Source organism: Electrophorus electricus, chromosome 9 (assembly GCF_041902795.1).
Source record: "Electrophorus electricus isolate QZ-2024a chromosome 9, ASM4190279v1, whole genome shotgun sequence".
Taxonomy (NCBI): Eukaryota; Metazoa; Chordata; class Actinopteri; order Gymnotiformes; family Gymnotidae; genus Electrophorus; species Electrophorus electricus.
Genome location: NC_137505.1, coordinates 21,316,186 through 21,460,364, shown reverse-complemented (window position 1 = coordinate 21,460,364; position 144,179 = coordinate 21,316,186). Strand labels below are relative to the sequence as shown.

General features: G+C 41.3%; 3 protein-coding genes and 1 long non-coding RNA gene across 8 annotated transcripts; 2 read left to right on the top strand and 2 right to left on the bottom strand.

Annotated features, from left to right (window-relative positions):
- The first annotated feature begins 35,266 nt into the window (after window positions 1-35,266).
- LOC145659317 (uncharacterized) lies at window positions 35,267-36,241 on the top strand. Its single transcript, XR_014125419.1, has 2 exons — window positions 35,267-35,794; window positions 36,050-36,241. It is a non-coding gene; the product is annotated as an uncharacterized LOC145659317 (long non-coding RNA).
- Window positions 36,242-53,557: 17,316 nt separating this feature from the next.
- Window positions 53,558-96,388, bottom strand: anos1 (anosmin 1). Of its 3 annotated transcripts, XM_081720906.1 has the most exons (15): window positions 95,599-96,384; window positions 89,092-89,139; window positions 74,879-74,918; window positions 73,374-73,436; window positions 72,767-72,989; window positions 68,463-68,647; window positions 67,992-68,121; window positions 65,261-65,466; window positions 63,105-63,252; window positions 62,411-62,554; window positions 60,017-60,105; window positions 57,914-58,085; window positions 57,496-57,707; window positions 55,661-55,802; window positions 53,558-54,556 (listed from the first exon to the last, which is right to left on the bottom strand). In XM_081720906.1, the coding sequence occupies exons 1-15, from the start codon at window positions 95,709-95,711 to the stop codon at window positions 54,501-54,503; spliced, it is 1,971 nt and encodes a 656-aa protein (XP_081577032.1). In that variant the 5' UTR covers window positions 95,712-96,384; the 3' UTR covers window positions 53,558-54,500. The 3 variants fall into 3 exon arrangements, with proteins under 3 accessions (XP_081577032.1, XP_026888631.2, XP_081577033.1); XM_027032830.3 differs by lacking the exon at window positions 74,879-74,918 and having other exon boundaries at window positions 95,535-96,381; XM_081720907.1 differs by lacking the exons at window positions 53,558-54,556; window positions 74,879-74,918 and having other exon boundaries at window positions 55,750-56,290; window positions 95,535-96,388.
- Window positions 96,389-106,189: 9,801 nt separating this feature from the next.
- On the top strand, window positions 106,190-134,163 carry tbl1x (transducin beta like 1 X-linked). Of its 3 annotated transcripts, none has more exons than XM_027032811.3 (15): window positions 106,190-107,279; window positions 126,099-126,204; window positions 127,050-127,195; window positions 127,907-128,141; window positions 128,569-128,701; window positions 128,829-128,970; window positions 129,195-129,258; window positions 129,510-129,607; window positions 129,709-129,769; window positions 130,002-130,123; window positions 130,238-130,312; window positions 130,672-130,799; window positions 131,951-132,116; window positions 132,219-132,320; window positions 132,416-134,163. In XM_027032811.3, exons 2-15 carry the CDS (start codon window positions 126,147-126,149, stop codon window positions 132,440-132,442), a joined length of 1,557 nt encoding a protein of 518 aa, XP_026888612.2. In that variant the 5' UTR covers window positions 106,190-107,279; window positions 126,099-126,146; the 3' UTR covers window positions 132,443-134,163. The 3 variants fall into 3 exon arrangements, with proteins under 3 accessions (XP_026888612.2, XP_026888604.2, XP_081577034.1); XM_027032803.3 differs by lacking the exon at window positions 106,190-107,279 and adding an exon at window positions 107,335-107,558; XM_081720908.1 differs by lacking the exon at window positions 106,190-107,279 and adding an exon at window positions 110,579-110,631.
- Window positions 134,164-139,695: 5,532 nt separating this feature from the next.
- On the bottom strand, window positions 139,696-142,786 carry LOC113567770 (uncharacterized). The gene is made up of 2 exons (XM_035522699.2): window positions 142,473-142,786; window positions 139,696-142,233 (listed from the first exon to the last, which is right to left on the bottom strand). The coding sequence occupies exons 1-2, from the start codon at window positions 142,755-142,757 to the stop codon at window positions 140,731-140,733; spliced, it is 1,788 nt and encodes a 595-aa protein (XP_035378592.2). The 5' UTR covers window positions 142,758-142,786; the 3' UTR covers window positions 139,696-140,730.
- Window positions 142,787-144,179: the final 1,393 nt, after the last annotated feature.

Genomic DNA, 144,179 nt, shown 5'->3' with positions numbered 1-144,179 from the left:
AGGAAACTGTGTCATTCATCTTAGTAATCTATAATGCAGTCATCAGTGCTTAGTGATTCATTTGGAGAACTAGCTAGTTTTTCCAAATGTCTCCTAAACTTGCTCAACTAGATTAAATAAAGGAATGAAGGAAAACAAATGTTCTAAGATATTTGAATATTTTATGTAAATTGAAAAGACTGGCCTTTGAATTCCTTTATTGTATGCTTTAGGAGTTATTTTTTGCATGTGCTCTGTTAAATCTCTGAGGTATTCCCATGTATCTGAGAGAAGATGGTCTAGTCTTCCTTTTAGCAGCCCGAGGGAACAGTGGCTGACATTCATAAAGCGTCCTCCATGACATGAATCATTCATGGTCACCTCTGTGTCACCTCCAAGGCACAAACCCCATCTGAAAACAGCAACATTAGGAAATCAGACCAGTATCACAGCGAATCCAGAACATTTCTCCACAAAGCCACTCACGATCTCCGGGTGTGCCAGAAGTCCCTAATTACCTGCGTTTCTTCTCTCTAATCCTTCTAACAGGTGTTAGCCATTTCACATTGGGAGTGTCTGAGTTTTGCTGCTGTCTGTGCCTTTATTAAGATTAACGTCTCAGGTCTCATTGAAGATGCATTACGGCAGCTCATGCTGATGTCAAAGCAGGGTGTGCGCCGTGTGAATGGCAATGGCACGGCTTTCCACAGACTGCTGCCGCGGACGCTTGGGCACTCACCTCACGTCACGGGTGCTACTGCGGAGCAGCACGGACGCTTGTTATTCCAGCCCACGTATCACTGTGTTTTTTCAGCAGATGGCTCCTTGAAAAAAGGGAGACGCCAGTCAAAAGGACAGAGCACATGCAACCTAAGCCCGAACGCACACTACTGTAAATCTGGTTTTGTAGCATATGTTTGGTTCACTACAGGTATTTTTTCTATTAAAACGCTGACCAAAATATCTTAGTATTAACTGGTCAGAACTATAATTTTAAATGTTAAAATGTCCTAAAAGTATTCTGAATGGTAGTGCACTCTGATTGTTAATGCTGTCTGACTGGATGAAATTGGGGGAGCTGAAAACACCTGGGAAAATCATCATTTTAGTATTTCAATATCACTCACTTATTCTTATTCTCAACATGTTCTCTGTAGTTATCTACCATCTCTACTTGTCAATACTGTGACACCTTCAGATATGTGCCACCAGGAGGCGTTCTAGTGTTTGCAGTCATGACCTTCATTCCAAAGTAGCTGACCAATCTAGAATTACAATACAGACATTCAAATAAGGGACATGAACTCTCTAAAGGCAGTGATGAGAGTCATATAAACTTATTCTCCAGCCATTTTACAGGGCTAAAATGGGTTAGACAAGTTAGAATTAACAATTTCAAAATTAACAAAAAACTTTATTAAGAATGTAAACACGTTCAAGGTGTTTTGTACAACTCTATTCACTGAATACAAAAACAATGCTTTGATCACTTTTCCCAATTTCTTCAACTTATTTGAGCCATTGTCAAATCCAGCAGTGAATGTTTATTAAATTTTAGCCCTATAATTCGGGAAATACTACATCACATGATAGCATTATAGACCGTGGAGTTAAACCAGCTTCTTCAGGGATGTGAGTCTTTTTTTCTACCAAACAGCAGACATATAAGACATGATCAAAAAATGATGTATAGGATTTAAACTGGAACTCATGTGAGTTTGCTAATTGGATGCTCAGGTGGTCATAAGATGACTCAGCTTGATCAAGCTTTTACCATAAACGATTAATAAAACTAATGTGGTTCCTGTGTAGAAATCAGCAGTTTTAGAGAAATAGTTAAATTAATTTTATTTTGAACAAATGAATGAAAACAACATCTCAGGATAAATTCAAAACCAGACTCTTCATTTAGTATCTTTAATATCCATGACACCTTTTTAAGAATTGAAATGGATTTTTATTTTTATTCTGACTGCTATCACGCTTTGTTATAGATGGACAGAATAGGAGGTCTTAAAGGTCAAGACATTTCTTTCTGCTTATGAACAAGTGACAAAAACCATACAATCAACCAGATAACATTATGTTCAATTCCACATTTCATTTTTTTCTGATAACCAGACATCCAAAGGGAACTCATTGTGTCAGGTCTCCAGGCTAATGAACTTTAAACATGGTCTCTGTGATCTCACTCTTAAAATTTAGATATGGAAATTTCACATTGGTACTTGGATTGAGTTATCATTTACACACTGCATATGTACATGCTCCACTAAATGTGTGCTCAACACTGTACTGTATAGGATTCTCTTTTTATTATGCTGGAGTTCGAAATATCATGTCAACCCAAACATTTCATAGCACACTGTGTCTAAAAAGTCATTTTGACCAATCCGTGCCATTGTTATTTTCATAATGATTGATTCGTATTATATATAGTTGGAAATAGACCTCTGGTTACCTTTGCAATGAAAGGCCTCATCAAAATGTTCTTCAGGGTGTTCGGATGATTGTACACAGTAAAACTACGGCACACAATGTGAATATGTTCTAGTACAAAGAATTTATTGGGAAACAAACTAACTGCTAATTACACGGTAGGATCTCACGATCCAAAAAAAAAAAAAGTCTTAGTTCTAAATAAAAAGCAACTCAACTCTTTCTAACCCTTTCTAATTTTTTAGAACAAAGAATGGAAGAGAATTTTTTTTACTTAATTTTGATTTAATTATTTTATTTATTCCTTAATTAGCTTAATGTTTAAGGATTAAGGATATTGAACTCACTTGAATAAGGAGCAAGGAGCCACAAGCCCACCTAGACAGTAGTTTAATAGAGCACTAGACAGTAGTTTAATAGAGCACTAAATGGTAGTTTAATAGAGCACTAGACAGTAGTTTAATAGAGCGCTAAACAGTAGTTTAATAGAGCACTAGACAGTAGTTTAATAGAGCGCTAAACAGTAGTTTAACAGAGCGCTAAACAGTAGTTTAACAGAGCACTACACAGTAGTTTAATAAAGCACTACAGAGCGCTAAACAGTAGTTTAATAGAGCACTAGACAGTAGTTTAATAGAGCGCTAAACAGTAGTTTAATAGAGCACTAGACAGTAGTTTAATAGAGCGCTAAACAGTAGTTTAACAGAGCGCTAAACAGTAGTTTAACAGAGCACTACACAGTAGTTTAATAAAGCACTACAGAGCGCTAAACAGTAGTTTAATAGAGCACTAGACAGTAGTTTAATAGAGTGCTAAACAGTAGTTTAACAGAGCACTACAAAGTAGTTTAATAGAGCACTACAGAGCGCTAAACAGTAGTTTAATAGAGCACTAGACAGTAGTTTAATAGAGTGCTAAACAGTAGTTTAACAGAGCACTACACAGTAGTTTAATAGAGCACTAGACAGTAGTTTAATAGAGTGCTAAACAGTAGTTTAACAGAGCACTACACAGTAGTTTAATAGAGCACTACAGAGCGCTAAACAGTAGTTTAATAGAGCACTAGACAGTAGTTTAATAGAGTGCTAAACAGTAGTTTAATAGAGCGCTAAACAGTAGTTTAATAGAGTACTAAACAGTAGTTTAATAGAGTGCCCCCCTCCCCCCTTTTTTTGCGAAAACAAAAACACAAAACACAAAAAGCGGAAATGCTTGAAAGACTTTGTATTAATGTTTAAATGATCAGATCCATCTTCTTTACTTCCTATAAAGAGCATTTTAAAGCATGATCAGCTGGTCAAGAATGTTGTCACACTGCTAGATGTATTTCAAGACATATTCTTTACATCAAATATACTAATCAAATGCCCTTAAGGGGTGTCATAAAAGACCTGCTGCTTTGACCTTTATGAACACATAAATGTTAGTTTAACATCTTATGGTACATACACTAATATAAATGTACAAGGGCTTAATTAATTAATTTGAAGGGAAACTGGCTATTTATGGTTTAAAGTATGAAGTTTGAAAGGAAGATGGACTCCAACACAATTTATTGGTTGATGTGGAGGTGGCTGGCTGGTACTGGAGAACTAAGGTTCCATTTCCTCTCCCGGCAGGTACAACGCAAGGACATATCTTGCAGGCTCAAATTTATAGTCTGCCAGTACCTAGGGTTTTCTAGCCAGCTAAAGTCTGGAATTGAAGCAACTTCGATCTGGATATTTAAGTGGATTTGAATAATAATGGTGACACAACTAATTGCCAAAAGTACAGAAAGGAGTGTTGCAGGTAGCAGGTCAGAGATGAGAGCTGTTCCTATTTATTTTTATTTTATTTTATTTTATTTTATTTTTTATTTTTTGAGAAAACCAAAAATCTTAATTTCTTAAATCAGGCACCAGTGATGTTTAAAGTAAAAATTTTATAATAAAATTTGTAATCAACAATGATATCCTACAAGAAAGGCTGATTAAGCCACATATACTGAAAATGTTTCATAACCACCACAAGGCCATTTGATGTGAGGAAAAGATGAAGTTTGTGAAACAACTGGTGAATACTGCAAGTATGTCCCAGTATGCATTCAGACTAAAGGACTGCCTTTTCATTCTGCTTTCTTTCTGAGTTAGTAGAAAATGAAAATGACAGAGTAAAATATGACCCTAGAAATGTTCCTGGAAAGTGTAATTGCAAATAGTCATATATAATATAATGTACACCCCACTATTCTAGACCACTGAGGTCTCTGTTTCAGTATTCAGCCTACCCTGAGCTGTTCATTTCCTTATATGAATATATCAGTGAAATATCCTGTTTGACAGATGCTGGACAGGTTTGGCGGAGACGATCCTTCACCTCCAGCATTCAACTCTGTGCAAGAACCAGGAACTAAAGTTGAAAGATGGAAGACACTTGAACTTACACACACACACACACACACACACACACACACACACACACACACACACACGCACACATATAAAAAAACAAACAAACAAACGAAAAAACTTTCTACCAAAGATGTCAGAATGAAGGACCTTTTTTCCTACGAGGGTTATTACAATGGTACACCCTGTCATGTGTGCAGAGCTATGCAAAATGATACATTTTAGTAAACTTGAATCAATACATTGTTCAGGTGAAAAATGAATTACAGCAGAGTGAAGATGAAAACATCATATAACTCTAAAAGTGGCACAAACAACTGTTGGCTAGTCATGTGAGTTCAGCAGATATCTGTCCTCCATCGTGCCTGCTCACGTTCTCCACAGTGCAGAGTAAATTTTGTTGTCATAGGCTTATAAACTCACCTCAAAGGAGCAGTACGTGACCCAAGCCAAGTCAGACTGATGGCTCTCCAGTGGCTCTCTGCTCATGATATCGGTTTGTGGACAGTTATAATCATAATCTGCAAACAAGCAACGTGATCACAACAATTGGCAATCCTGTGGCAAACAGCAGGGTGAAGTGTCAGGTAGAAACGCGCAGCTTGTTAGATACGAAGACGCTAGTGGAGGAAAGCAGTGACAGCTACCAATGACATCTGGAAAAACAATGTCAGGTTGCAATGTCAACAGCAAGATGAGTTACAGAAAACAAGGCCTTTACTTCTGTGTTATAGCAACACAACGTCCCGGTTTACGAATGTCATGACATTTACGAACGTGAGGCTTCTTTTGTGCATGACTTAAAGCGCTGTGTTGAATCCTCCCTAAAAACAACTTCTGTAGCTCCTCTGACCTTGACCGCCGGCAGATGCATGGGGCTCCCTGGTGTTATCTCTGTTAGTCTCCCTAAACCACAGTCTTCATCTGAACACTCCAGCTGGGCTTCTCTACAAAGTAGCTAAGCCCACTGAGCAAGTCCTCCCTTTCTGAATGAAACACTGTGTCCGTAGCACGCAGCCAACATGTTCAGTGAGTACTCGTGCCAAGCCAAGGACAGGCACTGCCATCTTGGAAGACAAAACTGCAGGAAAATATTTTAATCTCCCGTATCATTTATATCTGTCATTCATTAATGTATCTACCCATACCAACTACAATTTTTTGATAGTTATGTGTAGATTAGCAAATTAATAAGAAGAAAGAATGGTAGATTAGCAACATTTCTAGGTAAAAAACAACTTCAGCAGCATTTTCAAAAGCACTATGCTGATTATCTATAACCATATATTTACCTCATATAACTCCTTTATGCTTCATTTGTTGGCCAAGAGAAACACATATTTTTTCACAATAGCACATCAATAGCAGAAGTGTCTGATACCAGTAATCTTAGTTTATTCTGGATATAACTGACCAGTAGATGTCAGTATTGTGCTGCTTCAAAATAATTCTAGAAAATGTTAATTCTGAAGTGTCTTTAGTCTTTTCCAAGAGAATGAAAAATGTTTAAACTGAAAAAGACACACACTTGTATTTATACTGCCAAATGCAAAGATATTTTTATTGTATATTATGGTTGTTAACTATGTACAAAAGTAAATAGGATGTTTAATTCTAGCAAGAATCAATTGCACACAGGAGAGTAAATCACAACAGGAAAACACCTTTTCAGTCTGCTGATAATGTTCACAGTGCCAGCAAGTAAGCAAACTGGCTTCATCACTGTAGTAGTTTAAACTCACAGAGAATCATGTTTCCCTCCACCACAGCAGGCATCTCACCGCATGCAGAATATGCAGCCATAAGCTAGTCAAGTCTCACATCAACCGTTATCAAAGATTCTGACAAATATTATGAAATGTTCAAGTAGCTATTTGACATGTGACTGTAACAGTAACATTTTACACGGTTTGTATACAAGACTTTACATAGTCTTACACTATGTATACACTGTATGTATACACTGTATGTATACAAGATTTACATAGACTTGCACTCAGGTGAAGTTATAAATAATGAGATCCATCAGTGGATGTTGGGATTCTTACTCTATATTTATCAACGCATTTGTTTCAGAAGGGATCAGTATATGTTCAGTTGTCCCAGTAATTCTCGCCATACCCACAATGTGAGCTGAACCCCCATCAGACACGATGTCCTTGGGAAGCCCAAACTGTCTGAAGGCATGACAAAAGGGCAGATCAGCTCTATCCAGAGTGATGGGTAGTGCTTTAAGGGGAATGAACCAGGCCATTTTCAAGAATCGATCCACGGCAGCAAGGATGACAGTGTTTCCCTTGGAGACAGCAAGGTCAGTTAAAGAGTCGACGGCAGGGACGAGGGACGCTGAGGAGTGGGTGAGCAGAGCAGCTTACCTGCAGGTGCACTGTGTGGCGTTTTTGCTGCATGCATAGTCTGCACAGGAGGCCACGTATTTGTATTTGACTGCGTCCTTATGTGTCGCCGGCCACCAGTAGCGTGCGCTCAATAATTGAGCTGCGCATGGGGACCCGGTATGTCCTGTGCCCATGTGATGAGAGCTCTGCGGTGTGTGGATGGAGCTCCCGATCCGACTCCGTAATTCCGCAATTCCGCTCAGAAAGTCTCAGTTTACAGGAGAAGTAGGCTACCGTACTTAGCTTGCCCTCTTTCCTCGTCTGTTGGGACGGCATTGCACCGACTCCCACATCCAAAGTGTCTACCTCAACGACGAAGGGCTTAGTGGGTTCGGGTTGGTGCAGTACCAGAGCATTAGAAAAAGCGTTTTTGAGGTCCTCAAATACCTTTTCTGCCTCAGAGTTCCACTTTAGCTGTTTCGCTTGTCCCTGAAGCAGGTCCGTGAGAGGTCTGGCCAGGGTGCCAAAGGACCTGATGAAGCAAAAGTTGACATCCCCAGGAACCGTTGTAGCTCCCGGCACATCTAGGGTCTCGGCCATCCTGGTCACCGCCTCCACCTGACATGGTTGCATGCGCATGGGGCCCTCCAAAACGATGCATCCCAGGAAACTCACCTCTCTGTGGTGGAATTCACACTTATCCAACTTGCAGTAGAGCTGGTTATGCAGGAGGGTGTGGAGGACTGCGCGTATGTCATGCACATGTTGGTCAAAGAAGGATGAGTAAATCAGGATGCTTTGGATGTAATGACGACGGATCTACCCAGAAACTAACTTAAGACCTCAATAATGTATGCCTGGAATACGGAGGGGGCTGTGGCTAGACCATAAGGCAGACGCAAGTACTCAATGTCCAGAGGATGTACTGAAGGCCATTCCATTTGTACTGAAGGCCGTTCCATTTGTACTGAAGGCCGTTCCATTTGTCATCCTCATTTATCCGTATAAGATAATGTGGAGGTCTAGCTCCCTGAAGTACCAAGCTCCCTTCAGCTGCTCAAGAGTGGTTTGGACCAAAGGGACTGGATAAGGGTATTTAACCCACAGCTCGTTTAGACCTCTATAATCCACACATGGTCTCAGCCTGCTGTCTTTCTTCTTTACGGAGAAGATGCTAGCTGAAGGTGAGGTGAACTGGAGGGGTGAATGGAACCCTGGGCCAAAGCCTCCCTGATGCACAGCTCCTCCTCCTGGGAGAATGGGTAGATTCTGCACTGTGGTGCAACCCTCTCTCAGAGTTTTGGAACAATCCCATTCACAATGAGGAGGGAGCTGCGTGGCCTTCATGGGACTGAACGCCTCTGCCAGATCTTGGTACTCCACAGGGATGGAGTAGTCTTTGTTGGCTTCTGGGGAGGCACAGCCCGGTCAGGGAAGCAATGCTTTTCACTGGAGGGCGACCACTCTAGAATGTGGTTTTTCCTCCATGAAATGTGAGGGTTGTGCGACTGTAGCCAGGGGAAACCGAATGTGATGGGCTGACAGAGAGGGGGAAATAAATAAAAGGATATGTGCTCAACATGTGCTCCATCTATTTCAAGGAGGACATGAGGAGTGACATGAGTAAGGATACCTAAGCCCACAGGTCCTCCATCAAGAGCATGCACACATAAGGGAGAGTGTAAAGGGATCGTCTTTATCCCCAGTTTCTTGGCGAAACATCGATCCATGAGGTTTCCTGCTGAGCCAGAGTCCACTGGAGCAACGATGAGAGAAGCACAACCTTTGCGCGAGACGTAGTCTGCTGCCTGAGATGTAGCAGGGCCTGGCTGCAGATCCTACCCTGGCGTGGATGGTGGAAAACCGCCTTGCATTCCTTAATGAACTTGGGGTAGTTGCTCAGCAGTGGAGATCAGTTGGTTACCAAGGCAGCTCCCCAAGCCTGAGCGATCACTGTGAGTTGAGAGATTACGAAGGCCGTCTTAGCTTTGTAGGGCAGATGGGCCTGGTAGCTGAAATACAGTCCACACTGGACCACGAACCCCTCACAGCTTGCAGGTTCTCTTCCGTACACCTCCAGAGTGGCAATTAGACACCGCACCCCTTCTGCAGCAGGACGGATCGTTGGTGCAGCTATTCTGCTCTCAGGATTCACAGAGAGGTTTTGCACAGACCGTCCAAGTCCTCGCACCATGGAACGGAGCTCGGCAAGTTCCTGCTTTCGCTATTCCAGCACGCCACCATCAAAACAACGCGCAGGACCCGCCCAATCAGGGCTGCTCGCTTCACTCCCTGCAGGCTGCACGTTCCATGACGGCGGCGGTGCAGAAGGAGTGAGAGGCGAGGGTGATGCAAAGGAGTCTTTATTCCCCATCATTTATTCAGGTTAGAAAGCTGCAGTGCAGCGATAACGAATACAAAAGCATCGAATGTGTAGACTGAACAAGGTGCTGATGAGCAGCACGTCGCTCTAAAGTTCGCTATCGTACAGCACCAACTTCAGGAGCCTGTGGGTTTAAATGAGACAGGGGACACAAGGAACAGGTGAGTATGATCCGTAAACAGGTGATGGGAACCGGGCCAGGTTCTCTGTATGGTTCTGTGCAGCAGTGGGTGTGTCTCTCCTGCTGGAAGGCCAGCCTACCGTGCCACCTTCCTGGAATGCAGACGTTATTTTACGTCAGTTCAAAGACTGGATCAAATCCAGTATGAAAGAGATTTATGGCTGAATTAAATTGATTAATGGGTAATGACTAATATTTTCTGATTGAACAAGATTGGTTTATATGTTTTTATCCATAATCAAATAACTTAATAATGAATAAAATAAATAAAAAAAGAGGTTAATGAGTCTGGATTGTGGAATGAAATTCAAAGCCAAAGCAAAATTCAAGCCAAAAATTCAAAGACCTTCTAGAGGAAATATTGTACTTGTGTTTAAAGATGTTTCTATTGATTATCTCAAACATGATATATTCAAGACCTATAATGAAGTCAGGTCAGATGATACACGATACATCATACAAATTTGTTTCTGATTAAACATAAACTAAACTCAGCCAAAAAGCAAATTAGATATGTGGGTCAGTAGTGTTTTGTTTTGATAATTATGATTTCTAATGAAACTGAATGTCTGGAAACTTTAGAAAGAAAGTGAAGGCAGTCAAATGAGATTTTAATCAGTGTGTTTACCGTTTCTGAAAGCCTGTTTCAGCACTGAAGTAATTATGTCTGTTTTAAATGGGTTTCAAGCATTGGATAACCTCACTGCAGACTGTGTTCTTTGTATATTTGCATATCTTGCATGCTGAGCTTCAATTAACATGACCCAGTACTTTCTGAAACGTGCAACAAAGCTGTATTAACCTGTAGTAACTCACATAAAAATGAATGTGCAGCTATTATTTTCCACATTAAATGTATCAGATAAAATGATCTAGAACATAAACAAAAACTCTCCTTTAAGATGGGGCATGTGTATTTTTATGACTCTTTATTGCAGTTATGCTATAAAAATAACTGGTAAAAATATTCACTGCAGTATGACAATGATATCAAAATAAAAAAAGAAATGAGACAAAAAGTGGGGTTATAGTTTCCACTCAATTATTCCAAAAAAGTGTTTTACCTTTAGCTGTTTAATGCATAATCTATGTCATAAGATATTTTATAGTCCATGACAGAAGGCATATTTTCACCATTGGAAGGTGAACCTGGTGGCATTTCCACAACCTAAACATGAACCAAGTCAGCAAATGAAGTGGAGCTGTAAGTTAGGGCAATTTCAAGTAGATAACCCGAAGCCAAAAAATGTTTGGACTGGACCAAAAGATTGTCATCATCTTTTTAATGACAAACAGATATAATCTATAAGGTGTCTGGTAGAGTGGATGCAGGATATTTAAATATAAAAAAAATCTACTTTTAAGATCCTTACACATTCTTTCAATGTTTTGGAAAATTACCTCTGCATTTAGTGATTTAGGTTCAAATCCTTTTCCAGATTGCCAAACTTCAGTAGACTTGTTAGTAGACTAACTGAAATACAGACAATAACAAACCCAATTCATTAACAGGTCAGTCAAATGTTTGCATTTCATCCTGATTGTACATGTATTCCGATCAATGTGTTCCAAATTCAAATCATATTTCCTACTGCCCAGTTATGGATTTATCCATAGGCTACAGGACCGGTTCCAGTTAGGATTAAAATGAAATATGTGATTAGTCTGTTTCCACTCCTGCTGACCTGCATCCTTACGTTCTGCAGATTTGAAGCTGTAGGGATTGTACGGAGACGCTGGATTCAGAAGATAAACAGTGAGGTAGTAGTAGGAGCAGAGCTGATAAAAATGCGCAAGGCTGTGAGATTTGGAGGCCTCGTACCTGACTCGCCAACATTAAACCTCCACTTTACACAGAATATTGTAGCTTTCCCAGCTGCACCATAATCCAATCATCATTATACTGGGGAACTGGTTTAATAATAATAATAATAATAATAATAATAATAAAGTATGTATATAAACTATAAAAGCTTGCTTAATTTCCACAGCATTTCTGCAGACAGACAGCACTCTTGAGCAGGGCCCCGGAGAAGGTTCGCAATCTCAAGTTAATCCTTTTTTTCTCTCTAAAGAAATTTTAGAATGACTTGTGAATTTCTTTGCATATGCAACATACAACACCATCCATGTAATTCCACAGCTAACATGCACCAAATCCTAATTTCACTGAGGAGTGCTTGAGGGTCACTATTGGCACGTTGTCGAAGGAGTGGGTGGCTTAATGATCGCCTTTCATAATGCTCCAGGAAACAAATTAAGAGATGACATCAATCCGATATCACGTATCACAAAAAAACCAAACAAAAAAAACTGCTGGATCTGATATCGGTGAAGAAATATTTAAGGAAACCCATCTGATGAAATCACAAATTCAGCCTGAAAGTAGCACAGCATACACCAGCACAGTGCATGTGATAACAGCCAGGTTAGTTATAGCAAGTTACATGATAACAGCCGGTTTAGTCTGAGCACAGTTCATAAACTGCTGTCGAGTTTAACTGTAGTGTTTTCTTTCCCATTAATGATTAAAAACAGTTATGTTCAAATGTATAACCGTTATGTTTAAATGAAGCAAAATATTGTTTTAACACTGTTCACTGCTTATTAATTCGTTCTTCAAAAACGATTACATTTGACCGTGAAGTAAAGGAGATAGAGGAACCGGACAGACACAGGAGAAATAACCAAACTAAGAGCTCGCCTACTCTAGATCCCCGAAGCTAATTTTCTTGATTTTTTTTACATTACAATGTTATAAACCAATACATACATATGTTGAAAAACACAGGTTACCTATAAGACAGGTAACAATGAAATGTTAACAATTTTGACTTTAATATTGTCGTTGCATTAGTATTCATTTGAAGATTGAATTGTTAAATGCATTTCATGTTATAAAAACACTGATGTGTAAATCAAGCATAAATGACCTACATTCTCCGGTACCACGCATAGGAAGTGATGCTCTTACACACCTGCTAAAGTAATTGTTACTACAGTATTTGGCTACGCCACTATAAAGCTATGAACTAACTGATGTGTCCCCTTTTCCTCCTTCCAGTCAAACCTCATTCACTTATGATTAAGTACAAAGACAAATTAATTGCCAACAGTTATTAACCTGTAAAGTGTGACGTAAAATTGTAAGCCTAAATGTGTTGACTGTGAAAATGAATGTGGCCCAAAATGGCCAAACTGTGATGGATATTGATTACTGAATTAAAATAAATAACACTAGGTGCTGTTAGTTTAGCATATGCACTCTAAACTGCTGTTCTGTACACAACCCAAGTAGCAATAACCTATTGCTCTTCTTCAGCACATGAAATACTGTAACAGCTGTGTCAATTTCTGAAATCATGTCACAGATGATCAGAGATACGAGCGGAGGGGGATCATCAGAGACTCGATGTGAAGCTACTGTAACAATGCTTGTGCAACTAACAGCGCATTCTTGTAGCACAGTGACATCATCTGCACCATGTTTATTAGAAAAGTGTTTTTAGAAATTTAGCAGTGGGCTAAAACCACTTGAGTGATTGTCTTACAGGATACCAAACCATATTAAGTTCCACCATCTCTGGAAAAAAAATGTTATATAACTAGCATTTTGCTCTAGGCCTCATCACACTAGGGATTAAAAAAACATACAATTTAGCCTATAAGCAACTCTTCCACTGATCTGCTTTCTGAACAGGACTGATAAAAGGAATGCTAGCAAACATAACAGCCAGCCTGTCCAGATTATCAAAGCCTTGTCAGAAGTTAGTGCTACCTCTATGCTGAGTTGGTATTAGCATTGCAATTAAAGTGAAGCAGCTGTACTAACAAGCAACCAAACATTATCCTTTTAGACATCAGATTTTATTCAACTCTTTAAATGTTTAAATAATAGACTTCAACCAAATGCCTGTTGACAAAGCTAGCAAGTGTAGTGAAAGACCTTTACAATCAAAGCAAATTATCTTAAGTATCAGTTGTGATGTCGCACATAACTAGATGGTTACAGCAATCTAGAGTGATATGCATGACAGGTAGTTCATTATATTCATTTATTAATCCACATGCTATGGTTGCAAATGCAAAATGGACTAAACATTATTTTCCAGTCTGAGTAATGATTCTTTGTCTGTTAATCTTTGAATATTAATTGAACTTCAGCACAGCAAGATATGCAAATATACAAAGAACACAGTCTGCAGTGAGGTTATCCAATGCTCGAAACTCATTTTAAAACAGACAATCACTTCAGTGCTGAAACGGGCTTACAGGAATGGTAAACACACTGATTAAAACCTCATTTGACTGCCTTCACTTTCTTTCTATAGTTTCCAGATGTTCAGTTTCATTAGAAATCTTAATTACCAAAAACAAAAACACTACTGGCCCACATATCTAGTTGGCTTCTTAAGCCTGAGTTTAGTTTATGCTTAAATCAGAAACATATTTGTATGATGTATTGACTATTAGCTAAAAGTTATCATTCTGACCTGACTTCATTACAGGTCATTCAAGACCCGCCATAAAACAGTCGTTGTCATTTCTGCCCCTAAGTGCTAGTGTTTGAAAGATACTGTAACGAGCGGCGGCCCGAGGGGCAAGACGCACAGACTGCACTGACTGGGACGAACATTTATTAACATAGAACACTAACGGCACTCACAAGATTCACACACGAGGAACATGAAATGGTTAACGTTACACAGAGACAAGAAACACGAGCCATCCACACATTACGCCTACAATAATCAACACCCTGCCCACTTTGACACGGGTTTATATACATTTAGACAAACAAGGTGCAGGTGTGCGCAGGTGTGGTTACAAACAAAACCGCCCTCCCACTGCACGTGGCGGTCCAAACCACGTGGCTCGGGGGGGCGAGCGTTCCGTGACAGATACTACTATTTACTATTGATTATCTGAAACATGATATATTCAAATATCATGTTTGAGTTGTGCCTAAACGTAATTATTACATGATACAGACAAAAACTCATGAATGTTGAGCATGGTACAAGAGTCTGAAATCAGGGTTTAAAAATCTGAGGTCTGTGATAGGTCAACAACTCCGTAATTTTTGAATAAATGCTCACTAGTTTTGGAATAAATAGAGAATTATTACTGTCTTTTAAACTACTGTTGGATTATTATTGTAAATACATTGACGCAAAGATACCGCTGGGTTACTGCCTTTGTATAATTGCTGTCTAGGAGCTGTTGTTGGGTTACTGTCATTTGAAAACTTTGGGATTCCTATTAATAAAGAAACCTTGAGCTATTTTGGATTACTATCCATTACCTGCTAATGCTCCTTGTGCAACTAGAGTAATTTCTATGTAAAAACAAAAATGTAGAAATATTCTTGGAATACTATAAATTATTATTACTATTGGATTACACGCAGTGTGCACTTTTTACCTAACCTCATTGGTGCCAGGTATCCATCCCTGCTCATCCAGTCAGTCTGTTTGATGCACTGTACACACGTTATAGAGATTGGAAACATATGGTTACCCTGGAAGCTCTGATCTGCAAATGTTTGCAAAGATGAAAACCACATCCAACCATAAATCAGGCATTATTTAATTTTTAAGTTTGGACTAACACTCGAGTATGATATTTGTCCTTCTTTTATTTCTTCCTTTTTATTTGATTTCTTCTGCGTTGAGTCATGGAGGAAATACACAGTGATCTTGCTGGCTGCATTGGCTCCGCGCTGCCAAACTCAAGTACGAATGAGCTGGTATTAGAGGCTCTCCAGACATTGGGTGTGGAAACCCTGTAGGTCCTGAATTCCATCCAGGAGGCAGATCTTGTCAATGTCCTCAGGCCAATCTAAGAGAGACAACTGATTGCACGTGTTAAAGCTTTATGTAAGTACAATTTTTGTGAGTTGTAAAATCTGCCTTGAATGTGGAAAATATAAACACTATATCCTCAGTACATGTGAGGTAACATTAAATGTAATTTTTTTTTTTTTAAATGAGAGATTGAAAAAGCATAATTCCTATTATTTGTCTTGTATCCAACCAAAAAGGATGCCAGTGAGATTCTTGATGCACTTTCCAGAGATGAGTCAGGAGGCCCTATAGCCACACCCAGAAGAATGCTGAGCCCTATAGCTACATTTTCTAATTATTACTTCTTTTTCCCCAAAAAAACCCTTGTAGATTATTGGTGTTGCATATACGATAACAATAAATGTTTTGCTGTTTTTGTTATACCGTTAATTCACTCATTCAAACTTATTTTCAGTTTTAAATGTATGTTCTAACAGTTTTTGAAAGAAATATTAAGAAGTGGGACCCCACAGTAATTCTAGTTCAACTTGGGACGCCATCTGAAAAATATCAGCTGTGGGGTGCCAGTTAAGAATTAATGTCATATCAAGTGGTCAGTGGTCAGATTCCTGTTTGTGTACTATTAACTTTTTTCAGTGAAAAAATCAGTGAAAACCATTTAAAATTCAAAGTGTTATCCTTTTATGTTACTTTCATACATAGTAATGTTCTGAGCACATGCAGAGACAGAGTTGCTTGCAATAAGGTGAAGGCAGCTTTATTAGAGAACATGGGAATTCCACAGTCATAATCTGAAGTACAAGACAGGGTTGAAATCCAGAACAGCAATCAACAAATGTAAACAAAGCAGATGGGGAACAGGCAAAGAGTGATATCCAAAAAAAAAAAAACTAATAGGTTAATAAAACTAACTAGGGGCAGAACCAAAAGAAACCAAAACAAGGAAACATGAGGAAACAAAATCAGGAAGTAAATAAACAGAGGTGTTGCCTTGGGAACTGCAACACCTGGGAGGGGCAAACATGACATATATAGTGGTTATTTCCATAAAAACAAACAATTTAAACAACTAAGAAATAAATGATTGTATTTAGATTTAAATATCTGCCTTGACTGAAAAAAAATCTTGGAATTAGTAGTTTTAATTATGTATTATAAGCTTCTTACAGCTAGTGTTAGGAAGTTGAACAGATCACAATTCCCTCTTTAATATCTATTTTATATTGCTGTGAAAACCAACAAATGTCTGCTTTGAACAGTTTTTCACCCCTAAAGAATCAGATATTTCTAGAAAGCCCAAAAACAATGAATGACCAACAGGACATGACAGATGTGAACTTCACCTGATAGTGGAGAAGATCCTACCCATCTGCCCTGCACGAGGGAAGAAACATCTTAGTGAAATTGCTAGGAAGAGTGTTTCAACTTATCCTCTGTCATCCAGAGATGTTATTGAAGATCAAGTTGTAGGTACCGGTTATGTCTCTCTTACCAAGCAGGTGCAGAGCGGAGTTGACAACCTAAAGAGGGGGAAAAGCCTAAGAAGACAGGTATCTAGCCCGAGTGAGGAAGGAGAAGAGCTACCTTCCAAGACATTTAGAGTGGAGACATATGGCTGTATAAATTAGCAACCAAAGCACCTGCCACTGGCTGAAACTTTGGAGACTCAGAAATGTACACAAGAATGAACATCCACAAAAATAGAAGCATTCATTGAAAATGAAATGGTGGGAACTTCCTACATTAAAAAAAATAAAATAAAATAAGAGGAATGGAAACCTCTATTCTGGTAACAGAGTGGCCATATCTGTTTCAGATGTGTGGCACAATGGCTCACTTCAAAGAGCTAAGGGGTATGGATGCTGACAGACAAGCCATATCAAGTAAATGTGGAAGAGCAATTTTCTCTCATGTTCTGTGAGAAGAAGAGCAAAATAGAGGGTATTCTAGCAGGCATGGAAATTCCCAAAGCTTCTTGGATGTCTGATACCAGGGGAAGATGTTCCTGATGGTTGATGACATGTGTCTGCTACCTGAACTTGGTCAACTTCTAAGCACACCATGCATTCGTTTGTGTGGTATGATTCCCCCTTAAGAACATAGCTTGTTTTCTACTGTGAACAGATTGATACTGGCATATTAGATAAGGGGCTAAGTGGGCATCCTATTAAATGCTGAAGTATAAACTCTCAAAGGGACAGGATCACATCAAGTGTTTGAGGAAACTAGGCCTTCATCAGGGTGGTACTTGCAAGTGTTTCACCATTCCATAAATACAGTTGACTGCATAGTTTGACAGTCATGATGATAAAGCTTATGCTTTGTACTATAGGGAGTCCTGCTGTGATAGCTGGACACTTCATGAATACAGTGGACCAGACCATTGTGAATGGCAGTGTTCCAAGTTTGGTGAAGTTTTGTACTGATGTTTGCAACATGCCACTGCATTAACTTTAGTGATCCAGCAGAACTAGCAGCAACTTTGGAATTCTTGCAAAGGTAAAATTTTGTGTAATTATGGTGCTTGCAAAGCAAAGCATGTATTAGTATTACTAGGCTTCTTGCTATTCTTCTTCTTCTTCTTCTTCTTCTTCTTCTTCTTCTTCTTCTTCTTCTTCTTTCAGTATCAATAACTGAAGAATTGGTTAACATAGAAACTTTGCTCAAACTTTGTTGTGGAGGTCTTGTAAAGACACTGAAAAAGTTGCCCAGTAAGCACCACTCAGCTTGAGAATGTAAAAGAGGTGAGGGAAGCTGATTAGATTTAAAGACTTTTACCATTTAAGACTTGTGTGTTAAAACTGAAAGAAGTCGGATTTTCAAGAGGAGAAATGTCTGCTAAGATGTACCGTCTTTCTCGTGAAAGTTAAACAGGAAACATGAAGTTTTTCGGACTAATTCAGCCATTTTTACATATTGAGGTCACACTCAGAGGCTCAAAAAGGTATGTCTTGGAGGATTGTTTACCTGAGTAATGTTTGTGAGGGTATAGCTAACGGTATGGACCTTTACAGCGTTGAAGGTTAGCTAGTGCAACGGGAAGACATCACTTAATAAGGAGACACTGGAAACCCAATCATCCGCAGCTTCATGTGTGGCTAAAATAAAGGAACATAGAATTGCAGAGAACCAGCAAGCTAAACAGCAAAGTGTCAGAGTTCAGGTTAAGCCCAGAATAAACATACTAGCTACTTGCTTTCGATCTCGACAACTCTGCAAAGTAAAATTAACTTGTTAGCATACTATAAAACTTTCCATGTAAGATGATCTAAATATTAATTAGTCAAGTCTGTTGCATAACAGTCTAAGGTTTTGAATTCTTTCATTTGTGACTATTTTTTTTTATGCTGGATTCACATTGAAGGGAGGTGACAACAGACTTCATTGTATGCCAGTTCCATGTAGAGAACTCTCCATATTCACCTCTGCTATGGTAAGTGCAGTTTCCGTTCAGTGGCACCTTTAAATAGCTGATCTGACATGCAGGTAACAAGAGCTAGGTGTTCGTACTGAAGTGGAGCATTAAGTTTGCGCTGCCGAGGGTATGGGGCTGGTAGAGAGGGACCGATCGGCTGGCCGACTGACAACCATTACATTAAACTGATGTTTCTTAGGGTCATGTTGATTTACTGGCTCATGCATTACCTAACTGTTGACAGAAGTGCAGATAACTAATAGCAGACAATGACAAAGCTATTGATGTTCAGCCAAAAAGGCTAGTTTTAAAGCACAGCACATACATATTATTTGTAGCTTTCTCTACCAGCCAGTTTTATAAAGTTTGACATAGTACTTTTTCTTCTCATTTGTATCTGCATTTGAAAGCTCTAAAATGCAAATCCAACTTTATAGTGATATATATGATTACAGCAGTTGATATTTCATAATATGTCCTCAGAGGTCACTTCCATCACTGAGTTCTAATCAAGTTCTTTTTGGATACTCCGTCAATGTGAAAATACTTGCAATCACCAGCTATTCACTTGGGCAAAGGGAACACAGGTCAACCCATGTTATGAAATGTTATTCCACCTGTTTCATGTAATTAAATATTTCTATCAGAGAGGTTGCCAATTCCCCACCCTAACCTAGTGCTGATTTAAATCTGATTAGATTTTAATAAGATACATTACACACCACTAACAGCAGGTTGTAACTTAGGCTCAAACTGTCAGTGATACATTAAACCTTTTGATTGACAGATCACTGTGGAACCTTTATATCAAATATAAGTGATATGACACTGCTACTTTCTAAGACGACAAAGTTCTTTTTCCTCATCCCCCGAACTGGCCTCCCTCCTTAGTCCTGCCTGAGGCTGTGCAGCTACTGCGATCATCCAGTCTGCTCCTTCATAAGTCTTTGTTATTTTCTCAGCAAGTTGTTTAAATTGCCTCCTAGAGGGCCAAGGCTCCAAACGGAACAATATCCTCCGGCTTAGCTCTACTAGCCTTACTGCTGCAGCCCCATTGCTTCTCATTAAGTTCATGCCAGGCTTGCAGAGCAAAGATTTGGCATGTTTCCATGGTGAAGGTAGGAGCCTGCTCCTGGCAACATACAAAGAATCAGCTAATTCCATTTCAGTAAAAGTGTACATTTGCCTTATTTGGTTTGACTTGGCTACGTTAGTCACAGACATGTGAAATAAAACAAAGCCTCATTACAATGCAAGTGAATCATCTAGTCTTCATTCCAACCATTGTGCAAATGTTTTATTATCACAGAGGTATGCCTCCACATCCATTTTTATGAGATGTACCAATGAGGGAAGTGTTTTGGCTTCATATTTATTGAGTAAACCTCCCAAGGCACTGAACAAACAGTGGAATGAAAGAGATGTTTGGCTGCCTACTGGTGGAAGGCCAACATGTACTGTTCTTAATGGACTCTGATAGAGTAAGGTGGAAATCCAGCAAGAAAGAATACAGTGTGAGTCTGAGGCTCTGTTCTTCTGTTTGGCTTTGGATCTGTGATAGGCTAGTTATAAATAAGGTTGCACTAAATATCATCTAGTTATAGACCTGCTGGGTAGATTTGAAACTAAGGGAGTGGGTACAAAATGCAGTTGCTAAGGCATTCAGCAGGTATCCGCCCATTAACAAGCTCTGACAAGCCAGATATCACTAACCACAACAACTCAACAGAAATTACTAAAACTACACATACACCTCAACAATTACGCATGACATTTGTAATTTATGCCTTTTATTAACTGGAACCATAATTATGGGTCTCAGTGAGTAAATGCACATTTGTTATAATTTGGTATAACACCGTGTCGCTCAAACACAGACGTCGCCCTCCCAAAAAGTCCCACAACAGAGGCTATTGACATGAGATATCCAGGTGGAACAAAGTTACAACAGCCAGTCTAGACTAGTTCTATGGTAATCTGCATACCAGTCTCTCCCTGGATGGTCTAAGCTCCGCTGTACCATATCAAAACTTTTTTGTTTTTTCTTTGCTTTCTTTGTTTTTGCTTTTATGTACTAAGGATTTCTCTCTTTCTTCTGTTAACCAGCCCCTGGGAATGCCAGGGAATGATTACAGTAAATTAACTTTTTTTTAAAATAAGCAATATAATGTTTATCAGAAAACCAATGAAGTTGTCTCCAAATCGTTTTATGTCTGTTTGCATATAGCATATACTGTATCAGCTTTCAAAATATGATTAAAAATAAATAGATAAATTTAACTTTAATCTTATTAAATCTTCATCTATTTAATATAATTAATTTCAAAGGAAGGATATATATAAAAACAAACGACTTGTCCCAAACAAAATGAAATACAATATCAGTCACCTCTTGATACCTCTTCTTGTATCAAAGATTTGTAAGATCTTGAAAGATCTAAATTAAAAAAAAGGTGTTCCTTAAAATCAAAACACAAATTCTAGAATCCCACTGCTGGGATTCAGAATGGAAAATAAATGTCTGAGTGATCATACAGGTAACTTTGCTGTTTATTTTGATTCAGGTATTCTGTGTTCTGTGCTCAACTTCTGTACTTATTAAAGAAGTTGAACATTTACACTTATGGCTGGCTTGGAAGAGTATACTGGAAACCATATGCAGTACAAGCTGCACACACACACATACACATGCACATACCCCACCCCCAACCAATCACCTATCTTTCTGTAGATGAGTTGGCACCCTAATAGCAACAAAGTGCTTTCTGCTCCAGTCACCTTTGCTCAAACCCCAAACAGGTGTTCTCTCTTCCCAAACACAAACAATGGGTCTCTTTGTCCAAGCCTGTGAGAACACATCAGATCACCCATAGCTGACTTTAAGAACTTAACAGAAACTCTGTGGATAATGACTGGAAAAAAAATGCATTGGCAAAGTTTCTGTTAATAATTGACCCAAATGCAGCATGTTTACAGTCGCTGCTGCTATCGCCCCTACAGTACTGGTAAAACGATGCAGGACACACCTCACACACCAGAGATTTATGGATTTTTTTAATTAACCCATGGCCTCAAAGGCATTGTGTATGGAACAGAGAGCACTTACTCTCCCTGCATACAGTCTTCTTGAGCTGATGGCATTATGGTCATCACTGGCTGCCTCGGCTCCATAAATGTAGCTTTTATCTAATTCCCAAAATTGCTGGCATGATCAATTAACAAGAGACAAATTCCTTTTTCCGATCCCATGATAACTGATTACATGTGCCTGTGCCTTGTTGGTTTTTCTGCCTTATTTAAGCCCACAAGAACAGACATCCAGTGCTGTACATTGTTTTCCTTGATGCTGTTACTAGACAGCCCAAATGTGTACTTCTGCTTCATCTCAGTGCCTCAAGAGTTACCACAGCGCTTTGAGTTTTAGCCAGCATACTGCTGTGCTTCTTTGTTTTCATATTATTGAGAATAAAGACACTCCAAACTTATACCCGAGTCTCACTCCCTCAGGAGTGCAGCTGTCACAATATACTATTAATCATTTGGTGGTGGTAGTTTTCTAGTAGCAAGAGTCCTAAGTGAAGCCAACCCCTACATTAGTTAGAGATTCTCGTTTGTTTGTTTTTAGGCCATCATTATAATGTGAACAGAAATTAAAATGTCCCTCAGATGTCCTTCAGCAGGAGTGTATTGGAGTTTAGCAGTATACTCATATATCCTTGGGTGATTCTCACAAATGACCATGCATGAAAGATGCTAAGATTTCAAGTTTTCTCTTTCATGTAAAAAAACTGAGCAGTACAGCCATACAATAATTTGAATAAGTTACAATTGTATGTTCTGAGACTATCGGGGCTTGTATACTGTATAAATCAAAGGGGATAAGGAGACAGACAAAGAGTTTATGGACACACAAAAGCAATGTGAACTGTTATTTTTGTTATTTTTAATAAGGATTTTTAACACACTGTAAATTCTTTAGTCAGCAAACTTTATTTGTTCTTTAAGTCATGAAAGATTCTTAATTTGAATTATTCTGAGATAAATTGTAACGTTGCCACTGGCCTGAGTGCGGATGGCCGTGGAGCATGTGCACAGACTCCCTCGACAGTGACGTACATTTATTAATAAAGAACACATACTATACCAATGGCACTCACACACAACATTAACGACAGACATACAATACATACTATACATTTAACTAGACACAGACTACAGTAACATTTAACAGTAGCTACACAAATGTTTCACATACATCAGCAAACAGTGACCAACAGATGCACACACTAGCAGAGGTTTAAATAGACAGACAAAACACGACAGTAACCCCATGCAGGCGAGTGCAATCACGGAGGGCGTGGCTACAAATGATGGTGAACCCCCCTGCACGCGGCAGGCCGTACCATGTGACTCGTGGGGGGGGGGCTGTCCCATGACATAAATCAGGAGTCCTGGAAAACATTTAGTCCAAGTCCAATCTGATGACTGAGCAGGACTTGCAATGCCGAGATGAAAACATTGTGTATATTTTCCATGGCATGAGGCGACAATATAATAATGTTAACATTCACCGGAGTAAATCGAAACAGAATTGGCTGAATTCCCAACATCAGTTTTGGATGGAGCGAGAGGCAGAACGTGAGGCATCAGTTGTGTCCAAATTAAAGCCCTAAGCTGCTCAGTCGAGCTACTGCAGCGTGTTAGAGAGCCATAACCTTCTTATTCATAAATGTAAGCCCACTAATAGTTCCATGAAGCTCTGATTATTACACCTCATTTGCTTGCCTTGAATAATACTGCTCGGGCCAAAGGGTAGTCCTACTGGTATTCAGGTCTGCAGGTGAAGAATGCTCCCAGCAAGCAGAGTTACATGACCAGCCAGCCTCTGTTCAGAGAAATGACTCCCGATTATCAGGAGATCTGCCATCTCATCCAGCCCACCTCCTTGCTCCATTTGGAGGTCACCCAAATTCCTCTTTCTATTTCTTCGTGCCCTGAACTAATTGGGCTCCAGATATTTTTTCTAATAATTAGCTGACTGAATCTCCACCGACCAATCCAATTTGACCATGAAAGCGATTTGGAGTTTAATTTGGACTATAATTTTCATTATTCATTAGAAGGGCAATGATTACAACCATTCTGAGACTGCTAGTACAATTGTTCAGAGATCCTGGGCCTGATTCAGTAAGTTTTAGGGTTTTTTCATGATTTTAGTAGGTGAGAACATCTGAGTGGCGGTTACAAAAGAAAGAATTAAAAAAACCTCTCAGTAGGCTTCCTGGCCTGAAATGGTGGGCCATCTTGGAGAAATTTCCACTTTAAATATTCTTTGAGTGTTCTGACAAAACATTGGGGTGAAAGGTCAAAATATGGACTCTTTTAACATGGTTTTCTTCTATATGCTACAGCATACATTATGTAGGTGTATCATGTTGGCATATGCGTTGTTGCATGCTGTGATGCATATTCTGATTTGCTTGCTTTCACATAAATGATCAGCAAATCACCTACAACTTATGTTAAGTGTAAAAGCAGCCCTGCACTGCTCATGTTTTTATTTATGCATGCTACCCAGTGAAGACAATGCTAGGGTCCTTTTCTGAAACTTTGCCATTGATTTAGTAAATAATGGAAAAAAGCATGCAAACTTGATAAAACCCCACATAAATTGTTCCAGCTGATCTACTAACAGACTAAGTGGACATACTGAGACCATGCCTTTAAAACAGATAAAATAGCACATTTTGTCTGTTTTCTGGATTTGCCTTAATGAATATGGACTCCTGGGCGTTTCTACTTAAGGGTGCAAAATACAGCGCAATGTCAGTGCAAATAGGATGGTTTAGCAACTGTGAGCCAATTTATCAATTAAAAGTATTTGAGAATGGACATGACATGTGTTAACTAATATGATTGAAGGGCAGTTTTATGTGATCTGTGACTGCTGCTGCTGTTGGTTTGAGAAGGAGTGAATATATAAGAGAATATATATACAGCCAGAGTGGATTATTTGTGCAAAGAGACCAGAATAATGAAGATGGTACATATGGTTTATGTAGCAGTGGTATTTTAATTTTATTGTATATTAAAGTTTTTGTTGTTCTTAGCTTTATCCACTGCATTGAACTTATAGTTTTTTAAAACTATGTAGCTATGAATATTTTTATTTTTCTGTTTAAAATTTCAAATGCTGTAATCAGATTGATTTCAATTTACATTCTCTTTAACATCCAAACTCAACATGACTTTCAAAAATGTTAGCACATGCAAAAGCATCTTAAAATTATTTTGTGTGTTGTAATACAAACACAAATTTTCTTTGTAAAAATGCCCACTGACTACATGTGCAATTTATTTGACTGCCCACACAAATTAGAAGTCTTTTCTTGGGCTCTTAATAAATGAGGGCCTCTGAGTAAGTGGGAATAATGGAATAACAGGGCTAAAACTACACACTTAAAAAACACATACATGCACACAGCTTTGTCATGTTCATGTCATTTTCAATTTCCACATCATTCACCAAATGTAAGGCTCCTCTGTTAGTCTTGTCTGAACTGTCAAGCAGGCAGGAATTGCTCGCTCTCTCTCTCTCTCTCTCTCTCTCTCTCTCTCTCTCTCTCTCTCTCTCTCTGTGTGTGTGTGTGTGTGTGTATATAAAACAAAAGAGTCTTGTTAGGTATGGTTAAGATCACATAGTTATAGACTGCCAATGACTACCAGACAGTTTCCAGATGATGTCATTTACCTGTGTATAATGGAGGGGTGCATCTGTGGTGGGTTGATGCGCCCAACCATGACAGTTTTAGACCCAGTGGGATTTCTAGTTGTTTTGATAATACATCACCAAGCAAAACACAATCAAATGAAACTAAGCCGCTCAACTGAGCATCAAAGTTGGCGCTCCAGGAGGTGGGTTGAAGCAGACCACAGCTGATCTCACTCTGTGACTCCCCAAGCTAATTTGCATACACACACACACACACACACACACACACACACACACACACACACACACACAGAAATACACACACACATATAGCCAAGACTTTAATTCTACTTGCATCACATAGGGACAGTTTCAAGTTACAGGCAGGAGGCCACAGCTGTCTGGCTAAGTTTTAGTCCTAGACATGAGACTGATAAGTACTGTTGCCTTCAGCCCGTAACAGACTCCCACTACCAGATGGTACAGTTTTCTTTGAGACCCCCAGTGTCATCTGCTTTGTTGTTATCTGTCTGTGGGACTGTTAAAACTAACTTGGATTTACCATGCGCAACGTACTATGGCAAATTCAAAGTTTCAGCGTTGAAATCACTGGGAGGAGGAACTTGGAGTCTAAGAGAACCTTTTATTAATGGCCAATCTGAGATTCATAAGCCCAGTAATGAAGTCATCTGTCTTGTCGTCTCAACCTTATAATACGTATTTACGGCAAACTGCTAAACACAGTGTACTCTTATGTACAGTTGGACACAAGCAAATATTAAAATAATAACTTTGTGTAAAGTTTTTTTTTTCCTGAGAATATGCACTAGAAGCAACCTGGAGCATACTTAATGAAAGTCCTTTAAACGGGTCCAGCAGGTGTACCCTTGGAGAAAGAATACCTGTGGGACTGCTGAGAGTAAAACTGACTCAGTTTCCATTTTAAGTCTTGGCTCCTCTCAGGGTTTATTTCTCATGCCATATTGGTTTTTCCTTAGCACCACCACTGGATTCAGATTTTTGTAAAGCTATTTGAGATAAGGTACTACATTTAAAAAAATTGAATTAACTTTATAATGCAGTAAGATTTTTTGATACGGTTAGCTTCGCTATACATCTTCGCACAGTGTAGGAGAACAGAAATACTACCGAAACCATTATGTTTATGGTATTCGGCAGTCTCTCCTATTCAGGGCAACTTAAATATTTCAGTACGACAGAATGGGAATTGAAGCCATGACCTCGACATTACCAGCAACCTTCTCTACCCACAGAGCTACAAGCATCTTCCAAAAGCTTAACATAACAAAAGCAATTCATCACAAAAGTAAGGTGAACAGTCCTAACATTATGCTCTTTCAACTTAGGTTAAATGTTAAAGGTTAACCTCTGCTCCTGGAGAACTGGATTCCTGCAGAGCTTATCTGCAAACCCGCTCCTCAAGAGCTTCTGCCCTAAGAGTTGGGTTAGGTCTCTGGTCCAGCCTGGTCTAGAACAACTGCAGGTGCTTTTTGATGTCTGCCTGTTGATTTTCCTCTTCTATTTTAAAACCGATGATAATTTTTTGCTCAATACACCTGTCAGCCTGATAAACTGAATTAGTGCTTTTTGTGACCTTCGATGTACATAATGCAATGAATGTATTTGTTTGCTAACTTTTGGTGCATTATTTTTGTTGTTAGCCCAGGAGTTATTTTATGTTCTTGTGTGTGGGCGAATTCAATCACTCAGACCTTTGTTTTCTGTCTTGTGACCTACTCCCCCCTCCAAGACTGAATAGTGGGCAGTATGATTGTGTGTGTGTGTGTGTGTGTGTGTGTGTGTGTGTGTGTGTGTGTGTGTGTGTGTGTGTGTGTGTGTGTGTGTGTGTGTGTGTGTGTGTGTGTGTGTGTGCGCGTGAGACCTTGAAGTAGCCAAGATTCTGCTGCATGAGTCATCACTAGAGAGCAGTGGAATGCACCAGTAATATTGACAGCATGTCGACCAGACGCTGCGTTAATGAGAGAGCACTGCAGGACTGGCTAGAACACACACACACACACACAGACCTACTAGAGATGGCTGTCTCTCATCTGCACAGGGCTGATCTGCTAAATGAAAAGCAGACCTCATAACAGAACTCCCGAGGAGAGCTTATCGAGTTGCATCATGTTTTGGCTCCGTGTGTTCCTCATAGATTCCTTTATGATATGGACTGGATGAGTTCTCTCATAACGACACTACTTCTGTTTCCCCACTTGGAAGATGTTACTCCATTCATTCCACAATGGTCGAACATATTTGTTTTGTATTTAAAAGAGTAAATAGAATGGACTCCTCCCATTTTACTGTGGCAGATTGAACTGGTATTCCCAAAAAGAATATTCCATACCTGGCATCTATTAAACCATAAACTGTACATGCAATCTGTTTATATAAACATGTCTATTTCAATGTCCTTTCACAAATTACTGCTTTCCCTTAAAAACGGACTGCTTGAATCCAACTGTAAGTGAATCTAACTATATGCACATTATAATAGATATCTGATAGCTAGCCACTTCAGTTATGAAACATTAAACTTCCAAGTCTTGTTAATCTTTTTAATTAGCCCTGCTTGCTAATTTACCCTTTCCAGATGGCTGCAGATGATACATTTGATCAATGTCTCTTTTTGTTAGTCTATTTATTCATTTAGCTATCTATCAAAATTAAGGAAGCTGAATAACATTTTTTGAACTTTTGCAAAAGAAAAACAAACAAAAGAGGACGCCATCATGTCCCTGGTTGTGCCTTGCGAGTCTTTGTCCACGACATCAGTCTCAGACTTCCTCAGTGCTGAAAGCCTCTCCCAGTGGCCATTCCAGATGTCTCCTCTGGTGTTCTGTATAGCCCAACACCTCTGCATACAATGCTGTCTTCAACCTTTTCTTTATTCTTCAGCTTGACACTGAACAACAATTAGCTCACAGTATTGGCGCTCACACGGCCCACTGACCTAAAGTAGGGGAGGGGCTCCCTTTACTGCAGTTATGGCTTTTTAAAGGTGCACAGGGTAGGGTTGAGTTTTACACAGTGTTTTTGGGCCGAGCCAGTGTGAGAAAGCAGTAAAGAGGTGAACCTCTGGGTGGGTTCAGCTTCACTGTGATTTAGCAAAGGAAGATTCGAAACAGCCTCTCATACACAGAAACTGCACTGAGTGAAAAATCTAGCATAGTTTTGAACAGAATACAGCTGCATGTGCACATTAATAATACTATGACAAACATGGTTCACACTAAACAGTGAGCTCTAACTTCTGTATTCAAGTTGTTTTAGATCAGAATTAAATTATTAAGCATTCAGAGTAGTGACATTCCTAAATTCCTCTATATGCTGGTATAATAAATTTCTATTTTATTCCATATTAAAAATGTAGACTTGAGAATTAATAGAAGAGGCATCCTCCAGAAAATGTGTGACAATCACACACAGAACCCAAGTTTTTATATAGTTTTCAGGAGTGATTATGTAACCACATCACCTTCTTTTATATACTAGTATTTGAAATCCAAATCCATTATATACAAACCATACATTATTCAATATATGCAAATTAATATTCAATACCTATACCAGCTGGAGCGTGGTACTCTTGCAGTCCAAGTGAAGACTTTTTTTTTTAATTACTTCATCTTACATAAAGTAGTTTTTCTGTACCATCCTGTACCTGGTGGAGAGATGATGTGCTTTACACAGAGGTCAGCAGCGGTTTACCCATAATCCTTTGCAGAAGCCAACATAGGCCTCTAACAGAGGCCCCTGATCTCTACAAAGACCATTTTATAAGGACACAGAATCTCTATGATACTCTAGGTTTCATGTTATTCATATTTATAATTCAATGTTTAAACCTCTTTTTCCTGTAAATTCTTTTTATTACCTCAGTAAACAGGTGGAAAGCATCGCCCTGGGGTGTCGCTAGGCAAACTGGAGAGTTCCTATACAGAACGAAGATGGTGAATACATACAGAAGATGAATGTCCAGAAATTTGGTATGAAGAGGTTTGAACTGAATGAGTTAGTAGGCTTCTGCGCTGTGCATTATCTAACAAGATAGAAGCACGTATTTCCTCTACTGGAACTTAGAAATATTTTAAAACAAACTTTATTGAATATCACAGATTAATGTTATGATTATGATTTTAACTTGCAGGGCCAAATTTTAGTTCATGTTTTTGGAAATGCAAATGTAATATAACACAATAAAGTAATATTAAAGCACAATTAGTTAAATTAGTTAAAGTAGTGAATAATAGTTAAAGTAGTGAATAATAGTTAAAGTAGTGAATAATAGTTAATAATGTGAAGAAAAGCTCCATCCCATCCACCCTTGCCAATATCTCTCCCTCACACACACACACACACACACACACACACACACACACACACACACACACACACACACACACACACACACACACACACACCAACCATATGGGGAATGACACATTGCACATCAGCCTGCAGTTTATCTCCATATGAAGCTTTTTATTAGTCTTGGATATCTCACTGGAATGGAAGAAATTTCATTTTAAGGGGCTGGAAAAACCAAACGTCACAATGAAGCCATTTTATTCTTACAAATGCCTTATTTTCCTCGGGAGAGAGAAACGGCCTCCAGGATGTAAACCTCTACAGGCTCTTTTTATTTTCAAGGACAATTACTTTTAAATTACTGTTGCAAACTTCATATCCGTTCTTGGGTTGGAGAGGTTTGAAGTTAGTAAGTCGTTTCTTGGAAATGCCGCCCTTCACCATACATTTTTCTGCAACAAAAATTCAGTGGTTTTTTTAACAATGTTTGTGCTTAGTTCACACTGTGGAGTTTAGATAGATGATAAATCTAATGATCAACCTTTAATTTGAATTGATAACATTAAGAAGACTTGTACCACTTTGTTGTTAGATAATGCAAACTATTCAACAAATCCAAAACAAGCAGTAAGTCGCAAATATTCCCTTAAAGGGAATAATAATTTTGAGTTTAGGGGATGTATTTTCAAGCTCACAAATAAAAAAAATTGTGCAGTAATCCAGTGATTAGGGTTCTCCTTCACAAATATAGATGCACTTGACTATGGTGTGCCAATAGTTCAAAGTTAGAGTAGAGTGTGCTAACTAATGGAACTGTTGTGTGAAACGGGAGAAATCTACTGCACTGAGATCCGTAGTTATCTGCATAAGCAGAAAGGCAGTGAACTAAGCCCTCTACCAGGGCTGCTCATTTAGCCCTTTTGTAGTAAAGAACTCATTAGGTAAATAAGAAGAGTACTTATTTAAAATCTATAATTTCGTTCCTGGAACTGCAGAAATGTTCCAGGCAGAAACCCATAACAGAGCATTATATGGCAGTGATTATCCTGATGGCATGCTTCTGTTGCCGGATAGCATAACACACTTGAACATTTGGCTCATTAGAAAGGTTTGCTAATTAGTATGCCTAATATCCAACTTCCCAACAATGGTAAACAATAAAAGGTATATGCCAGTCTCCAGGCTTCCCATCTTGCTCTGCTGTCGCAGGGGACAAAAACAGTGTGCGTTCATATTGAGCCAGACACTTTTTATTGGCCTTTCTTCCAATTAAAATATATTAACCCAAAAGAAATTACAAAACTAAAGTGTCTCATCTTGTCAATCCGATAACAAAGATCCCCTCTGCTGTTCGCGCAGACAGCTGTGAACCCTGTCAACTGCATGATTTTATTTCATTTATTCTAAACAAATTGCTAGCATGTGCTCGTATTGCCTTTGGAGTAAAGGCTTTCCCAGCCTCCTTCATGTGTGAACGGGTGAGAGGGACAGTTGTCGGTCTGACACATTATCGTGCCGTTGTGGTGACAACACAGTTGGGTTTTATAGCACAGCCTCACCTCATGACAGAGGGTCATAGACTGCAGATGGGTTCCAGACATTTTCACAAATGCCGCACCAATGACCTTAAATGGAAAATTGAAATCCAGTCAGTAGTAACATGATGGATCACTTACTTGGAATCCACAATTATCATCAAAGTCATCAGTAAGAGGTGAGTGAGAAAGGAAAGTCTTCATTATGGGGTTAAATACGTAGTCCTGCAAATGTAACATTTTAAGAGTGCCCTAATTAAACAGTCCTGATTTAACCCCACTTTGGCTTACAGGGCTAAAATGAGAAGCTCACAAGCTGTGTGACTCAAGCATTGTGAATAACATATATTTCAATCACACTGCACTGCAAAGGACAGAATGGCAGTTTAATTAGCTAGCTTAGCTATCTAATTAGCCTGAAGAATTTAAGTGTTTTGAAGTTTTACCACAGCCTGCACTCTGGCAGCTGTGAACACTAGCGGCAACGGTATGGAATAAGACATTTCTGAGAAAGTCTCACTGAAATATTGCAAACAAGAAAGGTGATTTTGCATTTAGGAGAAAGGTGTTACTACAGCCAGAAAAGGCTTGTTTTTCCAGTGCTAACACTTTGGTTTAGAAACTTCAGCATTGTGCTGAATCTAAGTGTTAAAGGTTACGACAACGTTTGCTTGTCTTACGAGTACTTTCAGGGTAGACTGCATTCAATTAATTATATGCACCTAAATAATTCACGTAAATGTGGATTGTAAATGCATTTATTGCTTTATCAAGTGGATGTTGTGATGCTGTGTGTTGTGTGTGGGCACCAAAAAGAGGCAGGATGCAGGTGTTTTAATGAAACCAAAAAACAGATTAAACACAATCAATTTTAAGAAGACGTCCATAGAACAGCAAACACATAGTAAGCAAAGCATGAAACAATATGGCAACGGGCACCACTCGGATGGGAACATAGAAGAGAGGGCAGTTATATCTTCTTAGATATTTTTTTAACACGCTCTCTCTTCAAATGTGTCCATGGGACCTGTTGTCTGAGGTGCTTTCACAGACAAAGGATGAGAGAACATTAAGAATTTATGCCACCCTTGTGTGATGAAGTCTGCAATAACCATTGCTGTTTCCAGAGGAATTGTAAATGTCTGTGTAAGATGCACTGGGAAACAACTGTTTCTGATTATTACTGTGTTAAAGGTAAAGTGTGAGTCGGAGTCACATGTCTGATTAAATCACATGCTTGAAAAATGCTGTGAAGCACCTGCTATATACTTATTTAATGCTTATTTTATATTATTTAGGATATATTCCCATAGAAGTACTCAGAGAAGGTTTCCAGTCAGTTTGTCATTATATCATGTTTAACAGACGTTTGCATTCAGACTGTGAATACCTTCATCAGTGCTGATGGAATATAACATTTGACACAAATCTACACCGATTGTAACGGCCCGAGTGCCGCAGGGTGAGGAGCAGGATGCACAGACTCCCTTGACATACACAGATGTTTATTAACAAACCCAAGACAACGGCACTCCCGTGTAACGTAAACAGCGAAAGGTAGCCACGAATACGGTTAACACCAACAAGGTGACCATCAACATGAACAAAGGCAAGGACTAACAAAGATGCACCCCCTACAGTGTTTTAAATACACAAAGACATTACACGATAAAGCAGGTGCAGGTGTGTGCAAACATGGGTGTGCTTACACCATTTCACTGCGAGTTATCTACCATTTCACTGCGAGTTATACTGTGTATGACTATGTATGTGACGAATAAACCAAACTTGAAATGAGACAACAAATTCCCACAGCACACGGCGGGCCGCACCACATGATTAGTTAGCAGGGGAGCATACCGTGACACCCATACATTACTAAGCACGTAACAACACATCAATAAATCAATCACACATCGGCCAACGGCATCCGCTGTCTAATATCACTGAAACACCATGACCTGCCATACTGCTTTGACAGTGAATCATACTGTTTTTTCTATAAAAGGCATACGTTTTCTCCACAAAGCTTGTTAACGGGTATTGTTAAAAGCATAGCGCATGTTCACAAGGAATTTCTGCCCACCTTTGATGTTATCTCAGGTGCCAAGTATCACTCAAGAAGACTGAGTTCAGTTACCGTCAGTCCAGAAGTACCATGCGTTTCTTTAGATCTGAATTCATTCAGGCCTTCAGTCCACATGCCCAAAGGAGGCTGCAGTAGAAGTGAATTTTAGATTAAATGAAACCATATACTCTCATCTACTTTGCCTTAGTTATGTTTGTAGATTTTTGTCATGGAAATCAAAATGACTTGTTAATAGCCAAAGCTCTAAACATTACTTCCAAGTCACCTTCCAAGACAGCTATTTATTTTTAAAAAATTCAATGATTGAGTCTTTCACAAAACTCTTTTCATATTTCATAAAATGTGTTAATATGAACAGTGTCTCTTGCTGGCATGCTTTGGATTGGTGCTGTGAAACTGAGGTTTGTATATATACAGATATACATGGCCTATGGGCTAATAATTGCATAGTTCACAGGTATGAAAAAGGGTGAGTCATAGTGGCCTAAGAGATTATTTAAAGCTTAACACATTAGTATAATTGGTATCAGTACACCATATTGGTCTGGCATAATGCAATTTTAGATATTGCAGGAGCAATTGTTTAGTGTGTAGTTCACACAGGAGATCTGTGTTTATGGGTAAACTTCATACTCCTCGATCCTGGCCTAATATTAGTTTCCTTATCATTTTTTTCAGCCAATGACCCTCTCTAGTTTTAATGAGGTTTCCAAAGACAGCACAAGGAATCTGAAACAAAACTATGTAAATGGGGCAAATTTCAGTATATCGTTATATATTGTTTGCAGTTCATTATGATTAATGGTTATTGGAAATATTGTGCTCTACTTTGTATTTCAAATTTTCAAACTGCTCATCATCTAAATATGAGTTCTAACGTATTCAGGCGAAACTTCACTACATGTTGAATGCTTGTTTTATACATACACAGCTATTCAACTCTGTTCAACCACTGTCACTGTGTTAAAAGCATCTGCAGCAGATTCAGCAAAGCACACACTATTTTCATATTTACAGGCATAAGAAAACATTGGCGATTAGTGGGCAAAGATTTGTGTTAACGCATGGCTTGGCTTAAAGAGACGGTCACACCCTCTATACAGCAGCAGAGCCCGAAGCTCCATTTATGTTCAAGTGCTTTCCTGCCAATATCCAAGATGCTAAAATAGGTGCTGGAGTTAATGCTTTCATTGTGACAAAGCAGTCTTACCTTGCCCAGGGAAAATACTTTCTTGTTTTACTGCACACTTATAAGAGTTCATATGGGCAAGAGTAAATTATTTAATACATATCTGCTCTGATATGATACTTTGGTTTTATATAAAGCCCGTTTTTGTGAAGCAAAACATGAAATCTTATCTTTTCCTGCCATTATGAAACAGTCATCTGGGATACAATTAATTTGTTGGAAGGTCGCATTTCCTTCCTCCTGTCCGTTCTCAAAAATAAAAGCATTTAAAAGCAGCCATGCATGGGATCTCAGAACAATGTGTGTGAATTGTAGTAGCCTACACAAACGATAAAAAAAAATCACAAATAAAATCCATCATCCGAACAGTTGATGTCCTTGGAGGTCCCATATATTTCTAGTTTAACTACATAATGTGAAGCAGGCCAACATTTCTACAAGTCCCGTGTCACGTAGAAGCCTGCTTAGCCTCGCGCTCTGTGTTTCTTTGGCCCCTTTTCCGCCGCATGTGGTTGGAGAGTCGGAACAGAGGCCACGCGGTCCTTATAAACGCAAGCAGGAGGGAGTGATTATTTTCCAAGCTGCTGGAGAGCAGGACCTTGCCAGTTCCGTGCTTTTACTCTCGATACTACGGTCTCGGGTCATTCCATGCGCTACGGTTTCGTGCGACGCTACGAAAGCCCTCGCCGAATCCGCTCACCGTGGCACAGTATGTTTCTGTCGCTGCAGACCAGAGCCAGTCGCGTCCGAGCGTCAGTGCAGTTTACTCGGCGCGGCGTGTTCTGCGCTCCGCTGAGCTCAGGCTGCAGCAGTGAGTCAGAGCTTCCCGCACGTATGATTGATGCGTGCTTAATGCAGCGACCGGCCTCATCAGTCAGCGAGGTCGCTCCTGCCAGATTTGTCACGCAGTTTTCACATATGCGTTCAATCAATCTACAGCAAGAAGGGAGTGCAGAAGGAAGGGAACATTATAAACCCGTGATCCGAACAACGGCACACAGTAGGCAAGTATAAGCCCACGTCAGCTAAAAACAACGTAAAATGCATTTTGCGTCTATTTGTATGTGACAGATATTGCTAGATTTTAATGGACTTCATCTCATTTAAACAGGTTTCCTGTAGAATGATATAAATACAATTCCCTCAGCATTTGGTATTCTTAGGTTTATGTCAGATGATGATATTGTCAGCTTTCTTGGCCTCAGTTTAATGGTGTCATAAGGCTATATTTATTTCTTTCCAAACTTTTTATTTCACAGGGATAAACTGACATCTGTGTAGGCAGTGTTGTGCTGACTTTCCCTTCTCCCCACTGGAGGACATAATTCAATCGTTCATTCATTTAACCAGAAAGTATAAAAAGCTTTGTTTTGTTTAGTTTGTTTTTGTTTTATTGTAACCACATTCAACAAGAGCAAAATATCTGCATTAAAATATATTGAAAGACTCTATGTGGATCTAATAGAACTCTATCTTGATCAAGCAATTCCATCAGTGAGTCAGGTATATCACTTACAGGTAATGCTGCTACAGATCTGAATTATTATAATGGAGATACAATTAATCAACTCTGAGTTCTCATTATGCGTTCATTTATTTTCCTGGGAAACTCATTGGTCTCCATGCAGCCCTGCCATGTATTACTGAATCCTCTGAATATATCTCCCCATACCATGCATGTAACGCCACTCTAGAAATACTGTTGGCTGCTTTCCCAGAGAATGCAGCGGTATGTAAGCGAGCAGGCTTGTTTATTTTCACCTCTTGAGTAGCTAAACAAGACCCCCTTGGGTCCCTCCATCCTGGACTTCAAAGGTGACATGCCAAGACTTATTCAGATGCCATTCGCGTCTCCTGACTGAGGATGCAGTGGCACAGCGGGCCTGGTTTGTCACCCCACCATGACCCGCCTGCTGTGATCATCACATATGGAAAGCTCATATCATTTTTCAAGCTCATATCATTTTTCAGCTCATATCATTTTTCACTTGACTCATAAGCTTAAGCCAAACGCCAGACAATGAAGATGTGATGAATCGAGTGTTGCATCATGATGGGCTGAGCTCTTCAGGTAGGTAAGAAATCTAGCACCCCACTCACAGTTCAGATAAAAATCTTTCAAAACAGTCACAGTGAATCATGTTGTTTTTTGTTTGTTTGTTTGTTTTTTTCAATTCCACATTATGGTCACAACCACCAAGATCCATAATTTATATCCTTCATCACAGCAATGCAATACACAAAGCTAGATTTGCAATCAGATTGATAATGATACAGTATGAGTTTGACTGGCATAGTACTGTCTTTTAAGTTGGTACTTCATACATGAGCGACTACATGAATTCTTCCTGATTTTGATCCAATTTTGTCATACCTGACAAATTTCCAGCATCAGGCTTACATATGAGTGCTGAGAGGAACAGGCCATATAGAGTGACATAATCAAAGAACAGCAAGAATAGAACAGAAACACCCCAACACAAAGCCTTGCATCACTTTTTTGTTGTTTTTTGGCATTTTCCTGTCTACAATGTGTTCCTTGTTAGCTATGACTGACAATCTCCAACAATGAAACACTGACTGGTTGGTGTCGAACATGTAGTGTTTCCAGTCTCCCAGCCAACTAAGACATGGCAAGATTTGGTCTGAACATGGCATGACAATTGTACTTGAAGTCTTCATCTATAATAACGTTCTTATGCATGATGTCCAGACCCTGTGTTAACAAGGCCTCTGCTCATTACTGATCTTGCTGGTCTAACTGCAACTTATGCCAGTTTAATCTATACTACCACATCCCTGAAATCTAAAATATTAAACTCAGATTTTATCAAGTTGAAGAGGACATTCTGTAGCTGAGAAATGTTAGAAAGAGTGTTCTGTATTGCAAACACAAACCAACACAGTTTGTCTTCAGACATTTGTATGCAAGCATGTTAAGCTTTGCTAAGCTTTTTTCCTGTTGCTGCATGCTAAAGCTATTAAAAGGTGACATATAAAAGGCATTTTCAATTTTATTGGCAACAATGTTGACAGTCTTGAATTATACAATGCAGATTCTGCCTACAGTGTGTCGAATTCCTGTCAAAGTTACGGATTTAGAGCAGAGCAACTGAACATCTGCATGGTTTCAGTGTGCAGGTGTACGTCAGCCCACTGTGTAATTGTATTTGTCAGGGATAAGCTATCTGAAACAGAGGAACATTCCAAAGTTCAAATATAATAAAGCTTTCTTTTCAACACAACGCTATATGTCAGATAAGAGAGGGGGATGAAGAGAGAGAGTGAGATACATGAATTAAAGAGAGGGAGGGGTTCATAGATACTCTACACACAAGCAGCTGAGCTGAGCTTGGCAACACTGCCAAGGCTAATCTTTAGCCTATGGAGGATAAAATGGTATTATGAATGGATTTTGTAGTGTAAAACAATAAATTGCTACTCAGTTTCATCTTCCCACTTGCACTAGGCCACTGTACTCTCAGGTGGAGGGAAAAACAGAAACAGTCCCTCTGGTCTGCATTGCTTGCCAAGTGTCTGAGTTCTTACAGGAGGGCCTCTTTCACTCGCTAAGTGCCACTAGCAATAAAGAAAAAGTCCCATGGTGTTCTTCTATGGACACACTCTCAGACGCAGGACATGCAGGCCATCCAGCTGTGCATGTTCTACTGGAACCTTAAATAGACCACGATCCACATAAAAACGTTTAAAACGTGAACATGAAAAGGCATTATTTGTTTGAGACAGGGTATAAGAAAATGTAAAAGAGCCAGAAAAATAGATGGATGAATAAATAAATGAAAGGTTAAAGACATTGAACAAATATAACAAAAAACAAACAGACAGAGATATAAACCTCTAATTTGACCTCCTGTGGCCTCCTTGCAAGCTGCATGAATATTTAAAATGGAGAACCTCTCCGTCTATCCAGTTAATGCACTGGGATCTAAAGATCCCTGTCAGGTTGAGTCTACCGACATGTGGCAATGTTGCCTGGGGTGATGGTCTCACTATAAGCATGACAGGAAATGGGCTGGCCTTTAGGGGAGGCCAATAACAATGCAGGAATGGTCATATAAAACTCAAAATGACACGCCCTAAAACTGACTGCAGAAGTGCATCTGCTTTTTATATTGACAGCACATAAAACGTTTCAGTTCTGCTGAACTTTTCATTCAATAATGCATGGAGATACAGTGGAGACAATTCAGACTCTCCTTAAGGTGGAGACTGGTGACTAGTTAAATGTACACCAAGCAACAAAGCCAGTTCCTGGTTTCTCTAACCATGGTGAAATGTGTTGGCTTGTTGTCTGCATGATCCAAATATAACATTTCTTTTCATAAAATACATTTCCAGTAGCTTCTATAGTTCTCATATTCTGATTACTGTTTGAAGGGATATATACATTTCTGTATAATGCGATGTCTAAGTTGCTTTCATAAAAAAACAACATAAATAAAGCTCTTTACATAGGTCCTGTTCCAGTTCGCGCTTTGCTTCAGTTTGGCAACAGAATTTTTAATTTAGTATTTTATTTTGGAATTGGCCCAAGGAAACAGCTAAGGGACTTTGACGAGGTGAAGCAATTTTTTTGCCAAGCATGAAAAGTCTTTTTCCAGAGCTCACATGACAGGAGGGCACAGTGAACATATCATGCAGAACAATGTTCAGTGCAGCCAAATCCAATCATCCTAAAAGATTCCATTCCAACATTCCAATGTTCATCCAGCTGAAGGAACCAGGAGGATTTTTAGGAGAGGAATTAGTCTAGTAGAGATTTTTAATTCATATACTACATATTTCAGAGTATCAAAATGATTTTGTTACAAATGGCACTTTGGAAATCATGCAGAAAAGAGTAAATTCATGGTGTCTGAAGAATTCCACACTTTGTACTCAACATGAATCACCACATAGGCCTTTATCATGGCTGAAGAGAATAATGATAGGAAATTGTGATCTTTAAGTACACAAAGTGCAATTTAAAAACAAGCAGTGAACTGGCTGCTACACCATGTCTTTATATTATCCTCCAGTCCAAACAATGATGTGGAAATCGTGCTCGTATTTCAAATAGTACTGTTTCAAAACAGAAATAGTTGTCCTGCTATTTGTTTTTGCAACAGATGATAATCATGCAAAAAACAATGCTTGAGTATTTGTTATGAAAGCAATCCAGATTGGACCAGTATTTTGTTAGACTGAATCCTTGAACATTTATTACATCCAAGCATCATCTGTAATAAGTTCAGGATGGCTGGCCATGCTCAAATAAAGTGATGTTTCAAATATGCTGACTTACTTTAAATTACATTTATGGCATTCAGCAGACACTGCTATCCAGCGTGACTTAAAAAATGTTGTCTACTTAAAGTATCCTTAGCTAACACAAAGCTAGATTCCTAAAACACCTTTAGGACTGCCATAACCAAATGTCAGGTCTGAAACCTTGAATGAGCGGTACCATACAGTCCTACAAAATACAACACTATTCAAGAGTAATTACTAAATGAGACAAATATAAGCGCAAATATTAAATCTTCTTCACAAGTGCCTTATTAAGTTAAATTAAGGAGCTTTTGAAAGTGATGAGTTTTCAGGTGGTGTTTGAAGACAGCTAGGGACTCTGCTGTGTGGCCAGCTGGTGGGAGCTCATTCCACTGCTAGAACAGAAATGTCTTGATGCTTGTCTTCCATGAATCTTGAAAGAAGAGGTGTCGAGTCAGGCCATACTTGAAGCTCGAGGGTCTCAAAGTGCAGATCAGGTTTTGAATATTACATTCAAGTAGGGGGAAGCAGGTCCTTCATTAGCCTTGTTGGCAAGTATCAGAGTTTTAACCAGAAATGAGCAGCTAGAGGAAACCAGTGAAGTGGACAGAGTGGTGGCGTGACGTGGGAAAATTTAGAAGTGGTGAAGATCAGGCATGAAATAGCATTATGTTACTTACTTTAACTTACTGTAATGTAATTAGTTAATTAAAATAACTGCAAAAAAGTTCATACAATGAATAAACAAAACTCAAGGATTCTACAATTAGTTCCCGTTTGCTATAGCAAACTAAGAACCACATATGGTGCATGATACAGAGAATACAGTATGAACAGGTGAGCAGTTAACAGCAGGTCTGCATATTTAGACAGTGGTGCTGCTCATTTGTTTCCGAGTGCAACCCCCTTAGTGTCCCTCACACAGGTCACCATGAACGACAGGGAAGGAACCTGAAGTGCGTCATATATATGAGAGATCCCACACAACACAGGGATGTTCTGCTGCCGTACTGCAGCAATATTAGAGTGAAAAACAGAAGGTAACCCTTTAGACAGAGAAAGAGAGAGATGGGGAGAGAGAGAGAAACCTATCTGGATAATAATGAGAGCCAGACACCACTGTGAAATAGAGGGAGTGCTATTCTTGGCAGTTGAAGCTTGGCCCTTTGGAAAAAGATTGATCACAAATCAGCAGATATCCTCTACTGGGACTTTGCACAGTCCACTTGAGTGGTTTGTTAATAAAACGTTTGGGTTTTGTATTATCTTTTTTGTGTGTTATTACTTCCTGGCGCTGATTTGCAGCAGGTTAATTATGCTAACCATTAGCATTTGGATTATGCACAAATACAATCCTGTGGAATTCGGTTTCTCATGCAGGGTTTAGGAGTTCAGTTAACCAAATGGAATCCAGTGGAGTTCAGTTAACCAGGGGAGTTTCATTAGCCCAAGGGAGCTCCATTACTGCAGTGGAAATCAGTTTGCACAGATGAGTTCAGTTAGTTCATTGGAGTCCAGTCAGTATCGTGGTGACATGGAGTAAAAGGGTCATTAGTTTGAGTGGAACAGCCCTATTAGCTACGCCTGATAGTACAGAGAATGATGTCAGTAATGTCTCCATTACTATCCCTTGATTACAGAGCTTTTAATTCAGTCGACTTGCTCCCAACCACAGTTTCATGTGCCCTTAGGTTAATTTGGGAAATTTTATAGTACAGTCTAAATGTATGCGTTCTTGACATCAGACCGTGCATGCTATTATAGTGCGAGTTCAACTGCTAGAAAAACAGCATGTACAAATGTTCTGCTGATCAGTTTTCCTGGAATTTTCTGGCCCTTACCTCAACATTCTTTTAATTAAAATTATGAAACGGGACTACATGCCAGATTCAGTGTAAATGTAATCCACAATAACACTATATAGAGAAAGTTAGAATATAGCCACTATATATAGAGAGTAAGATAAAAAGATTAAGGCCTAGTCATCTCATATTTGCCGACACTGTATGCTCGGGACTCATTGCTCACATTGCGGGATTGGTTCACTAGTAAACTTGATTTTGTGGCCTGCTTCTTCTTCTCCATAGCTTTACTTGCATTGTGTTCAGTCCAGCTGCACTAGCATTGAGCTTCCTGTGAGGTGATGACATAATGAGGCCATTCTTAAGCATCTGTGATGTGTTAGGCCTTGGTAATTGTGAATGGTACTCAATGACATTATTATCCCGTTAAACTGCAATTCTCAATCTCAAGATGTACTCATACTTTGCAGGGCAGAGCATTCCTTCAGGATCTGCCAATCAAGTATTCCAGAAGTGTCTGCCAAGCAAATATTTCTAAGGCCATATATTTGAAATATAATATTCCAGATTTTAGCGAGACTTCATATGGTTTTGATCATGTGCCTCTAACCAAGCAATATCGTGCTTGTCTTCAGAGCATGGTCTCCTACCCTGTGACCCTACTATGGATGAGCTACAGCAGAAATTGGGTTATGGCAAAACGCAACATCATAACAAAGAACATAATATTCTAACCAAATCAAATGGCGCATAGGGAAAGTCAACATCTTTGAAATTTGTTGAATGCCCTATAAAGATTTGGGGAGCTCAAGAGCTGGATTTCCTTGATAGAGCTTTTAGGGATCCAGTTCTTCCTCCCAGTGTTGGTGATCCATGACTTTTGCCCTAGAGGCCTAGATTGTGTTGAGTTATTGTGGTAAACCTCATCGGTGTAGGCCGACTGAGTTTCACGGGGCATGAGTTAGCCCAGGACTGCCTCCCGCTTATTGCTGTAACCACAGGAGATCCCCTGACCTTTCAACTCTTTCACATACTGGATAAATTCTGGCCTTTTTATTGTTTTCTTCTCCATACAAGGATGCAAAAGTCTAGTCCTAGAGGGCTTGTACAATTCAATGTTTTCCATGCATCAAAACTTGATTCAGCGCATGAAGTGCTTGACAACTGTTAATATGAATCAGGTGTTCAAGACTGGGGAAAACTGTAAACCTTGTAAGAATTCTGGGCTTGCTGGACTTAACTATTCTCTACTGAACAGTGTTCATGCTCACGATGACGATCACAAACTCCACATGAGTCTGTTGGGAGCACTCAGTGTTTATTTAAGAAATCATAGTCAGAACATAGTCATCATTAGCACAATAATTTGTGTGCTTCAAAAGTTTTGGGGTTTTTTTTCAGTGCAAATAACTACAATAATAGGGGGCAAAATGCTAGTCTGTCTTTTATTTACCCTCCAAGGTACATGGTGAACCATTTCAACTGGCATTATTAGAGTGCTCCATAAATCATAATATTTGTCACTTTGGGAGCGGGAGAGAGAATATGATAGCTTTATACAAACTGAGTTTTATTCTTTTCCTCCTAAATTTATTTTGGATAGTAAATTTTGATTTATTTATTTTTTCTTTTTGGAATATTGTATTTGGCCATATATCTGATATCTGTGTCTGATATGGTAATAATTAATAATTCTTACTAATTACTAGTTAATAATTCTATTGACAGACTCTAGTAAAACTCTAGTAAGCCTGAGTCTAGCAAGTCCGAGACTTTCACTTCACATAGACGTGATAGGAGGTGTTAAGCAAATGGCCCAAATGCATTATCACTGTAATTAGTTATTGTGTAATGTTCCTGAACTCTTTAAGTATGGTAGATGCACCTGTTTCAGGATGACGAGTTTTGCAGTCGTGGTTTGCTGTCAGTGATTAAAAGCTGTGGCAGAGCTGTTTATTCATGGAAAGCAAAGCAGGTTGGTGGCATGTTATTGTCCTTACTGTATCAGCCATGTACCAACTTCATCTCTGCTAAATTGTCATTGTCATGATGGTCCTTATATTCGTTTATGAGCTTTGAAGTGCGCTGTTACTGCATATCAGCCTTCTGATTAAATTGTTACAGAATGGGACAAGTTTTCTTCCTAGTCAAGTGCGGATGAGTTCCTTAATTAAGGGATAATGAGAGTCCAGAGAATTGACTTGGTGATACTGGAAATTCGAACATGTTAAAAAATGAGGAAGGAGGCACTCTTTGTCCCAATAAACAAAGATCTTAAACGAAAATGAGATTTTAGGAAGAAATGACAAAGTTAGTAATTGTAACACTGGGAGGCTTAGTAGGATGCAAAGGCGAGCTGTGTAGAACACAACAAGGTTTATTGACAGACACAACGAAGACAAGGTAGCACATATGCTCACGTAAGATTAAACACCGACAACCAACAACGACTACACAAGACTTTATATACATAAACCATAATAACATGAAATGAGGAACAGGTGATACATGGGGAGGGCGTGGCCATGCAGACGAGCACATATGCGGGATGAGGGGGCCGTACCGTGACAGTAATTAATGTGACAAGTCAATGTACAATTTAGTTTCATTTTTTTCAATGTCTGTTTTATCCATGTACAATATGCAAATAATTTGACATAAATCAATCTCCTTATGCTCACACCACACCACCTACAATCAGATTAAATTACTTTTTAGGCTTGTAAGTATAATAAAAGAAAAATTAAAAGTAAATCTGACAGAATTGTAGATGTGAAGTGTCAGAGGTTGTGTGGAAATCTGTAAAAAAAAAAAAAAGTGAAATGTTAAAACTGCATTTTTGTATCTACAGATTAATCTTCAGGAAAGTATGCCTGGCAACCTCAGAGCTAGTGGAAGCATCTAGTGAAGTAGTAGAGGTTTATGAAAACTGATTTTCATTTATTCTATGACCATAAAAATGTTTTGTTTTTTTTTAAAGTAGCAGCTGAATATAGACAAATAAGTTTATCTGACCACACAGGCTCTAAAGGCAATTCTTACTGGTCTCGTAAGTCTAATAAATAAATGTGTCAGAAGCGTTATGTATAATGCACCCCTCCTCCTTCTTTCAAGCCAAAATAAGATTGAATGAGAGGAGCAAACCTGCTAACTTTAAATGTATCTCAACTTCAGGCAGGGCCACGACGCACATTATTCTATAGGGAGCCGTGACACTCAGTATGGCCTAATCATGTCCAGCATTTGGCTAAAACCCTTGTCCATAACGACTTGCAGAAATGCTTTGTGATCCCTATCAAATCTATATCCTTATGTGAGTCAGCGTTAAGTGATCAGGCGGCGTTCACTCTCCAGTACCACTACACTACCCTCTACGGCCTTGACCACGCAAGTGTTTCAGTGATTTTGTGTTCAAAGTACAAAACTGATATAGGTTACTTTTTTTAAAGAATGCTCTGTGTAAACTTTTTTTATGTACTGATAGCTGTATAACTATATAACTCTCTTAGACTCTGCAATCAGCAACTAAAAATGTCAGAAGGTGAGTCTGTGCATGCAGTTACAGGAACTAGGTGGACTCCTTCCGCGCCTCAGTCTGCTAACCACTTCCGGAAGTGTTAAACATTATTAGTAACAATAAAACAATCTTTAAAATCTAGTCCCTTTTCCAGTAAGGTATTTAAACAACAGCACGGAAGCAGGATATGTATTTTACAGGGCTTGAAAAACTAGAATCCCAAAAAGCCACCAACAAATCTCAGTGAATCCTCAGTACAGAGAAGCCATATTAACTATAAAACAAGTCTTTTGGCAAAGAGCCAGTAGCTCTGCTGTGCAAGCAGTCAGTGAAGCGAGCAGCAAGCTTTAAACAGAAGGATGTCGGTCAAGGAGTTGAATGAAGACCCTGCTGTACATACTGGTGTCAACACTGCCCATGGACCCATGGACCGCACTGTAGAGGACAGCCAGATCTGAGCTGGCCATTTGGAGTAATATTAATAAACCCCAGGTGCATTTAACATCAGGCATTTTAGTCCATATAAACCTTGGAGAACATTAAAGGTTATGCTCTAAACACGTCCAGATCTCGCTGGCTGGCTGCAGGCAATGGGAGGCCTGTTCATAGTGATTACAATCAATGATGCTGATATGGGTGGAAATGGGCTCAAGGCCCCCTATACACACACACACACACGCGCGCACGCGCGCGTGCGCGCATATAGACAAATCAGAAAAATACACAGACACACACACACGTATAGACAAATCAGAAAAATAAAGACACATAAATATAAACATGCACACACAGACACATACAGATCAATCAGACAAATACACACACACACACACACGCGCGTATAGACAAATCAGAAAAATGCACACACACAAATATACACATGCACACACAGACACATACAGACCAATCAGACACACACACAAAGATAAACATATACAAATAAATGCAGGTTGATTTTTCGTTTTGTATTTAATACATTTCTATTAGTTGTACTCACTGTTGCAAGCTTGCTGCCCTGTGCCACTCCAGTAGAGTGGTAGAGTACCATGGCTCTTCCTCACCCTGCATGGGTCTGAGAAAGCAGCAATCCCTATTGCTTGCCATCAAAAAGGAAACGTGGTAGAGCTTTTTTTTGTTTTTTTGTTTTGGCCCTAAAGAATGAGGCATTTCTGCGGTTGCTGTTGTTTGTGCAAGTGCACAGACCTGTGAGGGGGTGTGGTGTGCGGGGAGCTTGGCTGGCTGATGAACCGCACCTCTTCAGAGTCATCGGCCCGAGGAGCAGAAGTAATGCTCACTCAGGTCATTTGCATAACAACAGTGCTGTAGCCACATGTTTTCGTCATGTGATGTTGTGCATAATTTGATTCTTTGGTTCTTATTCATCCGCTCAGGTCCCATTTGAGAGGTTACCACTGGACTTTAAAAAATGCACCTCCTTCATTGTATCCACATGTTGAAGATGGGAACTTAAAGAAAAACTAAAGGTGCATCGTCTGTGCCATCTGTCAGTCATTAAAGTTTGAGTGGTGAATTTATTTTAAAGAGCTTATTTATTTATTAATTAATTTATTTGTGGTGATTAAAAAAGAGACACACTGGATCCCTTGTGAGACCTGTTAGCCTTGCTGTTGGTCTTGACCGGGAAATGTCGACCAGCCTGTGTGAGCATTATCAGAGGATTGAGGCTCCTTGAATGTTCTGGATTGATTTTCTTCTGGTTACTTTTGTTCCCACTCGCTTTTTCTCTCTCCCTCCGACCATTGAGAAGATAGATGTCATCTTGTAAATGTGCTCTGCGGTGTGGGTCACTCCAACAAGATCTCTCCAGAACCCTGCACCTAGAGCTCCTGAAAGAAGAGAGTACAATGTCCCGTAGCGTGGGTCGCGTGATTCTCAGATAAGCCCGTTAATCAGGCCAGTGTCTTTTAATAAGCGTCTTCTTCTTAATTACGGACATTGTTAAGGAAAATATTGGCAAAGGGCCACTGGGGGGGGTGTTGCTTATGCTTGTGTGGGAGGTGTGTGTGGGTATGAGTGAGAGAGTTTGTGTCTGTGTGCCTACGAGAAGGAAAACGTGTGTGTGTGTGTGTGTGTGTGCTAGTGAATATGGCTGCAGTGAACGTATGTAGGTGCATGTGTCAATCTCATCCCCATGACGGCGTCCCTTAGCAGAGGTCGAGGGGGTGTCTGACCTTTGATGCTGAGACACTGTGACCTCTAACGTGCCTGCAGGCAATGCTACCGTCAAGCGCTGGGGCTTCAGAGAGAGAGAGCGAGAGCAACTCAATACCTTCTTTTTTTCTCCTGGCTTTCTGCAAGGCTGCATGTTTCTCTAGATACTGAGTAGCTGCTTGGAGATGTAAAAGAGGACTGTGTGTAGGAAGAACCACCAGGAAGAAGACAACAGTTCATGAATTGTAATGTTCAATATTGCATAACTCATATGAGTCATTATTTGAAAGAGAATTTGGGTACTATATCAATGTGCCTATATGTGATTTTTGAGTCATTAACTCATGTTAAGAAGGATTTAATTAAAGACATATGTCATTAATTTAATAATTGCCTGTAACTTTGCTTGGACCAAGAAGTCTGTCACAGGAGGGCAGTAGGTTGGTAGAGTTTAGCAGACACTGTGGAGCCCTGCTGATTCAATTACCAATGAAAGAGGTCAACTCTGGCAATAAAGTCTAAGTTTGCAAGAGAAGAAAAAAACAAGATAATGTGGGAAATGGAGAGTAATTAGCGTAAAGAGTTTAAATCAGTTCTACGCAAACTCTTTAGTATTTCCCCAAACAAGAGGAAGTTTTTGCCTGGTGAAAGAGATTTGGATAATTCTGTCTCTTGAGACACTTCACAAACACGGGTTACCAAATGTGGTTTCAGGTGGGCCCTTATTTACCTTTGACCTCTGGCCCTGGAGCACTAGAAAGCTTCAAACAGAGGGCATCTGACCACACGGTGAGGAAAAGAATGGGGCCGTCTGGAAAAGCCTGAATCTGCCATCCACGCCGCTTCAGGCCGGGAGGAGCGTTTCAGTTCAGTTTCATGGGGGAAACATCCCTTCACACACTGACGTCTTCCTAACCCCCCCAACAACGCTGAGTGTTATTTGTTTTGCAAACATCTTCACGGCTAGCTGTAACCGGCAGCAGCTCGGCGGCTACCATGCTGAGTTGGGTGTCTGAACTCCTCGTTCACTGTGTAAATGGGCCAGGTCGGCATTTTCTTTGAAGAAATAATTACTGCACACTCCTTTCGACTTTATTACTTATTAAGTTCGCATGACTGAAAACAGCAGAAACAGAAACTCTTTTACTGCTATGTAATTCTTTTTTCATTCAGCTGCATCAATACCCTGCTGACAGCATGAGTGACACTGTTAAAGACATTAGGAATATTTCAGCATTGACTCAGCATGCTTTGTTGAGCTTAAATAGCATTCATAGCCCTCAAGTTACACTTGGGAGAATACAGCCTGTATGCTTAGCCGTGTGAAGACCTAGGAACATCTGTTTAAGAGGGATCCAGGCTACATTTCATGTGTCTCTGCTGGAAATGCGTTCCCTCAAACAGCAAAGACAGAGACAAATGTGTTCAGTGAGTGCATTGCTTCTCCTGCCAAGTAAACAAGCTGTCTTGCTTTAAAAAGACTTGTTGCTAGGCATTCATCAGACTGTGGACAGATCTGTCTATCTATGCCAGACATCGAAGGAGATTTAAAGATCATAATCTAGTTCATCAATAATGGCAGGATTTGGGATGAAACTGTAATTTGAATAGATTTAGTTCAACAGCTGGAGCTCTTATCATTCTGATAACGGTGATTTACACGTCTTAATAAATAGACAGCAAGGCACTCTTTGGGATGGAGGTCAACGATGTAGAAGATACGACCGTGAACAGAACTGGAGCTGTGGACCAGTGTTTCTCTGGCTATGTTATGCAGGTTCATCCTGTTCCTGATTAAAAGGAGACAGAGCAGCCCAGCAGAAGCGGCCTTTCATGTGTGTATTGTCCAGTCCCCAAAGCCTAACCAGAAACACACTGGGGCCCTGGGCAAGGTCACAGGTTTCCCCCACCCTTGCACATCTAATCAACCACAGGGAGAAAGAAAGAGACTTGGATTTCATCAGTAGCTGAAGCAATAAATTGTGCCTATTTTTCCTGAAGCATAGTTAAAAAATAACTTGTGTAGGGACACCATAGTGGAGGAAAAATGGAGTAAGGTTTGATACTTGTCATTTAGGCCCATGTTCAAAAATGTATCAATTTACTGACAGCAGCCTAAGAAAATATTGTAAGATATAAGATATTGTAGCATCGATGTCAGAAAGAACCAAGACATAACATTTCTTATTGAGGAAAACGGTTTTTATTGCGATGGTGTATTCTTTACAAAGACACGCTTACTATGAATAAGCGGAAAGGGGAGCTAACTAATGGGGGAAGAGTAAGTAAAGGACATACCTGGTAGACACATAAAACACTAATAAACTAAAAAGAGACGTGACTAAACTAACCCAAGCACAACATATTAATCAACCAAGTGCAGCATTGAACTTAAACTAATTAGTCCGTGGAGAGGCCTGCGGTATTCCGGGAGTCCTCACCATGTCCCTCCACACTCTCAAATCTGGAAAGATGTAAAGATGAAAGGAATTCAGAGAAATTTCACTACACATAAAGGGAAAACAGAAGGCTGGGACCATGTAGATGGCGCACACCTGAAAGTAAATGACATCTTTAGCACATAGCTAGCTCCCTGTCAATGGCTGCCAATGTAGCAGGAGAACATTGATGGAAGGTGGCTAAGTGTTAAAGAGCTTACTTTGAGGTCAGATAAATCCTGTGGGACAGTGAGGCCTGCTAATGAAACGGACTAGTGTTCCAGTCCTTGACACTAACGACAAAAAAGACAAATGCTGACCAGACAAAGAGCAAAGAGTGCAACAATAATAGTTACTTATGTGTTTACTCAAGCATACTTGGGCGCGAATTCCTCAAAAACTAACACGGCCCGACTCTCATTGTTGGAGAAATCCTTCTCTTTCGTTCTTTCCTTTTACACTGATTAAAATTAGGATTCACCGTGAGCCCATTGTGGCTTTAAGTAGGTCTGAAGCTTTTGTCCATAGGCCTTTCCACACGAGGACCGTGCTATTTGTGTTTGGATGGTGGCGAGGGTGGGGGTGGGGGGCAGCTTAAGGGAGGAGCACTTCTGGCGGTGAGAGAGAACTGCCGCAGATCAGGCCAGACCCTGGTGCCGCCGCGCACAAGAGAGGATTAGTGTGCAAGGACAGCCAGGAACTAATCTATTGTGACATAATAGAACTGTACATACGCACGCTGAAAAGAGAGAGAGAGAGAGAGAGCCCAAGGGCAGCGGCGGCAGCAGCAAAAGTGTGAAAACAAGTTCTTAGAGACAGAGACAGGAGAGCGCCTGTGGAAGAGAGGACTGAGGCTGCTTGGAAAATGCGGGAATCTCATAGACGTCGGAGAAACTGCATGATGGACGACACAGTTGATGGACATAAAAACAGTGGGCATACGATTCATAACCTGGGGAGATACACTGGGTGTGTCGGAACTACTGGGGAAATATTTTGGGATCTCTGATAAACATTCTGGAAACCTAGACAGTTTTCCTTTAAAAATAACTGCTCGGGAAGTCTTTCATATTAGTTAGCTGTTACCACAAGGTAACGGGTTCTGAAAGCATACTTGCAAGATACTTGCAAGGTGGCATTTTGGATGAATGTCAGTCATGTTGTTGAATTGCAACAGAAAAATCCATCAACTGTCTAAAATGTCTTGATGAAATCCAATTTTGAAGGCAGTGAAGAAAAAGACAGGCTGACCAGTTTTTATTCAACAGGGAAGATGTTCACTGAGACAGTTCTCAGACAGTTGGAACGCATTAATAAAAGTCACATGACATCAGCCTTCCACTTTATCATTGTATGCATGGACTGAGCTACACGCATCCCACGGCTATTGGTGGTTTATGTCGGTTAGTGCATGGTGAATGTTGCACTGATATATAAGAATTCAGTGGATTACGTAAAGATCTATTAAAAAAAAAAAAAAAAGTATTTAGACTTCTTGCACACTTTGTTTTGGATTTGATTTTCAATGGACATTATTGCCAATTGTATCCATACTTTCTCACTCATACCGCCAAAATGAAAAGAGAGAAATGGCTTATTTACAAAAGTATTCAGACCCTTTATTTAATAGAAGTCCCAAGTGTTCATGGATGCGTATGTACAAGTTTTGCACAACTGTATTTGAACAGTTCATCACATTCTTCATGACAGATTCGCTCATGCTCTGTCAGATTGGGTGCCAAACGTCTGCTACCTTCAACTACCATCTTCAGGTCTCTCCACAGATGTTCGATGAGGTTTAAGTCCGGGTTTTGAATGTGCTACTCAAGGACGTTCAGAGACTTACTCCAAAGCAATTACAGTGTTGTTATGGCTGCTTCGAGTCATTTTCATCTTGAAAGGTGACCTCTTGCCCCAGTTTGAGTTTGCATGCAGATCTCTGGATAAGGTTTTCTTCGAGGATGCTCCTTTATTTGGCTGCTTCCATCAATTGATACAGGCCTCTGTGTAACCATTCTAACAGGAACAGGCAAGAGGCAGAATGCATATGCAGGAGTCGGTTTATTAAGCGAGGGAAACACAAACATGAAGAGCAAAATAAACACAGGCAAAGGGGCAAAACTGAGGGTAAAAGAATACAGGACCGGAGTAAACGGAAAAGCAATGGCGACGACAGTACTAGGAGCATAATATAAACATGACTGAAGGAACATGACTTACCAAAATAACCAACAAACTGGAAGACAAAATCCAGGGCTAAAATAACCAGAACAATCAAGGATTAATCAGACGCAGGTGAACCTAAGAGAGACAACCAAAACATGGACTGGAACTGAGGGACAGACGAGGGGCAAAGAAAATGAAACCAAAGAACAGAATAACCAGGAACCAAAGGAAAACATACAAGGAAACACGGAAATGGACATCAGGAGGGTGGCCATTTGTGACACTCTGGCACTAAGAGGCATCTCCATTTCATGATTCTGCCATCATCATGTTTCACCGTGGGGATGGTGACCCTGCCAGGTTAGGATTGCCTGTTTTTCTCCAGAGATAGTGCTAGCTGTTCTGCCTAAAGAGTTACATTTTCATCTTGTCGGACCAGAGAATCTTTTCCAACATGGTTCCAGAGTTCTTTACATGCCTTTTATAAAACTACAAGCAGGCTGCCATATGTCTTCTGGTCTACAGTGGCTTCTATTTTGACACACCACCATAAAGACATGATTTACGGAATGTTGCAGAGATGGTTAGAAAGGGTCCAATAGGTTATGCCTTCTCTCCACATGACTTCTGGAGCTCCTTCTTTACCTCCATGACCAAGGTCCTTTTTACCTCAATGCTCAATTTGGCTGGATGGCCAACTCTAGCAAGGTTCAAGGTTATTTGAGCTTTTGCCATTTCAAAATGATTGAGGCCACTATAGTCCTGGGAGCACTCAAGGCCTTAGATAGTTTTATATCCTTCCCTGGTCTATGCCTTGCAGCAGTTTGATTGTAAAGATCAACTGACAGTTACTTGAACTTCATGCCATGAATTTTGTCCTGACAATGCAGTGTGCCTTTCAAAAACATCTCCAAACAGGATGTACCTGACCACAATTTGGAGTGCTACATAAAAGAGTTGGAATACTTTTGTTAATAACAGATTTCAGTTTTTGATTGATTGGTTTTAATTAATTTTTTTAACATTTTACAACATCATTATTGGTGTAGCTGGATGGGTAAAATGTGCAATTATATTCATTTAAAATCAAATCCCAACTCATTAAAGTGTGCAACAAGTAAAGTAGTCTGAATACATTGTGAACCTACTCCTAGCCTGCAGTAACATGTATGTTTTACTGTCAGGTGTACTGCCCTGTGCATTTCCCTAGCATGTGTGCTGGGGGCACTGCCTCCTCTCTAAATGAGCTTATTATCCAAATAGCTTGAGAGAACATTTCAATCTTCATAAAATGGATGGAAATGAATAAATGTGCTGTGCTGCAGTTTAGTGCTGCCAAAATAAAGACGTACCCTGTGGTGGCACACGGTACAGATCAAAACAGGAAAGTGCAGAAATAGGTTGAAGGATTTGGGGGATTATTTTATTACTGAACAGTATATACAGGGTCTAACCATTGAAAAATAACATAACATAGGACTATATTTACAATTTGACTTTTTACAAAACGTCTTTACAAGTAGATGTCAGTTCAAAAATGGCTATGCTACAATACACACAAAAAACCCAAACGCACACACTCAAATACACATAAAAATTAAATTCTGAAATACACACATAAATAAATATTGGCATTCACTGACTGTTTCATAACAAATATCTCTACAGCCAAGAACATGTACAATTTCATCAGTTCATCCAAAAGGTTCACACAAAAAGCTATAGGGTCATTAATAAACAATATGTAATATTACTCCTCATATAGGTCTCTGTTAATCTGTTATTGGAATATTGCTAATGTATTCACAAAGAGGTAACACAGATTATTTCATGCCTACTGAACAATAAAATTTTGACATGCAATTTAATGCTAGTTTAACTCATTTACAGTTTAAATGCAAATGCAGTCTTTTCCTACACGTTGTCCTCCATTTCATATTCTCCTTGAAGCTAAGATGTTATTTTCCTTGGGGCTTAGTACTGTCTGCCTGAGCAACAATTCATTCTGGGATGAGAAAAATACAAAGCTGAATCCTAAATATGCTTTTCAGAAAGCTACTAGAATCCCCAGCTCTGAAGGTACATTCATCTGCTCAAAGTGAACATGAACATGGGCCCGTAACCTTATCCTCAAAGTGGCTCAAGAGTGAAGTAATCTTTTCAAAGAGAGTGATTTTGTATGAATAGTCCACAGTAAGTATGTTCAAACATGTACAACCAGCTCCGCTAGAGCAAGCTTTCAGAGGGCTGTCAGTGTGATGATGGAGCTGGCCTCAGCTCAGGCTGAAGAGGACCGGTCTTTAAGAGATGAAGACTGTAGGGTGGGTTAAGTTGGGCTGGTCTCCTAATGTTTTTCTGGGAAGGGTTTTTGGTGCTGTGGGTGATGACGAAGTTTGGGTCCTGGAAAAAGAATGAAACTATGAAAGGCAATTACAGTATCCGATTTCCCTACATTCTACTCGAATGTGCAACGGATCACATCAATTTTCTGATTTAAAAATATGACAAAATTATGGGAATTCTAAAATTATGACAACATTCACAAAGAGTGATCAATTTACCAAGCAATACTTTCTGGAAAAGACAAGACAGATTCATTGCGGCTGATCCATGAAGACTAGGTCACTGACACAGTGTTAGATCGTATGAGGTATTTTTTGTTTACTTGTTGTTGGTTTTTTTGCGTTAAAAAAAACTTTTTTGTTGTTGCTGCATTTTTGAGAACCTTCAAATATGGATTAAAACTTCTAATTTCCAAAAGTGGTGTAATGGTGAGCGGTGAGGAGATGGACGCATGTGCGGAGAAGAGCGAGATTTATTAGGGGCAAATTCAGAGTCATAGTCGTTGGAGTAGTCCAGGGTCACAGAGCCAATACGGAGATTACGGGGAAACATTACAAACAGACACGAAGGCAAACAGGGCTATAATATAGGCTAGGCTAACGGAAACGAAGGCTTTGAAACACACACAGGCTTTCATACATCCACCAAACACAATCAAAAGCAAAAACACAGGGCTTCAGACAGGGTTTAAATACATGAACTTAACAAGGTAGAAACGAGCGACAGGTGTGAGCAATCAAACGAGGGGCGGAGAAAACTAAACTACGGCATGGAACTCAAATACACCAGACAGGGAAAACATGGAGCGGGGAAGCTGGGAGGGACTGATCGTGACAAGTGGAAATATATTTTCTGATTTCTGTCTGTAATTTTGATATAGAGAGACATTTTCTCCAAGGTATAGGCTAATGTGGGTATCAGAGATTTCTGTACTCATGTAAAGGCTAATGCATATAGGTTAGTTTTAACTAACTGAGTTACTGTAAAGAATAATGTGTATAAGAGAGCTAACTATAGGCACGTATGTGTGTGTGTGTGTGTGTGTGTGTGTGTGTGTGTGTGTGTGTGTGTGTGTGTGTGAGAGAGAGAGAGAGAGAGAGAGAGAGAGAGAGAGAGAGCTAGCTAGTGCTGCTGTACAGGTTAATGTGTATGAGAACTTACTGTGCTGCAGGGATTGGGACATGGCAGGTGTGTGGAAGGTCTTCATGGTAGAAGGTCCCTCCCCCACTGTGGTGAGGACTTGCACCTCCAGCCGATAGGACGCCGCCGGTCTGAGATTGGACACCACCAGGAAGTTATGAGCCTGAAAAAGATAGGATCAGGCAGTTTGGTCCTGAAAAAAACAGTTCTTAAGAGGCCCCCAAGCAACGCCAAATACAACAGAGACACAGTCAATATTTCACAACTCATATGATCTTTAAATCCAAAGTTTGACAAACCAGATGCACTGCCTATTATAGCCCAGGAGCCAGGGGAACATTTTTGCCCAATTCTTTACTTGAGCAACTAATGAGTTATGTCAAAGATATCCAATAACTCTTGTAAAGCCATATTACGATTAATTTTTAAGACTAAGGAGTCTGGAAACGTTTTGGTTTGCTTTATCCAATCTGATGCTTTATGCTTCAATCTGGTGCTTCTTGAGTGAAGAAATAAATAAGTTTCAAATTAAATAACTTTAAAACAGCAGTAAATAAGGCATAATCAGATTCTTATCTGCACTGGGCTCTTGCTGGCTGAAGAGAAGGCAATCGGTTTAGTCTCAGACTAACGTTCTCAGGGAAGGAATGGCTGCCAGCCAGTGCAGGAGCAAAGGATAAAAGAGAAAGTATGAAGTCATGGGAGGAGCAATTTGAAATCAAAGCACACACAGCCACTTTTCTGATTTTTTCCAGAAAGACTTTGTTACTACTTGGAACATCTCTGCACAAGTAGAACATAGACAGATATGTCTAAAGTAGGCCTCCTCTGCATGGGTAGAAAGTAGTTTGGCTGTAATCATTTAATTTAGGTATTATGGTATTTTGCATTGCTTGTGTATAAAGGGATGTAAAAAATTGAGCATGGAAATATCAATTTGAGCAAACAAAATATCATTATGTATTGTGTATATAGACTAGACCTCTCCATACAGCCATCCTAGCAACAATAACAAAGAACTCCTGTTATAATTCTGTGTTCAGTAATAATTTGAAAAACAGTCCGTTGTGTGGTTACAGAAAGCAACAGCAGTAAGTTTACATAATTATTCAACTGTTTGTTATCATTTCTAATTGTTTCCCATTTGTGTCATATTTAAAGGAGATTATACCATAAGAGATGTTATAAGAGATACTGCACTGCCAGGTGTTGCAAAGAAGGATGTGCAGTATCAATATCAGCTTCACAAATGGCACCCCGAGTGAAGGTTAAACTGTCACTGAATCTACCAAACCAGCAGGGTAGCCATGCACCTTCACTAGAAGGCTCGTTGGAATACACCAGACACAGATGAATGTCTGTTGTCGTAATTTGTATTGCCATGCTGTGGTCCTGGAAATCTGCAATTTGTTATACTGTAATTTCAATAGTACAGTTGTAATGGTGCCATCCTAGATCATACGGATGGTTATGGTTATAGAGTGAAATGGAAGTTAAAAGGAAACATTCAACACAATTATATGTCAGCTTTATGTATTCAAACCTAAAATGCCTACAAACTAACAACACAGATAGTGTGCATTAGTTTTTCTTTTGGGAGCAGTTTTACCTTAGTCATAAAACAGGTCTGGACCACTTTTGTTAAAGAGCAAATTAAAGAACATTGGAAATACAAGAAATTTGGTAAAAGTTACTATTTGAATTGTTTGTAGAGAGTACAATTGGTTATTTCACCAGGTTTGTTGTGTCCTAAGGTCTATGGATTGCAACAATATGATCTTGATTAGTGCACCACTGCCTGTTGGGACACTGTGATGAAGTCCCTACAATAGAGCCATTTTTCCCCACCAACTTACTGGAGGCAGGATCTGGGACTGGGAGATGATGCTGTTTGGAAGGCTGTTCTGTCGGCTGGCCATGGACACCTCTGCCCACGTGACTTGGAAACCTGTGATTGGTTGCTGTGGCTGAGGGCGGGACACTCTCCAGTTGAAGTTTCCAGTGACGTTACCATCATGAGTTATGAAGGACGCTGTCAGATTCTCAGGCTTGTCCAAAACCTTTGAGGCTACAGAATTAATCAACAAAACAGAAGCATATTTAACCCATCACATAGAGACAAAAGCTCTCAGAAACAAAATAAGCAATGCGTATTTTGACACCACTGTGAAAAAGAAAAGCACAGAAAATAGCTACAAGAGGAAAGATCTGATAGAGAACACATTCATTTCCTTTATTTGAATCACAGCACAGTTAGTTTGACTGATCGCTCACCGCCCTCCCCGGCACATGTGATGGGCTTGCGGCTCTTGCTCTGCAGCATAGCACAGGATGGCGTGATGAAGGTGGCACTCTCCTCTTCGGTGCGTCTCTTGGCCTTCAGGGTGTACACACTCACTCTGTACTTGCAGGAGAAGAGCAAGCCTGGCAGGTTGATAAAATTCTCCTGAGGAAAGGACGTGTGCTTATTAAACACGATGGATCAAAGGAGTAACACCAATGGGCCAGACGCCACACTGCCACATCAGCAAAGCACTAGTGTTTCCTGGATGAGGTGCCCAAGTCTCTCTTCATTATTTTTTATCAATAAAAATCAATCATAATCGAGACAACCTGTACGAGCAGCAACCTGTTAACTAAGTACATGAAGTTCATGCACACAGCTGTTTATCATACATGCATACAGGTGTTTATCATACATGCACACAGCTGTTTATCATACATGCATACAGCTGTTTATCACACATACACATGCACACAGCTGTTTATCATACATACATACAACTGTTTATCATACATAAACATGCACACAGCTGTTTATCATACATACATACAGCTGTTTATCATACATACACATGCACACAGCTGTGTATCACACATACACATGCATACAGCTGTTTATACATACACATGCACACAGCTGTTTATTACACATACACATGCATACAGCTGTTTATCATACATACACATGCACACAGCTGTTTATTACACATACACATGCATACAGGTGTTTATCATACATGCACACAGCTGTTTATCATACATGCATACAGCTGTTTATCATACATACACATGCACACAGCTGTTTATCATATATACATACAGCTGTTTATCATACATACACATGCATACAGCTGTTTATCACATACACATGCACACAGCTGTTTATCATACATACATACAGCTGTTTATCATACATAAACATGCACACAGCTGTTTATCATACATACATACAGCTGTTTATCATTCATACACATGCACACGGCTGTTTATCACACATACACATGCATACAGCTGTTTATACATACACATGCACACAGCTGTTTATCACACATACACATGCATACAGCTGTTTATCATACATACACATGCACACAGCTGTTTATCAAACACAATTTCTGGATGAACTACCACTGAATTACAGGAAGCTGTATGTACCGTGGGTGATACATAATTACAAATATCTTGTAATGTTCTGTTACATGCAAGATTATTTTTTGCTTATTTCACTTCTTTGACTAAAAATATGCATATTATACAAAAATGTATTTGAAGTCAGACCACACCTCACATCAAACCTCTGTATTTGGTAAAGCCTTTGCTTGGAGGGATTATAATTCGCTGTTATTGTAATTATTATGAGACAATAAACAGTGTATGTAATGTTGACTTTGACTTTCAGGCTCTGGTGGATCACAGCAGGTTTCTCTTTCGAACTCTAGACTTGCTGTGGTGCTAAGCCTGCCCTCGCTGGCCCCTGTGGGAGTGGAGGGCACCTATAGTTCTCTGCTAGAGAGCTGGCTGTCTGAAGGCACAGAGACACTGGCATTCATGCAATACACACATGCCTCCCTCTTCCCGGCCCTCTATTGAAAATGGTAGAAAATGGATGCGTATTCCCTAGCAACCAGAGTTGCACACCCTGAAGAATGCGTTGATCTTTAGGACCACTGCCATCCGCCGTCATGCTCAGACCAAGGACAGCTAATGCTCCCTCTCCCTCCACACACAGACACACACACACACACACACACACACACACACACAAAAATACACAGACATCCCAAAGTTCTGACCTAGAGGCTAATTTCAGTAGGGGCAGAGTTAAGAATTTATCAGATTCTGCAGGAGATACTCATATAGTGTAACACACGTGCTTTACATCCTACACATTGCTTGTTCGACTGCACCAGCTGAGTTACTGAAGAAACAGTATTCCCTGGTTTGTAATAATAAAGACTGTGAGCATGTGGCAGCTTTCATTAGGGGCCAAAAAGTTCACTAGAGCAACTCACAGTCTTGGTGGCATGAGCTACAGCTATTAGCTGCAATCATAGTAGCTTTGGTGCTTTGGAAATGAAAAGCTTCTGGACCAACCTGGGTGACAGATTTCTCTGGCAGCTTTGTTCCATTGTGGCTGCAGTTGTCAGGCGTCCACTGGACATGGTAGCGGCTCTCTGCAGGGTCTGGGAACACGGCACACGCATGAGAGAGACGCGTGCTCAAACCACTTAGTGGATTCATTCAGGAGCGCACAAGACCTGCTTCATTTTTTACATCCAAACCAGAAACCAGAAAGAACAACCAGGAGCATTACACACAACACAAAACACCAATCAATGTGAGACACTGCAAAAAATGTTACCCGAATATTCTGACACCCTAACGATGATCTGAAATCTCTGGGAGATTTTAAAAAGCAACTAAATACAAAAATCAATGCATCCCTAAAGCAACAAAACTACTCAAACTTTAGAATCAATTTTGAATCATTCTGAAGGAGAAGCTATTTCTGTGAGAAAACTAGTTTCCTAACAAGCTATTGGGTGCTTGAATTCTATAGTATAGGCATTATAGTATGCACAATTGGTTACTCGAGCTTGAAGCTTTCACAGCTTTGCTATATTTGCTCCTTTAATCACAAATCTCTAACACATCCAACTGTATCGTCTTCTCAATTTGCACATGATGAAGTTCAAACTCTTACCGAATCTAAAATGAATGAGGTGGTGAATGAACTCCCCTGACCCTTTGAGACGCATGTAATAATTATATGAGGCCAAAACCTACGTCTGAGACACCGTTCAGGTAAAACAAGACTACCTGCATACGATTCCCAAAATATGCCATTAGCTTTGTCAGTGAACCAACTCTGTGCTGCCTCCTGTACTGCCTATGACTAGCGCAGCAGTTTTGGAGCCCTAATCAGCCCTGTTTACGCTTGCAGCGCCCCGTGTTATTGGAGTTTATTATTCATCCAGGCGTGCAGTTTGGATGGGAAATGATACTCCTCAAATTAATAATTGAGTTACGCTGCTGCAGCCCCCTTGACGGGGGCCCTGCTCTGCGGTCGTGGAGATGAAAGGAGCTCTTTGAAGCCCGAGACATGAATGTGAAGCTCGCGGGGCTCGCGGCGCTTTTGGAAGCAGAAAAGAGGGATAGCAGCTGAGGGAGGATGGAAACATAAACATGATATGTAAAGCTGATTTGACAGAGAAAGGAAGCAGCATGTAAAACTCGGGGAAGAACACTGGACTGAGAGGGCAGTAAAGGCGTGGTGAGCACTCGCTCTCTCAGCGGTGGGTAGTTTCAGCACTTGGGCAGAGGTGGGGTGGGGTGGGGTGGGGTGGGTGGGGTTAAGACCGGTAATGTTGAAATGGTGAGGAGACCCCGCTGTGCTGCACGCTGATCGAGTGCAGCAACGAATCTGCTGCTCTAATCCGCAGCAGGAGAAGCTGATGGTGAGAAGACCACCAGCGGTCTGCCGGAGTCGTCGCACGTTTGGCAAAAGATTCCATCTCGTCCAATCACCTTTCTAGAAAGTTGGTCCAAGCCCACTGCCTCTTTGGCTCACTGCCTCGTCGTCCTCCAGCAAGCAGGCTAGACTCATAAAGCACTGAGACTGAGTCTTCAAAAGGTGCCTGGCCAAATCACCGTCACTCCAGCACGAGAAGCTCGGTGAGGCGGTGCCAACGGTTCCAGACGAGAAGGAATTTCCCTCATTAGCATTGAGCAGAAGGCCACCACCAGGAGCAGCAGGCTTCCCTCTGCCCCGAGCACTATCCAGCTTTTGCTATGAGAACTTGGCTGAGGTGACGACATTTATTTGCATACTAGCAGAGATGCCTGAATAAGAGCTGACAGCTCAAACCCAGAGCATGTTTGTCAAGCCTTCGGCATTTCCACTCGGGCACTTGTGGGGCAGCCTAGCCTACGCAGAGGCGCAGAGGAAGTAACGGAATGACCTTGGCGCTATGCATCTGCTCAGTGGGAGAAATCTACACTTTGAGTCTTTTTGGGCTTTTATCTGTGGCGATCAGAAAACTGTTCTGATACAGTGATGGAGGATCAGTTCATAGAGGAGGAGCTTTTAAAAGTATTGATAATCTCGGTCAAAATTGGCCTTTTCTGTGTTAATAGTTCTTCAGCAGTTCCAGAACTCTAGAAGTCTTCAGAATTTCTGTTCTATGTAATGCCTGCATATATTGTATTCACTACAACAAACTGTGTTTTTTGGCTTGCTTATTTAGCTGAAAATATTTTAAAAGATTACACTGACGATTACCTAGGCCCACTGAAGCCTTTCATAACCCTTTTGTGGCACAGAAGGCACTCCAGTATCATTATATTACACCAAGCAGCCATGTACATGCTTCATAGAAAACAAGGCCGCACACACACATTCTGCATTGTGGTGCTGCCCATCCCTCCCCCAAAAAAACGATTATGTAATGAGCTGTTTATACTGGGCATGTGTAATGGTTGAAGTACCTCCTCTTTTCTTCCAGTAAACACGGACCTGGAGCTGGCTATCCTGGTAGAATGGGGTCCCCACCTCCACAGAGCTCACGGGTCTTTTTGCAGATGCCGGGCTGAACACAGGAAACTCCTCTTTCTTCAGCTTCCTCGCCAGCTCTGATCGGGTGGAAAGCACGAACATTTCATTTGTGAATGTGGCTGCCAAACAATGTTAGCTTTAAGAAATGAAGTCATCACTTCAGTTCGGTCCATAGTTTGTTAGTTATGGATCCAGGGGTGTTGTGCACAGGAAGCACGTATGGATCCAGTATGATTTTGCTACGGCACAGGACGCTGTGCCTCGGGGCTGGGTTTGTTTCCCAAAGTCTTCATAGCGAATCACCATTACGTGGTACAGTGAGTATCGTTATGTCTGTAGTCTCTCGACGGCTGTTCTGCTGCAAATGTTCTAAGAAGGGATGCCAAGAATCGTGGCATGAGTGACATCGGCTGATCTAGAAGGAAACTACAGCCTTGCACGTGAAACCTGCCTTCAAGAGAAACGGAAGCTCTTGTTCTGCTTTGAGAGGAAACATCTGAGAGGTGCGAGCATCTCGGAAATGGTGGTTTGCCTACTACTTGCGGTGGATTGCCTGATGATCTGAATTTACGTTTACCTGAGAACAAAAAAGCTACGTGATACAGCAAGAGGAGGTGTGTGTCGTACTTGAGCGGCTGTTGTCCTGGGCGGTGCTGAACTGCAGGGAGGCTCTGGGGCTCTTCAAACGCACCTGGCCCCAGTAGGTCACTGCCTGCAGCTCCACGGTGTATGTGCTGTTAGCCACAAGGCCCTCCAGATCCACCGAGCTCTTGGCCTATGATTGGGACACACAGTGTGGGGTCAGGAATTGCCCTGTTTCTACCTCCGACTCTCTGTCTACTGCTCTCTTCTCTGTCTTCGTCTATCTCTGTATAGCTCTACTGTGAACCACGATATGATCTGAAAGCAAGTACTAGCAAATGTTCACAAGGACAAGGGAAAAATAAGATACAGTAAGGTAACTCTCAAAGCAGAGCTTATACTGTATTTGTCTATTTAAACTAACTATTTAAGTTAATTTTAAACTAACTAACTTTAACTTTGAAAAATCTAGCCAAATGAATAAACAGATCAAAAAACACAAGTGTAAACAAAACATTCCTCTTAGGAGAAAAAAAAATAAATCAAAATTAAAATAAATAAATTAATTAATTAATTAATAAAAGTAGAAACCAAATTGAAAATATTGAAAGAAATGGTCCCCCCCCCATACATCACCCGCTGATGGTATTATGGTGGACTTGATTCTGAAAGTCTTTTCAGACTCAGTTATTGAAAGCACATGTGTACTGCGTGCAACAACATGGTGAGAATTTCCACTCCAAAACTTTACCAAGCTCCCCCCTGGTGCTTGGCTACCTCGCGCCTGATTCCGGAGCATTCCGCCAGCAGCGTGCGGCTGATTGGATTTAGTTATTGGCCGTGTTTGTTTTGGCATTCCTGCACCAGCAGGTCACTAGGCAGGCACCGGGGCAGTGAGCAGGAGAGTGGGCATTACATGTGTAAACACACAGATCCCGTGGCCCCGCACTTAACAGCTTCAGTGGCACATCTGTGAGGTATTATATAAATACATCCTGCAGAGCGTTATGTATTTAAAACCGCCAGTGTAGCAGTAGCGCTTTCAATGGTAACTGCCATATAGTAAGAAGACATGAAAACATAACTCAGATAATTATTCAATTATTAACTCATTTAAGCAGCATATATAGCTAAATAAGGCTTTCTCTGATGATGTATTTGACTACCAGATGACTACTAGAAAGGAAGGTGAGGAAAACAGCACAGTTTAATTCCAGGGAAGCAATGCTGAAATTCAGAGCCTTTATTGCTGATTGATTTCACGGACATGCGTGGCATAAGGAGTTTTCAGGATTGTGTCTGTCTTTGAGCCTCAGTGTCCTTTAAACCAATGTTTATTTTTGCCTTGTTTCTTTTTTGGGTACTCAAGCACATTATGACAATAAAAGAAGCAAGTACTCTACCACCAAACGTTTCACGCCCCCAAACGATACTGCACTAGAAATGGAGTCTAAGCACACCATTCTTTTTTCTTCCATTTTTTAAAGCACATTACAAATAACTTTAATTCGATGAGGGCAATAAAAATACAAACCATGTCTGTTTTACAAGTGAGTGGAAGTCTGGATCTCTGTCTCGTTCTTCTCTGGCTCAATATTCACAGTGCTAGGAAAACTCAGGGAACTCCCAACATCAGTGATCACTACATCCAAATGATCAGAGCTGGTCATACACAGAAGTGTAATGAAACCTTACTTACACATTGCGCTGGAATGCTTTTATTGTACTTACATGTCAACGTAAGCACTTTAAAATGCTCTTATTCGAACATAAAATAAATAATGTTCATAAAATATAGCTTAATTATATATAAGGCAGTGTTTCTCGACCAAGTCCTCAGGTACCCGCCAGATGGTCCGTATTTTTGCTCTAATCTTGCTGTTGTACAAGCCATTCATTGCTCTTAATGGCTTTGTTCATGTGCGCTGGGGACCAAAGTAGAGAGAGTAGAAATGTGAACTGAATTATGAGTCCCGAGGACTGCGCTGAGAAACACTAATATAAAGTGGAGAGAGTGCAGGAACACAAGCAAGCATTGGAAAGTTTGTTTGTTTTCTTTCCCCAGACTGCAGCAAGTTACTGATCTATATTTTGAGGTAGTTGCTTTTTGCTGTAATTTCAGTGGGATTAACAGATTTACTGTTGATGGGTACTTGGCACTTCTTTGGCCACGCATCAAAAACCTTAGCAGAGGCTATTACCCCACTGGTAGTCTTTCTCCTTTTCTTCTTGGAGGGCATCGGGGCTTTTCCAGGGATGGTCCGGCTCCAGGACACTTTGAAATGGTGCACAGGCACGTCGGGCTCCTCAGGAAGCGTCCAGTCCAGGCGAGCGCCCAGCAGACCATCCATCCCTGCTGTCACATTAGTCACCCTCAGGCCACAGGGACGGGGAGGGGGAGACGGATCTGTGTGGGACATCAGTGCGCACTCAGAACATCTATAGCAGTGAAGCGAAGTTTGAACCTTAAGACTAAAACCTACACAAAAAACATAAAATAGTAAATTAGCAAACTTTTTTGTTTTTTTAATTGCAAAATGAGACAGTCATTGTGAAGTCTATGTTTAAATTGTTTTGCTTAAACATTTGCTTACTCTCAACATTGACTTATACTTACACTCAGGAAAGCCCAGGAAAAAAAAAAAATAGCTACATTCACACAACCTATATGGCTCTGTTTGACAGCTCTTTGCGTCTCTGCTGACACTCTACAGTTCACATTTGCATTTATGTTTACAGCATGAGATCGGCTATATTCGAGTGCATTTTTTCAAACTGGTACTCTGTCTACCAAATTATGATCACGCTAAAAGAATCTCTACATCCTACAGACCATCTCTGCTCTGTGTAAGTCTTAGCCAGCAGGCCAGGCTGACAGCCACGCAGGTGGACAGGCCATGACATAACCTCCATACCATTACCAGGCAGAGGGCAAAGTGTAGGCACTGCAGACTTTAATAGGAAAATGACCCAATTTAGTAGCCAATCAGTTCTCTTTTTTTCATGAGCTGCTCCCACCTGAAAACCATTTCGCTCTCTCTGGGTGCACTGCATGTCACGAGCAAGCCAACCTTAGCACTGCTAGATAAATACGCCAGCAGAACATTCACTAATTGCTCCGACCAATGGTGCCGGTGAAAAATTGAAATCATATGACAGACATGGTGTGCAATGGGAGTGCTGACTCTTTAATCCCTCCACCCTAATCAAGAGAAAAGCACGGAATGTTGGAAATGTAATCTAATGCAATGGAAATCTAAAAAGAGAGGGAGAGAAAGAAAGAAAGAAAGAAAGAAAGAAAGAAAGAAAGAAAGAAAGATGGTAGTGTGCATGTATAATAGTGCATATATGTGAGTGTAGTGGGGGAGACTGTGTGTATCTGTATACATGTATAACCTGTCCCATTAATCCCTGGCGAATGTACTCAGTAAGCAGTAAACCTACATGACTCAATAAAGCAATATAAATGGATTCTGAACTTCCACATATGTTGATGTAGGTTTAGGAATAGTAGTGCCCTGCTATATCTCCATCATTATGCTCGACAGTGCACTTTCTCTCAGCCAATTTAAGATGGTCTCAAATCCAAATGATGACCACTGCTTGTGTAAAGAAAAATCCGAGTTTCCCTTAAAAACGGGGGTTTCATCCGTAATTGGGCAGATGGTTGAGAGCGTTTAGACTGACCACATCATCCCTGAGGTGTGGTTGTGTGAGGTTGAGTCGTTTGGAAAGAAGCTCTTTAAGAACTGGTATATGTTGCCAAGTGTTGAACTAAAGGCCTCTTTTATGCCACTTTACATTTAACACGAACACACCCACACACAGCACAACTACACCTACTATGTTACTGCTTGCTAATCTGTGGCAAAGACCAAAAGCAGACACCTTACCTCACTTCTTGGCATATAGACAAGCTACATATGTATTTAAAATCTATAATATCCTTCACTAATTTAAACGTATTACACTTTATGGGTGGGGAAGGCCCATCTCTGGAGCAGTATGTGAGACTCCCTGCTGCTGTGCAATTGTGGAAACCCCTGCATGCTACATATCTGTCAAAGCTTCACCCATTCCTCCACCCAATCCTGTTATGAATTTATTTAGTAAAGTCCAAAGCTGTGAAGTGAAGTAAGAGGTATTAAAGTAAAAATGCTTACATGCAGCTCATGAAAAACAGCCCCATGCACCTTTTACTAAATTAATACTAATACTATTCATTTAATCTGCACTGCAGTCCCTTCATTTTGTAACGAGACAAAAATAGATTTTACAACAGGTATGTTATTGCAGGAAGTGCTGAAAAAGCCACAGAATCTCCTACTACTCCTAATGATGTAGATGTTTACCTGTCTAAATAAACCAATTATCATCAGCCACAAGTTTAAGTAAACTAAGACTCTAGTCGAACTATGACAGACATCAAACCGCTATACATGCGAGCGCAATTAGTGTCATGTTTATTATTCTAAATAGATGCCAGCCTTGTAATTAGTGTTTCAGTTGGTGCTGATATCCAGCTGTTTCATACTGGACACATATAACTGAGGTATGCAGTTTGAGTAGGTTCACTGGAGTTTAGTCCTAACTGTCATTTTTAACTCGGTCCCTAAAATGTGCCAGTGGCTAAATTACTTTGCTGCTTTCCCTGTAGAAACAAGGCCAATAATAAATGTGGCCCCGTGTGTCCGTCAGCAACCGACCTAGAACGCCAAGCAGGCGTGAACTGCACACACACTTCCAGTGCAGAGCTCTTGGCCAAACCGGGCAACTGCAAGGACGAATCCGGTCATAAAAAATCTCCAGTCAAAGGCTCCACCTGTTGTAATGGTCTTAATTCTAAAATGTGATGGGGCAGGAGGGAGAGAGGGATTAAATGTCAGGGCCAGGACGCGGACAGGTGTGCAGGACCCACCCAGGATGACCCACCTCTGAAGGAGCGAAAGTGCTTGCTGGGTGCAGTGAAGCCGCGTGTGCCGTGGACGTTAACGGCTGCCACACGGAACTGGTACCACCTGGTGGGTCGTAAGTCTGCCAAATGGATGCGCTCCTCTGCAACCTGGGGGTCAGTGAGGGCATAAAGTCAGGTCTGCAGGCCATAGGTCAGGTACATACTGCACAGCGCTGACACTTAAGTGGTTTTAGTCATTTTAAAAATCCTCCCAACTGGGAATGGGAAGCATGTTTATCGCATATTCAGCAATTGATTTAAGTAGTCATTTAATCTAGCAGCCCTTGAAGCCATTTAAACTAGCAGTATGAAATTTGATATGAAAAGGGACGCATGGGGGTCAAAGCACTTCAGGTAAAATTACAACCTTGAAATCCGGTCGTGCAGCACATGTATTGAGTTTAATATTTGTGCTTTCCCATGCCAGAGATGAGCGCCTGATGACAGACCTGCGCCACATCCTGCCACGGGGTGGCGTCATCCTCGCTGGGGTGGATTCCGTGGTTCCATCGGCGCTGCACCACGTACACCACTGGCTCAACTGACACGTTGAACTTGGAGGACCAGCGAACCTCCAGCTGTCCTGAGGGCTGTTCTGTAAAGACCAGCTCCTTCCTCGGCTTTAGGGGAGACCCTGAGCGACAGAGAAAGAGAGGGGGAGAGACAGACAGAAGAAGAGGAAACAGAGAAAATGAGAGAAAAAGAAATTGATGGAGAGAGAGACAGAACAGGACAGAGAGATAGAGATAGACAGAGACAAAGGGAGAGAAGAAGTCGTTTATTGAGCTCCAGTGCTTGAACAAACTTTATAATTTTGGGTGCTGTGTTGTCCTAAGAAATCTTATGTTGTTTTCTGTAATTCAGCATCTTAAACCCATCCTGCCCATCTCCCATCCGCAAAGACTTGTAGTACGCACAGTACAGAACACAGTGTCACAGGGCACAGTGACACAGGGCACAGTGTCACAGAACACAGAGACACAGAACGCAGTATCAGAACACAGTCTCACAAGGCACAGTGACACAGAACACAGTATGACAGGGGGCACAGTGTCACAGAACACAGTGTCAGAACACAGTCTCACAAGGCACAGTGACACAGAACACAGTATGACAGGGGGCACAGTGTCACAGAACACAGTGTCAGAACACAGTCTCACAAGGCACAGTGACACAGAACACAGTATGACAGGGGGCACAGTGTCACACTGCAGTTTCACAGTTGACACAGTGTCACAGGGCACAGTGTCACACTGCAGTTTCACACATCAGATTTGGTTCCTGTGGATCACCAACGCATCCTCCATGTGTGCTGTTAGTCTACACACAACCACTTTTCCCACATGACGGTTCCTCACAGTCAACCCTCAAAGCCATAATAAACGCTTCCATGTGTAATAAATTAAAGATTTATTAAGTACAGAGGTTGGGGGGGGGGGGGGGAACTCCAGAGAAATGCTCTGCTGTGGAAGATTAACTCACTGCACCCAATTCATAACAGCTGTGGAGCAGAGGGAGCTGCAGTTTGGAGAGAGGGAGCTTAATGACGGGGATGGAGAGCAGAGCCCCGAGTGCAGTGAGGAGAAGTGAGGAGCTCCCCCGCACCTCCACATAAATCAACAGGGCTTGGGCCCTGAATGCCACGAGCACGGCCCGTCAGGGCATAATGGGTTCAGGGACATCCATTTCAGGCACAGGATGAAGGGGTGCAGCGCTGCAAGGTGACTGTAGATGACTTCCCGAAGGAAGGGAATTTCACTCCTGGCTACGGCAGGAAGGATCACGTCAGTGGATGTAGATGACAGCTCTGGGGCTGCGTTTATAATGACGCATAGGCTTTTGAGGACAGCTTGGTGTGTGTTAGGCGCAGCTTCATTAGAGCATAGGTGGAAGTCCTAATTGCACTTCATTATCGCAGCTCAGTAGCTTTAGTGCAGTTTACATAGGCAGACCATGTTGCACCAGAGTTTGGTGTTACTGTGTGAAGCTTTGTCTAAAAGACGCTGAATGCTGAACGTGTCTGAGATGGACCGGCTCAGAGTGGAGCTCTGTGCCAGACAGACTGATCCCTAGGTTTGGTATCGTCGTGGAGTGGGGAGCAGTTGGATGGTGTTGTGCTGTGGCTTCTCAGCTAGCACACATGGGTCACACCTCCTCCAAGCAAAATGAGAAGAACTGCAACAATCCCACAGCATTCCTGCTCTAACCACTGCTGGAACACCCCTTTATGAGGACACACATGCACAGATATACACCCCCCCCCCCCACCCACACACACACACAGAGACTCAAATGGCCTGCAGTCATAGGCAGTATCTCTGCTCGTTGTCCAAAGCACTGCAGAGTTCACTCACCATTTTCCAAGAATGATCCCTAATGCCAAAGCCCACATGCTTGGCATCACCCTGCCCGCCAGCCGTTCAGCTGGTGGGGATGCTTGTGTTGCTGTCTTCACCCTCAACGAGGGAAGCTTCTATTTATGGGCCCTGATGTTCAGTGCTATGTATCATGACCCTATGCAGTCTTCCTGCAAGTTCCCTCTCTAACAATAATAGCTGATGTAAATTGCACCGAGACCTGACCGTGTCCTTGTTTGGTCGGGTATGAATTATGTTCGGTCTTGCGGAGTAATTTACTAGTTTCACAGATGTATCTCTCGGACTGAATTTTTAAAACTTTAGCCAACAGTTCTGACTTCTTCGTCCAAACATTTGGTTTCGTTTCACTGTCTCACCCAAGCCATAAGCACAGGGAATGCGGAGTGCCTGCCACCTGCTCAATAACCACTGGGCTCCCAGCAAATGCGTTTAAAAATGATCTCATTGCTTTTGACATGGCAGCCACTATGAAACATTAAAGCTAAAGGAACCCAGCTAACACATGAGTCCACAATAAAAGACTATATTGGGCAATATTCTGCAGAGCTAGTAAGAGTTTTGTTGGAATAAAATTAAAAGAAAGATCCCACCTCATTTTTCAGGCAAAATGAGCATCCACTGGTACGTGGAGTCCTGAGCCTGGATTTGCCAAGTATCTCCACGTAGCAGTGATGAGCTAACATCCCAGACTCCTATATAGAATCCCAAGAGAAAGTTTCAGAAAAACCCCCTGAACTAAAAATGCCATGGAAAATCTGAAAAGCTGAAATGTGCATGTGTTAGTTCTGAATTGATTGATATTTGCATAAAAAAACCATGGTCTTCCTCCACTAAAATGCTTTGTGACGATGAACATACAATAAAACAAACAAAACAACAGTCAGAACTTAAAGCCATCGGAATCACAGACAGACAGGAAGTGTTGCCCCCCCCACTGAGTGTGAAGGACAGGATGCTAGTGGGTGTCTGCTGTCCCGGGGCGTTCGGTTGATATGGAGAGCACAAAGCGCTGGGCTGTGTCTCGAGCAAACGCTCCAGCTCCCCCACCTGCAGGAACATCTGACAGCGATCTGGATCGGCAGCAGTGCACTGCTCGACTTCGCCCCCAGCTCGCAGAGAGGGTAATGGTTTCCAGCGTCCCTCATGAGCACTTGGTGCAAGGGTGAGCCACACGTAGAAACAATTATGCTCTTGTCGCGGCGAGCAAATAACGAGTGCTCTCTGCTCTGGCGAAAGCACCTGGAATCCAATCAAGGCTTTATGGTCTACCTGCAAATGAGGGAGAAAGCAGAAAACCTGACAGCAATAAAGATTCATCCTTGGTCAGGCATACCAGCCAATAAAGAGTGCTACAGCTGGAACAGAGCCAGCCGCCTCGCTTTGAAAACGCTGAGGAGGGTTGTGATGATTTAGTTTTAGTCTAATAATACACACACACAGACACACACACACACACACACAAACATACACAGATCCTTTTTTTAAAGAAAAGTAAGTCCATCACTGTCACTGAGTTTGAAATCATCCGAGCTATGAGTTGAGTTCTCCTTCAGTTACTCCACAGGTAACTGGAATGATCTGCAGTGCCACTTCACCATGTAGTCATGTACCATTTCCACAAGGCACTTCTACAAGGCATATCACACTGGCAGAGAACCTCTGGCACTGGGATTGCACTTTCCGAAACAAAAAGAGGCAAAAACATGTTCGTAACGATGTCAGACGCTGACACCCAGCCCAGATAGACAGTAAGCTGAGTGTTAAAAGATTAATACTGAAGTACTGAAAAATGTGGGCAGCAAAAATACAAACACAGACTATTCATGCAAAGATAAATAGCTACACTTTAGCCAAGGCAAATATTTTCAGCATGATAGCTTAACCAGTTACAGTGGCACATGCTGCAGTGCCAAAATTTAGTCTGAGTGTTGAGGATCAGTCTGTACTCTAAACTCCCACAGCAGGAACCTGCCATTCACCCGCCACAACACTGACAGACGACTCAATTGGAGAAATTACAGTCATATTCACTATGGAAACCAAATGGCTGAAAAATGGGACATTGTGGCCCTGCCAGCAGAAAAAGCAACAGGCTTGCCGTATAGTCCGCATTTCTGCAGAGGTTCAGCCTCGGTCCCTAGACACCTCCGTCCTGTGCTGTCTGCCATTGTGACCATGGCGTCAGCAGCATAGTTTCTCAACCTATCGGTTTATATTTTTGCTCTTTTACAGCTCTCAGCACATCTCAAGCAAGCAATCAATCCGTGCAGTACCTGCTGTAGTGCTAACAGAAGCAGGGACAGCGTGAAATGCTGGACTGTCTGGGCATCGTTGAGGACTGGGTTGGTAGACCCTTCCCTGCTGGTAGTGTGTACCTTTATAGATGTTGCGGGGCACCTGGCAGGTGTGTCCACACCCATTGGGGCAGCACTTCCTGAGGGCGGAGCACTCAGCATCCTCCTCGCAGCTCTCTACACAGGCGGCGGCGAATCCGCTGGCCCGGTCCGGAGGCGGGCAGTCCCCCTGTTTGGCTGTCTCCACCGAGCGCAGGAACTCGCAGCTAGTCAGACACTCGTAGTGCTTCTTGGGAAATAAAACCTATGGGGAAAGACAAAGAAAGCCTGTTTATTAGCTGGGGTGCTCAAAGAAAAAGGGGTTCCATCTTGAATCTCGGTTCTCGCAGGGTTTCTTCCTCAACCCCAGGGAGGTTCTCCTCACCACTCTTATCTTCGTCTTGCTCATTAGGGATCTGAACCCAAACATTTGAAAAGCAGCTTTGTGACACCACGTGTTGTAAAAAGTGCTATATATATTCATTTGACTTTGCCTTTGACAACAGACACAGGAATAACTAGTCAAAACCTCAAAAAAGGCTTTGTTTACACTGCAGTTATTCAGGCAGCATGCCACTAGGTGTGGTGAGGGCAGTTTTTGGACCAACTGTGCATAGCTCACTGAGGGTCTACACGTGCACAGACATACCTCACACAAATCCTGACATTGGTTCTCCCTCAGGTCCCATGATGCCTTGCATGGTTCCAGGCACTAGTGAAAATGGAAGTCAGAGACAAAACCACATTAAAAGATTAAAGCACATTAAAACAAACTCAACAATGTGTTTCATTTAGTCTGGTTGAGAAGCATATGAACTTAAGTCCTCACAGCGTGGAAGCTTGTTTAGATATTACTGAGAACATCAGTGAGGTAGGTAGATGGTGTTGGTAGATCTTCTAGTGGTGAGAGGAGGACATCTTCCACATGGACAAACTCATGGATCTGTTCTAGAATCAGGTGTTGTTCATATCATAATGACAATTGGCTGGTTAATGTGTAGATTTATGAGACTTTTATATTTCATAATATATGGTAATACTGTATATGTTATTATTTATTTTCACCATTATTTTTATATTTTAATAATAACTACATAGTGCATAGTAATCTTTCGCAATAATTTGTAATCCTTACTATGTAATGCAGTTAGACTGTAATCAAAATTAAAGGAACTACATAAATAGATTATTATAATGATATAGACATTCCTCTTACAGACTCTATATAGCTCTGACCCAAACACTGTGCCTGATTTTATCCCTAACCTCAGCCAAGGAGTTTCATATAGCGCTCTTAATCCACACGCCAGCGGGGGTGACAACATGACCCCGGACTCCAGCTCAAAGCCATGAACCTCAATGACTCCAATACAAAACCTCAAAACCTCGGTGACCTCTTTGGCAAATAAGTACCCCACACATACGAATACAATATCACAACGTAATGTTGCTGAGAGTAGCGTGTTTCATCTATTGCGAGAAACAAAGCCACATAACCATAGTCCACATTTCTCACATGAAACATATGCAAGCAGTCCTTTGGCACACTGCCCTAAAACATCACCAAACAGATGAACATATTTAGAACATGGTCTGACTCAGAAGAAGAAGTGAGCACATGTTGTGTAAGGTTTAGTGCTGGCAGGGCATCAGACTATGCTGCAGACACCTCCCAAGCAGACAGCAGCTCTCGGTCTGTGTGCTGGAATGGCCAGACACACACTCCAGCGTGGAGCTTTGCCGAATTTGCATTCAGCAAAGTACAGTCAGAAAAACAGCTAATTGTTGACACGCCAAGTGGAGCACAGAGAGAACATAATAGATGATGCACCCTCTTAGAGTGTCTGGTATTCCCTCTCCTTTACAGCAGGGGCAAGCGATTTGCTTCAGGTGTTTCCCTGAACATGCGACAAAACAGAGACACAGTAATGTAACATCAGAGTTGGGTGTTTGGCTCTTCTAGCCGTGTGTGAAAACAAGCAGTGTGATTGCCTCTCTCCACTCTCAGTTCTTCTCTCTCTCTCTCTCTCTCTCTCTCTCTCTGTGCGGCCCTTCACCCATAGCAATGTAGATTCAGTAAGGACAAATGCAAAAGAATATGAAAGCTCGTGCGTGTCAGATAAAATCTCCACCGCAGCAAAATAGGCCTTTTACCTCAGTCCACGCTATCCGAGCATCGCTGGCACGGACTGGCCTGTCCCGGAGAAAGAAGGAGAAGAAGAAAGAGAAAGGGATGAGAGACAGAGAGAGAAAAGAAGCCCAACAAGGGCTGCACCTCCATCAGAGAAGCCCAAATATTATTAAATTAGGAAACCATTCCATAAGAAAACCAGCAGCGTCTCCCCTGAGTCTCTAGAGTGCATTATCAGAGAGAAAATAAAGCCTTTTTTGGTTTGGCACAGAGACCAGAGAGCATGTGAGATCTTGTCACAACTTAAGGAGCAAACTGTACCATGTCTTCTTTCATTGTTTATATGATATTTGCAACTATTACTAACTTTGCCTTTTTGAATAGATTTGAATGCATAGTAAGGGTAAGAGTCCCATGCAGCTATATAGCTAGTTCTGTCCCAACCCTAATTAATTCTGATAAACCTTACAGGCAAGTATAATGCTGACTTACTGTTTCTGCTGCAAAATGTTTTTGTTTTAAATATGAGAAAGAAAAACAATCAACTATTAAAGTGCATATTTTAATACTTTGGGTACTTAAAGTAATCTTTGACTAATAGGATGGTAGTACAATTAATGGTAGTAAAACTGATAAACTAACTTGACAAATTCCCAAACTGTCCCCCAAATATGGTGGATATACAAACAGTGATATTCAGGAAGGGGGTGAGAAGAGCTGAGTCAGACTGCTGAATTGTTTATGGGCGTTTAATTAGCGCATTGAGCAGAAGCACTGTTATTCTGCCGTTCGCTGTGAAAAGTTCATTTTCTTATTAATGGAGTGAGTGAGTGGAAACATAAACCCTACAGAGCTGACACCCCTGCTCATATTAGCTTTCCTAATGACCAACCTTGGCTTGGGAATACGCCTCTGTACCACGGAATGCTAGTTATTGCTAGCTGTTATTAGCAGAGAATGCCAGTGACAGGTCCATGCTAATGCATATTAGTGTTTTTTAACAGAATCGCTGGATAATGTGAACAGAAGGTCACCCATGCACTGACTCATTCCTGGCTAAAAGAAAGTCATCAGTTATCTATAGTAACCTATACCATAATAATTTGGTATCCTAGTAACAAAGCAGTGATGCTATTATTGAAAGTATATACAGATGCCAATATTGGAGGCTGTGTTTCATACAGTATTGGATGGGACACAGGACACCATGCTTTGCTTGTTCATCTGAGCATCATTCTCCATGTCAGATGCCACGCTCTGGCCTCGTCCTCCCTTTGCTCTGACTGGTAGCAAACACAGGTGTGCGTGATCTTTAAAAAACAGCCCCCCAGTTAAAAGAGTAGGACTTGTCTTGCTGTATTGTGCTCTGGTGGAGTCACGACAGGAACCAGCGTTACTCCTTACACATGCTAAAGCCCCAAATCCTCCTCTACAAATCACTAAACACACACCTCATAAGCCTTGGGATAAAACTGGCTGTCACAGGCACTATGAATATATCTCTACCCAACGACACACAATTCTACACAGCAGTGGATTAAAAGGGGTCTGTGTGTTTTTGCCCTTCAGAGTCTGTCATAGCTCGCTGCAATGGACCGATATACTGCCGTTACCCCACTCACACCAACATTTCTGAATGTCGGAATGTCTCGAGGTTTGTGTCTATCACCGCTGTTAATGACACGCACTTGCCCGCAACCGAATCTTAATGTTTCGCTCAATTGTCTGGATTCTAGGTTGTTTCTCTTGGTGTTTCACTTAGTTATGTAGATTCTAAAGGATTTGAAATGACAAGGCAGAAATCCCGAAGTTGATAAAAGGTGACGAGAAGAATAGGTGTGTGATAGGAAGACTCATACAGGTGTGCTGTGACTGACGAGTCTCCCAGTTTCCTGACAACCAGACCCTCCACCCAAACGGATATCAGTATCAGAAGGAAAGGGGTGACAACAGACATGTTACCAAAGCAAACAGGGAAGTCAGATTCTATTACAAAAGGTGCTCTTATCAACCAAAGAGGCTCCACATTTGTTTAGAAATTTTTTTTTTTTTAAAAAAGGAATTTGGTGTAACTACTTGGCTGTGTTTTGTAAAGGTCACAGCCGTGCCACTAGGACACAGCACGATGACACAAAGGGTTCAGCAGTGCAGCGCAAAATAACTCAAATACCCACAAAACTGCGTGACCAAGCCTGAGGAGGAGTAGGCTGTGTAGTCTGGCCAACACTGAGGCCAGGGCTTCTGCCAGCCCCTGGGAGAGGGTGACTGCCAAGGGCTGGCCGAGCTGCAGTCAGCTGTGTGTGGGCCCTGCAGCTCCAATAAAACACTGCCAGAGTGATACTGCTGACACCTTTCTTCTAGATAAGCATTTTTCCCTCGCTACCAAAGAGTAGGTCACAGGTACTCGGGACTCTTCATGTCATTCGCATGTACCCTAGCGAACTCTGATAGACTTAAAATCTGCTGTAGCCTTTCTAAATGTTGTTTTGAAAAATGTGTGTGTGTGTGTGTGTCTGTGTGTGTGTGTGTGTGTGTGTGTGTGTGTGTGTTTGTGTGTGTGTGTGTGTGTGTGTGTGTGTGTGTGTGTGTGTGTGTGTGTATGTGTGTGTGTGTGGTTGGACATGGTCCGTCGTATCAGACCTCTGGTCCAAATGGAATGGTTAAATAAAGGCACAGCCATTTTAAAAAATGGGAACTTGTGACGGTAAAGCCAGAAAGCAACAGAATGATAATGTGCTTAAAATCTAAATGTAGCTACCTTTTTTTAGCCTTTTTAAGTCATGCACATTTTCGTATTAATCATGATTCATAGTGCCAAATCATTTAATAGACATTTAAAAGTCCTGCTTACCTCAAATCTCTAGTCAGAGTGCTGTGCCATCTAAACAGCTTCTGATGTTCATCATAGTGGAGCAAAGCTGGCAAAAAACTACATTAACCAATAACATCATAGCGTTTTTCCCTGGCTAGTTTGCGCTAATGCCATCTAGCAGTAGCATGGTGTTGATTTTTTTCACTACCAATCCTCTCGTTCCCCATATCTAAAACACCATGGTAACGGGCCTGGTGTTTACATTTGAAGAAGGAGGATTACTGGAGGACACCAGATTTCATTTGTGTATGTCCAATACTTCATAAAATGTAATCAAATATGTTAATATTGTCAATTATTTAAACTGTCACAATATTCCAATAAGCATTATTAATTAATATTATATTAGAGACATGGAGAGAATATTATTGTTTATCCAATATTCCTCTTTTCTTCACTACAGCTGCATATCACTGCTTTTCCCTCTGCTCCAGTAAGAGTTATCTTCAACCATCATAAAAGACACAACACACGCACATGCTTGAGGGCACAGCTGAAGAAACACACTGTAAACTGGGTGTGCACAGAAACACACTGTACCCACACACCTACACACACACACACACACACACACATTCCACCCACCACACACAACGCACACATACACACAAGTCTAAAAGTTTTTCACTTTGGGTAATGATGTGTGCCTGAGGCACTATACTACAGAACTGTAGTTATAACAAGAGACAGAGTAACCTTCTCTGACTCAGATCAAGCAGAAAAAAACATTTCTTCTGTATTCCAGGTGTGTGTGAACATCAGTGTGACTGTGTGTGTGTGTGTGTGTGTGTGGGTGGGTGTGTCTGTCTGTCTGTCTGAAGGGACAGAATACACATTATTACAAACACATATTTACACATATGAGGTCTTGACTTGTGCTTCCAGAAAAGACAACAAGAAGGTCAGATGACACCTTTAAACTACTGCAATTATTAGCAATATTATTGAGTTAGCTCATTATTTTTACATCAGCCATGTACATACATGTTTGCCAAGTACATAGATCACCATAAACACAACAGAAGAATTATGGATGTGGGGGTGTGTCTCTGTGTGAGGATGCCTGAGTTTGTGTAGCTGTTCAGGCATGTGTTTGCATGTGTGCAGTTGCACGCACTTGTGTGTGTGTGTTCATATATAAATGAGTATAGTGAAAGATCTGTGTGAAGAGGCTCATCAGTTGAACACTAGATTGTGTGAAAACTCAGCATGCCTTACTGGATTATGGTCATTTAATTTCTGCTGGAAAAGCTATTTTCCCAGAACCAGGGCCAGAGGACACCCTGCTTCCCTTAGCTCCTCTCTCTCTGTAACAACCTCCATGAAGATTTATCACCAGTCCAAAGTTCCTTACACCCCTGAGGCTCAGCCCACACACTCCTGACCACACACACACACACACACACACACACACACTCTCACACACACACACACACACACACACACACACACACACACACACACACACACACCTCCCTAAGATACATTCACTCTTATATATTCAATCATTTATATTCAATTATACACCTCACGCACAATCCCTTACTCACGCTCTCTGTAACTGCACAGTCTGTCTCTAGCTGTGTGTTCGAGCTGCTCTGAGCATCATTATTTCCAAGAGATCCAGTTTGGGTTCCTAGATCTTTACCTAGTTTTTTACACAGCCAGTCTGGTTCCTCGCACTCAGAACACACAGTCAAAGCGTCTCCATCTCCAACGTCCACTCTCCTTGCCTACAACCCAGCAACAGAATAACATCCCTCAGGTTAGTAGATAAAGCCGAACATTCAGAGAGGTGTAACTGTGCACTGTGAGCGCCATGCTGTGTGCCCAAAAATCTACAGTCTGTCTGTGCAAAGAGAGTAATTTGTATTTGTGTGCAGAGAGCAGTGAGCAGGGGGAGAGCAGTGTACGTGCGCACACAATGAGTATGTGTGCGTGTGCATGTGCGTGTGCGTGTGTCTCAAGATGGTGCTCTGTGTGGAGACTATTACAGCTGGGGTAACACTCAAAACTAAAACTCTGGGTTTTTTTCTGTAACATTGATTGTGTTTCAGTGATGAAACAACAACCCTTCTTTATGTGGTAGCTCAGTGGTTAAGGTACTTCACTTCTAATCAGAAGGTTCCTGGTTCAAGCTCCACCACTGCCGCTGTTACCACTGTTGGGCCCCTGAGCAAGACCCTTAACCCTCAATTGCTCAAGTTGTGCTCAGTCATAATTGTAAGTCTCTTTGGATAAAAGCATCAGCTAAATGCCATAAATGTAAATGTGGTATTTAAGTCAATTACATTAGTCACATGTCCCCTCTGTGTGGGCAGCACAAATATCAAACACCATTCAGTTGACAATGACTGATCACAGATTTGGCTAGTGTTGTAGAATCTGCAATCTTGCAGATTGTAAATGCTGTCAATGCCATAGACCACACAACACATGTCTGAATGTTGGGAGTGTGTACATGTGCCTATATGTGCTTGTGAATGTGTGTGTATGTGGGTGTGAGCGTGTGTATACAACCCCAGTAGGGGGTCGAAGGATTCCAGCACACTTAAGTGTGTCAGTGGATTAAGTCATGTCAAGGTTGGAATCTCCAGCTCTTCAACTCGCAACATGATTCCCACACCCCTAGTCTAACACACACACACACACACACACACAGACACGAGTCATCTCTCATCGCCAGTCCAGCGCTGCTGTGGATCAAATTGCTGGCCAGCTTCAAAGCAGCTCAGTTTGTGTTTGTAATGTTTCCGGAGCATTGCACTGGCGACATCATGGTGTGCTCTGGGTTGGGTTCACATACTCTCCCTAATTACTGCCACAGACATGGAGGAAACGCCAACCTGCTCTGCTCTGTCTCATCCCACCTCCTTTCATGGAAGAGCTGTCAAACCATCTTGTGTGTTTACAACTGTTGTGTTTAAGACAGAGCTGGACACTTGGTACCCTGGTGGTGTATTCATCACTTTTTTGGGCGGTCCTGACTTGTAGGGGTGTCCTGATCTTTTTGAGACACAGTATAAATCTAATCCCCATGCAAGATGATGTCCCCATGCATAATCTCATTTGCATAATTTAATGCAAAACTGATTCTTGGATTACCAGATGACAGTACGTTCACCCATAATTATGAATAGAATAGAAGGTTGTTGGAAGACTTACATTTCTGCTCCTGATTTGCCATCTCTTTTACTCTGACTGAGGCAAATGTAGTCAGCATACTTAGTGTTATTGCTATTAAATTAAAACATTAAATTAAAAAATGTTATTAAAAACATTAAGAATTTTACAGCAAATGCAGATGGTAGAACCTCGAACAACCGCCACGAACAAATTTCACTTTTATACTCCACACAGCATTTTTTAAATAAGCTCATAGTGGAACAGCACCTGCATTCATCATTCGCACACTGTTCTTTTTAATATTTTCAACCAATCATCGATTTTCTTACACTAGCCTGGTTTGTCATGGTAAGGAGTTTTTGGTTTGTGCACAAACAGCCAGAAATCACCAGGCGAGCACCCTGACCGAACAAAAACGCCTCGCAGGCGATCAAAATAGGAGTTGTCTAGGAAGCTTGAACTTGCCTTAATGGACGTCCTCGCTTCCAGATGCGCATGGCTGGATGCTGCACTTACACTGCACAGCTGTCTGATTCACAGAGCAAACACAGCCTTGCATACGGACATTCTCAGAGTATCGCTTTAATTATTGATTTAAACACGAGCGGAGAGGCAGACAATAAAGAGGCCTGGGAGGCATCTTTCTACAAGTTGGGGGGGGGCGTTGTAAGGAGAAAGAAAGAAAGAAAGAAAGAGGAGAAAAAGGGATGGAGGCAGTGGTCATGAATTATACATGTGGCCCACAATCGCAGGAGCCTGGTTAATTTATGAGCAGCGCGAACCGAACGGGCAGGACTGTGCTTTGTCTGTGCTGAAGCAGAACAGAGCTTCACGTTAATACTTTATGACTCTTCAAGTCCCACTCAGACAGCAGCAATCCTCTGGCGAGTATCTCTTACGGAAACCAGCCCATTCAGCAGCCATTACAGGTCAGCGCTCACCTTCCTGGAGACCTGTCGATGAACGCTAATAAAGCTCAGAGGAGAGGGGAGGTCATGTTTCAGCCCTCGTAACGTGATATTATTCTGCCGTCCCTCCGGGCTTGGTTTGGATTGCGCTGCAATCGGCCCGGCAGGATGTGTCTTTCAGATCGGGCTCAGGTGAGATAACAGCAGTGGCGTGCGTCGATGTGTGGGGGACCCCGGGAAACGCCAGCCCCGCTGAGAGGTTCCGCGAGGGCCCATGTTGGACACCGTATCTGATGTACTGTACATGCAGAACCTCTTTAAGCGTCCCCCAATATTTCAGAGGTGCTGACTGAAACACTCACTGTGTAAGAGTGATGATGGATGCCAGGAAGGAGTGTGGTGCTGAGAGGAGCTTTCCGGGCAGTTTTCCCAAGCCACAGAGCAGAGAACGCAGCTCTGCTTCGTCTCCGCACCATGCTCGCAGAACGACTCCGAATGTTATTTACTACTGCGCATATCCCAGTGCTTTTACCTTTAACTGTCACCAGTGTCATGATATACACTGATATTTTTCCACATCATTTAAAAAAGCTAATGTTGAATTTGGTTAAAATGCTAATAAATGAAATAAAACTGCCATCATTAGCATTATGCAAATAACAAATGATATGCTAATGAGGGGCTACTAAGTTCCATTCACTGCTAGCCACATTAGCATGTTCAAGCGAGCACTCCCATTACTTACCACCTTATCACATTAAAGCATTTTCATCGCATTCTCTCAAAAGACAGCCCATTTGTGTCTTAAAAACAAGTTTATGCTTTACAGCAATGAACACATTTAGAGCAATGGGGTATTAAAAAGTACAATCAATGAAATGTTACCAGTGAGAGAGCATGGTCACTCATCATCTGCAGTTCGAACACAGCTTGAACCAACACAGTTGCACAGATGGACATCTGGTTCTGATTAATGTGCACCATAGAGGGCCAGGTCTGAGGGTGTCATTAAGTCTCAGATATTTGAATGCGCTGAGTGCAATTGACCGCCTCTCAGTCAACGGCTAAAAAGAGCACACTCCCAGAGCAAACACTTTTCTGTGTGCTGGCTCCTCGCTTGCACAAACACCTCCACTTCTCACAACCACGACACACTCCAGTTAAAACATGGGCAGACTGTCACTGACGAGAAAGAGCCTTTCTTCTCACAGAGTCTTTTTTTTCCCACTTCATCTGAAAAGACAGTAGAGGTGAATCCCAGTTAGAGATTCCCAGAGAACTGTAATCAGAAGGGAGTCCTGTAGTACTCTGCCTATGTCCCTGCAGGCTGGAGGGGCTCGAGGCTTATCATCGGATTAGGATAGATAAACGGATGGATGACTGCATGATTGGAGACAGGCGAGGTCTTAATGCCTTCTTATGACACAACCAGCAGGCTGGTGATAACCTAGGGCATGCCAGGGCACATTTCTACGGATATCCAAACTAACGGGCACCAACGACAAAAACAGTGATTAACGTGAATGCTCTGTAACAAAACACACGGCTAGCTTCAACCGCCCAGACTGGTGGAGGATCTGACCTGGGCACTGGGCTGAAACAAAACAAATCAACGCCATTCAAAGAAGGTGGCCAGCCTGACCTGGACAGATAAACAAAGAGGCTGAGAAGCCTACAGAACTCAAAAGAGGCAGAGAAGCCTACAGAAATGAGAAAGACCATCTTTCTGCTACACTATCATTCCTGCTTAAACCAAGACGTTGCAGTCTGTTCTGATTAAAACCCACCCACAGAGGATATTAAAATAGGAGCCATTATCTGACACAGAAAGGCATCCAACAGAGAATAAAAAATACGATTAGCCCATAATCGCTTCTAATTCATCGCGGGGCAGTATAATGTTGAGCTGGTCTTGAGGTGTAAGCTGTAGCAATGCTAAATGCAGCATGGCTTAAAAACAAAGCTTGTCTGGGTACACAAGCTGATTTCTAATTATGACTGCAAATGTGCATATGAGCACAGAGACAGCAAATACACTGGTGATGTCATTTAAGAAATGAAAGGCTCAGGTGTTGGCTGTAACAGGGTTTCTAACAGAGTAGGTGGTTCATACGTGACATGGATTATGGTCAAGTAGCTTTGGGTTTCTCCTCTTTAAAACACTGAGTTTAAAGCGTGCGTGCGTGCGTGCGTGCGTAAGTGTGTAAGTGCCCACGCTCACTGCTGGACCCTACTTCTGTCTGCATGATTGTCTCCTTCACTGTGGTTTCTGCCACCCACCACAGTGAATAACGCACCACACAGCCCCTCCCTCTGCCTCTACACTATCACTACTAACAGCTATGACCCCATCACATGCTCTCCTGCTGGGCCTGACCTAACAGCCCTTACCACCCACACACACTCACACACTCTCACACATGCACACACACGCACGTCCGTGAGTGCACACGAGCAAACACCTTTAGACTGACAAATCTGGAAGTTAAATGAACTCCGTCGTTTGTTTCTGTAAGGAACCAAACGAAGAGGAGGAGCACATTTGCGGGAAACTGTGATGTCATGGACATAAGAGAAAATAGAAACAAATCTGTGAGTTTATTTGGTGTGTGTGTGTGTGTGGGGGGGGGGGTGCTCGGGTTTTATGGGTGACTATGTGACTTCAAAAGCAGGTAGAGGAGAACCAAACTGCTGCATAGGTCATGGACGATGTAAGAGTGACAAATAAATAACTCAAAAGCATGGGATCAGATACATGGGTTGAACCCCCACCCAGGAAAGGCTGTGTGTAAGATGGTGCTCCATGATCCTGATCCAGGCCTCCATTCAGGCTCTGCTCTTTCTAGGGCTCTTCTGAAGGCCACGCCGCTGACATTTGTGAGGTGGGTGTTGAGAGCTTGCCAGGCTCTTGCCACCAAAAGGTGTTCTGAAGTGCTTCTTGACAGACGCAGACACAACCACCAGAGTCCTCCCCCGCCCCCCGTCAACGAGCTGCAGGAAATGACGACCACACAGTGAGCGTGGAAAATCACCGCAACATGCTGGTCTACACACACATGCCTCTCCTGAAGTCGTGTCAACTCTGTCTCAAAGAAAAACAAAGCCTGTGAGCTACACACAGCAAGTGCTACAACTGCAATTTAACTTGGAGCCTCCTTGAAAAGCGGTTTGGAACAGAAGTAGTGGAGAAGGAGCACAAAGGAGCGACTCGGAGCCGTCCGGGAGCCGCCGGTGTACTCCTGTTCCCATGTTCCTCCCAAACACTTTCACCAGATTTCACTTCGAAATCTGAAAGGGCCAAGGACACGGACATGTGAATGAAAGCACAAATAAAACACTGTTTGTTCTCCAACAGAGACTCTTCTCTCAATAGCTCCAGCTCAGTCAAAAGATGGCCCCGGTAAAGGCGATCTGGCTGCCCTGTTCCCATGCTGCCTATCTGCGCCACGGTGCAATTAAGCAGCACGTCCGCAGACGTCACTGGACTAAAGAGTCTTTCTGTTGGCAAGCACCAGGAGACCTTCGGGAGGGAGTGAAAGAGAAACCAAGGCCACAGTCATTCTGTTCCTGCTCACAGAGAGCCCTAGCTAGACATGAATGGAACGGTTCTGTTCGGCTGCATAACAACCGCAGAAACTGTTCACCAAGGCTGCTCTCACTTAAATCAAATCAAACACCCAGAAAGTTGTCAAATGTTTTGGACATGCAAAGGCCAGAGCTTTTCTCTCTGTGGAAAAGGAGGTCGCCTGAAAGATAAAGAAACCAAATGACAAAAAGGGCAGGACAAAAGCTGCTAGCATTCCGCTATTTGGCACGCTGGCCTCCTGGTGGGGCCGGGTCTGAAAAGAGGTTGATGCTGGTGCTATAGAATGCTAATGAAGGCCCAAAACCACCACATCCTCTCCCTCTCTCTCTCTCTCTCTCTCTCTCTCTCTCTCTCTCTCTCTCTCTCTCCCCTCTCTCTCTCCCTCCTTTCTCTCTCTCTCTCTCTCTCTCCTCTCTTTCTCTCTCCTCTCTCTCTCTCTCTCTCTCCTCTCTCTCTCTCCCCTCTCTCTCTCCCTCCTCTCTCTCTCTCTCCTCTCTCTCTCCTCTCTTTCTCTCTCCTCTCTCTCTCTCTCTCTCTCTCTCCTCTCTCCTCTCTCTCTCTCCCCTCTCTCTCTCCCTCCTCTCTCTCTCTCTCTCCTCTCTCTCTCTCTCTCTCTCCCCTCTCTCCCCTCTCTCTCTCTCTCTCTCCCTCATTGATTTTCTCTTTCTCCGACTCCCCCCCTCTCTGTGTGACAGGGCGAGAGGGGTTAATTACCATAACAACTGGACGTTAATGGGACAGAAGCACGTTGAGGCAGAGACAGACACTGCAGAGGAGATGGCCAATATCCCCCCTCCTCCCCCATCTGGAAATAACTGCAAAGGCTTTGATTTCCAAAAGTGCTGATGGACTAGGGAGGTCAGGCCGTCATTGTTTAAATAATTAACCCGTGTGTGTGTAGCTTTTGTCAACGCAGAGGCCCCATGATGGGCTGTTTGAGAGGAAAGGAACTACATCAGCAGTCGTTCTCTGGGTGTGTGTGTGTGTGTGTGTGTGTATGTGTGTGTGTGTGTGTGTGTGTGTGTGTGTGTGTCTGTCTGTGTTTTACTGTGATAAGGGCATTTTCTCAAGCAAATACTGTGCTTTACCTTGAGTCATGTAAGGTGTAACTGAAGTGAAAAGGTTAACATGCCCCCACCAACCGAGCACACACACACACACAAACACACAAGCATGCATATAAACACACACACACACACACATTCAAGCTGTACGCCAGAACAATGTTTGGTCACTGTTTAAATTAGCCCAGTGTGGTCCTTCCTTTGTGATTTAAAGACCCTGTGAATGTCTTTCCAAACATTTCAGTTCATTACAAGGAGATACAGGACTGTAGAAGTAGCCAAACTCTACACTCACATTTGCTTAGATTAACAATCCTTATCCTTAATGGTGCAAAGAAAAAAACCCTCAAAAACCTGCTTTGTGATTACTATTACTGTTGTCTTTGCTATTTAAAGCTTACACTCAATTTCACAGACATACAATTACTGTAAAAAATAAATTCCAGAATGGGGTAAGATGAAAACATGATGAATGAATATGAACCTCAAAGAAATGTTAAGAAGATTCTTTGGATGAAGAATGGTAACTTCAAGTCAGAAAACCTTAGCAAACAAAGTTAACAATTTAGAAAATAATTGTTAATAGAAAAGTTGGTCTTCTGTGTACAGTTAAATTGTTCATCTGTGTCCTACCCCAATGTTAGTTATGTTGCTAGTATTTATGTTGTAATTTTCATTTACCATATATTCCCTAATTAATATGCTTGCAGGTACAACAACCACTGGTAAATGTAGCCACTGGTAAATGTAACCACTGGTAAATGTAGCCACTGGTAAATGTAACCACTGGTAAATGTAGCCACTGGTAAATGTAACCACTGGTAAAAGTAGCCACTGGTAAATGTAACCACTGGTAAAAGTAGCCACTGGTAAATGTAGCCACTGGTAAATGTAACCACTGGTAAATGTAGCCACTGGTAAATGTAACCACTGGTAAATGTAACCACTGGTAAATGTAGCCACTGGTAAATGTAACCACTGGTAAATGTAGCCACTGGTAAATGTAACCACTGGTAAATGTAACCACTGGTAAATGTAGCCACTGGTAAATGTAACCACTGGTAAATGTAACCACTGGTAAATGCAACCACTGGTAAATGTAGCCACTGGTAAACTGATGATAAAGCTGGCTTGCTCACATTGCAGCATGTATCTACCTAGACTAAATTAGTTAGCAAAAAAGAAGATATTACTCTTTTAATATTGTTTTCCTGTTAAGCTAATTATTCAAAAGCTACAAGATTGTAAACATTGATTTTCACGTTGATGACTTCAAGCAGATGATGTACAGTTACATATCACCCTCTCTAAAAACTAGGACTGTCTCCAGATTAAAGCATTTTTGGTGTGCTTTTTTTTTTTTTTACACTTTTTATATTAATCACCAATACTACTTCTCTTATTTTAAAATCTGTTGTTACTGTTAGTTCAATTTCAAACATGTTAAATTGTGTGGTTACGCCATAGGAAAACAAAAAAAAAAATCACAAAGTAAATTTGCAGGCTGGTTTGTTGTGACTGGTGTCTAGAAAAAAAGTACACCAGAAAATTGTGTACACATCCAAACTGACAATGACTTCATGAACAGAAAGAAAGACAGAATCAAAAAGACATTGCCTGGTGACCGTAGTGGACTCTGCACTGCCAGCCCAAGGGAGGAACAGTAATGAAGAGTGAATTCGTTCTGCCAGCCGCATATAACAAACTCTTCACCTGCTCTTTAACGTTCTCAGACCACCTCATTAGCTCACACCTACAGATAAAAGCAGAATAGCTCAGGGAAATGAATTACCATGTTGCTGTGCCTGTGTCTGGCTCTGGGCCCTGTTTACAGAGGCTGTATAAAGAAACCACATGGCTTTATAAGCAAAGGGAATCCAGGAAATAGCACATAAAGGTTAGGCAGCACTGAAGTCTTATCCTAGATTAATCACAATGGTAAACCAAGCTAAAAATGACCTTCTTTCATACACAAAAGTACACAGTGTACTGTGGCTATCCTTCTCTGTTCCGGCTTCAGATGGTCAGGGTTAACTAGTTCTTATTTGTCTACAGTGAAAGTCTGACGTAAGCGAGCAGTAATTTGTCACCAACTGAAAAAAAACTGGTTTCTCACATACACGCTGGTCTAATTCAATTTTTAAAAAATGAATAATAATAATAAATATAAATGAAAAAAACTGACATGATCATACTGTGATTCAAATGAAGGAGAGACTGCTCTCTTTTTCAGGCTCTCTCTCTCAGCTTCTCTCTGTCCCTGTGTGGATTTGCTTGCCCTGAGTCTGCTTGAGAGAATAACACCATCACAATAAACATTCCAAGTTCTGCCACAGTTATCAGAACAAAGTACCAGCCACCAACACCACGCACCATGCTGCCTGTTCGTGTGTGTGTGTGTGTGTGTGTGTTTCCAGGATCCCAGTGACATCTGGCTGACATTTACAAAGCACAGCATCTGTCTACACACAACCTTTATAAAACATGCAGATCTCACCATCTCCAGCTCCTCAGTTCGTATAAAATCGTACTATAACACGGCAAACTCAGTGACCTTAAACCCATAGCTTATTCCAGACAGTCTCAGACATTCCCAGTCTTTTAATGCAGAGTGTGACACGGGGTATAGGGATGACCCTTATTCCCACAGAGTTTAATCAGCTCAGTCTAAGACTGTTACCTTGGAGCACTGCTTATGATTCTGACACCACGCCAAAGATCCGTTACCCTGTAGAGAAAGAAAAGAAAAGACAACGTTATAAAACGAAGCTCAGTCTTTTTTTGGGTAGCAGGAAACATACAGCTCATAACTAATTGTGCAATGGTCATAATGCACAGGGATATGTCTACTGCAGATGTATTCAGACCACAATTTTCGAGGCCCAGGTCCTGTAGAGGTTCCACGCTTTATCTCGGAGTCCGGTTTGACGACAAAGTGGCCAACCAGTTACATTAAGCAGGGGATTACAAAATCCATGGCTGGGTTTAGATTTGAAGTCCAGATTTGAACTCCACTGGCCTTCCGTGAATAACTTATAACTTATAACATATTAAATGCTTATTACCACCTAATTACTTTCAGCTAAAATGCTATTATGATCTGCTTACTAAAAAGAAGCATATTTTTCATTGATGGAAATAACAATAATAAGAAGAAGAAGAAGAAGTAAATAATATGTAGTAATAGTAGCAACTAAAAGCCACCACTGTATTTTTTTATGCTGTGATGTTGCTACAAAAAAGAGCTTTTAAATGTATTGAAGTTTACTGCTAATCAACTACAAATTACTGTGGTTCCTAGAGGTGCTTGCAGTAGCTATAGACCTTAACCATGAGTTCACATTACACATTAACTAAAATCAGGATACAGGAGTACAGCACAACCCATCAGACAGCAGGTGCACACCTGCTCTGGCACAAGAACTTATACAGAGATCACATACCAAGACCCACAGCTCAGTCGGGTGTTAACATGGCTCTCTGCAAAGACCTGTTCCAAACAGCTGTAGAAGGCTGTGATGATATCCACAGAACCCTGGACCCACAAGATCCATCAGATTTCACGCCATATAGATAAATAAATATCACAGACTAAGGATGAGGTGACTATCTGGCACTAGGCTCATTTGAAGTAGTCATAAGAATGCCCAAGTTGCAAGCAGATCTTAGACCAGTAATGTGCAAACAGATCTTACAACAGCACACTTTGTCTCAAAGGGGAGATATATGCTTAAACTGTTACCATGAGATGTGAGTCTAGTGCCTACCTTTGGCTGCGTTTAATATCAAACCTCTCGTCGGCATGCTAGTGTGGTCTCAGTAGTACTATAATTACACATACATTTGCCAGTCATCCAAGAGGAACAGGTGAAACTACAGAAGTGGTCTGACTGGAATTTTAACAAGTTAATGCTAAGGAGGCAGAGGAGGTTTGTATTACAGCAGACAAAATGATTTACTGGGCTTCTCTGACAACAACATCAAGCTGAGATCAGTAACCAAGAAGTCAAATATCTACACAGAATTTCCATTAAACAAAAATGCTAAAATGAAAGATAACTGTTTTCTTTCTTACACACACACACACACACACACACACACACACACAAAAGGAGAGGGAAGCAGTGGGCATTCAAACTTTCACGAGGCTCCAAACCAGAAAGTCTGCTCAGGTTCAATGTCAAGTTCAAAGGCTTTTTGAACAATGTAATCCACTGGAAATTCCCCAAGAAACCTTGGGAAAGAACTTATCATTAATGACTAAATTTGTGATCCAGTACCGGAGGGTGCTACACACTCAGTGTCAAGGATCACGGTCAACCAGCATCAAAGGCAAGCCAAAGCTGAGAGTGGAACCACCCGTCCCTTTTAGCGAGATACCACTCCTCGTCAGAGGGAAACCGGGTTTCATTCGGCTTCACCTCAGCAGAACTCTTAACAGCCAGAAAAGTAGAAATGAAAAAATTAAAGTCAGACTTGAGCTATTTTGGAAAATCTGACGTAAACTATTAAAGAATGTACAGTAAGTAGATAGTAAGTAGTAGTAAGCAGATTTTTATGCATAATCTATAATTTAGTTCCTATAGTAAATCATGGATATTTTTCTGAAGACTTTCATGAAGAGGAATGATTGTTGAATCATCCTTTCACCACATGCCACTGTTTGAAACAAACGCCAGCCTCTAATTCATCCCAAGTCCACGCCCCATCAGAGGGGCAGACGGGGCAATGGCATTGTTCTGACCACGATCTCTCACACCTCTTCAGTCCCATCCACCAAGCTGTCAGGCTTCCTTACCAGAGTTTAACTGCAGCTCAGTGGGTGCATTCACCCAGCTGCTGCAGAACTGACCCCATCATGTCACTGACCTGCCCTGTGATAATTATAGGGCACACGCACCATCCTTGTGTTGGAAGAGGCCAATTCAAACCACTTTTAACCTTCGATCCATAATCAATTGGGAGCTCTTAGTTGTGTCAATAGAAGAAGCCATCTCTCCACACCAGTTCTGCATCTACACGTCCGTGTGCGTGTGTGCGGGGAAGGTGGTTGGAGTTAGAAACGTTTTGTTTGGCAATAGAGATACAGATCTCAAGATCACCAAAACCAATACTGAGAAGAAACCAAAATCTGCTATTATATGTACCATTAGTCTTATTTTCTTGGGAAAATTTGTCTTAAGGAGACTAAGTTGCTGTGTCATTATCTGTTCATACAAATCAATGTTTCTACTATTGACTTCTCATGTTTACACACACAGAGCTTGACAGGGGTTGCTGGTGAGATCCTACAGATTACATATCACGTGGTACTTTGCAAGGATTAACTGTCCCACGTCATGTGACATAGGCACGTGGCATTACCGATGTGTCACACCAGATACATTTTACTACAGTGGCAAAAAAAAACATACTCATGGCATGACGTTTCTATGGTACGGCGTGTTCCGCTCTAACCAACCTACTAATAACCCCTTATCAGAGTTCCATAATGCTGCAAACGTGCAGCTGCTGAATTCCTGGGTAGATATGGCTTGAAGTATCGTAGTCTGCAGCCATAAAGAGGTACTCCAGACCCACAGATGTTTGTGGATGTGACGGGCCGTGCGGTGGACTGTGATGGGCTCTGTGTGTTTATGTGTTGTGTGTGGGGCTCGGAGAGTTAAGATAAGGCCTCCTTCTGCTCACCCGTAAGCCAAAGAGGCCCATCTGGCTCACCCCAGCACATAAAACCTGCAAATGCACACCACACACATAGTACACATACATTTGAGCTGAGGTGGCTTCAATCTAACAGCTTCCCTAAGTTGATGAAAAAATGAAATGCTAAATTTGTCAGTGCCCTGTGTTATGTGGTGGTCAAGCACCACCACAGTATGAGCACTGGAGAGAGAATCAAAGCCTGTGTACACGTCAATTAGTAAATAATGTTGAGGTAACTGATATGTTAGGTAATCTCTTATAATAGTATAATATAATATATAATAATATAATGTAATCTGAAATAGGCATTTCTGTCCAAAAAACATTTTGCCCAGGACTAACAATCAATCACATTCATGTTGATCTCATCTTGATGTGTGTCAGCTATGTGTGATCTGCTCCCATCCTGTTCTCCTGCTATAATCTTACATAGCAATACTGAGATGAGGGCTCAGCTGTACCAGACAGACACTAAACCGGTACATGGACAGACAGATGGCATGAGCCTTCCTCTGCTGTGTCCTGTAGAATTCAAGAGGTCATTGAAAGGGTTTGTTTAAATTTATTCTGGAATACATAGTTTATGTCTGAATTATGCTTTAGTCTAATAATTCCAGTGGCAGCAGCTGCTTATATAGAATATGGGAAATAATTGTTCCATGGTTTAGCTTTTAGAATATGATATTTGTCTAAAAAAAAAAAAAAACAGAGCAAAAAAATTACTGAAGAATTAAATCTGAGGAAATGAATTTGGAAGAACTCTTGGATGATTAAGTCACAGAATAGGAAGAAATAAGTTCAAAAATGGAAAAAATAATACAGGTTTTAAATTTACAGCCTTTGAGTTCTCTGAGTGGCCACAGCAACAATTAGCATGGGACCGCTAGCAAAGCTAATTAAATGAGTAATGTAAGCTAACTGGTAGAGTTATAGGCCATTTACCACTCTCAACAGTGGCTTAAAAAAAATAGCTGGCCTGCCCAAACATTTTCTCAGTAAAATTCAGTGTGTGTATGTTTGTGTGTCTGTGTGTGTCTGTATTTGTATCTTTAGGTAGTGAAGCTTGGCAACATAAGTCTCAATTCATTTCCCTGTCTTTGCTAATCAAAAAAGCTATACATACAACTGTTAGTGACTGAGGTGTTTGACTCTGTTCCCGGAGCTATTTCATATCAAAGCCAAAGACAAGGGAACATGGCAAAAACTACTTTTCAAATGTTTGTCTTTCCTTCGGATTAAAACATACATCTCTTGGGCCAGGCGCATTAGTTGAACAAGAGCCAGATGGGAGGAATGAAAAGCTTAATTTAAAATCTAATATATTTTATGACTCCAAATGGACTAGCAGGACCTCTCTGACACACCTTTGGCTTAACAGGACTGCACATAAATAATCAGGCACAAGGCGGATGCTTTCCAAACGTACTGTAGAACAGAGTCTCTCTTTCAGTTCCACATGAGTAGCTGCTGTATTTTACGGCTGGGTGTTCCCCTCTGTCTATTGTGGGAAGGTGAGAGATCACCCATATGTGAGCATACACATCCATAAATACATTTGGTATTTGGACTTTTAATATGAAATAACACTAAATACACAAATTGCATTTTACACTACATACAACAGCTTGCATTGATGATCTGCTCTAATGCACTGATGATTACTTGTGCCCCCATATATTGCTATGCCAAACATAACTGGATAAAACTATCAATGATAGAACCATAAATACATTAACTGGCAGCGGACACCTAGTAATGTCACAGATGAATACAACCCAAGAAATTGCATTCTAACTTTTTTTTTTATTATTCTAATTGATTTAACAATCACACTTGTAATGACTAATGAATCCAAGCAGGAAACTAGAGACAACAAACACAAAGGGAGAAAAGTAAAACTTTTGTCGTCTTATTTCTGTGGCCGGCACCGCTGCCATGGCGCTCCTCTATCCGCTCGTGAATGCCGGCGCTGGTAACAAGGCTCGAGGAGCTATGGGACAGTGGTAGTAATAAGATCTGCTATAGAAGGCTCGATCCGCCTGCTAATGGCAACGTTACACCAGCGACCCATTAAATCCTCGCAGTGGGAGAGAGGGCCCCTGTTTAGCAGGACGGTGACCCCACCACCACAACTTCACACAGAGAGCAAGGGTCTTCTGAGGAGGGTGACATTGGCATTTGGTGGCCAGGCTGGTTGGGGGGGGCGTGTGTTTTTGCAGCTGACCAGACCTCCAATTTCCACATGAAAGAGTTCCGAGCACAGAGAACGTCCAGACTAGACTATGCAGAGCATCGGTAACAATTGCATTCTATTCCCAGAGGTTCCCGACTTGTTCTGCCAGCTCCGTATTGAGGACATTATTCATCTCTACGCTGGCTGCAGCACTTTTCCCTGCTCCCCCAACAACACTGGAGAAAAGAACACGCTGCAGAGTTTCAAAGTCACCTAATGGAGTTAAATATCTCAGTTCATATCTGTCAGATTCAGAGCACTGAACTCATATTTTTATTTAGAATGAATTTCGAAATTAATGTTCAGTCAGATATCTCACCTTTCTTTTGCTTTTTAAAATATTTTTCAGTTATTAACAGTGAGTTTGATCTCTTTCAGACTTTCATGCTTTCCGTTTCACACCACAGACAAAAACAAAGAAAAGTCTCTAAAAACATAATGCAGTTTTGGATGTGCACTGATCAATAAACTTTGATCGACTCCCCGGTTTTCAAGAAAGAAAAGGAAGCTAGAACACAATTTAGAATTTAACTGTATGGATTTAGAATGTATATACATGGTATAAATAGTGATGGTGGGAAACAAAGTACTGAAGAATACTAAAGAGATATTCTGCTTAGTGAGGGGTGAACGCCGTTCTGACATGACAGACCAGACCCTCAGAAGACAAGAAGGCTCATGTGTTTAGCTCCATTAGACTGGTCTAAACACAGTGTGAACAAACAGTTTGAAATATCTGTACATGCAGATAGGCATGATCATCAGGCAATGCACACTGACAAGTTCACACTGTACTGGCTATCATTGACGAGCAAACGTGAAAGATTAAGGGAGAACTTCATGGGAGACGTCCCTTCCCCACCACAGTGCTTTGAGCCTGTTCACCTATTCAACCAACTTTGTTCTTGTTTTAACTATTTTTGTTTCCACTGCCTATTGAACAGCTGCGCTTTGCCATTCGGGGGTATTACTAAAATACCAATTCTCCATCCATAACAAATGTGTTTCTGAGTGCAGAGCTAAAGTTTAACTCAAAGTTTTACCCAATTCCACAAAACAGAGTCACGGCAATAATGTCAACAGCCTTAAAATGGACATTTCCCAGTACATTAACGCGTATTTCAACAGTTGCATTGCCCGCTGAAGCTCTTATTTATATCGCCAAATCCGCGGAAACGTGAATGTACCTGGAAATGCTTGAAAAAAGTTGAAATGCGAGTGATGTGCAGGCTGAGGCATCTCGAGGCGCACCTCGCGCGGTAGACGCTCCCGATGGAGAAGGACTCGTCGCGCCTCCCGGGGCTCGCGGCGGCCGTAATCCACACAGCGACGGTCAGGCACACGCTCGCGGAGCTGGACAGCATCGTGCACGGATCCTCTCCCGGTCAGCGCACGTCCTCCGCTTGGAAACTGAAGAAAGTTTCATTATCCACCGGGGAGGAGCCGGAGCCTCGCGCTGGAACGCTATTGGAGGCGCTCGGCGTGATTGGCGCGTGCTGTGAGCCTCGGCGCGAGCAGGTACTTTGGTGCCCGAGGGGGGGTCTCGTGGTCAAGGGTTTATTTTGAAGTTGGTTTTGGAAGCAGTAGTAACTACGGGAACGTACAGGCATGCAATCTTTTTTTTTTTTTTTTTCTTTTTTTTTTAAGCAAGCACTAATGCAATGTTACGTAAGAAAAAGATGAAAGCGATTATTTTAATATATGTCATAGTGACATGGTGAATCAAAAGCTGTTTGTTTAAGCATCTTGTTCGTCTTTGTATATTTTCTGTTTTCTTGCAGAGTAAGCATGAACGCTTGCTAAGGTTCCATGTCATCTGTAAGCCACTTGTGGGGAAGTGTTATGTCATCTGATTTGACTTGACAGTGGCTGCTTGAGCCCAGTCATATCCAAGCAGTTCTTCTCAAGCAGAGCATTGTCTGAAAATATTCACAACTGACCCAAACTTTAACTTCTTTTGTAGCCTTGTTATTTTACTATCGCAACAAATACTGCAGGATGTCAGAGAAATAACTTTTTTTTTAGCTTATCACCACTAAAAAAAAAAAAAAAAAAAAAGAGGTAGTTAATTAGTGAGCTCCCGGGAGTGTTGAGGACACGCCGCTCTGACTTAACTTTTCTGCATCTCCTGGGCAAGCTTATCTGGCCACTGGTGCAGTGTTCCTGTCTAATGAGCCTTTATGGACATCCCTCTTACGCAGAGCAGGACAGAACGTGGGATCCGGCCTGGCAAGCCACCTTGCCCTGGGCCACCCTGCATCCGGGCCAGCTCATACCTCCATAATGAAGCGAGGAGTCAGCCTAGTTCAGGCCGTGTGTCCCGAGGGCAAACTGCTGCCAAGCATAACTCATATTTTTGTGTAAGGGTTGCCCAGCCTTCTGACCACACACAGCGAGCTGGATTTCAGGAGCTTGATGGCGCCTGTGCCCCGTCCGCTAGAACGCGTGTGCTCGGGAAGGGACTGGTTGGTAGGAGTCCACGGAGCCTTTCCGTGGGGTAAGACCACGTATGCGTGCCACGTTTTTTATGCCCCATGCCACCAGTGCAGGGTGGGCGGGCACAGCAGGATCCACAGTGAGAGATCCGTGGCCACTCTTAAAACCAGTTACACACGGATGTCTGTGTTGCTTAAACCTTTGCGTAATGGCTTAATTTGTTGCCTTACTGCAGCCATGTGTTGGTGACGAGGGGAGGGGGGGTTTATGGTGTGTGGACAGGGAAGGGAACTGACGGTGTGCGGTCCTAATGCCTCCTCCTGCCCCAGACGCACGGCTCTGCACACTACCGGCAGTGATCTCAGGCAGGACAGAGGCGAGGTGTTTATCTGCGCCTGTGCAGGTCGTGCCTCTTTCCACTTATTAATGCTGCCCCCCGTCTCCATCGGCAACTTATGTTTCCATGGGTAAGTAAAATAACACCCACTTTGTCTGTAATTAGGAATTAGACATGTAGAATGCCTACTTGAAGCATGGTTGACTGAAGACAGTATGAAAGCTTACTTAAATACTTAAATCTGAGAGTAACAATCACCCCACATAATGCATGTTCAAGGTCAGTAGACGAATGTATAAAGGAGGACTGAGTGTCTGATGAACAGTCTTTTGGATTAGACATTACTGTCGTGGTTAATCTGACACTTCCTATGGACATCGCACTTTGTGACTCAGCCGCTGTCAGAAGTTCAGAAGCACCTGGAATTCGTCAGACTGAAGCGTTTGCATTTTCTTGGAATAATATTGCTTGTTTGATTGTAAAATATACATCTTTGAGGATGTATTCCTGGGGCTGCAAGTCTTTTGACTCCTTCATTTCTAACTCATTTAAAGAGCGTGGGAGCGTTTTTGGACTTACATCATACTTAAAACATTTTTAAAAAGACTCGTAAAGTATTTTTACTAAATCGTTTTAAAACAAAATCGTTTTAAAACAAAAAAAGAAATCCAAAAGGTAAAAGTTGTTTTTTTTTCCAGACATGTGGTCCACCATGCGCGTAAACTCATTCACTACTGAGTAACATGGTGTCTGGCTATGAGGCAGTCACACTGGAAACTGCTCAAATGCACTAAACAGAGCAAACACAAGTTCGGCAGCTCAGGAGATGACAGAGCAGAGGGAGTTGTTCTGTCATGTCTTCCGAGACACTGCAGTGGAGGCCTGCTGTGGTAGTTCAAACATGGCTTTGTTCCCACTCTACCTGCTTTGCTTTATTCTCTCAGTTCACTTCAAACGAAATGTAAGTGAGTTTCCAACACAATAGCGAAGGCAGTCAGTCCAAAAAAACGGCACCGACAGCTTCCTTTGATCCTTGACTGTTTTGAGAGTCGCCGGTGTTGCCTTAGCCGGAGCGATGAGACAGGACCATGCTGTGTAGCGTTTTACATCCCTTCATGTAGACTGCTGTGGGATTCCTCCAAATGATTAATTTAATAAGCAGAAATATGGGTGTGTTAACAAAAGACGACGTTGACACCACTGGGAAGGCGATCCTAGTTGTATTGTTCCAAAGACAATAGAAAGGCGGTTTCACATTTCAGCCCCTATGTGAGGTAAAGCTTTTCCTGTTGCCTGGGTAGTTAATGCCACGCATCTTTGATCCCTAAAGCGGCAGGTGTACCTTTGTCACACACACCTTTGTAAAAGTGTGTGCATGTGTATACTCGCATAGAAGGTACAGCATTGCTTTGGACACGCTAAAATAAACAATAAGCAGGGTTTTTTTTATTATTTCTCTATCAAAAACTTTTGTAATGAAGATGTTTTTCCTGGATTTGTTTTAATGCAGCATTTTGTTTTTGTTGGTTTGTATTTTAATCATCTTAAATTGCCTTAAAAGTCAGATAATAGTTAATTTAATCAAGCTTATAAAGAAGTCTGATAGACATGTTCTGCATTGGAGAAAGTGTTGAAATGTTCATTAGATAACACTGACATGTACCGCAAACTTTAAATGCCCTTTCAGAACAATGATAAGACCTTAATGTTCATAAATTCAGTAGAGTGTGACATAGGATTTCTTAATCATGCCTACTTTTGGGTTGCTCTAGGTTAAATAGGATGTGACCTGTCTCAAGAGCTCTTTCAGGTCTAAGACACCAACTGTTCTGTCATGGATGAGTATGGAGGTATAGACACAGAATAAGACTTTGACACACTCCCACACTGTGGCTGTTGATACAAAATGAAATTTGAGCCAAAGGACACTCCTAGAGAGAGAGAGAGAGAGAGAGAGAGAGAGAGAGAGAGAGAGAGAGAGTATGAGAAGTGCCATTTGTTTGAATCATTTTTGAGTTATCAATGTTGCAATGTTATAATGGACCACTAGGAGGAGGTATTTAACGTCTTAGAGACTGAAACAAATAAAAAAAGATAACTTCCAATATGTATCATCTAACCTAAATATTATTATTTTTAATATTGTGCCATCTTAAATCACTCTGATGAAAAGTCAAACGTGAGTGTGTAAAGTATTAGATGAGCCAGTTTCATCTTCTCAAAAAAAGCTTTCTGTAACCAAATCTCTCTGGCGCTTTTACCCTCTGACATTGGTTATTTTACTAAATCACCCTCATTTGACTTTACACACGTGTAGTGATGAATGGTGTAGTGTGACCATGGTTACCAGCTCGATGCACCAACAATGCCAACTTTATAAATATACTTCAGATATGAGGATTGGGCTAAAAAGGTGTTTAGGTTTGAGATTATTTTCCAATACTGGACCCTGCCTGTGGCTCAACTTTGCTTTCTTTGTTTAGAAACACTCAGTCTCTGTTTATGATTTACTCCATTAATATTTTATTAATGACATCATATTTTTCATACTCCCTCTGTATGACACTTAAGGGAGGTAACGGCACTGTTAGACCTATACAACAGACCTTCCAGGTTTGGCAGGGAAATTCTCCTATTTAACAGTCATGATTACAGACTACTCTGCTATTTCTGTCCAATCTGTCCATTTCTGGGCACTCAGCATAAACTAATCTTGCCTACACAGCCCCTAAAGCTCAGCAGGGTACAGGTTAGGCACTACCACAAAACCCCTGAAGGGAGACTTCATCAATGTGATGGACACAGCTTCTCCTAGAGTCAGAACTCTTATCTGACTGCAGCACGTTGGTATAGCCCTGAACAATGGTACAAGCTATCCCTGTAATTGTTGGTAGTTATCACTCACGATAGTGATTAAGTTGACTGTAGAGTTATGGGGCTCATTCGTTTTGGGAACGTGTGAAATATTGTCAGGTTTATTATAAAGGATAAGAAGAAGGTGACCACTAGATGGCACTGTTTACATGCGCCCTGACGCGGTTTGTCTGTTACACACGTTGTCCTTTGTGCCGCCCCCCAACTCATCCTTTGTGTGTGTTAGTTGCCCTTTTACACTGAGGGAGGTCTCTCCCCTTACCTCAACCACAGGAAGAGTTCAAAAGGCAAGGGCAAATTCTGACAAAGCACACTTCAAAGCTCACTTCAGAAGCACACTTCAAAGCACCCAACAAAAGCTTTGGAACACAGTCCTCATATTTTAGTAATAACAGGGTTGGTAGAGAGCAAATTAAATACTGAATTAGATTAATGACAAGATTAATTTTATAACACACCCACATCCATTCACAAAGAGAGAGAGAGAGAGAGAGAGAGAGAGAGAGAGAGAGAGAGAGAGAGAGAGAGAGAGAGAACTTTTCTAATCTATTTTTTATCTTATTTTGTACAATTAAATCCCTTAAATATATTCTGGCATGGACTGACAAGAATTTTTGACTTAATATTTGCAAAGAGAATGGTTGTATCCATAGGTATGGATAGCTCTACATCACTACACCTACACAGTAATTATACAGGGAGGAGGGGCACGAAAGAGGGATGGGGTCAAAAGACTGGGGGCGGGGGGGGGCAGATTGAGAGAGAAAACATAAATGAGACAGGAAGAGAGTGAGAGAGGGAGGGGCAAGACAAAAATAGAGATAAAAAAGAGACCAGAGGAAAAAAAGGAAGAGAGTGAAAATAAGATTGAGAGAGCGGGAGAAAGAGAGAGTGAGAGAGAGAGGGAGAGAGAGAGAGAGAGGGAGAGAGAGAGAGAGAGGGAGAGAGAGAGAGAGAGAGAGAGAGAGAGGGAGAGAGAGAGAGAGAGAGGGCATATTGTAACAAAGCATATAATACTCAAAGTCAAATGTATTTATATAGCGCTTTTTACAACAATTGTTAACACAAAGCATCTTTACAAATGTTCAAGTCCAAGTCCCCAGTGAGCAAGCCAATGGTGAAAGTGGCAAGGAAAATCTCCCTAGAGCACGAGGAAGAAACCTTGAGAGGAACCGAGACTCAAAGGAGCGGGCATCCTCCCCTGGCCGAGTATAATACTGTATTACTGGCTGGCTGACAATCTCTCACTGCAACCTACTTTGTCCGGGGCCAAGCACTGTATCCTGCTGTGCTGTGGTATCTTTCTCACAAGTGGGCCAAACCCCCCATGGCAGAGTGGCCTGCCTTACTCACCACACATTCACAGGGAGAGAGTCTCTGCACTAAACAGGGCCGCGATTACAAGGTGGAAAAGCGCACAATACACTCTGGTGCATCAGTCTAATGGGAGCTGAGGCACGTTCATTAACATTTCATTTCAGTATAACACTACTCTAACATAAATTTGTTGTTAATCTGTTAATGTTCTGTCTGTGGAATCAGAATCGCATTGGCCTTGTCATCAGAGATTTTATGGTTAATCGAATGTTTTGCATAAATTGGCAAATACAATTATATAATTGCTTCTAAACGCACACATTCCCCTCTCACTTATAACTGACAGTTCCTCGGTGTGGAGGAGTATTTTTGCTCTCACAGTCGATACACTGAGACTTTGAAACTGCGTTTCAGTCGACCCTAAAAAAGCTTCATCTGTGTTTCTCTTTAAATCAAAGCTCCAAACCTCATTCCCTCGTTTTTGTGAATAAACATAAAATCAAATAATATGAAAATAATTAAGTAAGCACATACTGGACTGTCTACGTTATTGTCTGGATTGTTGAACAGTGGTAATGGGTAGACAAGCTTTTATCTAAAGTATTGAATAGATCAATTTGGTCAACTTATGTTTCTTTAAATATGCTTTTAAATGTGCACATGCTTACTTATTCACTATTCAGAGTGAAAACATATAACAACGTCAAAATAGTCTGTAACACAGAAACCTGTGTCAGACCATAGTCTGTAACCCGTGTCCTCCCACATATTCGGAATGATCTGAATCAAATATCATTCTAACACATCCCAGTCTCAGGAAATGAACACAGAATAAAATTCTGAAAAATCAAACAGCAAATTATGAAATGTCCAAGCACAATAGACATCAAAACAACAACTTTAACAAAACTAACAACTAAATCACAGTTACAAAAGCAGCTGCACAGGTGAGTCATATAAGATTGAATGCCAATTAGCAGTACAAAAAGGGTCTGATAAATTAAAAGTCTTGTAGGAACCAGTCTTGGCACTCATGAAAACATTTGCCAAACACAGACAGACTGCACTGACAAAAAATACCCGCAAGGACAGGCAGATACTCAACAGTACAGTTCCCAAACAGACAAGATTAGAACCTCAATATATTACCACACAACTGAAACAATTCCTTTGTGACCCAACCTCAAGAAATCTTCATCTCATAGGTTTTACATGTTGTTTCAATATTCCAAAATATTAGTGCCCCCTTATAAGACTGTTGGTCTTTCTCATGTGAGGCATGTAATGAACACTGAAATCAACTCAGTTCCACATTGAAATCAGCTCAGTTCCGCAACACAATTATCCTGAATGCAAAAAAAATCACATTCCCTGTTCTGCACAGCAACCGTGCTGATTTACAACAACAGATTCTACAGAAGAGGCGTGCTAAGACCCACTGGCTGGTCTGAATGGGATTTGGCAGACAAAGTTGGGAGGAAGAGAGTGGAAAAGATAAAAAGATCATGAGCTTGGCTGTGGCCCTTTGAAAGTCAAAATGGTTTAGGAGCAAAGTGAAGCCTGAACTCTGCCAGAGATTCAAAGGAAAAGCCATGAGCCCCAGTATAATGCTAGCTGATGATCTGCAAGTGTGAGCTGCAAAATGAAATACATTTCAAATAAATAAATCAAAACATAACATTTAGAACATTTTATAGGAAGCCTTGTCAGGATTCCCCACGATTCCAGGCCACAGACAGTTTTGTTGTGTGTTTATCTCTCTGTGTGTGTGTGTGTGTGTGTGTGTGTGTGTGTGTGTGTGTGTGTGTGTGTGTGTGTATGCGTGCACAGCCTGCTCCTGCTCTTTCTCTCCTCATGCTGTCATCTTACGCAACAAATAAAATATCTCTTTATCTCTTCTTACCTTTGCCTCATTGTAGTTAAAGCAAACACAAGGCTTGGTATAACAAAAGCTTCATGGCATCTTAATACCTCTTAACACCTTGTGAGTGGAAAATGAAAAAACACAGAAGCAGTGATCAGTGACTGGACCATAGCAAGCGTTCCATCCTCCTAGACCTTTTCATGTACCCTGTTTGCCTCAATATATCTTCACAGGGCATTTTTACGTCTTTCTGAATTGTAACATAATCATAGAACATAAAACTATTATGTAATATAGATTTCATTACACAGAAAACAACACTGACAAGACTGGATAATCTGCTTGTACTTTGACTTAATACATCAGTCATAGTGAAACAGAAAAAAAAATAGGCTCGTAAGTATCAATTCCTCTTTAAGAACATTAAAAGGAAGTTGCACGTAAGCCTGATACTGTCGGCTTCTGTGGTTGACATCTGCATTTCTGGAATGTGCCACACTCTGCATAAGCCTTCCTGAGTTGACATTTGTTGCTATGATGCAAAGGCACTTCTGGGACAAGGGTCATCAACCTTTGACCTCAGCTCTTAAGTTTCTGACATCTGTTTGCTAGCCCCCCACCCCCCACCCTCACCAACCCCCAAAGACTATTGGGTGTACCGTTGTGGCAGTTCACTGGAACGTTCTCCCTCTCTCCACCCTGATGATCTACTGCACATATCAGTCTGTTTCCCTATGACTCGTGTACGACTGCTCTAGCCCTGGGTGCACAACGTGCTTTCCTCCTTTTTTTCCTTATTGATCATGCACATGGCAAAATCCCAGGTGTTGAATTATTTCTTCCAGCATTCCTTTGTGTCCACTTGAACATAAAAAAACACTGTGTGTGGTAATTCAATGCTGAGGTGTTGTTTTTTTTCCTTCTTCTGAATCACACGGGTTGCACACACTGCTATTTGTCAGCAGAGAAGCAGGCGGATGTAACATTGTTATATGGCTCTTGTTCTCTTTCTCTCTCTCTCTGTATCTCCATTGATACTGTTGCTGTAGAGGTGGGGGATGGGTGGTATGTGTGCAGTCTGTGCGTACACATTTACCCACAGCTTCCTGATTTCCGTCTGGCACACTAACACACACAAACCAGACTCCCCCTCCATATTCTCTGTTTACAATCCATACCAACAAGCTAGACTCTACAGGACAGATTCAATATGTCGATATGGTGTATAGTGCATGGAGGATATGAATGTGTGTGTCTCTCTCTCTCTCTCTCTCTCACACACACACACACACACACACACTCCAGTGTAGTGTAACTGGGGACGCCCTTCCCCCACAGCTGAATATTTACTGCGGTGCTTGGCAGTGTCTAGAAAGGTCATGTGACCCTCATCAGTCTGGCTGTGTGGGGGAGGGAAGGCGGATTGAACCTGCTTTTGTTAGGAGGTCAGCACCAACTCCACAGCAGGGAAGCTCTCATACCGTAATGCCCATAAAAGCCACACCCGGAAGGTCTGAGGGCGAGTGCTGCAAGGAGCCTTGGTGTGAGCCACTGCAAAGTCACCGTGTCTCGAGCTTCACAGTGGTGTAAGAGGAGAGGCTTTTTAGTGGGTGCCTGAACGGCGAGATGATGACGGCCCGAGTGCGAAAGAGCACCATGGGGCGGGGTGTGGTGGTCAAGACTGGTCTCAAACTAGCCATCGCTGATGCAATACACTGCAACACCATTCTGAAGGTCCTCAGAAAGAGAACACACACTCAACTTTGCTTTCATTACGAACTCTCCTGTCTGGATAACTAATAGCTGGTTATTCAGTGGCTCCAGTTTTGGGGTTGTATCACCTTAGCCAGATTTGTTACATTTTCCACCCAAAATTAGATTAAACAGATTTGTCCGTTGTCGGCCAGGGGAGGATGGGCCCTGCCTTTGGCTCTTGGTTCCTATCAAGGTTTCTTTGCCACCATCATCTTTGGCTTGCTCACTGCGGGCTAGGACTTAGACATTTGTATACAACGGCTGTTGTGTATATATATAATAAAATGTATGATATATAAATTTGACTTTGATTTGATTTAAACGGGGGCATCATTTGAATACAAACAAATCGCCTTTCCAGAAACACTGGACATATTTCAGAACACTGTCTGTTTTCATACCTGTAGCAGAAGCACTGTGTCTATGTATCAAAGGGGGAAACGTGACCACCTTAACCCCCACATGCTCATCTACACAGCTTTAAATCACACCCCTCAGCAGCATTAATAAAATGCCCTCCACCAGATCATCCTACTGTTCGAATATTACTCTTTGAGACTTGTTCTGCAGAAACAACGCTGCGTACTGAACTGTCGTTACAGAATTGCTGTGTGATAAAAGTTCTAGTATGATGGAGGCCGTGCTCTGTGTTCTGACGTACGACGTTATATGATATGGTGTGGCACTCCTGTGGTGTGGCCTTATAGTATTATATGTGTATGATTTTTGTGATATAAGGCTAATGATCAATTATTGTAAAACAGAATGACCAGAAAGATCATTAGAATAAACTATTAATTAAAATGATTTTGAAAAAAATATTTTCTACAAAACACATTTAGAGCTACGCCGATGTAGGCCTACATTAAGATTATAATATGATTATAATATAATTATAAGATTATAATATTCTTACAATAAAATTGGTTACCACTTAAAATATTCATATCGACAAACCTCGGTACCATATTTGTTTTCGATGCTTTGGGGGGGAAAAACGAAAAAAAAACAAACAAAAAAAAACTAAGATTAAAAAATAAATATTTCGCTATTTAATGCTATACCAAATGCGAATATTTCCCACGGTGTTTTGTTTTTTTTTGGAAACAACTGCGCTGATATTTCAACATTTACGGGAGCCAGAGGAATGTGACACACTAATGCGGGGCTGTAATGATGTCAACTTGTTATTTACTTTCCAAATCTGAATGACTGAGCAAGGCGAAAGGGGAATTAATCAGCTTCTATGTGACCGTGCAAGCGCAAAAGAGGGCGGTGGGTGATGGGAAGCCATCGGACGTAAGCGTTGCGTCACGCCAGGATTTAAGTTACATGTGTTGCCTTCTCTTTTGGAGGATAGTAGTCTTGATAGCGTTTGGCGATTCCTTTGCAATGAGGATCGACCCATGCACTGTGCATGCACACCACTGTGACGCCCCCGAACCGCCATCGCACACTGTCTTTCATCGTAATATTAGGAGCGTTTCTTTATTGGAGACATTTCTTTGGTCACGGGTTTCTGCTGAACCTTTAGAGGTGAAAAGCCCGAGCTTAATTCTCACGATACGTCGTAGAGACGTGCTTCTTTTACTTTAATTAAATGTACTCCCACATTTTCGCAAACCCTTCCAGCTTTTTATAGTGTGACCTTAACAAGTAGTGCAGCAAAGTATGGCATGCGATTAGACGGTTATCAGACCGGCTGGGCGTCTTGGGTCTCGCCTTGTTTGCGGATCCATGGTGTAATATTAGATTGAAGTGTGATGTCCTGTTTGCAGGTAAAACTGAGCACACAGCGCTAATGATCCTGGGACACATGCTGTTCCTCCGCCTTTCGTGCACATACAAAACGGCGTTTAGCGTTTCCTCCGTAAGGTTTGATTGTCGTGTTTGTGTATAATCAGGTTTAAGGTTGGGTGCTAATTTTTCCATTGTAGGTCACAAGCTACAAACAACCCCCCTCCTCCTCCAACCCTCTCTCTCGCTTTCTTTCTCTCTCTCTCTCCTTGACTGTGTGTGTGTGTGTGCGTGCGAGCGTGCGCGCGAGCGCGCTGTGCCTTTACCGCCTCTCTTCTGCTGGAAACAACTCAACGCGCTCCAAGCGCTCGCTCGCGACCGTCACAGCCGCACCGTGGCGCGTGTCATCATCAAACAGGGCTGCTTCTTGTCTTCCATGCGGACCACAGACGGGGGACCTGCCCGAGCGCTATCGCTTCACAATAAAAACAACAACAGCAGCAGCAGCAGCAACGAGGCGCGATGGATGGAAAGCCGCAGCTTGCGCACTGAAGTTGGAGAGTGTTTCCTCGTGGAAGTGAACGGGCTGTGCGCCGCGAGCTCGCGCCTAAGGTGAGGGTGACCCGCGTCTTCATTGATTCCTTTTCCTCCGAGTGGCTCTCGCTCCGCCGAGGTTTTCCCAGCGCGAGCTGCTCCAGGTTTAGTTGGAGGGGCTTCGAGGTTCTGGGCAGTACGTGGAGCTGCACGCACGCAGCGCGTGTTTGTCAGCGAGGGCTCGTTTGTTTTAGACACATCTCAGCAGACTTTCCGGTCGGGTTTGCCTTGGGAGCAGGAAAGGCATATCTTATTTTGGGTGGCTTATTCTCGCAGGCCACTTCAATGACTTATGCAGTAAGTTCATTTTATTATTATTATTATTATTATTATTATTATTATTATTATTATTATTATTATTATTAAGACATACACAACACAGCATAAAGGCACATTTCCTAGTAGATAGTTTGGAAGCGCGTGTATGGGGGAGGGGAAGATCAAAGCTACACCGTAGATTTTGTTTTGCCTCTACACTGCTACACACAACTACACACAGCTACACACAACTACACACAGCTACACACAGCTACACACAACTATACATAACTTCACATAACTACACACAACTTCACATAACTACACACAACTAAACGGCCCTTCCTCACGTTCAACTATCAAATGGAGAAATTCCTGTGTTTATGAAAAAACAACATTTACTTATTTTGAGAATAAACACCTATTTTGGTCATGGACAGCATATATAAATTCACTCCCATGTGTGTGTTTGTGTGTGTGTGTGTGTGTGTGTGTATATATATATATACACACACACACACACACACACACACACACACACACACACACACTATTGACCTGTTTCTAGTAAGTGCAAGGGATATGCCATTTTTATTAGCATTTGCTCGAGGCTGCTGTTCTAGTAGTTTGTTGTTGCTCTTGATTAAAACTGCTACTCAGATGGGTGTTGCTTCTGTACTTCTAGGCATCTCTCTCTATTATTGCCACACAGGAAACTTCACCTGAAGTTTTACAGTTCAGCATTGCCCACAGACAAACGCTCTCTCTCTTTCACACACAAACACACACACCCACACACACACACACACCAGGAATTGAGTAGAGCCTCATGAGCACTAGTGGTTGCATATCTTGTTGTTGCTCACTCCTCACCTCCCTTGAGAAATTTGTTCTGTGAGGGCTGTGTTGCTAAGGCCATAGAAAAAAACAGAAGTGAGTAAAACATTTTTTCAGAAGAAATCATTTTGCTGTTACTGAATGAGTTTGGACATCTGTGTGCTGATTAATATCTTGTGGTCTTACAGCATTTATCTGAAACTTTTATCTAAAGCAACTTACAATTATGACTGAATACAAGTTGAACAATTGAGGGTTAAGGGTCTTGTAGGAACTTGGTGGTTGGGGGGCTTGAACTGGCAACCTTTTGTTTACTAATCAAATACCTTGTCCACTGAACCACCACTGGCCTTGGTCTTCTGTCACACTGAAATTGAAGTGTGTGAGTTCTGCATCTGAGTACAGTGCAGTTCAGCACAAAAGTTAACTCAGTGTTGTTTGTGTTAAGTTGGATTAAAATGGGGAGTGTAGGTGTTAATTCAACACTGGGGATCTTGAACACATGTAGCAGGGCACATATGCAGCTTTAAATGCTATTGTATAGCACTTCTCTATGGTTTTGTGAATCATGGCATATTGTGACCTTTGGTCATGTGATATGTAGTTTGCGCGATGTCTGATAATGAGGAAGTTTTCAGGCCGTACTCTCTGGAATTAGAATCAGCAGTATTCATCCTTCACCACTCCAGGTAATTCAGTTTCAGTTTGACGCATTACAGTAGCACGGTGCTGCTGCTAAATAAGATTATCGTGTGTGTGTGTGTGTGTGTGTGTGTGTGTGTGTGTGTGTGTGTGTGTGTGTGTGTGCGCGCGCGCGCGCGCGCGTGTGCCTGCAGGGCAGGAATGATAACTAGTGTAGAACTAATATGGGATTTTTGGCACCAGTACCACTGTGATGCTGGTCACACTACAACACCTGAGGACTTACAGCCATTAGTTGTTACATGTAGCTATTCGAGTTATAGATACGTATGAGTGCTGTCTCTGTGGATGAGAACTCTGACTCTGACACACTCCTGTTTTAACAGCTCTTTTCAGACACCACAAGTGTGTTAACATATTCTAATGTGAGCTCCATTGCAAACTGTTATAGGAGCGTCAACAGTAGTTCACTCCCTGCACACTAACTTAACCAGTCACTCGCAATGTCCAGTTAGCTATCCACAAACACTAATTGTAAAGTCTTTCTTCAGCAGTTATCTGAGATAGAGTTCTGGTTGACCTCAGCTGTTTGTATGTTGCTCATCAACTAGTAGACCACAGTTCAGTACAAGTGTGCATGTGTGCCCCCCACAAAAAAAAAACAGGCTTATTTTCATAACAGGAGTGTTCAGATGTAGCTTTGTCTACTTTCTGCCTTACAGCAGAAGTAGCTAATTTGGATAATAACCTGGGCTGTGTGCTATGTCTATCTAGCTAATATTTTTGCTATATTAAGCATTAATTACTTCTCTTTATTAAGCAATAACAAGTGGAATCGCAAGATGTGGAATAAGCATGGTCTTTATAATGGAAGTTAAAAAGTGGAGGCAGAATTAATACCATGAACTGTTAATGAGTTCCAGCTAACAAGCAAAAATAAACAAGCTTCCTGTTGAGCTGTGGGTGAGTGAGGAACTGGGAGCCTGGGGGTGGGATAGATGGAGAAATACCATCATCTGCGGCTAGTGGAGAAACGTAACATGACCACATCTGGAAACCCCAACGCGGTAGCACACATATGCTGGTACTCCAGAACATGTGTGCTGATATTCCAGAGCAAGCCAGCCTGGAGGGTCACCCTCCATACTTATCATAACGCAAGAGTATTCTGGTAAGAGAATTCTCAACTCTTATGTCCAGATGGATCAGAATTTCTGGCTAGACCATCCCTGAAAACTGCCTAATTCTTGCAGATGTATTTAACAATAATTTAGTTTCTACTTTAAGGCAGAATATTAAGTTTTTTTCAAGTGTACATCGGATTACGTTAAGTCATTAAGCATAAAACACAACATTACAAGTTTTATGATCTTATTATTACATACAAATGAGAGGTTTTCCAAGGATTGCCTTTGGCATTTGGAATTTAGTTGAGGAATCTCTGTTTGGACACAGGGATTGCTCCAATCACTTCTTTACATAGACTACTGGATAAATAACACTGAAGCTCCCATGCTGTTGGTTTAAATATAATGGTGATGTGGATTTTGTTTGAATCCTAGGTCACCTGATTGGACGACATTTTTGTCCCACAATTCTGTTCCCCTTTCCTAAGGCAGCCCATCAGGACCAGGTATTCCACAGCTCACCACAAAGGGGGAAGCCTCAGTACTTGTAGGGAATTTGCACCAAGGGTTGTAAATGATTAGAAGCGAAGTGGGATAATGGTTAATCCGGACCGTGTGGGGGTGGGGGTGAGATGAGCTTGTGAGGAACTGCTGAAGGCTTGGTTCAAAGGCTTTGGCTCTTACTTTGAGAAAATCCAAATCCTCCAGAAATAATTCTGCCTGAGATGGCCTTCTTTGTGAAGCAGAACTCAGGCAGCTCGTAGAACTGTAGAAAGCAATATAACGACTGGAGGACAGAGGATAGGACTGTTGCTGTAAATGGAATCTCCATGTACAAACTACAGTGGAAATCATAAATGCTTAAAAAGCAGAAATTATTTAGTTAGAGGTGGTTTATGCTTTTTCTGTGTTTGTTGCAAGTCTTGTCATATTCTGTATGTTTATAATGTCACAAGCAGCCAAAAATAAATTTCCACAATGTGGGCAATAACATTTATCTATCTGTCTATCTATACACATGACAGAAATTTGAAAAATAATTTGAAAAAAGAATAAATTGAACTAAACAATTAGTGTCCTGCTCTTGTAGTATATTTTATCAGTAGGTTCTAATGATAGCAAATTTGAATTCACTCAGATCAGTTTGAACAAACGCTAAGGACTGGTTAAGGATGTGCAGACCTTGGCTGAGTGGGTGTATGAGTCAATGGGAGAAGAGTTAAGTGGTCAGGTAGTGTGGCTCTGTTCAGCCTGACACTTACCTAATCCACGTCTGTGAACTAGGGTTGGAGAATGCACTGCTTATCATTGTCACAATATAGACCTTTATGCTGATATCACACAGGGTCACAGGGCATGACAAACGAAACTGTTACAGATCTGTTTTTATGTGATGAATAAACATTCTGGCCAATTTTACATGTTCCTGCTGAGTTTTTTCCAGGTTTTCCAATGAATCCAGGCATTCATGGGATCCAACAAAAATAAAAAGTTTTGGTCAGAATAATGCAAGCTTGCCTTATTAGCATTTGCTCGAGGCTGCTGTTCTAGTAGTTTGTTGTTGCTCTTGATTAAAACTGCTACTCAGATGGGTGTTGCTTCTGTACTTCTAGGCATCTCTCTCTATTATTGCCACACAGATGCCACCATCTCACATCAAGGATTCAGCAATGTATTTTTTATATATTGCAAGGCACATCACAGCTGCAATATGTAGTAATATATCTGCAATATATTATTTTATCTACATATTGTGTAGCCCTGATGGGAACCCAGGTTTTTTCATAATGATGCCTTAGTTCTCCACTGTAACTGTGTAGTGCCAGCACGGTCTGCTTGAATGGGAATTAGTTTTTGTATGACCTCTGTCTGAGGGAGGGAGAAAAGCAGTGTGTGCAGGGCTCAGTATGTAACAATGTGTGTTTAGTGTGTGTAAACGAGCGAGAGTATTTGAAGTTAAAGGGAGGAAGAGGCATTAAGGTCCCACTTGCAGCTGTTGACAGAGATTTGAGGCTCTAACATCTCCATGGCAACATTGTTCTTTCTGATGTCTGTATCACTGATGGAGTTTGTGCTGTTCTGCAGAGCCTCTCAGTCATGCAGAACACAGAGCCCCAACACAGGATGCTGCACTGGTGCTGGGCTGCTTAGTTCTGGGTGGCAGTGGCTTACACGTCTAGTACCAGATACACAGCAAATAAATCTTTATAGCATTTCATGTGCTCAAGTAAACAGTACAAGAGTGCTAATTTTGTAGAAAAAGAGTGCGGAAGAAAAAGGAGAATTAAATGGCAAGCAATAAGCTGTGGAAGAAAGGCTGCGTCTGTGATTAATCTGCTCGAGGTTTAGTTTTATTGGTTGATGGAGATCCTTTCTATATCTGTGAAAGTCCTTTTACTGAAAGCGCTAGCATAGGCCACTTGCTGAAAGAATTGTGTCTACGTGTATGTAATTAGTATTACATATTTACATTTACATTCATGGCATTTACCTTACGGCATTTCTATTCCATCACTAGGTGTACCATCATCCTTATTGTCACTCAACCTCTTTATGTTAAAATGAATCAGAATTGTTTGGTGAAATTGGGAATTTCTGCCAACTGTAAATTTCAGATGAGGAAATTGAAGGGCTGTATGTCGAAAAGAAGCACTCAGATTGGCATGAGCACAGATCGCCAGCAGTCCCCTGTCTGCATGCTTCTCAACTGTGGCAGCCAAAGTCCCTGTGCCTTGCCAACGTTGTAAATATTTCATGTTTAAATCCCTGACATAACATGTTTTATGGTGGGTCACATACAAGAAAGTCTTCTTCTCTACTTTTAACACAGACATGTTGCTTTTATGGTGAGTTAAAAACAACTGTGTCGCAATTAATGCAATATTTGTTAAAGTTTATAGGTTAAACAGAAAATAACAAACCCTTAAACTTATGAGCAAAGATGTTCTTTTACCAGAAATTTGCTAAAGTTATATGTATAGCATTTGCAGGTATTTAGAGGTATTTGTATTTAACTGGATTGGATTCTGGGACTCTACAAATTGCTAGAAAAGTTTCAAGAAGTGTTTGGCCTTTCCTGTTGCATCTCCAGTTACAAGCAGTCTGTGGTGATGAAACCTTATTACTTAAGATTTGTGCCTGGCCGAAACAATATAGATAACTGATACTTTATGGTACTGAAAGACTTAATATAATCCTGAATTAATTTATTCACTTTTCATTTCTGCTTTATTTTTAGCATTTATCATTTTGTTAGGTTCTAAACCTCTTTATAATCCATTTTATTTGCATCAGCCTTTTCTGTCATGGAGAGGTTTCTCATGGAAGACCTTTCCTGTAAGATGGCTCAAAGAGTCTAGCTTACTGCATCAGGATCAGGCACACAAGGTGATGTGGTTAAGCATCATCCCTGTTCTGCAGCTTTACAGCTAAACATGGCAACCCAGACTCCATTTTTCTGCTGTAAAATGACAGACTCCTTATAGAGTGTCAAATGATTCCTCTGTCATCTGAGCAGGGTTAAGGAATGGGTGTGTGAACCTCTTCTCTGATCTCTGAAGGTCCATTTCATATTTGCTATGGAGTAGCACTTGCTCATCATGAACAACAATAGAAGCTGAGATTATGTATCAGGTCTTCATTTCCTAAATACCCCCATCAGTACCCTCATTATTGGTTCCACCTATGTGCTTACACTTGTTTACCCCTTTGTTAACAACGCCTGTCTTACAGGTACATTGTCAGGCTGTAGCCCGTTTGTTGGCAGGCAGCTCATCAGCCATCCACTACCCCATGACTGGTCATCGCTAGTCAGATTCTCGCCACATCACCACTGACACAAGAGCAGTACTTATGTGTGGACCCGCGTTAAACTGCAGGCATATATTTAGCCGCCGTCCCAAACATGACCCATGTTATTGGACCGTATTCTGTAGGTGTGTTTTAAAGTGCAGTGTGTGGTCCTGTGTTGGTGTCTAAGGTTGAAAGGCTCTGATGTGAAGTGTGATGGCAGATACTACACACATTTCACTCCAGACGGGAGTTAAAACTGTTGGAAAGGTCAAGCATTACAGACACAGACCCTGTTTGGGGAGGAGGCATCAGGGTTGCCTATCATTGAGAACTTTCAAGGATTTCTCAGGGAAGATTTTTTTTTCGTGTTTTTTTTTTCCCCTAGGGTTGAGTATTATGACAATACTATTCTACTGATTGTTACTCAGAAACCAAAACACTGTCACTTGCTCATTATTGACAGTAACTGCTTAACTATACATTATCAGAACACAATTCAGTTATGACATTGTGTGGTCATAACCTTTAACAGTGTAGGAAACACACTGACTGCCTAGTTATGTAATAAACATAATGCCCACAAAGGTTTAAGTTCAGATCACCTCTCATTATTTTAATGTACACATTATACATGCTTCATCTGTCATGGGTAAATATGTTGTAATTAAAAAATAAAGTGAACTAAACCCATTTAAAGAGAGAAAATGCTGCCGGATAAGAAATAATCTGCCATCATAGAGTATTCTTGGGATGCAAGACTGGATGCATGGTTCCTCTGACAGATTACAATCTGGTAGTCCTAATGTTCTTATTTCATTAATGAGGACAATTAAACCTTTAAATGTTGCATATGTTCAAAGCAGTATTTGGCTAAAGGGCCATTGGGTCTTTCTTGTATCACTTATACAAATTCTCATAAATACATTTTTGCACCAATAATATTTGAAACCAGTTTATTGCTGTAAGGTTTTGGAAAAACATGCTTTTTGTGGGTCAGGTGCAGTTTTAGGAATACACACCATAAACCCAAATATGTACAGTGCTCAGTTATGTTGAATGCACCTTGACACTAGTGCAGTAGGTGACTCCTCCCTGCTGAGCTGAGGGGTTATTGCCTCGAAGGAGGAGACATTTTGTACTCTGCTGACATATTTTGGAGGTTCCAGTTCTTGTTGCTGAAGATGTGTGATGAAGAGTTGGTTGTGGTGCACAAGGCTGACTGTGTTGGCTGTCACTGTCCCGGCGCCAAACTGGTTCCTGGTCTGATGTAAGTCACGCACTTTCTAACATTCTGCCATGTCAGGTGGTAAGTGAATGCAGTGTGTCACACGGCAGATGGAAGATGGAGTGAAGACATTGACCATCCTCGTACACTGTAGGGGATGTAAAGTAGTTTAAAGGTGTGGGGTTGGATTCATTGCAAGAGAAAAGGTATATGAAATGCTCATCTTTTGTCCTGAAGACAAAAATATTCAATCATCCAACATTCATTTGAAAGGTCTTTAATTAAGTACAGTCTTATTCTGTTTAAAGCTGTCTAAGCCAAACCACATATATGGACCATAAAAATAAACCCCTCTCCCAGATCAGTCTGCAAACAAAAGTCTGAAGTGTTGTGGTATAAAGCTTGATATCCAAAGGACTCCTGGTTATACCTAATGCTGTACCATACATGCTAAAATTATTTGATTATTTAAGAGGAGAAGGGCTTAATTCCACATAACCTGTCTTCAGATACACAGAAAGCCAAAATCAAGTTACTTTAAAAGCTTTTTGTAGCAAATGATCGTGGTAATTATTGGTACACACAATCAATAGCTGCTCATTTCTGTTGTACTATGAACGCTTCCTGATTTGGTGGTGGGGTGATGTGAAACTGATTCTTAGAGCTTTGTTCTTCGATGTGAGTCAAAATAAGAGCTGTCTCACATTGAGTACAGCAAACCCATACATTTCGGTTTCCAAACTCTTCTACTGGAAACCCTGTCTTACTGAGAGTAGTGCTTCCCCTGAGAGAGTGTACTTCCCCGTCCATCAGCGCTCCACCTCCTACAGCTGAGCCTGCTCAACTGAGTCACCAATGAAGAGGAGGAGCATGCACAAATGGATGCAGTGGCTCAGGCTAGGCAGCCCACTACTAATGTACAACCCCCCCCAGAACACACACACACACACACACACACACACACACACACACACACATACACACACACACACACACACACACACACACACACACACCGGCCCCAACCCCCAGGGCCGCTGCTTGGGTGCGTTCCTAGAGGCGGCCTCTGCTTGGTGGAGCAGTTCAAGAGAAAATGGCTGCTGCTGCTTAATGCTCTTGTGTGCACATCTGTCAGGACGTGACCAGCCAGGAGGAAATGGGGCTCTCTGCAGACTCACAGATGCTCCTCCCACTTTGCTACTCTGTTTCTTTCCCTTCACACTTCAGTTCTTTTCTCGACAGTGTCCTGTTTTTCCACATTAATCACACGTGCGGTCTCTGCCGACTCCGGGTGTGCAGGCCAGATTTGGCTCCATTCTGTGTTCATTAACCTTGCACACATGTATTTAAAACGGTTACTCTCTGCCATTTATGCACTGTTGTTTTGTAAAAAAAAAAAAAATGTAGTGTGAAACATGTTGTGTATATGTTGTCTTTTTTTTTTTTGCACACATGACTTCATTCACAACCTCCAGTGTTTATATTTGACTATGTCTAGTTCATGTTGCTGAACTAGTGTGTATATTTGAGTATTTATAGTTCATGTTGCTGAACTAGTGTGTATATTTCCGTATGTATAGTTCATGTTGCTGAGCTAGTGTTTATATTTGCGTATTTATAGTTCATGTAGCTATTTGAGATTGCAGCTCCTGTGTATTCTCAAATACGTTGGCATTCTGGGAATTGTTGGAACTTTTACTATGTTTGAACATTTCAGCGTTTGGGTTGATATAGATATATTGATGGATATGTGATGGACATATTTATAAATAGAGTTGTACCTTCTATATATTCATGTAAACTATTACATTGTAAAATTCTAAATCTGATTTAAAACCATTTGTGGTCCAACACTCAATTCTCCCACATTGAGTGTATTGTCCTGACGTAGTTCTGAAGGGTGTGTGTTTGCTATTTCTGGCTAAAAGCCCTGTAGCCCTGTTCTAAAGGAGGTAATACTCATGGGTTTGGGGCTACCTAAGTAACCTATAAAGTGTGTTCTGAAGTTTGGAATCTCAGGAGGTAATGTGTTTTACCAACAACACAGGAAGGAAGCTCCATCAGCAGCTGGGTGTGTGTACAAAATGCAGTATCAAAATAGGTGAAATAGCATTGCATTAACTAGCTGAAAGACCCAGAAAGCATTGAGCTCAGAACTTCAGTATCAGAAATGTAGTAGATGAAGCCGATGGTGAAATCAGGTTATTTCTGAACTATTCTCACAATTATTCTAGTCATTCACACCAAGTTTCTCGTGTCTTTAAAAACATGTCCACCAGTGTCTGTTCTGCATGGCTTCCGTGAACTTGTATTGTTTCATAGAATTTTGAAGGTGCTTCATTAATTTGTAGCCTTATATTTCACAGTGCAAACATCCAATTTGCACAAGAATACTGTTTTCCTGTGGTGACTGTAGGCTATCAGTATCAAGATAATATACAAATAAACCCCATAGTTCTTGAGAAGTATAGCGGACAATGGGCTATTGTAGACACATTTATTCACCATCATTATTTTAACCCTCTGTGTATTTTATCATATTTTTCCAGGTTAATAAAATTAAGCTGTTACAGCTTGATAACTGCTAAAACGTCATCGGCTCATGTTTGGTCACACTTGGCCAATGCTGAGTTCATTTAGTTAATGTAGGCTTGTTTCGGTGCGGATACTAATGCATCTGTTGGTAGTGGTGTTCATTGCACTGTATTGATATTTTCACTAGGACTTTCACGCGATATTATGGCTGCAATTAGACTCGTACAAGTGTTTTATCTACAGGAAAGAGGCTGTCAGGTACATTCCTGGCATCTAGAGCTCGAATTGCGGCTACACTCCCAGCTCCTGCTTACACTTGGTATTAACATGCATCTCAGTGGTCAGCACTAAATACAGGTAAACAGGGTCATGTGTTTTGGAGACACATTGTGATCCAGTCACTTAAACTACATTCGTAGGGATGAATATGGCCATGTTGCATTTGTAGTGTAAACTGAAGTCTCAGTGCGTCCCAGACAACATGGAAGGATTTCCCTCGAGGACTCTAATTATACATAATAAGCATACACAGCACTCTTTGATCTGCCCAATGAAAGTGATGTAAGCAGCATGCAATGTGTTTACCAGTGACAATAAAATCAATATTATGATCATATATGAAAGTCTTAGGTTTTCGGGGGTTCAAGGTCAAACTAATGTTTGATGTATGTACAGATCAAGCCATAACTGATTATAATCAAAATTCAGGCATTGCCTGATTAGAGAAGCCTGGAAATTTTTGATTTGTTGAACCATTGAAGGTTGGTTAGCATCCACACACCTACTGAGTATAACAGGAATTTTGTAATAGGGAAAATATCTGAAATTTCTACCTAAAAAATGGTATAATTGTAATTCAAAAATAAATAATAAGTGGTAGTTCCATTTAGAATAGATGACAAATGTAGAATAGGCTCAGGCAGAATAAATTATTTTCCCAGCAACCTGTTTTGATGTACTAAGAAGACATGAAGCATGGCACGATGATTAAAATTCACTGCATCTAAACACATTAGCATTTCCAGGCTAAGCACTCAAAAACCTCATCCTTTATGGTTGCATAAGTGTAATTTCTCCGGCTAGTGCTCTTTTCCATGCTAGGATTAGCGTATTGCTGTAATGCCACTTTTGCTTGTGCATCTAAGCTGTTCGGTCCGTGGTAGAAGAAGGTAGCAGAGGTGAGGCTTGTTTTGCCTTGCACTTCCTGGAAGAGGCTGTGTTTTAGTTTAGCACCATCTGAACCGTTTACACAGTCGGTGAGTTGAGCGTGAGCTGATCTGAAAGCAGGATTAGTGCTGAAGTGAAGCAGGGCCCCGTGAGGCAGTCAGGGCCTGTGTGTTCCCAACTCCAAACACACTAATAGCAAAGGCTCAGGGCTTTTACTGCATTCAGCCCGTGCACAGCACATTATGCTGTCTAATTAATGTGTTCTTTATGAAACGGAGAGAAACAAAAGGAGTAGCACAGTCTGTGACCAGCAGATTTCCCATCCAAAACCCATCATTCTTGTTAGGTACAGTGAATCAGAAGACGCCCACGCCGAGGTCTCATATTTGTGTAATTATGGGAGCTGGCAGCTCGAAGAGATAACAGTTTCTTTTTCTTTTTTTGCTGACCCACATTTATTGTGAATTCTCCTCATTTATCGTCATTTATCCACAAAGGAAACAAGAATGACTCCTGGGCCATGGCTGGTTACACAGTGCTGTAACAAGTAGGTCACCACTAAATCCATGTGCGAGGGATTCATGAATCGATGCATTAGTCTAAAGGTGGTTCACGATCCACCTTCGTATGTTGTAGTTATAACCAGTTTCTAATAATATTTTTAAAAAGGATGCAGTCATTTAGTCTAGAGAGTTATTTATTTATTTATTTTTTTGTCATTCCTCCATATAGGTTGTGTACATTGGAACAAGATGCCATAACACACAACAGCAGTACAGCAGTAACATTTGGTCTAAATGAAATTCTCAGGCTATTTTCAAATGTAAATCAATGACTAGATTCACATCCCCAATGTGCTCTACGTAGGGTGTGGATCTGCCCATTGTCTGAGTGGTGTGCGTGTGTCAGAGAGCTGCAGAACCAAGTGTCAGAAATACAGAGAAAAGTATGTTAGTTATGAATCCCAATATTGCTTTATTGTCTAGCAACATCACGTGTACCAAAATGACAAAACAAAATCAAATCATGATGAAATGCAAGATTTCATGATTCATTTCTTAAAATATCGCAGTTAAAAAGAAACACTGTGGGGTTCAGAAATATACCTCTAATGTAAGTATGGAAAATATTCAGCCATGCTGATTGAACTAATCTGATAATTGATATATAATTTTAGCTAAATCTATTTTGAAAGAAAAATTGGTAAAACATTTGTTGATTGCATATAACAGGCGGTGAACCACTTTACAACAGACCTGATTTTAAAATAATAATATAATTTGTGGTGATCTAACACCTGTTTTTTGGTTTTTGTTTGTTTTGGGCTAGAAACGATTGTTCCACATTAGCCATCTTCACAAATCTTGCTGTTAACCTGGTCATTCACCAGAGAGTGCAATTATCTGGTCTCCCGGAGAGCCGGTGGCAATGCAAGGCGTGAGCAAGCCAAGACACGTCGCCGAGCAGCCAAGGAGAGTGCTAGCCCTGGGGAGCCATTAGCTAGGTCAGTCAGTCATCAGACCAAATACATCAGGTTCAACAAATAGAGAGTCCTTTATCAGCCTGAGAGAATCAGTTACCAGGCCAAGAAAATAAGTCATCACCTTGAGTGGGTCATTTACATATACCTGCCTAAGGAGGTGACCGGCTAAATAGCGAATGAATAGGAAATCGTTTACCACAGCTAAACGAGTGAGCTTTCATCACAGTAGACTTTACAAGGTTATCATTTTACTGCCAATGAGTTAACAGTCAGTCCAGTAATAGTCTTTGTATTGATAAGTATGTAATCTCATCCAGATTCTCATTACCCTCAATTTGGGCATTTCCCTGACACCTGCGCAGAGGTCAGTTGAGTGTCCTGAGACTATATGCAAGTAATGGTATTGTAAGATTTTTCTAATATTTCATGATAACACAATATCTGGTGACATTTATCACTGCATAGATAAATTGAATGAAACCCCACTGTGTGCCCACAGAATGTCTTACAAACCTGATATAGGCCAAGCAAAACAAACTGTTAACCTTTTAAAGGCAAAGTCAAACAGCTGTTGTCATAAAGCAGCTTTACAGAGTCCAAGCCCCCAGTGAGCAAGCCAAGGGGGACGATGGCAAGGAAAAACTCTGGGATGAAAACCTCTTAGTGTATCAGACAGTTGAATTGGACAGAAACCAGATGCCTTTTAAAGAATTACATTCCATCACTGGCAAATGATCTGGAAATTGTTGTTTGGTATGTTTGTTGTGTTGCCTTTTTTTTTTTCCCAATGGTTGTTTTACATGCCAGCATATCTGTCCTTTCTGTCTATAAAAAGCTTACTTTTACTATAAGGGACATAAGCTTGCATACTTACAAATTACATTCATCTGCTCAGTGTTGCTGTTTTTAAACATAAGCCAAGACCAAATGATAGATGTTGCATTTTGTTTATGTGGTACCTCTCCTTCTTCACTGTCAGCCTTGGGTAACATACTTCTTACTGGAAATGGTGTTTTCATTTAATAAATACCCTCAACCACACAAAGAAGACTTTGCAGTGAGCTAGAAGTGTTGGAGTGCATCCTTTTTTCTCTTTTACTTCCGTTTCTGAGCTTGGGGTTACTGTTATTTTCCCAGACCAGTCTATAAGAACACTGATTATTTAGCTGAAATATCAGTAGAATACTAGTGAGTCCAGTGGTGGTATACTAGTATAGATGCCACACTGCTTCTTGTCTCAGACAATGTTTCTCAAGATGGGTTTGCAAAGTAATTTGTGTGTGTGTGTGTGTGTGTGTGTGTGTGTGTGTGTGTGTGTGTGTGTGTGTGTGTGTGTGTGTGATATTTTGGGCTAAAAAAAGATGACTAGCAAAGCAGTTCAGGAAATGTCACCAACAGAGCCCAACAGAAGACATTATTTAATAAATGTGACTGAATTATAGTTAAATAAAAAGTCAATTTCTCTACCCACAAATGTATGTTTTACTTAAGTACATGTAACTGAGTAAATGAAACTTGGAACTACCCACCTCTGTACTCAAGCACAGTTTAAGCTGTTTGAGAGGCCGGCTGTGACACAACAGGAGCCCATGTGAAAGAGTCCCAAAATGAAGGGATGAATAATTCATGTGGAGGAGTGTGCGTGGCCTGGCTGGTATGTTGCCCAGGATGAATTGGGACATCTCAAATCCTTGCTGTTTAAAGCTGCAGCTCCTTGTTGCTATGCTACCACAGGCCTAGCTGCTGAGAGCGCGGATGGGCGTTGTGTGCTTCATGAGTGATCATGAGCTCTTAACCTTGTAAGGAAGCGGTGTTTCTCACTCTCGGGAGAGCCGCAGGTAATCACATTGTGGTATAGCCTCGAGCCTCTCTGCAAAGTGGCTGTTAGGATGAGCTGCAAACTTGGGGCTTCCACTTTTGACGTGGAGGACATACTGTTTTATTACACGCCTCATTAGCATAATGGGCTTTGTGGTGACGTTTAAACTGGAGGGTTGAGAGTTTTGAGGTGAGCAGAGCTGTATTATGTTGTGCAGGCCTTCCTGTAACACAGCTTCTTCACACTTCAGTGCATTCAGTTAGACATGCTAAGATCTTAAACACCAAGTTCTTTCTACAGCTAGCATATGCCTGAGCACAGAGACCGGTGCTGGGGTTAGGTTAAAGCTAAACATAGAAAGAATGGCGATGCGGTTATTTGAATTGAGTCCGGTTTTCAGGGGAAAAAAATAACTGAACTGCAGACATCTGTTCCAGAAATTTACACAGATTTAACACTGATCTCACAGAACAAAATTTAAGCTTTGACGGTTATATTCAGTGAGTTTGTTTCACAGTGATTGATGCCTGTGATTCTTGGCATCTTTGTGTTCAGTTGCTGGATACAGTACAAATAGACATATTGGTAACATCCTCTCAGCACCATTTACTGAGACTACCACACTGTTGAGATGAATGGATAGACTAATCCATCGAGGCTCACACACTACTGCCGCTCTGGTCACATGATTTGCTACACAGCTTATCATTTCATAGGAGCAAGTAGTGACCGGAGTAAACCAGAAAGAGGGTTTTCCAGGAGTGCTTTCCCCTCGTTACATAATGTGACGAGCCAGTACGTGACTGGGGTATGAGGCTGTATCTCTAACTCCTCCTCTTCAGACCCAGCTTATGAAGATGGTAGATCTCGCATGAGTGTGTGCTGTAGCCTAAATAGATGCTGATTGGTTCTTTTTAACTAGCATACTGCTCTAATGTTTACTAAAAATACTCGATTCTATTATTTTAGGTGGAAATTAGATCACGTCATACTAAGCATTATTTTAGTAAAAATTCCATTTACTGCTTATTTTAAAGCTTCACTGAACACATGCAAGAATCCCTTGGTATTCCTGCTGTTTATGTTGGAGCTGGACTAGTTGGAGCATATCCATTTTAGCCTCCATGTACTTCAAGACTAAATTCCCAGAGCTCAGTTTCTCCAGGAAGGCAAGTTACACAGGTACAGACATGACCCAAATGCCATCTGCTGCTGCCCATAGCTTCGCTACTGCTCTGCCGCTACACCAGGAGGCCAGTGAAAGCTCTTCTTCTCAAACTTCTCAAGACAGGTCATTGCTGGTCTGTTGTCACAGGGGTTCGGGGAAATATTAGCTTCAGTATAAATTACAGGATTCATAGAGTATTGCATGACTGATGAGCAGTACAAGTGGGTGTGAAGTAGAATTTTCACATCCACAGGTTGCCAAGGCCAGCAGTTATTTAACACTACACATTTTCAGAGGACCTTATAGCTGTTTTATAGAAATTCACAGGACAACTTACAGATGGTGTATAGAATGTGTGTGGACCCCCTGCTTGGTTGTTAAGGGGAGAGCTGGCGATATCATATTTGAATTTATGTGTTGTCGATTCATTGCAAAAAACATTTGTTTTTTTTAGACCATCTATGATTAATAATAAACATAGTTTAGGTTCTATGTGAATTTGTATTTTGAAGTCAAGATTTCATGTGTGTTGATGGTACAGAGCACATACTACGCAGATGTAATTTGGCTCAAAATACAAACATTATTTCAGAGCTAGAAACTGCTAGGTGTTTTTTTTTGCCTCATTACACTCCTACTAGCCACGGTGGTGAGCTTTTGTGAGCTTAAAGCTCACTACAGCAACATTCCCTATGGAGTGCCATTGTTGATCGTATCCCATACGTGAAGATATTCCCATCCATCTGGCTAAAGGAATTCACGTTTGCCCTCATTTCTTAAAGGATTACATTGGTGTTGCCTTTACATGTTATTATGCTATTAGGACTGTTTTCCTCTTATGAGGTGTTTGTGAATTGGTACTCTAGCCTGCTTTTCCTCCCTGAATTCAGTAAGCTTTCATCTAAACAAATTGTTATTCTGACACCAACCTGACAAAAGTCTCAAGAAGACACCCGCTTAGTGGGTCCTCTTTATGTATTTAATAGTATTCTATTTATGTATTTAATAACATGGAGATGGACATTTGTGTACCTAAATGTTTATTTAAAAAATATATCCCAGTATTTTCTTGGTGAATTATTTTACTTATTTTAAATAATAATGGGGGGTTTTTTTGGCACTGTTTATGAACAGTGGTATAAAAATGTTGTCATCTCCCAGAATAGATTGGAAAATTTGCAACCAATTATAATAAAATACATGTCAACACAATGAAAACATGATTAGCTCCCCCACCGTCTCCATGTTTCACACATCTGAGCATATATGGAAGTGCTCAGAACATGCCATCAAGGGACGGCTGTTTTGGGATTATCTCAGGTTTTTTTAGGTTTACAGAGGGGTGGCCTACAGATTCACAGCTGCCAGCTTTGTGTTGGGGGTAGAATTAGCATTTGGGTGGTCCAGCCAAAAAAAAACAAAAAAAAACAAAACATAAAACAGTTGGGCTCAACACTAAAAACGGCCATCACTAAACGGCCCTGACCCTAACACCAATCAGCTGTTACCAGTGGGTTTTAAATTGTCATGAGTTTATTTTTTGGTTTTTCAAGTAATTTCAATATAGTACCACATTAGGCATCACTATTGTCTGCATAAACTCATCTTTAGTGTTTATCTTTTAACCTGAATAATCTCTGTGTGGAAAAAGACTCCATAGATTATAAAGCCACTGTTGTAGTGTAACTGTTTCATTAATTACACTGTAACATACTGATTGACAGTACATGGCGATGCACGATACTCTGTCCTTACATGTTGTAAAGCAGAGTACCATTGCCCATCATGTAAGTACAGAGTAGCAAACAACTGTTACACATTCTTTACTTTATACTTTAATGAATGATATAATTACACTGTAACAGTGGCTATGTAAAGCGGCTATGTAAAGCTACTCTAAAGACTAATGGAAGTTTAAAAGACCAGAGCAGGATCTCCAGAGCTCTGGCACAAATAGCTTACTCCATTAGGACATGTTCACATTGGCCTTTTAGCCATGCCATACTGGACATCCAGCAGTCCGGAGTTAGGAAACAGATGTGTGCTCCTGTGGACAGCTAATAAATTATTCAGATTCTCCCTCCGAGATTCATTCTGAATCTGCGCTTAGAAGTCGCGTATGCTGATCGCCTGTCATCACCCTGTAGTGATGCACAGAGGTTCTCCCATTCTCTCAAGATATTTAATTCGAGTCGAGAGGAAGTAAAGAACCAATGCTGTGTTCACATTACAGTTCACACGGTTCAACACCGACTTCTTGCTATGATAAGATTCGCCGGTTCTTAACAGTTCACACTCGTAATTACAAGTGACCTGTCTGTCTGTCTGCCCTCATGCGCACATCGTTATGTTTTTGCATAAAGCATCTTGCATAAGTCACCATTTTCGCCTCAAATGTGGTATGACAACGCGCTCCGCAGTTTTCTCGGCAGGATGGCCGTTGGGCAGATGTGCAGGATCAGCTCAAGGAGGTGATGGTAAAGACGCCACTGCTGCTGCTTTGCTCTCGTGACTCGGCGGGTGCCGACCGAGACGACAGTGCCAAGTGCGCACATATAGACGAGAAGCCACGTTAATTCCGTTCATATCTAGGACCACATACAAAACTGTTTAAGTTTCTTCAGCCATGTGAACGTAGCCTTTGAAAACGTTTTGCTTGAGTATTTGGGTAAACTCTCGTAGGAGTGTTTGGGTAAACTCTCGTAGGAGTGTTTGGTGTTCTTGCCAGCCCTTTTAGCGCAGGGTTTCTTGCCAAACTAATTTGCCTTTTTTTTTTACCTGTAGAGTGGGGGCTGTCCTTCCTGTGTGCCTTATCCACTGAGGTGGGTTAAGATGAGTATAACAAGTGATGAAGTCAACTTTTTGGTGTATCGATATCTCCAGGAATCAGGTGAGTCCTTTTTGGTAAATCATCTAGATACTGACTTATTGACTTTACTTACTGTGTGACGCTCGCCTTCCTTGCATTTCACAATATGCGGAGTTTACTGAACTACTCTGATATAAAAAAAGCAAAGCAGAGGCCCAGTTCCCATATAAGGCAACACAACCATTAACACAGAATTCATGATCCTACGTGATGGGAAAAGGTGTTATACCCCCTGGCAGGAAGGTGACATGTAGGCACATGAGCAGAGAGCTAATCCACACTGCCCAATGCTTGGTGGAAAACAGGCAGGTTGGCAGTGTGCATGGAAAACTCTGCTCATGTGTGGTGCTTTTTCGTACACACACATATGTACAGACACTCAAGTAGAAGTGCAGAGATACCAAGTACATCATTAGTAATGGTCAATACAATTGCCAAACTGCTCGTAATGGCATTGAATTGAATGTGTGTTTCCTGTAAAAATGTTGGTGATACATATGATATAATTAGTGTATGGGGTTAAAAACACTAAAATGTGTCAAGCTGATGTCATGCACAAGGTGTCATACACATCTGTTCAGCACATCTATCTATTTTGGTGTAGTACTATGATCTTTAAAGTGCCACTCATCAGCTGAAGCTTTTCTACTCTCATTTCTATAACCTTTACCACATAATCTAATATGTTACTAACACATATTTGATTTGTTCATTCATTTGTTATCCCTGGCGATGTCTGGTGATATTGATCTCTGAGACTGTGAGTAGACTTGCAAGTGTAATACTGTAGGTGTCTATTAACTGTGCGTGTGTGTGTGTGTGTGTGTGTGTGTGTGTGTGTGTGTATAATTGGGTACATGCTGCAGGTTTCTCTCATTCTGCATTCACCTTTGGCATTGAGAGCCACATCAGCCAGTCAAACATCAATGGCACTCTGGTGCCCCCTGCTGCCCTCATCTCAATACTGCAGAAGGGCCTGCAGTATGTGGAAGCTGAGATCAGCATCAACGAGGTTAGCATGAGGCATTAAACTAAGGCTAAACTGAGGACTGTATTTTGGCTCCTGTTATATCAATAAGCCAGTATTGGGGAAACTACAAAGGCAAGTCCTAGTAATAAATATGGCCCCAACCAGACACATACAAACAGAAACACACACACACACAAAACATGTATTTTTCACACAACTTGACAACGTAGAATTTTGAATAACTACTGAAGATTTCTTTAGAAAATATTTTGTGAATTCAAGAGTTGTTAAAGTCTAATTTCATTTCCATGTGAGGCTCATGACTTTTGCCGTTTATGAGCCTTGCTGGATAATGTGTATTACTGTCAAGCCATAATTTAAAAAACAGTTAATTATTTGATTTGCTTTAATTAATCTTAATATAAAGGGTTTGTTTGGGGGTTTTTTTTAATGGGGCAGAGCAAGACCTAAATTAAGAGAAGCTGCTGCTTTTTGGCCATTCTTAGCTGAAAGTGAGCAATGCAAAAGTGTGTATTTTGATTTGAATGATAAATTTAAGGTGAAACAGGTTTAAATTGTGCAACATGAACTGGTGCTTCAGGACTAGAACTGGGCACTCTTAGTTTAAGCAGTTACATAGTCAGTATCTGAGGCATGACATGGGGCATGACTGAGGCATGTCCCGGCGTCACCACAACTCTGTGGGCGTCCGCGTGGCCGTTCGTCTGACGCCGTCCGCAATCTTCCCACCAGGACGGCACCGTGTTCGACGGGCGTCCGATCGAGTCACTGTCGCTGATCGACGCCGTGATGCCGGACGTAGTGCAGACGCGGCAGCAGGCTTTCCGAGACAAGCTGGCCCAACAGCAGCTGGCCGGGGACTGCTCGGGAGGCGGAGCCGGAGCGGCGAGCCAAAGCGGAGTGCCCAAGAACGGAGAGGCCACCGTCAACGGCCAGGAGAACGGCACCCACGCCTCCGTTAAACAGAGTAAGGCGGACGGGCGTTCATGGCTGCCACTGAAGTTGGCACTGCAGCCCAGAAAGAAGCTACCAAATTAATCATGTGCCAGCGAAGGCCTGTATGTGGTTTTGTGGGAGGAGAGGCTGTGTTTGATTAATTTTGAGGCAGCCCCTGTCTCACGTGGTAATTACTGTCCTTTATAAGTGATGTGGGATAGCAGTAAGTGGCTCAGGGGACTCAGATAATTGATGATTTCAGGCTCAGGTTCAAACCTGAAACAACACTTAATCCCTTAGGCTCGGAAGAGACTTAATAACGAAATTCAGTAGCTCAGTTTTCTCATTAAAGAGCATTACCTTAGATCCATTACACCTCATGTAGTGTTTATTTGCATGTTTCTAGTAGCTGTGAGCGGTGTGCAGGAAGCTTATTTTCTGCCTCTGTCTGGGGACAGGTAACCACGTGGAGACCATGGAGGTGGATGGAGAGGTGGAGATCCCAGCCAGCAAGGCTACGGTGCTGAGGGGTCATGAATCCGAGGTGTTCATCTGTGCCTGGAACCCCGTGAGCGATCTGCTGGCATCTGGGTGAGTCACCTGGTCCCTGGTGCATGTCTGTGTATGTATACATCTGAACTGCCCGGTGTGCTTCTGAGTATACTGACTGAAGACCTGTGCACCAATCTGAACACGTGTGTGTGCGTGCTTTCTTCAGCTCGGGTGATTCGACGGCGCGAATCTGGAACCTGAGTGAGAACAGCGGAGGCGGATCCACACAGCTGGTCCTGAGGCACTGTATACGCGAGGGCGGTCAGGATGTGCCCAGCAACAAGGACGTCACCTCCCTTGACTGGAACGTCAGTGGCCCCTCTCTGGCTGAAAACAATCACACATCAGTCCTAGCAGGCCGTTTCATTTATTTGCTTTGTTTACATTACGTTTAATCATCATGCTTTCTGTCTAGCAAACCGACATGAGTAATTATTCCAAAAAACTGCTTAATATGGTTTTGATTATGCTGGCAGTCAGAACCAAGCTACAGCTGCAGGTTTCCAATACCATTACTTACTTTTCCCAATAGAGTGATGGTACCCTCTTAGCCACGGGATCCTATGATGGATTTGCAAGAATATGGACAAAGGATGGTACGTGCAAATGCTTTCTTAAACCAGAAACTTTGCTCCAAACCACTGGGTTTGCTTAATGGGAAAGTGCATCCAAACAGTGATACGGGGCGGAACATCAATGTGAGATAACGGCACCACTAGGCAGGATATTGATAGTAGGCAAGCCGGGTTTTCCTACACTGCGTTGGATGAGCCGTGCCTTTAAGATCACTGTGCGATCTTTAAGGTACAACCAGATAAGGTAATCCCTTTTCCTGTGTGTTGCCTAGGTAATCTGGCTAGCACTCTGGGCCAGCACAAAGGCCCCATATTCGCCCTGAAGTGGAACAAGAAGGGAAACAGTATTCTGAGCGCCGGAGTAGATAAGGTATGCTGCTCCTCCGTGTTCCTCAAGTGTGCGTTAAAGGCACAAAACAGGTGTGTGAGTCTAATCCTGCCACCGTTCTGGCGAACTTGCCGCTGTTTCAGACGACAATCATCTGGGACGCGCACACGGGGGAGGCGAAACAGCAGTTCCTCTTCCACTCAGGTGAGCTCATGACGACCCATCGAAGCGCACAGATCCTACACACAAGACCTGCAAGCAGGCCTTGTTGGTATGACCTATGACCTAGTCTACGGTAATTAGGACAGAGCTATTCCTGCCCATGGACCCAGTTCATGAGTGTGCTTAGTCAGAGACAGGTCCGTTCTTGGTTGTTAGCATTCCGGTGCCGTTTGCCAGCTGATGCCATTGCCCTGTGCCTTGCTGGTTTCCACAGCTCCTGCCCTGGATGTGGACTGGCAGAGCAACACCACATTTGCGTCATGCAGCACAGACATGTGCATCCACGTGTGCCGTCTGGGCACAGACCGCCCACTCAAGACCTTCCAGGGCCACACGGTAGCTCCGCCCACCCAGCTCGGCCTCCTGCGCTGTAATTGCTGAAGGCTTTCAGATTTGCCCAGCTCCTGGTGTGGATGTGGGTCCTGTAAGACTGTCTGTTTGGTCTTTCAGAATGAGGTGAATGCCATCAAGTGGGACCCATCTGGAACATTGCTGGCTTCCTGCTCTGATGACATGACACTGAAGGTAAGTGAAAGCTCCCATGGTTAGTCCCCTCTCACTGCTGCTTTGGATAAAATCCACCAGCCTAAAGTGTAACAGTATTCTTCCGAAAGGTTGCTAGGGCCTGTGATTTTTATGCAAGGTCTTCTGGTTTCTATTAAGCTCTGCTCTTCTCTACCGATTTTGATTCAGTTAAAAATGCGTTAGAATAGAGCTCGTCACAGAGCAGCTTTTCTTATTTGGCTATTTCCAGCAGTAAACTAGCATCAGATGCAAACATGAGCACTAGGGTGTTTTGGAAAACCAAGCCTGAATAGTCCTGTGTTGGATTTGGAGGTTTGTGCGTGTTTGGGCGTAGCTGACGGCATCTTCTCTCCCTTCAGATCTGGAGTATGAAGCAGGATTCATGTGTTCATGACCTACAGGCGCACAGTAAAGAGATCTACACTATCAAATGGAGTCCCACAGGGGCAGGCTCCAACAATCCCAGTGCCAACCTGTTGTTGGCCAGGTAATCACTGTGAGCACACATCTCTTCCCAGCATGCTTCAGTGCACAGTCAGATTCTGACATTAAAGACCTCTGAGAGCTACTTAGTGCTAGTACTAGTTCATACTAGTTAGTACTAGTACTAGTTCATACTAGTTAGTACTAGTACTAGTTCATACTAGTTAGTACTAGTGGCTCAGGGAGGTAAACATGTACACTTCTTTAATTTACGCTGTGTGTGTGTGTGTGTGTGTGTGTGTAGTATTTTAGTGTAGCATATGTGTGTGCGTGTGTGTGTGTGTTGTATTTTAGTGTAGCGTGTGTGTGTGTGTGTGTGTGTGTGTGTGTGTGTGTGAGATACACATAGAGCACAGACTCACATACATAAGCCATACAAGCACACACAGGCATATAAATGCTAATCTTAAATTAGCATCTAATACAGCTAACACTTCCTTATGCCTGCTTTGCACCTGTGATTTTAAATCTTCCCCATAATTCATTATTTCCACAGAACATATTTTAAGAGATTTATTAATCCGTTTTCAAATCGAACTGCGTGTGTGATGGCTTAGCAAATTCCTTCCTTCCATGAATAATAATTCCATTTAAAAAACCGTGTGAAGCCCACTGCTCATGTTGTGTTTGTGGTCGATACTGCTCAGAGCGTCTCCATAGCAGCAAATAAGAAAAAGAAAACATAAAATCTAGATGCAGTTCTCGAAATAACAGCGACTCGTGTGCGGAGCGCTAGGACCCAGACAACAGGCAAAGAAACAGTCAGCCGTATAAGACGTTCTCTCTGTTAAAAGAGCTTGTGCTGCTGGTATCATTACCACTACCATATTGTTAGCACGTAATCAATCAACCCCTTTGGCCTTCTAAAAAAAAGTATTCAAACATATTTTCCTCCATTATTTTCATGTATGTATAGTTGTTTTTTAATCTTGACTTTGCTTACTGATAACACCAGCATAAACACATTTACATGTGTGGCATTTGGCAGACACTCTTATCCCAAGTGACTTGCATATTTGTCAGTAGTGTTTCAAGGAGATTTCAAGGAGAAGAGAGTTCCCCTTCCGACTTTATTTACGGCTTTAGGGTCCGTCAAGTTAGGGCTTGTTACGCATTCTGTATGTGCTAACCGTGGGCCCTGGCGCCTGTGTCCAGCGCATCCTTCGACTCTACCGTGAGGCTGTGGGATGTGGACCGTGGCGTCTGCCTCCACACACTCACCAGACACCAGGAGCCTGTCTATAGCGTGGCCTTCAGTCCCGATGGCAGGTTTCTGGCCAGCGGCTCCTTTGACAAATGCGTTCACATCTGGAGCACAGCAGTGAGTAGACCCCTCTGTTACAGCCAGGGAAGGGTGAGAGAGGACCTGACTTCAGTACTGATGTGTGTGTGTGTGCTGTTTTTTGCTGTTTGCCCATATCAGAGCGGAGCATTGGTAAATAGCTACCGAGGAACAGGAGGCATTTTTGAGGTCTGCTGGAATGGCTCAGGAGACAAAGTAGGGGCCAGTGCATCAGATGGATCTGTAAGTTACCCAATTCGGTTCATTTTGCAGTCATTTCTGACATTAACCTGGTCATTAATTTTATTTTCATGCTGTTCCAACGTTTGCTTTTCAAGGTTTGTGTTCTGGATCTGCGGAAGTAGCCCCTTGCCAATCTGAAGGCAGAGCTGGAACTGGGAAGCTAAACGCATCCTGACAGTGTTGGCGTCGCCGGGCTGAAACTCTCCGAGATCACGCTAATGACGAACAGGCAAGACCAAGCGCATGGCAGGAGCTCGACTATGGCAAGAAAAAAAAACTAAAACAAAACCCAAAATGTTAAAAACCAAATTCGAAGAAGATGGTTGACAGAGGAAGCAAAAGAGGCACACAGACCGCTCGCTCGCGGCCTCAGCCAGCCGGCGAGGGTTCAGAGGGTAACCAATCAGACAAGGCTGCTGTTGAGGCCTGAGAGATGGAACTGAATCGGAGCTTCTCAGTCTAGCTGTGGTGCTGGAGCTGGAGGTAGTGCCTGGGTCTCCTCGATCCTCCACCCTCTTGCCTTCTGGCAGCGCCTGATCAGTGCACTATTTGACAAGCAGTAAGAATTTTGTTGTTTTTATTTTCCCACAGTTCAGCAGTGCTTGTGTTTATCGCTGTCTTTTGGGTAGCCTTTGCACTGGAGATCCTGAGCGTTTAATGTTTAATTTCTCCTTAGTGGAGATTGGCAGATGTTTCAAGATTACTTCTTGTTTATGTGGTTTTTTAATCTGTGGACTTATGAAAGACAGACAAGGCTCTGGCAGTTACTGAGCTGTTATCCATCTCAAGCACATTACTACTGAGGTCAGTTATGAAACACAACTGCCAAGTATTTTTTCTTCTTAAAACAAAAATCTTTTAACAGTATGCCGGAGTACAGGATATAAGAAAGTACATATGTAAAATGTGTAGTTGACAATTGTTAAATCTGCCCTCTGGATGTAAATCTAATGAATGTATAGATATGTAAATTAGAAGAATATACAGATTTTCTATACTGTGTGTATCTATGTGTGTGCGCGCATGTGTATATATGTATGTATATATACACACACCCACACACACACACACACGTTTATATACAGTACCTGTAGTCACTGTCATCATCATCTGGAGGATTTGGCCCCGTGCTTTGCGAAAGCTGTGCTTGTTATCTCTCAAACCTCACTTGCTTTCCCCCGTCTAGATTGCTTTAGAATTTTGATGATCCTAGAAATCGTATTTGCAGAGTTGGTCGTGACGTTCTTTCAGAAGTTGAGGATGTGACGTGCCTCAAAATCTCTCATTTTGCAAGCATGTGTGGGACATTCCAGGCAATGTTTTGGTCTTAATTCTAACACTGGTTTACAAGCATAACAAAGTCTCGGGGGAGCGGAGCATGCTCGGATGAATCAGAGGCCAGATATATTCTGCTGCCGACTCCAGTACCAGCTTTAAGGAAATACTCATATACTCCCACTAAATATCAAGGTTTTGTCCATCTATTGAGCTTTTCTTGCATTTCTGATTGAGCATATTCTTCTGTAAAGCGTGTTCATTCATTGTTCCACCTGATTAGGCAAATGTCCAGCTACAGCCTTTAAGCTGATTGGTGAGTTAGAAGGCCCTACTGTTGCCTCTTTTTGATATGATTTATAGCCAGTGTCAGCTGTGAACGCGCGTGACCTCCTAAAACCCTGAAAGATGGGCTTAGCTTTAATTTTGTACTGTAAGTCTGCCTCTGCTTTATGGGACGACGGCATTTTTTCAACTAACAGGCCACACATTTGACATGCTTTTTCTTCTGGTCCTTTTGTATTGTTGCAACCGATTTCTAGGATTAAATAAAACTGACTTTTTCAGACAGTGTGGTGCAGAATTTTGATTGCATAAAACAGAAGTGGCTGTTAATTCATTGGATTTTCAGAATCCTATACTATCTAGGTCAGACTGAGAGTTCATCTGTAATGTATGCCAGCTGGGAAGGTGGAGTACTTTGTCTAAAATCTAAAATAATGTCTTCATGCCCTCACACCCAGTGGTTCAAATAAATCACTCTATTTTGATATTACAAAATGTTGTGTCAGTGCATTATTTTTAGTAATTGACAGGTCTTTTTCTTCTTCTTCCTCACTATAACATTATGGGGAGTAAAGACCGTAAAGCACAGGGTCCCGGTAGATACTTCTCTCACCAGACAAAAGGAGGTGCTACAGTGCAGCATTTTGCATTTTGGCCTATATTTTGTGAAATGTCACAGATTCAATTTTTAATCCTTAATGCTTGGCTTTTGCTGAATTCATCATTTTCTGCCATGATGAATTTTTTGCTCATTCATGTAATATGCAGAACCCTCTTTTGTGTACTGCACCTTCAATTTGTCTAATCTGCACAAAATTGGTGTCAAAATTCACAAAAGTGTACTCTTTAATTGCTATCTATAACATTTGCAAACATGGCTGTCACATATCAATCAACAGTCGTGGGGTGGAGCACTTTCCCTGAAGTTTATACCTCTATTCATTTTAAGGTACCTCACCAAATATGGTGCCGTTTTGTCAGTAGGGGGCGTCATAACGTAAATAATGGATTCAAGAACTGCTGGACCAAAGAAGTCAAAGTCAAATGTATTTACGTAGTACTTTTTATAACAGAGGTTGTCACAAAGCAGCTTAACAAATGTCCAAGTCCAAGCCCTCAGTGAGGAAGCCAAGGGTGACAGTGGCAATCAAAAACTCCCTAGAGCACGAGGAAGAGACCTGGAGAGGAAGCAAGACTCAAAGGGGGACCATCCTCCTCTGGCTGACAACGGTCACTGCAATAATAACAATTTAAAGAGAAAAACAAATTTTAAAAATGAAAAAATAAGTATTTAATGTCTAGTCGAACTTTCTAGAGTTGTCCTCAGGTGTGCATGTGTCTGAGACCCATTTACCAATTTTTCAATGTGTAATGGTGGAGCTTCCTGTATGATTTGTTACACTTTTACAAGAACGTGAGAAGAGAACCAGCCTGAACGTTCATTGCATCCTCCATTAGGATGCTCTCTGTGCTCAAACAACTTAGTGAAGTGGTGTCCTTGGTTATCCGTATGGTCAACCTTATTCTTGCCCAAGCTTTAAACGATTGCCAGTTAAAAGCACTGTTAGATGAAGTTTGGAGTAATTATCCACATCTGTTTTGCAGACTTATGTCCATTAGTTGTCAAGGGGGGAAGTGCTCAGCTGTTGCACCTGACTGAGCAAAATCAGGATGTTTCTCCAAATGAAAGGCATTGACTGTCTCTCCTGGATATGACTGGGCTTCAAAACCTGCCCAGTGTAAAAACACAAGGAACTGGAAATGCAGTCTTGTCCCTTCAACAAACAGTGTTTACATTTGAAAGCAAGCTGAAACTCCTAACCAGGGACATAGAAACCAGTCGCGTTCTGTACTTTGAAAGAATGCAAGAATTCAGAAATGCATGTTTAGCAAGTGATCCACTCAACATTTTGATCTCCAGTAGCTAGCTGGCTTCAAAACTGATCCTCTGATACTGCATCCACAATAGTGTGCAGTGCCTTACCATTTGTGATTAGACTACAAGGCCATCTGCAAAACCATGCAGCATAAGAAGTCCAATTAACTAAAAACTAAGAAATTTTCTGTTCATTATTCGTAAGCCTACAATGTGACAATAATGGTTAACAATAATGTAATTATACACCAAGGTAGGGTAGGTAAGTAACACAAATACATGTCTGGTTTTGGAATAAAGGAATGACTGACAAGCTGGTCAGACCTTTTTAAAACCTTTTTTAAACAGCTCATCTTTTAATTTTGAATTAGAATTGATTAATTTGCAGAGTAAAAATTCTCAGTGTGTTGCCCACAACATCCATATTGAACTGCAGACTAATTAGCAGACAACCACTTAAACAAGGACATGCAGTGTCACAAAGTACCAAAGGTATTTCAGTGCCAACACCAGCCCCTTGTGATGAAGGTTAAACCTGAGCGATTGAGTATGTGACTGGTCCATGAGTCGCTTCACATCTATAAAGAGATACAAGTGAATGTAAACAGACTCAAAGTAACTCACCCAAATGAATGCTACAGTAGTAGGATTGTCTAAAAGAAACTTAATGCCATAGTTTCCTCTTCGTTAAATTACTTTAAGTTACTTTAAATTACTTAAAGATTACTTGATACAGTGAACTTGTGTGTCAAAGCTCCTGTCAACCAGGTCATAAAATCTACTTTTCTTTTAACAGGTTGCTCAGGCACACCAGCTTGCTGACATTCTCAGATCACAGAACTGACCTCACAATTTGGCCAGCCAAATTTAAAGCAGTCTCTCATTTGGCACTGTTGAGGCAGGTGTAACCAAATACCTGTACAAAGTGCCTGCTTAACATGAGTGCCTTTGTGTGCCAGCCACCACTGTAGCGGGCATGCCTCTGTACTGACACTGGGCTAAGTGAGTTTGTCTGTAGACAGTGCCTCATCATCAGACTCTGCTCCCACCAGTAAGAAGGCCATCTTCTTCTTTGGTGGCACTGGTTTCATTTCCTCTCTGAAGCGTTGTGATGGAGGTTCTCTGTCCTTCATCTCACTCAGCGTTCGTCACACCTTTTCACTCTTTTCTCTGAGGTACTTGAATTCGGGATCCAAAGCTGTAGCCAAGACAGGTTGGCATTCTCCTCTTGTCTTTTGAGGTCCTCTGTGAATGCAGGGTCTCAGACACAAGCCCTGCACTACTTAAAGGCAGGTTACCATCTGAGACTTTCCGTTGTACAGAAGAGATGACGGATTGCAGGCAGCACCACAGAGCAGGACACACATGCATCACCACCCAGAAGCTCAGTGACAATTGTACAAGACCAACAGAATTAATGACTACACTTTTCATTTGGTCTCTTAACCCATATAGAGGACAGATCTAAAATTACTTCTAAAGTAATGCCTTGAAGGGTAATGCACTGAAGCCCCTGATCTTCCACAATGTGCTTCATAACCCCAGGCAATACAGTGTTCAGTGAGCATTACTGATAACAGCAAGGTTTACAACGCTGAAAGACAGCTTGGCTTTCCACCAGGACTCTTCTAGATAATTGCAACAGCTGTCCTGAAGTAACACGGCAGGGTCCAACATGTCAATCATTCACCCTGTTCTCTTTTGGTGAGGCATTTTCTTCTCATGCAGTAAACCAGTCTTGTCTGATATCTGTAAGACATCAATCTCAGACTTCTCTAGGGGCTTTCCCATCCCTGCAAAGATGGGTCTTTTCAAAATCATATCTCTGGACATCAAATCTGCTTCAGTAAATATAATCTTACACATTTATACAAAGTAGATTTAACAATAAAAATTAAGTTTTATATAAATTTACCAAATAAGAAATATTCCAAAACAAAAATTTGAAATAACTTTCTTTCTTAAGAAAACCTGTTTTTTATTTATGGGTGCTGCCAGTTAATCATATTTTTAAGACTTTTCAGACCTTTAAAATAATGAAATACCATGCAAAGTTAATTGATGATTTCAAAAAACTATTATTCATCAATTATGTCTTTTTCATCAACTGGAGTCTTTAACATCCACATAGGTAAATCCATGGAGAATTATGCAAAAAAACTAATCATGTTTTTTAAAAATACTTTTGGTGTCTTGTAAAAGAAACTTGTACTTTTGGTGTCATGTAAAAGAAACTACACACACTTCAGGCAACATTCTTGATTTGGTTATTATGAAAGGACTCAAAATTTCTAAAGTGAATTTCTAAAGTTAAGGATTTTCAGTAAAAGATAAAAGTTTGGACACGTCTACTCTTTGTTTATTTTTGATGTTTATTGTTTATTTTTTAAGATTGTTATTGTTTAAACAAACCTCCCTTTAATTAATGACAAATTTGCATGTTCTTGGTGGTCATTAACCTGCTTCATGAAGCACTGATGATGTCTTAAATAAATTCTAAATATATATTTATATTTTTGTGTGTGTTTGTGTGTAGGTTATCAGCTTTCACTATTAAAATAGATTTAGGCACAAAACATTAAATTATTCTACCTTTAAGGCTATAAAAACCAACATTCAGTCAGGTGTGTCCAAATGTTTGATTGGTACTGCAGCTTTCTGAGCAGGTTTGTTTTCTTTGGAAAGCCTTCGCCAGATACTCAAACCAGCTCGGGGTTTCCTGATCAAATTAAGCAATAGCACATGAGCGGTTGTGTTGTTGCAAATAACATCACAGCAGTGATGTGGTCCCAGGATTGAGTCAAAGGCTGAAAATGTAAAAAACTAAAAATAGAATTCTATATTTTAATTCTTAAGTTTTTTCTTAATGTTATCCTGTAATTTGTATGTGTTAATCCTCCATTCTCTGTAGGACATGTGTTTGGCATCTCACGTCACTGGTGGCTTCGGAGTCTTTTATTGTTCTGCCATCACAGTTGTCAACCTCAAGGTTTTCAAGGTAATGGCAGATTTGGAATTTGATGTGTGTCTGTGGTCACACCCTCCAAAAGAGCTGCAGGTCAAAGGTTATCTTGTAAAAGCTATTCACTTTATTCATTCCCAGTTTTGTAAATGCACAAAACAACAGTGTCAGGTGCATGAAGCCATAGCCACAGTATAAACAATAAGGAGTAAAATAAGTAGTGAAAGAGAAAAATGAATAATAATAAACTGAAAAAAATGAGCAATTCACGTCTAGTCGGGTTTTCTAGAAAACCCTGTTTCTTTCTCTTGTGTTTTCCATGTTTTTCATATTTCCAGGAACTTTTAATTTCTTATAACGTGCAGTATACAAGACAATGCCAAACCTTCTGAAGCCTTTTGAAACAACATTTTAAGTAAATAAAGCTCAAGTAAAGCATGAATATTACCCATGACAGCTGGATTACTTGAAAATGTTATTTTTTTATTATTATTATTATTATTGAAATTCAGACTCTTTTGACACCAATGTCGTGCAGATCACACAAAACCTAAGTCTACTTCTCAAAAATATGTTTAGCATATTATACAAATTAGCACAGAAAAAAAATAACAACATCATTGATGGCCAGGGCCTAACAGAGTTGGTGAAAAGGCAAGGATTAATACAAAAAAGGAATTTTTAGTGTACAAATTATGGTTCAGACATTATAGGCCAAAATGTTTAATACTGTGCTACAGCACCACCTAAAGGTCAGTGAGGGTCTGTGCGCAGGTTCGTACATGTCACACATTTCATCCATGTTCTGTGTTCCTGGACCTTACAGCTTGTCCTGCTCTGCTGAGAAAATTAATCTTAAGAAAGAATCTGAGCAATTTCAATAAGGTTCAGCAGTTCATGCTTTAACCCCCTTAAATCAATCAATTAATTAATACATAAAAAGTAGGAGACTGAAATCAAGACGATGGAGAAAGATGGAACTAAAATGTTTCAATTTAATTTACTAATTTTCCATGTACATTCATTCAGATTCCTTCTACAGGCTGATCAAGAAATTAAAAATCAAAAGGTTCTTTCCTTTTAAAACTGAACCTTGAATTCTCCCAGACCGTTCTGGAACTCTCCCGTAAGCAGACAGGATGGAAAATGCTAATGAGTGTAAGATGCAAAATCCCAACATTTTGTGGACTGCTGGAGAAATGGATAAAAAGTTCACTGCAAGCTAGTCAAATTTGGCTGTCGGCCATTCATGACGTTGGACTCGTAAGCTGCTAGGGGTGAAAGGACAGCGAAACAGAAAAGCTCCTTGAGGCTGCATGAGAAGGCTTCCGGGTGGCTGTTTCTTATGACGTAAGGGGGTGGGGTGGGGGAGGGGTCTCTTGTGTAGGGTGCCACCTGGACACAAGTTAGTGACTGACCACTAGCTGGTCACCAAGGTGAGGGTGCCTAATGATCAAAGCCTCAAAACAGTCAATGAACATTCTTCAGTGAACAGGTATCCAGGTTGCACCACAAGATAAATTTAAGAAAACAAAAAATCCCCATTATGCGACACATCAGCAATTAGGTTAACTAAGGTGAATAGTAGAGCATTGTTGGTAATGGTTAGCACCACGAAGAAGACCATTCTGATTAACTGGAATTAGAGGATGTGTCATGGCTGGATAAGCCCCTCCATGGAACGCATCAGTGACAGATAGCAGTGGTGGCTGGCATAAGCACAGCCAAATGCACAGGGCCGCAGCAGGGTGAACAAACTGGGTGTATCACACTGACCCAAGATACAGACTGTGCAAAGGAGCCTCTGAGATAATCCAGCATGTAGTAGCAGGATGCAAGATGCTAGCAGGGATAGCATACAATGAGAGACCCAATCAAGTGGCAGGGACCATATACAGGAACATATGCATAGCACTCCCAAGTCCAAATGGGAGGACCTGGCCAGAGAGGTGAAGAACAAGACGACATATATATATATATACAGGCATACATATATACACACATACCATTTACTACTCCGTACATTGCTTGCAACAATATTCCCATTTGCCATCAGTGGTGTAGCACCACAGGTACCCCTTATTGTGGTAGCCACAGGAATGGTCAGGCTTGCAGATTTTACCATTTATAGCTGAGAAGCAGTCATCATGAGTACAGCAGTAGTTCCAATTGCTGTCATTATCAACGTGGCACCAGTGGTAACTTCTATCATATGTGCCACAGGCATGGTTAAAACGGCAGGATTTCCCATTTATGGTGATGCTTTGCCACAGAGGGGGGCTGCAGTAGTCCCAGTTATCTGAGTCTGTGTAACACCAGTAATGGTCTTTGCCGTATGTGGCACAGGGGTGGTTGATCAAACAGTTCTGTCCTTTTACTGTGATGGCTGAGTATTGGGGTGAGCACTCTATCTGAGTATCTCCGGAGTAACACCGGTAGCCCTTCAGCTTTTCCTGATACAGACAGGGGGAGGTACAGCAGCCTTTGTAACCACTTTCTGTGGCACATACACATCGGTGGCCTAAGACTGGCTCATCTTTACAGGGGCTCCCATCTGCTGCATTGGGGCGTCCCACTGTAACATCAGATTGTTCTTGCGCTAGGCGACATTCAATATGTTTGGATACATGAAGCAAGTTTCCCTTTCCGAGCTTATCATTTGGTTTAATAACTCTGGTCAGAAGACATGTGGTTTTATCCTTGTATTTCATTTCCTCCAACATTTTAAAAAAAGTGACTGCACTGTCAAAGTATTTTGTTATAGTCACATCGGCAACACTGGAGTTGTTTCCGGCAGCACTGTTCTGTGGAAATAATTTACCTGTGTATTTCAGGGCTGTTTCAATTATATACAGTATATTTGGGGGTATCCCGTGCCTTAGGCTCCCTGGCGGTTGTACTTGGTTATAAAGGCTGCTGGCAAACTCTTGAGATTTCATATTCTCTGAGAAACAGTGATCATCAAAAATCTTAACTGAAGTACCATATTGTTTTTCCAGAACAGAATTCATTTTTGAAACAGGCATCACATTGATGTCACTGTCTAACTGGTTTTGCCCCATGTAGCCAAGGGAAAATGACTTCATGTCATTAGTGTGGTGTTTATAACAAAGAGCTGTCCAAACGTGAGAAGGCACTGTGACCCTCTCATACTCCATTTTCTCGTGAACAAATTCCTCTTGTAGAGGAATTCTGATATTTGCCTTCGGTATGGCACCTGTAACAAAGTATGCAGTTGCAGCACCATCAGTCTCAAGTTCTTTTTTTATAATGTCCATCATCTGAAATTGCCACCGACTCCAGTGGATGTGGTTAAAGCAACGATCCATGGGCACAGCATTGGTCAACGTAAACGTGGCATTACGGCTGTTCCCGCACTGGGACCTGCTGGGATTTAGCTGCACACGTTCATATCTTGTGTAAATGTAGTCATTATTTATGGCTTGGCCCATTTTTATTACATTAATTTGAAATTCAGACTCCAAAAGCATTTCTTCACTGGTCTCTCCAGAAATCTACAAAGGAAAAGCCAGAACGATGTTACTCCAGTTTATCCACACAACTCTGTTTGCTTTCATTGTGGGCAAGATGCCAATAAACAAAACCAAAAAAATAATCCTTTACTTTTTAGATTTAAAAAATGCTAAAATGTGTTTTGTAATTAAAATTAAGCAAAATATTTCAGTTTGTATGAAATATTATTTGACTTAAAATAATAGACACAACATATATAAGAAAAGTGAAAACTTTTCACCTGTGGCTCAATATACCATTGTGTTTTTCCTGCTCCTGTATTATTGCATTGATGGTCGAATGTATATGCACTGTAAACAGGGATCCTGTGGAGTTCTGAGTAGAGCGTAGCATAGTGGAAACTATTTCCAAGTTTCTGACAGATTTTCTTGGCATTTTGATCCATCCCTTGAGGTTCTTTACCTTTGTAAAAAACATCCTTGCAATCATTAAAGCTGGTGACCACTTTAGCATGAGCACTGAGTGCTCCCAGCAGAACACAGAAGAACAGAGACAGTAGAATCATGTTGCAGCTGGGTCTCCTATCGAGAAGCATAAAGACCAGGAGTGCATTTGCCTTAAATAGACAAAAGCCAGTTATACTTTATGTGGGCGTGTCCGATATGGGATCCTGGCAAAATGAAGAAGATGATGTGATGGGTTTGTGTGAAAGTGGAAGGACATATAATGCTTCAGTGTTGTTAGTGCAAATCTGTTAGTATAGCAACTGCTTTTCTTTTGATCACAGATTTTCTGAAAACTCCATTTTCCTTTTGTTACATGATCTTCAGCCTTATGTGTTACAAGGGTGACCAGTGAAATATGCAAAAATTTAAAAACGGGGAAAAACTGTACTTGTTATTGTGAAAGTTTGGGATGTTATTCAAAGCTCTTCTAAATAAATAAAATTAATTCCCTATAAAAATAGGTGTACTTCATAAAATCAATCAATGAAAAATAGGCAGAATGTGTGTGTTGATAGGTTAGTTATTATATGTGTCCCTGCACCTGGGTACACAGGGCAGATGCAATGGATTATTTAAACTGGCAAAGTAAACGGTCAAAAGTCCACTAGGTAATATGCTAGTCAGAGCAAATTCAAGTTTAAAACCAGAAAACAAGCAGATACAAATAAACTGTTAAAATAGGGCACTGAAATTAGGCAGGAGGTAATGATGCCTTCCTGTCCACCAGCTCAGCAGTTGCCCTCTCAGCCCCTGAGACCTGTTGGTATATTCAGAGGAACATTACGGGAATGCAGTTTTGTTCCTATGAAATGATTGAGAGAGAGCATTGCCTTTATTAAACTGTGCCATGCTGCAACATTTGTATTTTAAAGCACTGGATTTATTAACAGGCATCTGGGCTAATCACTAGATATTCATGGACCCCACTACTACCCGTGATTATTACTCACACCTGCCACTCATGATGCGCTCATTAAGACCTGACAAATACCATTTCTCTTTTTGATTTTTGGAATTTTCTCTTTTTTTTTTTCTGAATTTCGGAATTTTTACTGAATTATAAATAAATAATTGTGGAGTGTTTGACGGCGTTACTCATATCAATCCAAAGGCACACCGCTGCATACAAAGTTTGATAATGATCCAGTGTTAAGCAAATGTTCGAGACATAAGAAGCATGTAAAGTAGCGCTCTGTGTAGTCATTTCTTGGTTCCTTTCCCCTTGTTTTCAAGTTGGGTTTAGAAACCATGAGAGTGAAGTAAAGGAAAAGCGGAGGAATGCACCACTATTGAATTTCTTGAGCCAATATCAATATTAATAACGAATCAATCTACTTTTATGTATTTTAAAACAGGTTCAAACTATAATCTATATTAAGTACAATGAGTTTAAGATATCAAGTTTTTAACCTTATTAACATCCATGTGATGTTTTTATATGCTAGATGACAAATGATGAGCAAAATAAGTAAGTAATCAAC

Bases quoted from the DNA above. Each gene is read 5' to 3' on its own strand.
- LOC113567770 (XM_035522699.2), bottom strand. From the start codon at position 142,757: ATGATTCTACTGTCTCTGTTCTTCTGTGTTCTGCTGGGAGCACTCAGT. The intron at 142,234-142,472 runs GTGAAAAGTTTT...TTTCCTTTGTAG, and splicing joins AATGGTATATTGAGCCACAG to ATTTCTGGAGAGACCAGTGA.
- tbl1x (XM_027032803.3), top strand. The intron at 128,702-128,828 runs GTGAGTCACCTG...TGCTTTCTTCAG, and splicing joins AGCGATCTGCTGGCATCTGG to CTCGGGTGATTCGACGGCGC. The intron at 129,608-129,708 runs GTATGCTGCTCC...CCGCTGTTTCAG, and splicing joins TGAGCGCCGGAGTAGATAAG to ACGACAATCATCTGGGACGC.
- anos1 (XM_027032830.3), bottom strand. From the start codon at position 95,711: ATGCTGTCCAGCTCCGCGAGCGTGTGCCTGACCGTCGCTGTGTGGATT. The intron at 72,990-73,373 runs GTATGTCTGTGC...CTTTCCCCATAG, and splicing joins AATGTCAGGATTTGTGTGAG to GTTTTATTTCCCAAGAAGCA. The intron at 58,086-60,016 runs GTTGGTCCAGAA...TCCTTTCCTCAG, and splicing joins CAGAGAAATCTGTCACCCAG to GAGAATTTTATCAACCTGCC.